Source organism: Micromys minutus, assembly GCF_963924665.1.
Source record: "Micromys minutus genome assembly, chromosome: 17".
Lineage (NCBI taxonomy): Eukaryota > Metazoa > Chordata > Mammalia > Rodentia > Muridae > Micromys > Micromys minutus.
In genome coordinates, this window is record NC_137952.1 from 29,620,466 (window position 1) to 29,751,167 (window position 130,702).

Here is a 130,702-nt window from a genome sequence, read left to right on the forward strand (position 1 = left end):
AGCTCCAGAGAAGCAACCTACAGAGGCTTCAGCCTTCTCTCGCAGACACAGATGCTTCTATTGGGCTTGTTCCTTCTGACCTATTCTCAGATGGTTCCACAGACCCTGGACAAGAGAACAGCCAACTCTAAGACTGGACAAACACCCCTACTCACACTTTTCTAGATTCTCTAGAAATGTCACCCCAAAACAAGCATGAAGCAGTCAGAGATCACAATGATCCTATTCCTGCTCCACCATTGCCTCTAATTTTTCTTTTTTTAAAAAAGATTCTGTAAACCCCACCCCTCAGTTACCTGGCAACAGCCAGATATGCTCCGCCTCAGTTACCTGACACTATAAAAGGGGCTGCTTACCTATCCCCCCACTTTCTCCTTCCTCTTGCTCTCTCTTGTTCTTGCTCTTCCTCCCTTGCTCTCCCCCCTTACCTCACCTCTCCCCCCTTCCCTTTCCTCCTCTCTTTTCATGTGCTCATGGCTAGCCTCTACTCCTCCCCCCCCCCACTACCCTCTTAACTCCCCCATGACCTGAATAAACTCTATTCTATACTGGTCCCTCAGGGGGAAGGGATTCTCAACATGGGCCCCCCAGAGACATCTCCCTTACCCCCAGGCCTCGCTGCACCTCCATGGGCCATATCCTCCCACTCTCTTCATCCTTCCCCTAACATTGGTGCTGAAACCCAGGACATCATCTTTTAACAACATACGAATATAACAATATTTTTAAAGACTTGACAGAAGTAAAAAAAAAAAATCCACGATTCCTAATCATTTCCCTTTTTGTGTAGGAATGCACTAAATCCAGGGCCTCTTGTGTGGTAGGCAAACATTCTACAGACGAGGCTTAGCCCAACCAACCACTCTTACTGTCTATTAGCAATTATCCTTTTGAAAATCTTGTTATAGAGACATAAGGTTCTAACATCCCACCCACCAGCCTCCCTCCTATCTGAAATGTGGTTGAACCTCTCTGCTTCCTCCCTAGGTTCCTCTCAGCATCCCGCTCCCACTGATGCAAAGGTTATGTCTTAATTGAACCCAAGTCAGACCACATCTTTGCATCTATGCCCCACTGTCCCCAGTAACTCCAACAACCATGGACCCCTGTCAGAGAACTCATTCTGATTTTTTAACTAGTCTTCCAAAGGGGGATATGCTGTGGGCATTCTGACTTTCAGTTGCTAATTCCCTTTCCCAAATTATGGGCCATTTTCTTCAAATTATTCTCTTTTTCCAAGGCTTGAGACATAACTTCCAAAGACATTTTACTGTAGGTTCTTAGAAGGTCCACGCACAGTCTTAGTAACCATCCAGCGACAGGACACTTTTTTGGTCCGAATTGGTAAGCAGATAGATAGGAAAAGGCCATAGACGACAGAACATTCACTGAGCCTCACAGATGCTGTCATCTCTCATCTGGGAATGGAGGTTCCAAGCAGAAATGGAACCCAAGTAAAGTAAGTTAGCAAGCAGGATTTAAGCTGCAGGGTGGTGTTCCCAGAGGCCATTTCCTCAACCACAGGGAAGTTATCGGTTCTCCATGATGGTCTCAGCCGTTCTGTCCTCCTGTCCCCTGTTCCCTTCCATTAGGTGCTAGGGAGACCAGGCTTGTTTTCGTGTTGGTTTCTTCTCCTTCAGGTCTGTTTAGACTTTCTATGGAAAGTTTTTTGGCATTGCCAATTATTTACTTCCCTTAGTTATAGAATGTTAAGTAAGCTGGAAAATAAAATGTTTCACCTCGGCCACCATTTCCCAAGAAGTTTCCATTCTTGTTTTTTTTAATTTGTTATGTGTATAGATGTTTTGCCTGCACATGTATCCACGCACCTCTTAAGTGCTTGGTGCCAGAGGAACCCAGAAAAGTATATCAGATACCCAGAAACTGGGTGTTGGGAATTCTCTAGAAGAGCAGCAGCCAGTGCTCCTAACCTCTGAGCCATCTCTCCTGCCCCGACTCACAGAAGTTTCCTTTGTTTTATTAACAGCCTGAAGTATATCTCTGTGGCATTACGCACACACTACACACGAACACACACACACCCACACACATACACACACACACACACACAGAGAGAGAGAGAGAGAGAGAGAGAGAGAGAGAGATGATGATGATGATGATGATGATAGTTTTTAAGAGGAAAGATCAAACTGAGCTGAGAAGGAACAGTCAGAGGAACCCTGAGGAACTGCAGGTCTGTTGATTTGCCAGCATTATCTGAGAGCAAAGAGGAAAGCATCTCCCACGCACCTCTGAGGGAGCATGCGGGATGCTGGTAGCACTCCCTGTTAGTGTTCTCAGGCACAAGAGTCAATTCCTTAAGAATCCTAAAGGAAGATTTGCACTTAAATAAAAAGATCTACATGCAAGGAAATCCACTGACTCTACATTATCAAGATGTGGAGGAAATCCAAACACCTAGTGCCAGAAGACTCACGTAGACACATAATGGTGCATAGTGCGCACAATGGGCAGGGCATGCAGTGGGTGTTCAATGAGTGTGCTAAGAATGCATGCTCATTAAAGAGATTAAAGAGATCATTAAAGTGATGGATATCACTTATATGCACTTAAATAGATACATATAGAGCCGAGATATAACCACATTAAAATTTACATCTAGGGCTGGAGAGATGGCTCAGTGGTTAAGAGCACTGACTGCTCTTCCAGAGGTCCTGAGTTCAAATCCCAGCACCTACATGGTGGGTCACGACCATCTGTAATGAGATCTGATGCCCTCTTCTGGTGTGTCTGAAGACAGCTACAATGTACTTATAATAAATAAATAAATCTTTTAAAAATTACATCTATGTATAGTATAGTGTAGTATATATGTATGCATACAGCTATGCATGTATGTATATATGTGTGTATGTGTATGCATATGTGCGCATGTATAGATGTATGTGTTTGTGTATGTTTATATGTGACTGTATGTGTGTGTGTGTGTGTGTGTGTGTGTGTGCATGTGTTTGTATGCTAACGCCACACCAGGCATGAAGGTCAGAGGACAACTTCTGAAAGTCAAAAGTTTTTTCACTTAGAGTCTGAGTTTCTCTTGTTTTTGCTCTGCTGCTTGCTTCAAGCTAGCTTCAGAGTTCCCCCTGGCTTCCAGCTTGCCATAGATGTTCTGGGATTTCACACACACCAGGAAGGAAGGCAACATCAGACATTTTATGTACATTGCAGGGGTTGGATTTGGGTTGCTAGGTTTCCTTGGCAAGCTCTTTTACTAAGTGAGCCGTATTGCCAGCCAGTTTCCCCTTTTGGTAGTGAAACATTGATTTTTAAATTTTCATTTGAAGGGGGCAATGGTAGTGCATATCTTTAATCCTAGCACTTGAGAGACAGAAGCAGGCAGATCTCTGTGAGTTTAAGGCCAGCCTGGTCTACAGAGTGAGTCCCAGGATCACCAAGGAGGGTTATACAGAGATCCCTGTCTCAAAAACCAACCAAATTAACTAACTAACTAACTAACTAACTAACTAACTCACTCACTCACTCACTCACTCACTCACTCACTCACTAACTCACTCACTCAGTCACTCACTCACTAACTAACAGATGAATGACCAAGTAAGATTTTAAAATCCATTTGGATGCAGTCTAGACATTATTACTACTCTGGTATATTTTCACCTATTAATATTTACCTAGATTTAAAAAAGATTTTCCCATGATAAATTTTTTTTTAAAGTGTGCACCATCACATTGGGCTTTGGCTTTGGGTTTGGGTTTGTTTTTAAAGATTTGTTTATTTATTATACACAAGTACACTGTAGCTGTCCTCAGACACACCAGAAGAGAGCATTAGATCTTGTTACAGATGGTTGTGAGCCACCATGTGGTTGCTGGGATTTGAACTCAGGACCTCTGGAAGAGCAGTCAGTGCTCTTAACCTCTGAGCCATCTCTCCAGCATGATAAAATTCTTACTACAGGAATTAGTAGAAATGAAGGCTTGGACATTTTAAGACCCTGTAGATGTTTGGACAGACTTACTGAATATGAGAAATTATCTAATGGTGTCTGCTTGATAATGGATGTATACTATTCCACTTGATTAAACAGTTTGCTTAACTTCTTGCTGTGGGATTTCTAATCATCCACATGTGCCTTCTAGAGTTCCCAAGGGGAGTAAGTAACAGAAAAGCTGTCTGTGGCCTGCCTTAGAGGGGCTCTTTGTTATCTTTCTCTCCCACCAAGAGAGAACATTCCAGTTACCTAGAAAACTCAACCCTACTCAGCTTCCTGCCCATCTAGGGGCCCCTTTAGCTCTATCTCCCAAGGCCACGTCTTTCTGAAGGTATCCTAAACCCTGTGTAGATGGTAAAGGGCTCAAAATGTCTTGTGTTTGGAATCTAGTAGGTGTGCACAGCAGTTGTTCAATAAATGCCATCAGAAACATTGGAAAGCAAATAACAAAAACACCACCCCTTCCCTTTCTATGCCTTTAGAAGCAGGGGGCACAAAGGACAAAGGCCCTGGGGTATCAGGTCTGGTTTCAAACTCTGATTCTGCCTGTTACTAGCTGGATGCCTGTGGGTAGTTGACACTCCGAGCCTCATTTAACTCCTTGACTAAAGGGGGGATAGCAATGCCTCTTACAATGCATTATTGTGAGGAGAAGAGGAGGCAGATTATGTTAATAAGGTATAGACGTAACACACGGCAAATCTCTGTGGAGATCATTGAACCTTGGCTGAGAGGCTAAGGAAACTGTTTTCCAGAAACAGATTTCTGTTCATTTGAGGCCTCGAGTGGAGAGAAGTAAAGCATTAGGTTTGAGAGGCCCTCGTCTTAATTTCTTCTGTCTCGTTTGCCTTGTTTTGACATGTTGTTTATTTAACTATATGTGTGGTGGAAATTGCATGCTATAGTGTGCACCTGTAAGTCAGAGGTAACTTTGAAGAGTTTTTCTCTCCTTCTGTCATGCAGGTTTTGGGGATTGAACTCAGGTAATCGGGCTTGCTGCTAGGCATCTTTATGCACCGAGCCATCTCTCCTGCCCGCCTCTTTCTTTCATTCTTTATTTTTGCTTCCTTCCTTCTTTCCTTTCTTCCTTCATTCCTTTCCTTCCTTTTCCTCTATGAGAAATTTGGGGGTCAAAGAACTCAGGTGACCTCCCTTAGGTCACAAATTAATTCTATTAGTAAATCAGAGACAAAGCCTAGGCTGCTTGATAGTAGCAGAAGGCATCTGTCAGCAAGCCTTTCTAGAAACCCGGAGTTAGTGTCTCATTCTCGGAGGGGAGGAGAGAGCAACTTCGTGATATAGTTTACCAGAGTTCACTATCCAGGGATTCCTGATAAGTCATCTGGGAAGATTCCCAGCACCTTACAATATCATCCTGTGACCGGGGCAGAGAGACAGAAAGCTTAATTTGTCACTTTTATTTCAGGCCAGACCAGGGTGGAGTGACTTCTCAATAATGGGTGGAGGGAAGTCTTCAGAGGGCAAGGGAGGTCTCCTCCCTAGAATCACTCCAGACTCTGGTCCAACACAGAGAGTAAGAACCCTGGAAGATGGAAAAGGAGTGTCAGATAGGATAGGTCGGTCTGAGGATCAGTCATTTAACACACGCAGCCCTACTCCCTAGTTCTTGGAAACCCTTCAAACCCTTGGCCTCAATTATTAATAATGATGACAGTCAATATCTTATTTCACATCTGTTATGAGTAGACCCTCAGTTTTGAGAGGCTAAGGAGAGCGCTAAGGGCATGGTCTCTCCCTAAGCCTGCTGGATTCAAATCACTTACATAACTCTGAGCTTATTTAAACTTTTCTGTGGTTCCGGGTTCTTTTTTTTTTTTTTTTTTTTTTTTTTTGCGGCTAAAAATGGGAATAATGATATTTTGTAGCTCATGAGTAGGTGAGCACTGGACACATAGCAAGAGCTGTCTGCATAGGTTGTTAAAATGGTCTCATCTTCATAGGGCCTTTCTTGTTCATCTTATCTAAGGACCCCTCCCTCTAGTCTCTCACTGTTACTTTATAGTGTCTAAAGGCTTTATAAGCTGAAATCTCCTCCCTCTAAATTGCTTGCTGTTTGTGTCCTTTTCCATGTAAATGCCCTTGGAGCTGGGCCTGTGTCTAAGACATATAACAGGGCCCACAGCTACAGAATAAGTTGGTTTGTTTCATTGGACCTTGCTAAATCCCCTGGAGAAAATACTCAAAGACACTACCATTCTTTTAGAGCAAGCTGAGACACCAAGTGTTCCCTTTACTGACTCAAAATTACGTGGATAGAACGTAAACCCAGCTTGTCTCAAGAACTGTTCATTGTACGACTCAGCTGGACTGGATCCTTGCCCTCAAAAGCTGGTACCGAGAGCTGGGCAGGACGGTACATCTTGTTAGCTCTCTCTTCTTTCAGTTGCATTTAAAGGTTGGGGAAAGAGGCAATAGTTCAGGCATTCTTCCTTAAGTAGAGACTCAGTTCTAGAACCTCCCAGAACCTCCTGTCTTCATCAGCCACCTTCCTGCCGCCCCAAAGCCTTTCCCTCCCAACTCACCCCAATCCTCACCTTCTCTGTCCTTGGTCCCTTCACCCTCCATCCTCCCTGGTATTTCTTCTTTATCTCTCTTTCAGCTCATTCTCCTTCCTATTTGTGTGTATGGGGGGGGGGGGGGAGTGGCAGGAGCATTGGGATGGGATTGGTTCTGGGGAAGGAGATCAACATTGGAAATCCAGAGCAGAAAAAGATTGCTTTCTTTTATACTGTTCCTATAAAAATTTCCTCTGTATCATCTTCTTTCTCTGGGACATTTTCGCAGTGCCCCTTGTTTACAGAGTATGACTTCTGCACACACACTCATGATATTAGTGACTTCATTTTCCCTACCTGAGTAAGCGCTGACCAATAGCTGTGGGATCCCTCCCTGTAGCCACTGCCTCAGAAGAGTTTATCAAAAGGCCACAGACAGATAAAGCCATTTAGGGTCTGGCTAGAGACATTGTATCCATTTAATTAAGTCCTTGACTTTTAACTCAGTCATTCTGGGTTTCTGGAAATCTGCCCAGGATTTAACAGAATAGCAAAGACACATAAAGGTCGATGGCTAACACTTAGTGCTTGGCTGTGGCATCAGGATTAGTCTAGGCAGGCTGGGTGCTACTCAGGATGTTCTCAATCGTGACAGAATGACTCTCTGTCTGCACTTAGCCTTGCCTTGGAACCAGAGCAAAAAGTAGCTGCGTGAGCGTCTTTAAGATCACAGACTCTTTGTGAGACTGTCACTTCCCCAGCATGGAGAGGAGAAGGGCAAGAGAAGGAGGGGATGTTAGAGAGAATTCTGATCGCCATATTAACAGCATTTGGCAGTCTAGCGAGGGTGAGTGGGTTAGGATAAGATAGGAAACGATTTTTGAAAGAAAGAGCAGGAACATGCTGATGGATGTTCAGATATGAGAAGAAAGCTGTGGCATCTAAGAGGCTGAAGTCCAGGACTGGGGACTGTATGACTTGGTGAATACCAGGAGGCCAGGGCACAGTAATGCTGTTCTTGGATATGTTCAGTTATTTATTTATTTTAAAAAAGAACTCATTTAGTGAGACTTAAAAAATTAAACAGACCAAAACTTAACACACTGTAATTGTAAAACATATTGTGTGTGTGTGTGTGTGTGTGTGTGTGTGTGTGTGTTTTCTTCCCATCTATATAAGTTGTCTGGGACACGCTGCTATCTCACTTCACAATTTCTTCACAGGCAGCTGAGTAAATATAGGTAATGTAGGTAACTCTCTTGGGCTCTGGCCTATTTGTCCAGCTTCATCAGAGAAGGCTTCACTATTGAAATATTTGGCTTCTGAATAAGCTCACCAAGGAAAAGATCCTGGCTCAGGGATGTTGAGTTTGCCTGAAACTCTCCTTGCTACAAATTCTACCAGCTATATAGTACAGTATCAAAGCCCAGCAATTCAGCTCCTAGACAAATGCCCTACCCAGAGAAATGAGTGTGTTGCATTTGCTAAAAGATGAGACTTATGAATGTTTATAGCAACTTTATTTACAATCAGCCAAACCCAGAAACAACCCAACTGTCTACCAGCAGAGTGACTAAACAGGCAGACACATCTGTGGAATAGAATGCTACTTAGCAATAAAAGGGAACCAACAGACACAATGTCACAGATGAATCACAAAAGCATCATGAGATAAGAAAGAGGCCGAGATCAAAAGTGCATTCCTATATGACCTAAACTGCAGTGACAGAGGTCACATTAGTGGCTGTGTTTACGTGAGGGAGATTCACTTGGTGAAGCTTCTGGGGCGACTAGAATATTGAGATGCTTTCTATCTTGACCAGAATGGTAGCTACTAGAACTATAAGATTTATACACTTTATGCAAAGATACCTCAACTGTACATATGTTACAGCTCAGCTTTTTAGTAAAATCCTAGGGAAAGAAGGAAAAGGGGCTTCTCGGATAGAGGTGACCATGACATCTCTGTACTTCGATTGGGTGGCAATCCCCCTAGGGTAAGAGGCTTCATTGCACAAACCAGAAAAGCTGTTCTGCTTCCTCTGAGAAAGGGGAGCTGAGAGGTTTGTGGTGTGTGGTAGAGCTTTCTTGACCCTGGAGCCCAGGGAATATCTTCATGCTCATAGGAGGCTTCATTGAAGGGTCAAGACAGCAATGGATGGCACTGGGAACTCAGGGTATCTGTTCTCTGGTAGCCTTATTAGCTTTGGGCCCTCTCAGAGCAGGAAGGTGCGGGGCAGAAGCTGAGGGAAAAAGACCCAGCGCCTGAATTGAGGCAGGTGGGCTGTGCAGGCTTTCGGTATGTGGTTTCCAAGACAAACTCAGGGAAAATTGTCCTGCTTTTCTTAAATGATTCCCCCAAGAAAAGTCCAGAGCAATACAGCAGTTTTGTGACGGGTGGGGCTCCAGTTCCCTGGTTGTGGTCTCAAATGACAGTAAGAGTGAAAACGGAGGGCAGCAGACTGGACAGGGACCAGGGCTCAGAAGTTCTCATAATGATGCAGGAAGTGGGCCCGGTCCTGCCTGTTGATGAGCTGGCAGGACTTCTCCACATTCTTGGTCATCCCTGGAGGACCACAGCTGAAGACTCCAATCTTATGCACCTGCCCATAGAGAAACATGTGCCTTGGAGCCTTGAAATGCCCATTGCCCAGGGAGGTGAACTCCTCCAGCCCCGCCGCAATATTCAGACCAAGGTGAGAACATGAAATGGGATCCTACGGTGGGAGGGGATGAACCCACCTGGGGGTGGACTTCCTGCAGAGAGTTGAAGAAGAGCTCAAAGGGAGGGCGGCCAAAGTGGGTGACAGAGCGCAGGCCCGTGAACAAACTCCTGTTCAGCACCTTCTGGAAGTGCCTCTCACAGATGTACTGGCGAACGAAATGGGGAAGGTCATTGCTAGGTCCAACCCTCGGCCCCGAGAGTGGCCCGCCTGCCATGCCTGGCTGGCCCTGACCTACCAGCATGGTGGTCCTGAGGTCAAACTTCTCAGCCAGCTGAGTAATATAGATGTGCACAGACACCAGGTCCTGGCGGTCATTCTCTTCCACCTCCCGGATGATGTCGGCCAGCCACTCAAACTGCCGCTGAGTCCTTGTCACCCAGATGAAGTAGATCTGAGGACACACACTGGGGCTCAGGGCCAGCTCAGGTCTGGCTCCCTACAGTCTGCGATGCTAAGAAGCCTCAGATATCCTGTGTAGAGCGATGCTCTGGTCTTAGCCTCTAATGGACAAAGGCCAGCAGAGATCCTTCCGGCCACTCTCCTATCCACACTCAAAATCTGGCATCTGAAATGTTGTGTGTAATGGTCCCCACAGACCCTGCAGTTGGAAGCCAGAAATGCACTACAGTGATGCCAGGGCTCCATTTGCCACACATTTCCCATGTGGAGTGGAGAAAGGATGTTCACCTTCTTACAGAGCATCTGGCTGCCCACGGACGATTTAAAGACCAGGTCTTTGAGGATGGAGGCAAATGGGGTGACTCCAATGCCCCCTCCTACCAGCACTGACACCTCAAACTGATGCCATTCCTGGTGGCCCTCTCCAAATGGTCCATCGAGGTACAGCTGCCAAGAGAAAGAGAAGTGAGATGGGCCAGGCCTTGCCCCAACTCTGAGGCCAAAAATGGGGAAGACTAAGAGAGGTAGAGGACAGAGTACCCCAGTACTCTTTCAGACTAGCTTTATCATGAAAGATACTGGGGCATCTAGTGTCAGGGTACAGGGAGCCTGGTCATTCCCAGGGATGGGCACCTTTGGGTATCTGGCACAGGTGCCACCCACTGGGGGTGAGTAGATTTCCCTGAGGCGAGTAGTCCAAGGTCCCACAGCTCGGATGTGCAAGCTGAGTGTGTCCTCGTGGGGTGCAGAAGTCAGTGTGAAGGGGTGGTACTCATTGGTACCCAGAGCCAGACAGGCGATTCGCACCCACTGCCCTGATTTGTACTCAAAAGTCTTGGGCCGCTGGAACTGCAGGTGGGTCACCCCTAGGGGTCAGAGAAAGAGAAGAGCCTAGATCAGAAATTGTACCCCAAGACTGACTGCTGTTTGTTCTTTACGCTTCTGAGGCCCGGAGTATCACACAGGCACATGGTCTAGGCAGGTGGTATGCTGGGGCTGAGAGTGGTCTCCTCTGTTTCCTGGGTAACATAAGAGTTGGCCACCTCTGCTTCAGCCCAGTGTCTCTCTTTCTCCTGCCTGATCCCACAGAGGGTGCAGGCTCACAGCCTACAGGGTGAAGGGCTCTTCAGATCACCAGAAGCTCATCGAACCATCTGCATGTCTTGCAGGCAACATATTTCGTTACCAAATTTTAGTTGGATAGTGTTTGTTGCCTGACCGCAGCTGGGCCTCAGGTTTACTGCTTATATTTGTTGAAAAAGGAGGTAAACAATTTTTGGAGAGTAGGAAAGGCTACTTTAACTTGATCCTCGTGCAATCTTAGCTGAAATAAACTTGAATTCTTCGAAATGTTAATCCTAGAGGCTAGACGATGTTATGACACCTAAACCACCGCCAGCCTCCCTCTATAGTGCTACAAACCTCTACAGCAGCCAATTCAGACACAACAGCCATCTGGCTGTCAGGACTATTTGCTTCTCTCTCTGATGTGAACCAGACTGGAAGCCTTCCTCCTCCCAGCATGGCTTCTGTCTGCAGGTCTCTTTATTCTTAATTACGTGTATGTATGTTTGTCCGTGTGTAGGTATATGCACATGTGAGTGCAGGTGCCTATGAAAGACAGAAGACTGTATCCCCTGGAACTGGTTCTGAGCTGCCTGACATGGGTGCTGGCAACTGACCTCAGGTCTTTTGAAAGAGCAGAAAGTGCTCTTAAACTGCCGAGTTATCTCCCTAGCCCCTTGTCTGCAAGTCTCATGAGGAACGAAGCATGGCCCTTCTGGGGATGTTATTTCTATCAGAAAATGTTCAGGGTTCGGGGTTCCTCAAGAGGACGTCAGAGGTAGGGGGTCAGGTAAACCTGAGAAGCCCCTGCCATGCCTGAGGAGCAGACTGGATCTCCATGCCTGGGTCAGACCAGGTCTTTCTTACCTGAAGGCAGCAGCTCAGCCTTCACCACGCTGATCTCCACCTTCTTCCGGCTCAGGCTCACCAGCTTGTCCCCTCCATAGATAATTGCGGGGACCAGGAAGTAGATGTGGAAGGTGGGTAATTGGATGAGGGTGTAGCTGCCATGGATGATGATCTGGAAGCATGGCCAGTTAGTAGAGCACTGCCTACCAGGCTCCAAGTGACTTCTTGTCTGGCATGGCCCACCCAGGCACTGGCTCTGATGGGCTGGCATAGATGCCAAGGTGGGATCTCAGAGCTCAGGATCACAGTCCTTGGGTCTAACTCTCCACCTTTCCTACTTTACCCTCCCTTTCCATCCCAAGTGTCCCACGCCGAGGTTCACTGCTGCCCAGGGAAGGCACTCACCAGGGCATAAAGCACAACATAGAGGTGGTGGGTCAGCCAGAAACCCCGGAAACTATGGCGGCGGAAGTGGTGGGAGGCGAAGACATACATGATGGCCAGGACCAGGAGCAGGAGTACTCCTGTCATACCTGGGGACAGGGGGACAGGGTCACTGGGTATCCTCAGAACCTCATCCCGAGCTGAAAACACAACAGGACATCTCCCTACACCCTTCTACACTATTCCTTCAGGGCTTCAGAACAGCATATCTGTAGGGGCTGGAACTGGGTGGGGCTGGCCTGTCAGAAAGGGGCCTGTGGCTATTATGAACCAGTATGTATTCAGGAAGAGAAGAAAAGAGAGGAGATATGCTCAGATCCCATACATGGCTCCACGTCCTACCTGGAACTGTCTCGAAGAACCACCAGTAGTACTTTTGGGGAAGCTTGGACCTGTGGGGTAATGGCACAGTGAGCCTCTGGCTGAGGCAGAGAGGGCTTTGCTCTCCCACACCACAGCATGATGCTGCCCCCGACTCCTGGGGTTACTAGAGCTCCACAAAGACGGCTAAGGGATTCTTCCAAGGAGCACAGTGTTCACTGTCACGGTTCTACTCCTGATCCCACCACAGCTTTCCTGCGAATCTATGTCACACTCTCTCCTGGAGTACTTGGTTCATTATTTTGTGATATTCGTGAGGGCAGGGACTTGAGTTCTACGCTCAGCAACATCAAGCGCATAGCAAAAGTGTTCAATGGCCGTGCACATCTGGAGCAGCCTCAGTCTCTGGTACTTGAATAAAACATTCAGCACATGGTTTGTAATATTTGCCCAATGAGCAGATATCAAACTGAGATAATAAACTGTGTGTCAAATAGGAAAGAGGCTCTGATGTCATCTCCTAAGGTCCTTTCCTTCCTAAAGGAAAACCAGTCATCTTTCAGCTTCTCCATGAGGGACAGCTTTATGCCCTCATGCAATGAGAAGCTGTGCTTCTGAGGTCATCTATTTCTTTCCCACCCTTAGGCCCACCCAGAGTACCCTAGGGGTGCCTCCCCTTGAACTGACCCATCATTCACAAAGACGTTAGGGAAGACGCAGGCCATCAGGCTGAGGGGACTGACTGAGAAGATGTATACATTGACTGCGTGTCCAGCACTGTGTAGAACTGAAAGAGGCATCACATCAGAGACATTCACTTGGACCAACACTACACCCAACCCCCATCTCAGGAGCCACATACCAGCAAGGACAACCGCAGCCATAGCGATCCAGCGGTGGAAGTCCACAGCGGCATCGAAAGGAATGTAGCGGTTGAGGAAGGTCTCCCGCAAGAAGGTGATGAGGTTGCGGCACATGGTGAGCAGGATGTAAGAGAACATGAAGGAGATGCTGGCCGCCGTGCCTCGGGACAGGATGATGCCCACGTAGGTGGTTTCTTCAATGTCCGTGGGTGGGGAGGCAAAGCCATAGTCTGGGGCCAGAGTTGAGTCAGATCAGCATCTCATGCAGGACAGGATCCTGAGCCTGAGTCAGAATGCCTGGGCTCTGCCGTCCAGACACTGAGGTCTGGGAAGGACAGCCATTCACTCCCCACTGAGGTATGGCATGTTCCCTGCCCACTGCCCACAACCTGGCACTCTTACAGTAGGCACGGTCTGCAAACAGGCCTATGCAGATGGCTGAGAAGATTGTAACACACACAATATGGCGCCGGTAGTTTTCCACAAATCGCTTGAACTGCTTTAGCTTCTGGGCCAGGAAGCCCCTCTGTATTTCCTCCTGCACTGCCTCCGTGTACAGCCGAGGAGAGGGCCCCATTACCCTGTAACAGTGATAGACAGGGCATTGGTGAGAAAGGGGTTCCTTGGCCTTCCCTCAGTCCAACCCATAAGTGAAGATCATGAAGGATGGGTCACAACAGTGGAAGGGAGACAAGCAGCCCCTGCTTCCCTGACCCTCACCCCAATCCTTACTTGTTCCAGACACCTCCCCCCACCCCCATTCTGCACTCCCATTCTTTGCCCTCTACACTGGCCTATTTCTGTACCCAAGGCAACAGAAGCCAGGAGGCCTCTTACCGCCATGGTGGCGGAGCTCTGAGCATCTTGCCTAAAGATGAGTTTAGAGCCTGGGCAAAGTTGAGGTCACTGGACGGTCCAGTCCTCCAGTGGGAGGCCCTGGGGGTAGATCAAGGAGCCACTTCCTCACCAGTGTCCTGTCTCTCCTGCTAAGGACTGTGGGGTCCCTCCCTGATGGTACACCCTATAGGGGAAGAGACCCAGGAGCTACAGCAGTTTCATGGAGAGCTCCTAGCGCTGCATCATGTGTGCTGAGTGGAAGGAGACTTGAGGTGGTGTCTCAGGGCTCAGAGATCCTGAGACTTCTTTCCAAGAACCCTGGAAATCCAGGAATCTAGGAAATACTCACCTTTTGCCAGGCCTCTTCTTTAGGCCGGCGCTTCCTTGCTCTGGGGTTTCTGTGTCAGGGAGTACCATTTCCGGGAAGCAAGAACTGAAAAAGCAGACAAATAAAAGCCCTGAAACCTGTTTTCTTTTGATTGTTGCAGCCAGGAGAACCACCATGTCAAGGTTGGGGTGGAGTGCAGGGAAGGACCCCAAGAGCAGGAAAGGACAAAGCAGGATGAGTGGCTACAATCTGCTCATCTGTCCTTAGGGTGACTTGGGCCTGGAATAATAGGGAGAAAGGCCAAGCTCCTGAACAACTCAGGCTGCAGGGAGCAGCTAAACGGACACTGACCTTGTCAAGGCAAATATCAAGGCTAACTCTCCTTCCTTTCTTTGTTATTCTCCAAGGATCTAGCCAAGGAGACCAGCCAGTCCCTCCCGTCCCACACACCTATTCCCAGGAGTCCGAGTGATGAATGAGACCCGACAGGCACTGTTTTGTTTAAAGATGTCCCCGGTGCCTAGAAAACAGAACAGGAGCTCAGATCGCTTTCTCTGGAAAGGTGGAGGGTGGGGTGGGAGACTGTCTTCTCCTCCTGGGACATGGAAAGGCTGCTCAGCATTCAGAAGTGACTTAGTCATAGATCTGGGACTTCAGCCTTATTTTCTTCCCTGTACACAGGGCAGACAGTGTGCACAAAAAAGCAAGGGCTACCCTCTGGAAGATAGAACTCTACATGTCCTTTGTGAAAAAGAAAACAAGCTCCTCTGCTCTGGCCAGATACACCCCCAAGTCAATGCCCATGGTACATCTCTTGGCTTAATGAGCAACTTCGTACAATATACTACTTGTCTCTGAATATCCATGCTGAGTTCAGTACTAACCACCAAGGACTCGGAAGAAAGCCATTAAGACTTGTGTTGTGTCTACCGGAAGCTCTGTTTTGCAGACTCCTCGTCTTCCACACTCACATACCTCCAGCCCCACCTCTGACACAGAGCTGTGTGAATCGGAGGTCACTGTCATAGTCCCGCAGCATGAAATGGAAGTCCTCCCAGGTTAGCTCCTCCTTGTCTTGGAAGCCCGACTCCCGGAACATGGACTCTACCACCTCAGCCAGCTGAGCCTTAGACAAGCAGTTGTTGGAGATCTCGATGAAGGACCTAGAGTAGAGGGTTATAGAAACAGTAGCTGTTACCCAGCAAGGTCAGGCCTCCAGATGACCTAATGTGGTCACCATCAACCTGGGAAATGGCACTGGGAAGTGTCATTCAGCCTGAAGGTGACACTAAGGCCAATGAGATGTCAAAGGACCCTGACAGCTTAGCAAAGCTATGTCCCCCCAACCCCACCCCAAGAAATGGAAACAGATGGGAAAGAATAACTCTTGCTGCAGAGATGGGTCCAGGATATACCATGGCCCTCTCTTGTGATGAGCTTGTTGCGGAGTCTCTTCTCTGGAAGCCCACCCACCTCTAAGATCCCACTTTCACCATCCAAAGAGGACACTAGAGTGTTGGAGGGGAGTGGCTAAAATGGCAGCTGCCTCCTTATGCCAATATCCTAGGCCATGTGGAGGACCCTCTCAGGCCCAAGTCTGATGGCACCCACAGTGGCAACTGCAATGGTAACTTTTCTTACACTGTGCACTGGAACAAAAACAAGTGTGTGTGCAAGGCCAAGCAAGCACTATCACCATGCGTTTTAGCATCACGCCATTGAGGCAAAGCAAGACACACATTTTATTGTAGGCTCAAAAAATGAGAGCTGCCATTGCTGATGGAACCTCCTGATTTCCTAAAACGTAGCCAGGACTGGACCTGCAGTGACTTGCTGATGAGATACTGGCTGTAGTCATTTTTACTGTTTTAGAAGTCTATGTTGGGAACTGGAAAGATGGGTCAGTGGTTAAGAGCACTGGCTTCTCTTCCAGAGGACCCAGGTTCAGTTCCTAGCACCCACATGCTGGCTCACTACTGTCTGTAAATCCAGTTCCAGGGGATCCAACACCTTCACACAGACATACGTGCAGGCAAAGCACCAATGTACATAAGATAAAAATAAATAAATAAAACTTTTAAAGAAGAGGAGGAGGAAGAAGGAAGAGGAAGAGGAAGAGGAAGAAGGTGGTCTTGGTTGGGATTGTCGGGGAAAGGGAATGTTAAGAGCAGTGGGAAAATATAAAGACACTTTAAAAGAATCTGGGCTGCTGTGCTTCATCTAGTTACTCTCACGTATTCCCTTTGTCTTTTCCAGTGGACTATGTACCAAATGCCTACATGTTAATCTCAGCATGAAAAAAAAAAAAGGCAGATTCAAGAAGAAATGAAGAACTATGCCTTATGCTGCTCTGTTCTGGGAATGAGAAGTTGAGGGTGCTCACAGCTCATCTTTATTGACATTTTAAAGCTAGAGCAATGTTTGTGGCAGTTTTAGATAGTAGACCCTGTTAAAGGCAGGGATGTGCCTAGGTGATGTTTTGAAGTTGGTCGTCTTGAGAATTCAGGATGCAGCGTGTGCCATTCAACACGGATGGCCACTCAATCACCTTGCCTCCCCTTCTCTGACCTGAATTGCTTTTCTGTTTAAAACATTAAGATATTTCAGGATTGGAGAGGCCCAGCCCGTACCGCATCATGGTGAAGAATTCATCCTTGGAGAGGAAGCCATTCCCATCCAGGTCATACATGGTAAACATTAAGCGGGACTTTTCCTCTGAGGATCCTGAGAGAGAAAGGTGATATAGGTCACCTCCTTGCTAACAAACTCACGGTTCCTCAGATGCTCCGCTAGTCCCCACCTCACCTTTCATGAAGACCACCAGGATGTCCAGGAACTCTCGGAAGGATATGTAACCATTACCATCCTTGTCAGCCAGACAAAACATGGCCTCCACAAACATATCCTGGGGCTTGAGGCCTAGGGAGTCCGCAAACTCAGCTCTGCTTAGCTCACAGGTCAGAGCCTCTCGTACTTGTTGGGATGAGTCCAGGGGCAGAGTCCCTGCATTGGCCTGATTGATGTCCAGCACCTGCATTAGAGAATCTGTCATGTAGATGACCTCACTGGCCCCTCTTGGCAATGCAATGGACACAGTTTTAGTCACTGTTCATTAGGTAATGCGGTAAGGAATACAGAGACAAGAACATGTGAGTTGCCTAAGGACCCAACTTAGACTGTCTGTCTCTAGCCTACAGTGTAAAGTCTTAATTCACCCATGAGAATCTATTCAGATTAGGTTGGCTCCATCTCCTGTGCCAAGTCTGATTCATGAGCACCTGAGCAAAAAGCTGTCTGAAGAAGATCTCCAAGATGCCTGCCCGCTGCTGCTTGGTCACAGCCTTTCTCAATAGCTCCTTCTCGTCCATCTTAGCTATGTGGAGGCCGGGAGTGCAGCCGATGCAGAGGTCTTGCAACAGTTGCACTAAGGCACCCCGGTCTTCTTCAGAGGTAAACATCAGCACCTAGATTGGAGAAAAGTCATGTCTGGAGCTGGCTTTTCTGACCCAGTCCTGCTTCAAAGAACATCAGGCTGAGGGAAGAAGTCTCTTCCATGACCATCCAAGCTGTGACCAGAGAGTGACCTCAGGGGTCAAGTGAGTCTGGGGTCTCCTGAAAGGAACCTCCATCTCTAGCATTCGCCTTCGTGGGTAAACTCTGTAGCTGAGAACACAGAGCTGAGAAGACTCGCATACGAGAGGGGACACGTATGAAAACAGCCCACAGAGGGAGGCAGGATGAGTTGTACCAGGTCATACTCCTTGGGGATCTTGAGCAGCAGGGTGCGGCATCCACGGTTGCTGGACAGGATGAGGTTGACCTGCTGTGGGGGCCGCAGTTGGATGGTGCGGAGCACAGTGAGCCTCTTGTCAAGGACCTTCAGACTCCTGTCTGGAAGCAGCTGCAGAATGACTGGATAGCTCTTCTCCTTGGGGCCCGGCCACTCCGTTGCTGAGGAAAGGACAATTGTGGCGTGGTGACTCAGCAGAGGTCTTGGGGGCCCATGCGATTGTCTGATCTGAGCATGTAGTTCTAGTGGGCTTTCATCCCACCCTGTGACATGGCTCCCTTTCCCTCCTCCCTGTCCACAGGCTTCTCACCTGGTATTCCATCACTGGTAGTCTCTTGCTTCAGACTCTCTTTGCCTCTCTTTAGTAGCATCTTGCGTTCCTGGTTCCGGAAATGAGCCACCACCCCAGCGACAATCAGACTCACTGAAGGAGACCAGAGGAGACTAATGAGAGGGAAGAAGAACCCTTTGCCCGTAGCTTCACAGGAAGCTTCAGGTATAGTTCCTTAGCTGCCCAGGGCTCCCTGAGCCTGGCTCAAGCTATGCAAAGGAGCTAGCCTTGAAAACCAGCTTGTAATGGGGGTGGTGGAGGGAATGGACCCCGTCAGTGTGTGATAGGAGAAGGTCAGAAGAGAGGGGTGGGGAGAGCGAAAACACTTACCTAGTGGAAAGCAGCAGACAGCCACAATAGTGATACCATAGCCAGGACCACTGCCCTCAAAGTAGTCAATCACAGTAACAGGCACGCACTGGGGCAAGTCTTTAGTTGTGAGTTGCTGAGGCTGTGGGCAGGGTGCACCTGAGGGACAAGTCACAGAAGTCTGAGTCCAAGAGTCCTACTCCTTGGGTAAGCCTCATCCCCTATCTTAGGAAGAACCAAATATCTTCTCCCATTCCCAAACCTATGCCTCTGGAACTTGTTCCTCTCAAAAGACCTCTTCCATATCTAATTTCTCAGCATCTACCCCACTCGAATGCTGGTATAACTCTTGGGCCAGCCCAGACTATAGCGCAGGAAGCAGCCCGACACATAAAAAAGCACATGGCTCCCTGTAAAGCATGGCGACTCTGCCCATACCATTGCTTGCCTGTTCTCCCAGGATACTCACCTTCCTGCCAGAAGAAAACATTGGGCTGCAAGGCACTGGGGTCCACATTGGAAACAGCTACCAGTACATCCCGCAAGGTGGTGTTTCTGATTTCTGCAATCTCCTCCTTGGAGAATAGTCTAAAAGGGGGAGGGGGGAGGGAGGAGGTCACTGCTGGGATGGGACGAGGATTTCAGTCCTCCAATGACCTCAGGCCCAAGACTTCATGTGAAGAAAGAGACTGGAGTGGATGAAAGCATGGTAGACCCCTGGAATCCAGACCTGTGGGGGCTATCTAGGGCCAGAGAGAATTTCCGTGGTCCCACACCAAGGTGAAGCCCTAAGCAGGGCCCAGCCATGCCTTACCCATTCCTAGTGTTCTCAAACCAGTATCGATCTCCATCCCGGAGCCTCACAAACTGGTCAAGAATGATGTTGCTGAATAGAGGTCCCGGGTCCCCGTAGCTCTCCAGGAGTCCACCCAGGAGAAGGTCCAACTGGGACAGGTCCTGGCCATACAGAGCAGCTGTGGCTTCTAGCACCTGGAGCATCATGGGAGGTAACCAACGTGCACGTGACCTTACTCACAAAGTCATCCGTAAAACTGCAGTGCTGATCAACCTCATAGATTCTTACATAGATCAAGTGAGTTCATCTGTGCAGGGATATTTGGAACAGTGCAGCCACAGAAAGTTTTGGCTGCCACTATCTTGTGTATACATGTATTTGTGTGTGTGTGTGTGTGGGTGGGTGGGTGCCTGTTTCCGTACACAAGCAAGTGTGCATGTAGACAGTGGTTGGCACGGAGGGTCTTCTTCAATCATTCTCTACCTTATTCCTTGAAACAGGGTCTCTCCCTAAGCGTGGGTATCACTGGCTGGGTTAGCTGTCTAGTAAGGGTCAGGAGTCCTCCTGTCTCTGCCTCCCAAAACTGGGATCACAGAACCATCTCAGACTTTTATGTGGGTGCTGAATATCCAAATTCAGGTCCCCATGCTTCTGTGACAAGCATGTTACCAACTGAACCATCTCCCCCACCCTAACCGTCACTGTTACTGTGTTGTTGTTGTTGTTGTTATTATTATTATTATTATTATTATTATTATTATTTATATTAACCTGGGGCTCCACTTTGGGGTTGAGATCACTCCAGTTCTTAGGAGGCATCAGTCCTAAGGCTAGCAGAGCCTGGGTGTAACTGGGCAGCCCCATATCTCGGCCACGTTGGATACTGCTAGCTACGTAGTCTGTGCGAGAGAATCTCTCTGGGCCAGGCCAGTAATCTGAAAAGAGACCAGACTTTGAGTCAGTCACCCCAGCCCTCTCCATGCATTGCATCCTTATATCCAGTAGTCTAGAGTTCTCCTCAGCCTGAGTCCCAGCATTCCTCTACGTGACATCAGTGACCTTATTTGCTGTGGAGCCAATGTCACCGTGTGTGGTCAGGGGCACTTTTTTCTAAAAATGTTTTCTAAGACTCAAGATAATTCTTGATACCAACCAGAAATTCCCTTCTCTGCATGTCCCAACCCTCTGAGCTCACCTCTCAGGTCTTCAATCACTATCCTGTCTTCCAGCTCTGAGATCTGGGAAGCCATTCCCAGCAGCAGCTGGTCCACATCCTGAGCAGTCTTCAGATTGGGGTTCTGGAAGTAAACACTGCACTCAAGGTTTTGACCCTGGACCAGTAGTACCTCAGAAAAACAGGTTCTAGGTTCTCTCTCTCTCTCTCTCTCTCTCTCTCTCTCTCTCTCTCTCCCTCCCTCCCTCCCTCCTTCCCCCTTCCTCCCTCTCTCTCTCTTTTGCTGCCTTTCTCTCTCTCTTACTCTCTCTATTGCTCACTCTCTTGCTTGATCTCTCTCACCGTCTCTCACTTCTCTCCTTCTCCCTCCCTTCCTCTCTCCCTCCCCCTCTTCTTGCTCCTATCCTTCCTCCTCTCCCCTCCTCCCCCTCTTCCTCCCTCTCTTCCTCCCTCTCTTCCTCCCTCTCTTCCTCCCCCTCTCTTCTTTTCCCTCCTCCTCTCCCCCCTCTCCCTCCCCTTCTCTCTCCCTCCCTCTCTCCCCCCACTTTCCTTCTCTTCTCCCTCTCCCTCTCCCTTGCCTTCTTCTACTTCCTTTCCTTTTCTCCCTCTATCTTGGTAGAATGCCTGAACATCTTAGTTCCAGCAGTAGTCCTGCCTTAGCTTCCCAAGCAGGTAGGGAGCATTCCCATTGCCCAGGCGTTTCTAGCTCTCTCGAACAGTGTTCCCCAGGTCATTTTCTTTGCCTTTCACTCCCTACTTGGAGCACTGCTGCTCAAGAGCCAAACTTGTTACTTTTCCAAGCATTTATGCTAAGAGAATTTGACCCCACCCTCACCCCACTCTCTGACCCCCATCTCATGCTGACCTCCCGAATCCAGTAGCTGTTGCAGACCCTGAGAGCCGGAGGGATGTCCGAACCTTCCTTTGGGAATTTCCGGAAATGGCAGCTGGAGTTTCTGAAATAGGGTGCCAAAATCACAGTGAGAGAATTCAGGGCAGAAGCTAAGGTCGTGAGTGAGGTGAGCGTTTCTCAGGGCTGGACAAGGGTGAAGCATTGGCTTGGCTTTGAGGGTAGAATGATCTCTATGGTGAGAGATCAGAAGGTGCCCCCCCCCTGCTGCCAGACACACCCCATACTCAGCAACCGAAGTTCTGCTGTAAGAGCTGGAGATTTCCTATGGATCCCAAACCTCCCACCCCATGGTTCTGCTTCTGCACCCCCTCAACAATTCTGTCTCTCTTCTGGATGAAATTGTGGAGGGATGTAAGCCCCAAGCCCCAAGTCCACTCTGATAACATCTACCTCCAATACTGTGCAGCTCCAACCAGCAACCCTTCCCCTTACCTCATGTAGACCCCAGGAGGCACCATGGTAGAGAGGAACTGCTCAGAGGCCACCACGAACTCTGGGGAGATGCTGGGGTCCATGGAAGGGTGGTACCCTGCATGAAGACAGGTGCCTTGCCTCTCACCCTGGCATCACACACTCTAACCTATAAATCTTTTACTTAGGTGTCCCCCACCTTGCAGAACCCCTCTTCCTTACCGGAATACTCTGGAGGTGTTTTTTGCAGGAAGCTGGGTAACCATTGGTATAGAGCAATGTTCTGAGGGTTAGAGAAGGAAAAGGAGAGGCGGGGCTGAGCCTGTGAGGAAGACTTAGGTGCAGAGATGAGGACCAGGCAAGGCCAGTTGTGGGGGAGGGGAGGCAACTAAACAATAGTCACAAGCAAAATCATCCATATAAACATTTGCAGGGGGCTTTCATATTTTCTATATATCTGTATGAATATATAAATATATATATATATATATACATGTATACATATATAGTCCCATTAACACTTCTGGAAATAAGGGCCGCACCTAGGGTAGGGGCATTATCCCCGACTGGGAAGCTTTCCCTGGGGGAGCAGAAAGTCCCTGGACCTTGTACATATCATGGGAGAACAGGAATTAAAACAAAAACAAAAAACAACAATAACAACAACAAAAATAAGAATCAAGTGCTAGATTCTTCAAAGAATTTACGGAGGAGAGGGATGTTACATAATGTCGAACCCAAAATTATCTGGCATAGAGCGTTGTTGCCTCTCTCTAATGGACAGTAGTTTTTCCTACACATTAGCTCTCCTGAAGAAGGACCCTCCTAGAAAGGGACACACAGGAAAGGGGCCCAAGACCAGGGAAGCTTTGCTAGGGGAGCAGAGTCTCTCTGGACCCTACACACAGGTGGACACTGGGCAGGCGGCACGACTCACCTGGTAGGTGGCAATGACCCTCTTGCGAGCATGCTGGAACAGCTCCTCATCCCCCCAGTGCGGGTGCTCCTGCGCCAGCCTCCTGGCACACAGGTTGTGGTAGCGAAACCACAACAAGCCCAGTGCCTGCAGAAAGGGCTCCCTGTTCCCGCGCTGGGCCCCGAAGGCTGCATCCACGTGGGGGAAACAGGACAAGGGGATGGGCAACAGCCTGAGCCAGGGGAGCGCAGACACACAGGCAGTCCCCACTCCTCCAGTATGCCCCCCCCCCGCAGCAGCCTGGGGCCTCCAACCCTACCCTTCCTGCCAGGACCCCTCAGCCTCACCATACAGCCCCCGCGGCCCGCCCTGCCCCGTGGCGGGGTCCGGGGCCATCCACATGAGCAGGGAATTCTGGGAGTCCCGCGGGAAAGCGGGGTCGGGCCCAGAAGCCAGCTGTCCTCCAGAGAAGCTCCTCAGAGTGTCGCTCCAGGAGTGAGAGGAGCCATAGATGGCGCTGCCATCTAGCCAGCCGGTCACCTGGTTGGTCTGCAGGGATGAGCAGGGTCAGGAGTGCCAGGCAGGTGCCTGCTGATGGGCAAGAGCTCCACACTGCCCGGCCTTCCCAGCCAGACCCCAGGCCTCCAGCGGATCCTGCCTCAGATCCCCTCCTGCCTCTCTGCCCTGCTGCCTTTGGCTGCCTGGTCTCACCAGGTCCCTGGGGTTGCTGGGGCTCTGTCCAGTCTTGGGGTCCCAGCGGCTCCTCTGAAAGGGCAGCACCACGTTCCCGCGCTTGTCGGGGTCGAACACCGGGTCCCCACGCGGGATGTAAATGTTGAGGAACTCTGCGGGGCAACCTGGCGTTTCCACACTCACCAGGTCGGAGAGCACGTGGTAACCTGGGTTAAGAGAGCAAAGAGTTGGGCAAACCGACCAGTCCTGCTCTCCTTAAAACCAGCAAGACCTCTGAATTATCAGGGCACTGGGTTATCAAGGCTGTTTCTTAGGCTTATTCCCAGCGAGCCTTGATCTTGTAATATGGGAACGGAATGTAGCATCCCTCCTCAAGAGGCAACGTCGTTGCGGGGCTGAGGTGGGAATAAGATTTGAAAAGCAAGCTTCCTTCACCTCTGTGTGGCAGTCATTAGAGTCTTGAGGAGACCAAAGCTCAGGGCATCAGTCCCCGAGAGTTCTAGTTGGGGACCCAGTGGTACTTGGTGTGGAGTGAGGTGAAAGAGAAAGATCCCCCGATTCACACCCAAGTTCTCAAAGATGATAGCAAGAAACCGTTCTTGGGAAAAGTTCTTTTTCTGCCAGTTACAATCGTCCTCTCCCTGGACACTCAGCAAGCTCCAGATCCACCCTGGTTTCCTCTCCCTACACTCACCGAAGAAGACGCCCAGCACCGTGCGGTTGTGGACCGAGGCCAGCCCCGCTTTGCCCTTACTGACAGCATCGCTTAGCCGGCGAGGGTTGGGCAGTATCGGCTCCTCCAGAGCCTGATAAACGCCGTCAGCATAATTAGCAGGTACGAGGCGACGCAGTCGCGAGCCTGGGGTGTGCAGAAACTTGAACTGGATCAAGGCTCCGGGTCCCCAAGAAGTCCCAAAGCTGGTCTTTCTTAGCTCTCAAACATACCCCCCCCCGCCCCCAGGAATGCAGAAGAACGTGGTGAGAACGTTCTCCCGCTGGCTGCCTCGCTCCTCTCCCCACATTCAAACTGCACGCCCTCCTCTGCGCAGAGCCCAGGATTTACCTGCAGCACAGCGCTGGTGGTACTTCAGATTATTAAACCAGCCGTCGTAACGCTGCACTTCCCAGGGCAGTGAGGGTGAGTCCTGGCCACCTGTGGGAGCAGAGAGCCTTCCACTTAGCATTAACCTTCCAGAAAGCCCTCCATGACTCAATTGGCTTAGCCTCCTTTCTCAGCCGGCTAAGTCCTGCCAATGAACTGCATTTCCAATCCTTTTGCCAGGCCGAGGCAGTCAGAAGTCTTCCATCTCACCAGCCCAGTAAGAGATAGATCAACCCTTCCAGCTTCCAGGTGCTGTCCGCCTGTACCTTTCCACACCCACATAAACACTGGCTGACCCCTCTCAGCTAAGAGGCCCCCTACTACTTACCTGCTGGACCCAGGGGTCCAGTAAGCAGAGCGCCCAGGAGCACTAGTGTCTTGGGGCTTGTTGGAAGCATGCTGTGCTTGATCCCGGTGGTGGGAGGTAGTGTGTGAAGGACACACACGCCCACTGCTGGTACTGGAGAGGGGCATAGAGGTATTACACAACTCCCACATCTTCATGACGTGCTTTCTGGGACAACCCGGTAGGTATTGAGACTTCCCCAACCCTGGGTGAGTGCTGATTTCAACCACATGAACATCCCGGACAGGAGTGCAGCGGAACTGTCTAAGGGGCTTTTGTTCTAAAGCCTGGTACTCTCACCCCAATTTCCCACATACTGCTTCTCCAGGAGGAGGATGGAAAAGGGGAGAAGCTAAGGAACCGAGAGCCAGGTTGACTCACAGTCAACCTCATCCTCATCTAGGGTGAATAAGCGTTCAAAGGGGGAAAGAAGAGCTAGGAGACCCAACCTCTGGTGTAAGGCTCCGGTCCCGGGCTTCCGTGTTCTTGGAGATTTTGCTTCTCTGCTCCGCTCCCCGCCCGCACTCTTCCCGCCAGCAGCTCGGAGACTCTTCGCCCTTCCTGGATGCACTTTCACCCTTCTCTCTGTGTCCCTTCTCGCAGGTGTCAGCTCGAGTTAAAGACGTGATTTCCAATATTTGCATGTCTCCGCCCCCTTGTTTGTATAACCTCATCTAGACAGGACCCTGCTACCTGGTTTGGACACCTCCCCTGCTAGCTGCCCACGCTCCTATAAAAGGGGGTCTGCTTTTCTTTGCGAACGCAGAGAGTTTCTGGACATCCCGCCTCTGCACTTCTTAGGAAAGCCACGGGGCTCAGACTTTCACCCATCCAAGCAGTTCTCGAACTTCTTGCAGGATGACGGCTTGGAATGGGGTGCTACCCTTTTACCCACAGCCCAGGCACGCCGCCGGTTTCAGCGTACCGCTGCTCATTGTGATCCTGGTATTCTTGTCCTTGGCTGCTAGCTTCCTGTTGATCTTGCCTGGAATCCGTGGGCACTCGGTAAGGGGGCACTCAAAGCTCTCCTTAGACGGATTCTAGAAAGCAGCTCGTTTCCTGGGGGTAAGAACGATGTGGAGAGCTCAGGACAGAGGCGAATACGGAAGATTCTCCGAGGATCATCCGCACGAGCAAATTCAGAAGTCTGGTGCTGTAAGGGACTCCCTCAGAAGAGGGAGAGAGGGATAGACCTGGTCCCGGACATCCCGGACATCCCGGGAAGAGACTCCAGATGCCTTCTTTTGGAAGCTCTGCAGACAGTGGGAACCAGCCCAGTATATTTGGGATTAAGTCTAGGCTTCTGGTCAAGAGAATGGGGACATCTGTGCGTTCCTCACAGACTGGGGGAGGGGAGTTCCACAAAAGTTCCAAAGATGTAACAAGCAAGAGAAATTTCTGTCAAATGCTCTCAGCTTCCTAAACTGCCCTGAAGGGTTCATTGTTACAAGTCTGAGAAGACCTTTAATCTTTTTGTGTTGATCTTTGTAAGTTCAGAGGAACTGGCAGGTCTAGAAAAACCCTCAGTTCCTCTCTCCTGTAATTGACTACCAGCCCTCCCCCCCCCCACACCTCCCTCTTCTGGGAGAGGTGACCCTTGTCTGCCTGGCACTTCTGAATTCACTGAGCCTCACCAGGCAGCGATGGGATCAGAGGCTGAGAGCAGGCGCCAGACAGATGGGGGATGAAGGTAGTAAGGGTACCAGGCAAGGTAGACCTGGAAGTAGGCGAGGGGAAATGGTAGCTGGGGGGGGGGCGTGCGCGAGGGGTTTGAAGATGGGTTGGGTGGTACCCAAGCCTGATCCAGTGTGTATCTTTTCCTACAGCGCTGGTTCTGGTTGGTGAGAGTTCTTCTTAGCCTGTTCATAGGTGCAGAAATTGTGGGTGAGTGAATTGGGTAACTTGAAGGGGGTGAGGAGTAGGGAAGGAGAGGCACTGAGAACCTAGGAGCTAGCCTGGTCTCGGGGTCCCTCTTCCACTTTGCACCTATTTCTAGCACTCCCTTTTTTTGCTGTGCTCTTTTGCCCGTGGGCTTTTTCATTTGTTTTGAGACAGTCTCACTGTGTAGCCCAGGCTGACTACGAGAAGTGTTTATTTACCCAGGGATCCCTGTACCCTACCACTGTACTTCTCCACTATTCTGCCCAGACCTACACTGGGCTCCTAGACCTTTGTCTTCCATACCCCCAATTCCTCACCCACGCGTCACTGTGTGGTCGGTCTCCCCTTTAGCCGTGCACTTCAGTGGAGACTGGTTCGTGGGGCGAGTGTGGACCAATACATCCTACAAAGCCTTCAGCACATCCCATGTTCAAGTCCATGTCGGTCTGCACGTGGGGCTGGTGGGCGTTAATATTACGCTCAGAGGTAAGGAGGTCGGGGCAAAGTGGGCGCTTGGGGCCAGGGGATCCCGTGGTTGGGCGTTGAGTGCCAAAAGACGTTTGAGTGCTGGTTCTCAACCTGTGGGTCGCGACCCCCTACTACCTTTGCACGGGAGTCACCTAAATGATTCCTAGCAGTAACAAAATTATAGTTAAGAAGTAGCAACAGAAATGACTGTATGGTTGGGGGGGGTCACCACAACATGAGGAACTGTGTTAAAGGGTCACGGTATTAGGAAGGTTGAGAGCCACTGTGTTAGAGGACCCTTTTACATGCCTCCTACTCAGGAAGCCTTTGGTTTAATGGATTGGATTTATGTTTCCCGGTATCACTACCTAATCTTTCTCTTTCCAGACAGTTGCCCCACCCTTAGATCCCTATCTGAAACTGTTTAGTTTCCGTGTCCCTGGTCTTGCACATGACCCCACGGCTTCCCGCAGGAACACCAGTGCAGCAGCTGAACGAGACCATTGACTACAATGAGCGTTTCACTTGGCGTCTGGACGAAGACTACACCAAGGAGTATGTCCGTGCTCTGGAGAAGGGACTGCCGTACCCAGTGCTGTACCTGGCAGAAAAGTTCACACCCAACAGCCCTTGCGGGCTGTACTTCCAGTATCACCTGGCTGGTCACTACGCCGCGGCGACGCTGTGGTGAGCCTGTGATGGAGATCGGGCAGGGTGCCTGTGACCTAGAGAGCAAGGACCTGGAACTGCAGCCTCGCGGGCAGGATCCGCTGGCAACCTGCAAAAACCCATGGGAACTCACGTCCCAGCTATAGTGGGGAGGCCGAGGGGCTGGGAGGGGAGCCCCAAAACCAGCCCCCCTACACCTCAGCAGCCCTGGTCAGGGAACTTCGCTCACGGGGCGCTGTCTTGGTCCCTCGCAGGGTGGCCTTCTGCTTCTGGATCATCGCCAACGCGCTGCTCTCTATGCCCGCCCCGCTCTACGGAGGCCTGGCTCTGCTCGCCACCGCTGCCTTCACGCTCTTCGCCGTCTTCTCCTTCGCCTCGATTTCCAGCGTGCCGCTCTGCCACTTCCGCCTGGGCTCCGCCGTCCTCACGCCTCACTACGGCGCCTCCTTTTGGGTCACGCTGGCCACCGGTGAGTACCGAGGATTGCTTTCCTGGTGGTGGTGACCCGGGGTCTCCACAGCAGGCAGAAGGAACGATGGGCACGGTTATTTTACGGTTGAGAAGAACTAGTTTGGAAGGGTTCAGTATCTTGCCTCGGTTTGCACCAACCCATCAGTTCTTTCTGAGGGTTGTGTGTTTAGGAAATTCCAAGGGTGGGCTCCGAATGATGGCAAGGAGCGCCTGCATCCCTGACTCCCTCGGTCTTTCCTCCCTCCGGTGCAGGCATCCTGAGCCTCCTCCTCGGAGGGGTGGTGGTGACTCTCCACTACACTCGGCCCAGCTCCCTTCGCTCCTTACTGGACCAAAATGTCGAAGACTGTAGCAATCAAGTTAAAGGGAACTCACCCCTCATCCTCGACAACCCGGAGCACGAACAGTTTAAGACTCCAGACTTACATATGACCACTCTCCTGTGAAAAGAGCTAACTCCGGATTTCTATCCCTCCCTGGGATCCCCACGGACCTGAAGCTGGTGTTCAGAGCGCGTGCCAGGAGCACTGGCTGAGTTTGGAGGACCGCACGCCCATGCGGGAATACAAGGGGGAGCCCGGGATGTGCCTTGGCTCTAGAGAATGGATTTCTCGGGAGAACTGTAAATAAGCCTTTTGGTTTTGTTTTTTTATTCCAAAATTTCCCTGCCCGTCAATTCTCTTGACTTCCCTTGGCCCTTGGAGCTACAACCTTGAGAAACTTCTCTAGGCTAGTAAGAGCCAAGTACTGAACATTCCAGTGCCGAGAAGCCTGAGAAACACTGTAGGGCTGTGGGAGAGACGCGCCCTCTAGTGAGAGCTGAGAGGAACTGACAGGCATCTAATTGCATCTTCCTGAGCTGCTCCAAGGGGAGCAAACATTCTGCCCAAATCTCTTCCAGCCAAACTGAATGTATTGAGAAAGATTAGGATTTTGGCATTTCTTCACTAATTCTTTCCGGTTGTCTTCTTTTATGTTTGTACCCCAGAGCTAAGAAAGGGGTCAACAAGGCACAAAAATATAAATCCTGGAGTCTGGAGAGATGGTTCAGTGGTAGAGCACTGTCTGCTCTTTCAGGGTATTGGGATTGGGGTCTGTGTACCCACACGTGGCAACTTCCTGTAACAGTTCCAGGACACGTCTGCAATGCCCTCTCCCGGCCTCTGCGGGTACTGCATGCAAATGGTGCACAGACATACATTTTTTAAGTTTTTTTTTTCTCAAGTCTTATCTTACATAGCATATTTCAGAACTAAAGGTCAAAAAGAAAGTGGCACACAGCCGGTTAATGTTAAAAGTGAAACATGATGTTTGTTCTCCATGTGGACTCAGACACAAGCTGTGAAAACTAGAAAAAGAAAGGAAGAAAGAAAGGAAAGATGGAAGGAAGGAAGAAAGGGGCCCACCCCAAAAGCAAGAGATGGATGCTGAAGGCATTTGATGCCCAACATATTTGCTATGAGTGAAAGGCTGGCACCTTGAAGAGGCAAAGCAATCAAGAAAGTTGTTGGGGGGCTGGAGAGATGGTTCAGTGGTTAAGAGCACTGACTGCTCTTCCAGAGGTCCTGAGTTCAATTCCCAGCAACCACATGGTGGCTCACAATCATCTGTAATGAGATCTGATGTTTTCTTCTGGTGTGTCTGATGACAGCTACAGTGTACTTACATATAATAAATAAATAAATCTTAAAAAAAAGAGAAGGTTGTTGCTGTGCATTAATAGCTACCCCGTGCTGTTGCCATGACAACAGCTCACGGGCTTGTCTGACATCTCTTCAGGGCCTTAGGACTTTCACTCATTTATTTTTTACATGAGTAGGTTGTATCTCCTTGTTCTGTTACATCAACAAATTGGAGCTGGGCACATGATACAACCCAAGCCCACCTCCTGGGCAGTTCTGCTGGTTTTGCGGGGGCTCCAGTGAGGGCTGAAGCCAGTCTGGAAACTCTGGCTGCCAGGAGAAGAGCATCACAGGGAACAATCAGACTCTTTGAGATGTTCCTCCTTAAAGCACGTCTCAGAGGAAGCCTCTGACATGGGAATGTCCTGCGTCTCAGGACTTTCAGCTATGGACCGGTAGTGGGGGCTCAAGAGTCCCCCCTCTTCAGAACCCCACTCCAGCATGGGGTCCTCTGAACTCAGGTTGAAGAAAACCTTCAGTCTGTGAGGTTGCATCCTGTGGGCCACTGCCATGACCAGGCCTAGCAGAATACACAGCAGTCCTGTGGATGAAGGTGACATGTGTGTTGTCTCAGTTTCGTAAGTCATCCCAAGATCTTCTAAGAGCACCAGAAGAACCCTAAGGGAGGTCTGGGCCGCTGCCTTAGAGTAACTGGAGTTCATAGGGATGACTTAATGTCCTAGGGGTCTACACTGCAGACATGGATCTATTTGTCCTGAATTTTCATCCTCCAAACTGAGGGAGAGAAAGAGAGAGAAGAAGACAGACCGGAAATAAGGACAGATGGGAATGGAAGGAGACAAGAAGACAACATAGGGGAGCAGTCAGAGCGCGTTGGGAGAGTGAAGACAGTGAGCCGGGTTGACTTATAGCATGTGGGGTAGTGTGAGTGAGACACGCGTGGCCTCTAGGAAGAGCCGTGAGAGTGTGGTTAGGGGGTGCAGGAGGGACACACAGCGGGAAGAGCTGGAGGACTTGTGCAGAGAGTTAGGGAACAATGGATGTGACTGAGAAGTGAGTGTAGGTGAGGAAATGGCACTGGAGAGAGAAAAGCCCATGAATGAGGGAGTTGAGAAGGTTGCCGCTCTAGGAAAGGCATTGATGGACTGGAGAGATGGTTCAGTGGTTAGAGCACTGACTGCTCTTCCAGAGGCCCTGAGTTCAATTCCCAGCAACCACATGGTGGCTCACAGCCATCTATAATGGAATCTGCTGCCCTCTTCTGGTGGGTCTGAAGACAGCTACAGTGTACTCATATACATAAAATAAATAAATGTTAAAGAAAGAAAGGAAGGAAGGAAGGAAGGAAGGAAGGAAGAAAGAAAAAAAAAACACTGACATCTTGACCTCTAGAAGCAGACCCCCATCCCACCAACATGATAGTCCCTCACCTCCATCCTGAGCCCTTGTTTGTAGGGAAGGGGGTCTCACCTGTGGCTAATGTGATCCAGAATGCAGGCCCTCGGTGAGTGTACAGCACAGCAGGGCCCAAGCGCAGGGGACAGGGTGATAGGAATGACGTGATCACAGAGAAGAAGAACAGTGCCAACAGCTGGAAGACGCCAGTGGCCAGCAGCATGTGACCTCCATAAACCAGCACGGGCATTGACAACATCACATTGGCCAGCAGCCAGCAGAGGAATGCCACCCTAGAGAGCCAAGACACAATGAGGGGGCTGGCCCAGGTACCTCTCTCTGCTAGAGAGGATTGCGGACCCAGGTAGAGGTCTTCCCAACCGAGAGCTAAGGTTACTAATGGCAGGCAGCTCCTCCCACTCAGGATTTTCCTTCGAGTGAAAACAAGATGGCTAGAAAAATCTGTTTCTGAGTTTAAGCCGGTATGGGCTACCTTATCCTGTACCGGAGCTCACCACAGCATGGCTGAGGCATAGTGTCCTGCCAGGCGGTACTTGTCATACAGGCCACATGGACTTCGAGGGGTGAACTTCTCAGCCAGGTACAGCACCGGGTCTGGAAGGCCCTTCTCTAGGGCCTTTGCATACTCGTCCGCATAGCTCTTGCCCAGCTGCCACATGAACTCCTCATTGTAGTTGATGGTTTCATTCAGCTGCTGCACCGGGGTCCCTGGGGAACAGAGCAGCTGAGCTTAGTAGGAACCCAAGGAATGCACTGGGCCATTCGCCTTGGGTAGGGGTTCATTCACACTGGGAAGAAGGCTGGCAGCTGACAGAGAAGACAGCTCGGAATTTCCCTTCCTGTCATCCCCTCAACGCCCACGGTTCCTCCGAGCATCAGTGCTAGGCCCACTGCAGTTCTGTGGCCCCCACAGAGCATATCAACACATCTCAGAGACACTGAGCAGAGCCCTTCCTCCCTCACAAGGAAGAACCTCACCTGTGAGGGTGATGTTGACTCCTCCGAGCCCAATCTGCAGTCCCACGTCCACGCTGACCCGCTTGGGGCTGAAGGCTTTGTATGTGGTGTTGGTGTTGATATGGCCCACAGACCACTTAGAACTGAAATTCACAGCTGGAATTGGGGAGTTGCAACTCAGGGAGGTCTGGGCATTGCTGGGTTAGTCAGAAGGAGAACTCCAAGGGCTCCGTGTCTGAACATGTCATAATCAGGTACCCATTCTCTAGCCTATGTCTGACTCCTACTAAGTCTGTCAACTACTGGGAGATGAAGCCAAGGGTCAGGATCTGAAATTGTCCATGCTCACACTCTGCTTACCCCTTTCCAAGTTCATTTAGGGACAGTCACTCATGAATCTGGGTAAGGAAGTAGTAACTTAAACCCTGATGGGCAAACACAGATGACATTAATTAAAAAAAAAAAAAAGTCTGTTTTTCCTAATCACTGAAGCCAAACAAGCACCTCCCCTGGCAGAGTCCTCCTGCCTACGATTCATTATGACCCAAATAAAACGTTAGGAAGATGCATCCTGCAGAGTTTCCTTGGCTTACACCTCTCAGGGCAAGGGGAAGAGCAAGGGGCTAAAACCAAGGTTAGAGAGTTGTGCGGGCTAAGATCACACCCCGAATTGTGGCCACTACAGAGAAACAAAAAGAAGAGAGGCAGGGCACAAAGAGAACTTCACAAGGCAGAGAGGCAGCTCTTCCCAAGTCTGTGGCATTTGGCACTCACCTAGGATCACAGCCCCGATGAATAAGCTGGTCACCACCCGTAGCAGCCAGAACAGCCTCTGAGTCAGAGTGGGGTGGGTTTAGTAAGGCCCTTCTTCCAGAGTTGCCTTTCCTCTTTCTAAGATGGGGGGAGGTTGGGGTTCTACAACTGAGCCTATTTGGCCAACTACAGTCAGAGTGTCTGACCAAAATCATGCTCGATCTGTTGTGTGAGTGAGTGGGGAACTCTGCACCAGGAATGTGTAGGGTTGTGGCTGGAGTTCCTTCCCTGGGTCTGCTTCTATCTAGACAGTCTGTACCCTTCGCTCTTGAAGACGAAGTCTCTCTGGGCCTGGAGTCTTAAGGGCTGGGGCTTGTTTCTTACCGTCTTCCCACGAATGCCGGGCAGGATGATAATGAAGGTGACCAGTGCAGTCAGGAAGATGGTGACGATGACAGCTAAAGTCGTGTCCATTGGAAAGGTTGGCTTGGGGCCGGTGTAGAAGGGCAGAATGTGTCCTAGAGCAGCCATTTTGGTGGGGGGTACACAGGAGTGTTGACGCTGCAAGGAGAGGCATTCATTGAGAGCTCTCTGTGTACCAGACACTACCATGGGGCTGGGGATGCATCAAAGAATAAGCCAGTCCAGGTCTGTCATCTCTGAAGCCCATTTTGTTGGTGCCTTTCCATCTTCACCACCTTTCCTGCCACTCCATTGCCTTTCAGCTATGCGTCTTTTGGCTGTGGCAGACTTGGGGTCTTAGCAGTCAGTCTCCGCTGCCCTTTGCTCCCCGTCCTAACCAACCGCTCAGCCCTCTAACTCAGCTCCATTCTTACCCCTGGGGGCATTTCTGTTTCTTTTGGGAATATCTGAAGGGAAAGGACTCTCTTTTATTTCCCCCAGGGTCCAGCACAGAGAGATCACAGAACATAAAAAGAACTGTATTTACTATCAAACAAAGCCGTAAGGGTAGGAGATGGTACAGATTATGAAAAGGTTGGCCTTTCTTTTTCAGACTCCAAAGCAACAAGAGCCAAAGAGCTGCTAAGTGTACAGTTCAGCTACATCCACGCAGGGCCAATCCTCAGACCCAGCACTTCCCAGCTGCCCGGGAACTCTGGCTACAGGACTGGTGATTCCAGAAAAACCTGAATAAGCGCCCTCCATGAGGCACAGTTCTGGGACCAGACGTCCCACAGGTCCCTGCATTACCCACATAGTCCCATTCTTCCATTCACACCCCCATGCGATATTTCAGCTCAAATACTGGCTTTTCCACCTGTGGCTTAATTGATCTTAGAGCTTGTTCGACTGTCCCTTTATACACGGGATGTTAGGGAAATGATGCCTGGCCATTTCATCAGTGTCTAGACGACAGTAATTGCAAGACACCTTATCATTTCACAGATGATGAAGAAAGTATGACCAAATTAAACCGTAACAGCTGTTGATGGTAAGATGGCGCCCCAACTTTAGCGATATCAAGATCAGGGGTGAAAGAAGAACCCTAGAACCCCTGTCCCAGTGACCCACAGACCCAGTTCCTGTCACTCTTCTAGGTGTGATCTGTACTGGGGTCCTGGGGGACGCAGGGGACCTGTGATTTTCTCTGAGCAGGGGGCATCTTGCTAAGTGGGAAGGTACTGCAGCTGCTCTGGGCTCACGCAGCTCCAGAGGCTTGGGCTCTGCTTCTGTCTTTTGGACCTTCACCTCTAACGGGTTTTACCGAAGAACAGAAATGATAATTACTTCAGAGGGTCTTTGTGAGGTGAAAATGGGAAAGTGCAAAGAGCGCTATTGGAAGCGAATGACAGTGTTATGCTGTCAGGCAGAGGTGGGAAGACTTGCAGCCCAGCTTTCAATCCTGTCTATTGGGCAAGTCACACAGCCACAGCCTCCGTTTTCAATGAGAAAGTTCTGCTTTCTTCTTAAGTGTTAGACTCTTCTATCCCAAAGAAATACCCATCGTGTCTCCAGCTCTGCAGATCCTCCTTGGCTCTTCCCACCACTGCCTTCTCTACAAGTACCACACCGTCAGTCAACCTATTCTCACAGCGTTCTGTTCACCACTGGACTGTTTTCCCAACTGAAATCATGCCTTAGAGTAACTGGAGTTCATAGGGATGACTTAATGTCCTAGGGGTCTACATTGCAGACATGGATCTATTTGTCCTGAATTTTCATCCTCCAAACTGAGGGAGAGAAAGAGAGAGAAGAAGACAGATCATACACAGGCACAGGCACAGGCATAGGCACTCGCGCGCGCGCACACACACACACACACACACACACACACACACACACGGGGGGGGGGGGAGAGAGACAGAGAGACAGAGAGACAGAGGGGGGGAGGGAGGGAGGGAAAAGAAAAGGAAGGAAGAAAAGAAGGGAGAAGGAAGGAAGGAAGAAGGAAGGATGAAAGGAAGGAAGAAGAAAGGAAAGAATGAAGGAAGAAAGAAAAAAGGAAAGAAGGAAGGGAGGAAGAGAGAGATAGGAAAAAGTTTTCTTGTTCGCTACACTCTCACTGTCTGATATAACTCTCCTTTTCACAGCCAGGATTTTTGGCAGACTAGTCTGTGCTGGTGTTTCCACATCTTTATCTGTCCCTTGTCTTCTTGACCATTGTGACCAAATGTTTCAGAATCCTTATCTTCAGCACCACCTCGTTGAATAACCTGAAGGGAAATTCTCACTTTAAAAAAAATCTCTTAAATTTGTGGTATTTGCCAATGCAGAACACATTGTATTTCTTGAAACTTGCTCTTTGGTTCTACAGCACCATTTTTTTTCTGGGTCTCCTACCATTGGTCACCCCACGTAGGCTCCTCCTCCTTCCTCTCTACTAAACATTTATGCAGCTCAGGATTCTATCTTGATTCTCTTCCTTTATATCTTGAATTGTCATCAAGATTTCCTGGGATATCCAGGCGTGGTGCACATTACAGGTGCACCCCTGTAATCCCATCACCAGAGAGGCAAAAGGACTGAGACTCCCAGGCTAGCTTAAGCTATATGCTAAGGCCCTCTCTTAAAAACCAAACAAAATAATACTTAGGCAATCTCACCTGTTCCCGTGGCTTATACATAGTTCTCAGATGTCTCCCCAAGCCGCACACTCAGAATGACCAACTACCTCACTACACTTTCCACTTGGATGTTCCTTTGATGCCTCAAATTTCACGGGCTCCGAATGGAATTCTCTGCTACTCTGCCTTTCTTTTCTTTTCTTTTTAGCCTCACCACCACCCATTAATCAAAGATGCTGGAGTCAGGACCATCCTACATGCACCCTAGTCCCGTGTATTTATTGAAAGTATCTGTCGATTGCCTTCTCTACTGTTTCACTTTAGTCCCGTTCTCTCCTCTTGCCTCATTCAAGAATACTTTTTCTAATTAACAGGTATAATCATTTCTCTTCTCTGCCCTGGGTAAAATCTTATTTCATACTATTACATAGACAGTGGATTGTGAGTAATTCCCCTTCTTGCCCGCTCCATGACTGACATGCTTTTTTGAGCTTCTTGCCTTTGTATGGGCTATGCCCTCTACCTGGAATGGTCTAGCCTTGGCAAACGCCTATTCTCATTTCAAGCCTCAGCCCATTTTACCTTCTATGTGACGTTACCTCCAATGCCTTTGGGCCAGTGGGAAGGTTTCCTACTCTACCATTCCAATTGTGTTTTGAAGCATATCTCCATAATTGAAATAATTACTGCGATCCATCTCTTTGAACATTTATCTCCCTTTTAGACAGAGTCTCCTTGAGGGCAGAGATTTAATCTTCCCATCTTTGTACTATCTGCTTGTAGCATATTCTAATCAAACTCTGGATCAGATGGATGAATATAAATGGGTTCTTTCCGCAGGTGTCTCGTTCTGAGTCTTCACACAAGAGGGAGCTCTGTTCCTCATTGCCTAGGATGACTTCTATTCTCATTAGCAGAGTGCTGCCAAGTCAAGGCGAAAAGCTGCACAGGAAGGGATCTGATGAACCTGACCTATATTTTATAATCGCAGAGAACTGTCTAGAAAGCCTCTTCTAATAGCTAGAGTCTTTAAGAAAGGCGAACACACAAACGTAAACATTCGTATTTACTTGAACATGAAGCCTACTCTTAAGCTTAGTGAAAATGTATAGCTAAAGGTCTGTTTCTTGGAGGGGCTAGAGAGAGGGCGTGGAGGTTAATTAAGAACGTTTGTTCTTCTTGCAGAGGACTTGGGTTCAATTCCCAACAACCTCGTGGTGGCTGGCAACTGTCTGCAGCTCCAGTTACGGGGAATCTAATGTTCTCTTCTGGCCTCTGCAGGAGCCAGTCATGAACTTGGTACACTGGCATATATGCCTGCAAAACACTCACATACATAATTTTAAGTAAAAAAAAAAAAAAGTGCATGCGTACGTGTGAGTGTGTGTGAGTATGAGTGTGTGTGTGTGAGTGTGTGTGTGTGTGTGTGTATGTGTGTGTAGGATTGATTTTTTTTTCTCCTCTCATTTTTATGTGGGTTCTTAGGCTTGAACCCAGGTTGTCAGGCAGTAAGTGCCTTTACCGGGTGAGCTGTCCTGCTGGCCTAATGACATTCATTATAAAACATAGTGGGGTTTTTTTGTTGTTGTTGTTATAGTGAATTTTTATTTATGACACCCAAACAGAAACCATTATATTTCTAAGGAAGTGTATATATAGGAAGAAAGGCTATACGATGTGGAATGCCTTAGGTCTTAGTTCAGGTAGGGGTAATACATTCCTTAATCCCAGCACTGGAGAGGCAAAGGCAAGCAGATCTTTTTGAGTTGGAGGCCAGCCTGATCTACATAGCAAGTTGCAGACTATCCAAGGATATAATAATGATGATGATGATGATGGTGATGATGATGATGATGATGATGATGGTGATGATGATGATGATGGTGATGATGATGATGATAAATAAGAAGAAGAAAGGGAGGGAGAGAGAAGGAGAGGAAGAAAGAAGACATGAATTAAGGCAAAGCATAGATTGTTCATAGAAAGAACTCATTTAAGCCCAGTGAGGTGGCCCAGTGGGTGAAGGTATTTGCTGCCAAGTCTGAAAATCTGATTTTGAGCCTTAGAAGCCACATGACGGACAGAGAGAACTGATTTCTAACAGCTGTCTTCTGACGGCCACGAGCGTGCCAGAGGGTGCACTCTCACCAAATAAGCGTGGAAAAATCGAAAGAAGAGCCCGTGTTATATACTACTATATATTACATATGGATTCCAGCAGCGGATATTTGCAGCATAAGCTGATATTAACTTAACTCGTTGCATCTTGGTCAGGATCACATTTTTTTTTTTTTTTTTTTTTTGTATTCCTGTGCTTGTATTAATGAGAGGTTATAAAAGTTTTGTGAGCATGGCTCATCTCTATTAACATGATGCGTCAAAGAAACTCTGACAAAAGGCTTTTCTGTTTCTCAAGTACAGAAAGGACATTGTTAACTTATTTGCAATTCTCCAAAAGACGCGTTAAGGACGGTCAGAGCAAGGGATGACTGTTGGATACAACCTGCTTTGATCGGTCCTCAGGTCTCCTGCTCTCTAAGTTCCGAGTGACCTAGACATCCCCTACTCGATCCCCGCCTGGGGAGGAAAGCTGAATTTCACACAGATCCTAATTCGGTTTCATTATTATGCTAACAGAGCTCCAGCAGGAAGAGGTCGACTGAAGAGAGTAGTTGCCGGAACTCTGCTTTGCCGGCAAAGCCTGCGTTTCCCTTGGGACAGTCTTTCTCTTTCAGGGTTGACAAGTGACTCAAGTTCTAATCTAGTAAAATCTCACATCAATCTTAACTCTATCCCTTGGTCCCTTAGCTCACTACCATGACATGCATTTTATACTGATGAACAGAAGCAGTCGTAGGACAATCAAACACACACCCTAACAAACAACCTTAAAAGCGCAGCCTGAAGAAAGGAGTAACCAGACTTTGCTGTGTCCAGTAACATGGACACCTATAGATTTCACAGGGCCTCCGTGATGTGTTGGTTGGGTGCTTTCTCACTGAGCAGGGCCAATTCCTTCACTTTGGGGTTTTATTTTCTCACTTGGCCTGGAGGGGCAGCTTTTAGGAACTTACGGCTCCGCGCCCCCCCCCCCCCCGTGTTCAGTAATATTGCAGATTTAGTTACCTAGTCCTTGCCTATCACAAGGCGAAATGAATTTCCAGCGTTTATAGGATGAGTGAGTGGGTAGAGATAAAGTCTTGAAGACCCGATCTGGAACCTCCATCGAAACCTCGACAAGATTTTCTTCTTAAAGCCTTTCTCCGCCCCTCGCCCCATCTTCAGAACCTACGGAGTAAGGACGGCTCGCTTTCTCTAAAGGCGGTGTAGGTCACGTGTCTAGTATTGTCAAGCACTCTGATGGGTGATCATGGCTACCGGAATGTCATAGCTTATTCCTTTATGGTTGAAGTAAAGCCCATTAAAAGTTTACAGCCCTGGCTGGCTTAAGAAGTCTTTTCCAGCAACGCCTAACCTAGTCCTCCTTCCTAAGGAAGTTAGAGGTGGGAGGGGGGTGTGGGGAGAGTCTGGGATAGGAACTGATCAATCCAACACACCTAGACTCTAGTTAAGAGAAACAAAGATTCAGTGCCTCAGTGCCGACAAATCTCGTGGCTTTTATAGCCTTAAGAGATTCGCTTTGTCTTAATTTCGGGTCAAACTTTTTCCATCACAAATCCCCCATTGATCTGAAGTGATCTATGTAGACTCAAGAAGTGCGCCCCTGGAGGTCGGTACCGGAGCAGCACTTCCAGATCTGATGTCATGGACTCCGAACCCACCCGATCCGTGGTTCCCTACCTTCCTGTCTTTCAGATACGGTGCGCGTCGCACCTGGCGCTGCTCGTCTTTGGCCACTCGCTCACAACACTCCTGGTCGTGGGGAGAGGGCAGGAACCGGGTCCACACGTAGACGTCCTGTCACCAAAACCAAGCACTTGTCCAGTCGAGTCGCTTCCAATTCCCCATTCTTCTTACTCAATTGAGGACCAGGTGGTGACCCCATAAGCCCAGCCTGGTGTCTTCTCCGCCTTCCATTTCAAATCATTTTCAACTTTCTCCGCCCTGGCACCCCGCCCTCGGACGAGGGACAGACTGGCGTGCTAGGAAGGAGTTCCAGCACTTATGCCCTCTTCATCCACCCCTAAGACCCTAAGAGCCCCCATTCCTACCCATGCCAGCACCCTAGCAGCTGTAACACAAATGACGCTCGCAGGATGGTGAGACTTGGGAGGTTCCACCAGGAACCCTGGTTACCAAGACTTACAGGTTTTGGGGACAGATGAATAGCTTGCTTTGGCGCCAGGTCTGATCTGTGGGTGAATGGTAGGTGATTATCTTTGTTTTAGAGCTCTTACTATGTGGGGAGGATTTGGGAATAGCTCTCCTGCCCCCTCCCTGTTTATCTTCCACCCTCTTCCTTAGCCCCCAGCAGTTGGAACTTGGGGAGGGAGACTTGCCCTGCCCGCCTCCCAAACAGCCAACGGCGCCTGAACCCTCCGCACCCAGGAGTCCTGCATCCTACACGGTCTCACCTTTCATGCTCCTGTCCCCTTTCTCGCGGTTCCCGGAGCTAGCCTCTATCCCGCCCTACTGTGCCCCGCCCCAGAGCTGGGACGAGCCGTCCGCTCATCACCCCCGAGCCCCGCCCGCCCCGACTCGGAGCTGGAGAAGTTGCCAGAACCGAGCAGGGTACAGAGAACCGGGAGACGGCCCGGAGCCTATCCACAGTTCCAGGCTGGGGCGACCAGAAGCTAAGGTTAGATTCCAGAACATTTTTCCTGACCCACGGGAGGGGGTGCTCCAAGGGAGCGGGCTCTAGGGGTGGAGACAGTGGGGAAAGGGTGGGCCTCCTTTTCTACGGAATGGGAAATGTAGCCTCCTGTATCTCCAATCTTTCCCCGAGGCTAAAAGGGACCTTGCTAAGACCTGAGCTCGGCACACCAACGTTTTGAAAAACCAGGGTCAACTGGTCGAGAGAATGTTGAGTGACCTAGTTTGTTTGGGCCTAGAGGGTTTCTTGGCATCGGCGCATCGTGCCAAGGAGAGACTTTGTTGGTCTTCAGTATACAGTTACTCCCTGGGTCTTCAGGTTGGAATCTCTGTGGCTTTTAACTCATCTTCCTCTCCTTCCCACCTCGGGGCCAACAGAATCACGATTCTAAGACTCTGATTTGGAAAAATGGCCATGCCGGCAAGAAACAGACAAGTATGTAACTCTCCCAGATCTGCCACTGCCTGGGGCATCATTGCCCTGGAGTTGTGCCTTCATCTCCAGGTTGTTTGGGACGTTACCACACCCAAGTGACTGTGTAAACTGTTAAGGGCTACCTACTCACAGAGGTTATTAGCATGGCCACTCTCCTTTCCAGTTTATCCCGTCCCTCCCTCCCCCCCTGCAGTCTGGCCCGAAAGCCTACAGGGTGTTAGGGATGGAGTGATGGATCTACATTTGGAGTCCAGGCTCCTAAAGACTTGATTGGAAGGGAAAGGGGTCAAACTATTTGGATTAGCGAAACACAACCGTGGCCTACCACTCTACCATACCCCAACACACCAGCTCTGACTCTCTGAGACTCTCCGAGTTCTTCAAACATTAACAAAGGCCACACTCCAAAGAACCTCTAGATAAATGGAATCCTGAGTTGGGGCTGGGCAGGGTCTGGGTTTTTGCACTTGCTTAGTAGGAGATGGGGTGGGGGATGAGGTCACCCGCTGGGCTCTCTCCTTCAACTAAATAGCACATTCAGGAGCCCTGGCTTTCTCTGAGCATGTGACTTTCACCACCCCTGGCTCCAATCTTCAGGTGTCTTTAGGACATTTTCAGTGACATTTTGCCAGAGAAGTCCTGGCTTGAGTCCCCTGCTGCCTCTGTTTACCTGCAGTCCTAAATGTTGGCCCATGGAAGGTAGGACTGATGTGAGAGCAGCTGGTGTGGTACTCCACTTGAGTTTACTCTCAGGAGTCACACTTCAGCCTCTGCCCAATTTGTATTACACCTGTCTTGGCTTGAATTCAACCCCAACCTCCGGTCGGACTCTGGTCTCGCTTCGGAGTGAACAGTTCAGGCAAGCTCCCCACCTTGGCTAGAAGATGATAAGGGTTGGATCAGATAAATGGTTTACCTCAGATCCCACAGAGGACGAACAGTGAGCCAGAGACCTCAGCTGAGTCCCTCAGCTCCCTCTTCCCAAGCTGGGCTCTGGCAATGGAGCAACCTCTGTGGGCAGCTGGGCCAAAGCAAGGGGGCTCATGGACTGAGAAACTAAAGTTCACAAGTTCACACAGGTAAGGTTGGCTTTGTTCTGTTCCTCACTGGCCCCAGAGCCGAGTTCAGTTCTGGACACAGCGCGTGTTGGCCAGTTATTTATTGAATGAACTGCAGACCTTCTAAGAGAGTGAGTCTCTTGCTTTTTGCTCCCCAAGACCAACTCCTCAGCCTTGATTCTTAGGGGCCCTGTCTTATGATTCTCTTGAATACCTGGGGCTCATCCTTCTATCCTGTTGTTCTAGGTCTCTGCTTTGAAGTATTCCGACACTTAATCCCCCATTATCAGTTTCATCATGGGGTTCCACTTAGCTCTGACCTGGACCCTCCTGGTTGGGACACTGGCTTCTTTGGGTGAGTACAGACTTGAGACAGAGCTGCATTGAATCAGAGGAACCAAAGTCCTCTGGTGTTTTTCAAAGATGTGTCAATCATTTCTCCATCCTCCAGCAGATGTGGTACCCTGAATATACCAGGTGCTTGTTGCTCGCTGTTGAGCAAGTGGGTAGATAATAGGATGAAAATGGTTTCTAGTGTGGGTCTCTCTTCTCCTGACATGAAGTAGGAAAGACTGAGTAGACACCCAAGACAATAAAGCTTCTTGGAGTAAAACTGGAGCCAAAGCTAAAAAGGACTCACCAGTTCACCAGTGTTTTTTTTTTTTGTTTGTTTGTTTTTGTTTTTTTTAAAGACAAAATGATCTTGATATTTTGTGGTAGAGCGTTTGCCCAGCACGTATGAGGCCCTGGGTCTCATCCCTGATGCTGGAAAAAAAAGCACAAAATAAAATAATAGCCTCAGAACACAACATAACCCACAGCTATTCCAGCTTTGGAGTTAGTGGCTGTCCCCTGTAGTTCAGGGCTCGGAAGAGGAAATCAGACACATGATACTACATGTAGGTTAGGTTTAGAAGAGCAAGCTTCTATTTGGGTACAGTTGGCTATGCCAGCACCTTGAAGGTAGAAGCGAGAGGGTCAATAATTTAAGGTCATCCTCTAGTACATGAGTTCAAGGTCAGTCTGGGCAACTTAAGAGTGTCTCAGAGCAAGCAAGCGACAGCATACCTTGAAAGTCTTTTGCATCTTGGGAGATGATAAATGAAGATGACCCTCCTGGCTAGCAACGTTGAGATGGTGAAACAGACCCCACACTTCTCCCTTCCCAAAATGGCTCAAATTCTAGTTCTTCCTAAGGCTTCATTTTCTCTCCCAGTTTGTGCCTCTTATCCCCAAGATATACTCTCTCCAAAGGCTACTGTCCTTGGCCTGCTACAGTTCACCTTATTTCGGAGGTCTTGTGTGTGGGGCTGCCCTACTGTCCTAGATCTTAGGCCAGATGAAGTCATTTTCCTTCCTGATGAGTGTCTGTATGTGCACCTTCATGTGTCAGTGACAACACATGTCACCACAGCTTGGACATTCAGAGCAGTGGGGCCCCCTCTTGCTTTCTTCTGTTCTCTAAGGTGAGTAGAAAAGACGTCTTCTAGTTGTTTTTTTTAGGGGGTCATGTCTGCCTGGTTACCTGATCTACTAGACCATGCCTTCTTATCCTGCTTCCTCAGCAACCCCTCCCCCTCTTCTCTCTTGGGCTGTGAGTTTTTAGAGTAGCATCATAAGCAGGAATTAAGGTTGAAGAGAAGGCTTAGCAGTTAAGAGCACTGGCTGTCCAGAGGACCTGGGTTCAATTCCTAATATTGACATAGCAGCTCATAACTATTCATAACTTCAGTTCCAAGGGATCAATAGCCCTCTTCTGCACATCAGCCATGCACGTGGTATTTAGACATACATGCGTGCAAAAACACGCATACACATAAATAAATCTTAAAAGAAAAGGGACAGGAACGAGATGAGTGACAAGATGTTCCAGAGGACAGAACGACGTCACTCACAGGATCAGTCCTGGGTCTCACCCAAGAAACTAGCAAAAAGACCAGAGTAGAGTAGCCCCTGCCCAGGGATGGGTCACAGAATAACTTGTCCTTTCCAGTTATAGGGTGTGGCTGGCCCTTGTTCCAAGCGGTAGGTATCTGAGGACTGGGGTTGATGTTTGTCCTGGTGTGTCTCCTGAGCACTTGAGATGTGAGGAGACCCCAAGCTTCTGCGTCCTCTTCTGGATTGCCACTGTTTTCCCTCCTCTCTGAGGCCGTTTGTCAGCCAGCTCTGCACGCTGATGTACCATGTTCCACTCTAGGAGTCTTCCTCACTGGGGGCCCCCGAAGAGTAGGCTTGAGTTTAGAAAACACTTTGCCCTTGGTCTCCCCCTGCATCCACTTCCCTGGTCACCTCCTTCCCATCTCCACACAGGAGCTGAGAACTCCATTTCTTGGGAGGTACAGCGATTTGATGGCTGGTATAACAACCTCATGGAGCACAAATGGGGCAGCAAAGGTAGGTGAGGGCACAGCCCAAGGGCCAGGGTGGTACCCACCAGTGGAGAGTCAGGACTGGCAAGTAGCTCAAGAGGTTATCTCAAGGATCATCGAAGGCTGCCAATATCTAAGGCTTTAGGGTTCAGTGTATGGAGGCACAGAAGAGGTCAAGAATGCTCTTGAGGTTCAGAGATTGTGGAGATTGCTAAGTGGTTAAGAGTACGGTGCTGCTCTTACAAAAGACCTGAGTTCAGATCTCTGCACCTGTTTGCAGCAACTCATGATTACCTGTAACTCAAGGTCTAGGCATTCTGACGCCTCTGGTCTCTGCAGGCACGCAGGCAAGCACGCACGCGCGCGCGCACACACACACACACACACACACAATTGAAATTCTTCCTTGTCTTTACCTCTCCTATGCCAGGCTCTCGGCTGCAGCGCCTTGCTCCAGCCAGCTATGCAGATGGTGTGTATCAGCCCTTGAGAGAACCCTACTTGCCTAACCCCCGACACCTCAGCAACAGGGTCATGAGAGGTCCTGCAGGGCAACCGTCTCTTCGGAACCGTACAGTCCTGGGTGTCTTCTTTGGTGAGAGCTGGAGGAGGAAGCCATTAAAAAGGCTAGGAATAATGCAGATGGGGGCGAGATATGCCGAAGTGAGGTCTGACCGGCAAGAATCTTCCTTGTCGTGGTAGGAAATATGGAGGAGAGGAAAAGGGCATCTCTTCACTTTGGGGGAGGGTTGGGGTAGACTGTCCCTGGGACCGTGCTCCTCCTAGAACAGACCAGGGAGAAGGAAGGGTTCTAGCTTCGGCAGAGAGGGCACTATGGGGGCGTTAGGGTGTCACAAGCTCAGTGACAAGGGGTTGGTCCTCCAGCAATGATGGCTCCTACTGGCCATGTTGGGTCTCCATGCTAACTCCCACGTGACTTGCTACTTGGCTGCAGGCCTCCAGGGAGGCTCCCAGCTGCATGTCGGAGCTGGTGCTGACAACCCTGCCTACTGTACACCTCCCAGTTACCAAGGAGAATGCCAAACTGACAATGACAACATCTTAGAGCAGGTGTAGGCACAGGCAGGCCAGAAGAGACAGAATCAGGAGGGAATGTGGAAGTCAGGGCTTGGACTTGCCTATAATAGATGAGTGTTCTGAAGCTTCGAGTATGGGGTGGGGGTGGCTGGGACTCCATACTTGAGGCAGGGAAAATCATGGCCCTCGGCTGGCCCAGCAAATCCTCCTACATTATGGGCAGGTTACCACGTGCTCTCCGACCTGGTGAGTGTGGAAACGCCAGGTTGCCCCGCAGAGTTCCTCAACATTTACATCCCGCGTGGGGACCCGGTGTTCGACCCCGACAAGCGCGGGAACGTGGTGCTGCCCTTTCAGAGGAGCCGCTGGGACCCCAAGACTGGACAGAGCCCCAGCAACCCCAGGGACCTGGTGAGGCCAGGCAGCCAAAGGCAGCAGGGCAGAGAGGCAGGAGGGGATCTGAAGCAGGATCCGCTGGAGGCCTGGGGTCTGGCTGGGAAGGCCGGGCAGGGTGGGGCTCTTGCCCATCAGCAGGCACCTGCCTGGCACTCCTGACCCTGCTCATCCCTGCAGACCAACCAGGTGACCGGCTGGCTAGATGGCAGCGCCATCTATGGCTCCTCTCACTCCTGGAGTGACACTCTGAGGAGCTTCTCTGGAGGACAGCTGGCTTCTGGGCCCGACCCCGCTTTCCCGCGGGACTCCCAGAATTCCCTGCTCATGTGGATGGCCCCGGACCCCGCCACGGGGCAGGGCGGGCCGCGGGGGCTGTATGGTGAGGCTGAGGGGTCCTGGCAGGAAGGGTAGGGTTGGAGGCCCCAGGCTGCTGCGGGGGGGGGGCATACTGGAGGAGTGGGGACTGCCTGTGTGTCTGTGCTCCCCTGGCTCAGGCTGTTGCTCATCCCCTTGTCCTGTTTCCCCCACATGGATGCAGCCTTCGGGGCCCAGCGCGGGAACAGGGAGCCCTTTCTGCAGGCACTGGGCTTGTTGTGGTTTCGCTACCACAACCTGTGTGCCAGGAGGCTGGCGCAGGAGCACCCGCACTGGGGGGATGAGGAGCTGTTCCAGCATGCTCGCAAGAGGGTCATTGCCACCTACCAGGTGAGTCGTGCCGCCTGCCCAGTGTCCACCTGTGTGTAGGGTCCAGAGAGACTCTGCTCCCCTAGCAAAGCTTCCCTGGTCTTGGGCCCCTTTCCTGTGTGTCCCTTTCTAGGAGGGTCCTTCTTCAGGAGAGCTAATGTGTAGGAAAAACTACTGTCCATTAGAGAGAGGCAACAACGCTCTATGCCAGATAATTTTGGGTTCGACATTACTTAACATCTCTCCTCAGTAAATTCTACGAAAAGCCTACTACTTGATGTCATTGTTGTAAAGCTTTTCTCACATGATCAGCCTTGCTGGTCCTCATGTCTACCCACAAGCCTCCCCGGGCCTCAGGCCCAATCCCACACACATCTTTTTACCTCTTGATCCTCAGAACATTGCGATGTATGAGTGGCTGCCCAGCTTCCTGAAACAAACTCCCCCAGATTATACAGGTGAGGGGGTCCGGAGGAGGGCTGAGAAATCCCCGCGTGTCTTTTAGTAGGGATTTAAAGCCTTAATGTGTCCGTTTCTCCTCTTACCTCAGGATACCATCCATTTCTGGACCCCAGCATCTCCCCAGAGTTCGTGGTGGCCTCTGAGCAGTTCCTCTCTACCATGGTGCCCCCTGGAGTCTACATGAGGTAGGAGAGGAAACTCACATATTTGTGTCTTGGACCTATTTTTTGATGAAAAGCTGCCTTCTGGAGCCCTTGGGACAGAATTCCATCAGTTTGAAGCAGCAAGAGAGAACAGCGAAAATGGAGGGGGGTCTGTTTTTAAGTAGGTCCCAGAGAAACAAAACAAAACAAGGTGGAGAACTTCCAAGGACTGACACCCAAACATACTTTTGGACTCTATGTGTGCCTGAACCCATATCACGTGTGTGTGTGTGTGTGTGTGTGTGTGTGTGTGTGTGTACAAACATACATACAAAGACTCTGCATGAGCTGATATGCATAGATGATAGGCAAACATTACAACATTTTACGCCAAGGATATATGCATCCATGGTATCAGTGAGGGTCTTGCAACCAGTCTCCAGTGCCCATCAAAGGACCCCTAACTGTGAGACCACTTTGTTTCTGTGTATACTCTTATCCATGTGGAGATAGTATGGATAGATTTCTTTTTTAAATGGCCAAGTTTTCAGATGTGTCATCAGATGGGAGGTAGGAACTTTCCAAAAGTCAAAATACTCAGTAACTATCGAGGTCTTGATTCCATAGCAGAAGAGGAAGGGTATGGCCGGGGCCCCCTGGCTGAAGTCTTGCAAACCAAAGCTGATTGATGCCTGGCACTAGCACCCCATGGTCTTAGTAACCATTTTTGCTCCTTGCATTTTAGGAATGCCAGTTGCCACTTCCAGGGGATTGCCAATGGCAACTCGAGTGTCTCCGGAGCCCTCCGGGTCTGTAACAGCTACTGGAGTCGAGAGGTTAGACTTGGAGATAAATCTTGGATTGATAAATACATGTGTTGTGTATGTTGCATGTGGGTGTGCCTAAGTGTGTGAGCGAGGGTAGACACTGTGGCTGAAGTAGGCTGCTTGGATGGGCTAGAGTGAAGGGAACAGTTTGGGGACATAGTCAAGAGTCAGTCCCCTATCCTCACCCAAGGGCTGCATATGAGGGACAGGAGAGGAGGGGGACTGTGTGTTCAGGTGTGGTTCCATATCTACTCTCTCCAAGGTGTCTCCCTTGACAACTCTGGGCCTCTGGAGGCTTTGGAGCATCCAGCTAGACAATTGCTATGGGGTGTCTTCACCCCCAGCTTGGGTTCCTTTTCTAGCAAAAGGGGAAGAGCAGGTTCAAACAGGTCCCGTGACTTCTGTAGGACCGCACAACTGGTTAATGGGAGAGCAAAAATGAGCATCTAGATGCTCTAGTGTCCTTGCCAATCACAAGTCAACTCTCCTAGGACAGAATAAAAGTCTAAACCCCCCTGAGCTCCAACACATCAGCTTTGGGTGGGAATATCATTTACCATGAGTGCAGAGTTAGCCCGAAACCGAGAAACGCTCACCAGGAGCTCACCAGGCTCCAGGGTGTGGCAGATGAGGCAGAGGGAGCCAGGCACTCAGACTCTGGTCCAATAGCCACGTCTGTCTTCTCACCGTTCCTTAAGCACCCCAGGCTACAAAGGGCTGAAGATGTGGATGCGCTGCTGCTGGGCATGGTCTCCCAGATTGCTGAGAGAGAGGACCACGTGCTGGTAGAGGATATGCAAGGTGAACCTGAGGCTGGTCCTGCAGCCTGTGAGCTTCTGCCCCTGGGAGGAGAGCCTGCAGGACCTGCAGAGACAGGCAGGGAGGAGTTCTCAGGGCTGAGAGAATTCCTGATCCACGGCTCAGATATTTCTGGGATCGGCTAGGGTGGCCTGGGCTGGAGGGTGCATCGTTGGCCTTCAACTCCTTCCAACCCTTTAGTATTTCTTTTTCAGATTTCTGGCCTGGGCCACTGAAGTTTTCCCGTACAGACTACCTGGCCAGCTGCCTGCAGAGGGGTCGGGATCTAGGCCTGCCTTCTTACACCAAAGCCAGGGAGGCACTGGGCCTGCCTCCCATTTCCCACTGGCAGGACATCAACCCTGCACTCTGGAGGAGCAATGGCACTGTGAGGAAGGGTCAGGACCCAGAGGGCTGGGAGGGAGAGGCCTGGGCACATTGTCCAAACAGGGAAGATGAACAGTAAAACATGGGTACCAGAGACTGACAGTTGATGAGGAAACAAAACTCATGCAGGTCACATTTTCCAATCTTGTACACCAAGTCAAGAGATTCCAGCAGGATTTGCCTTTTGACTCTGAAGGCCCAGGTCCGGTAAAAATGTATTAACTATGTGTTGCTTATATGTGGGTATCATAGGTCCTTGTATGTTTCTGTGTAATGATATTTCAGCTGCCTTTATGATAGCTCAGAGTGTAACAGCTAACTTAAGGGTGAAGGCAGCTGGAATATCAATCACTGCATAGAAACATAACTTGTTCCTGAGTCAAGGACCCGCAGTACCCACTATAGGATTGTTAAGAGTCACAAAATCAATGTCTACCAAGTGAGTGTGTGGCAAGCAACAGATTTTAATGCCTATTTAGTAAATGCATATTTACTTACTATTTACTTACCTGGGCCTTCAGAGTCAAAAGGCAAACCTGCTGGACCTGGAATCTCTTCACTTGGTGTACGAGTTACAAACTTGTAAAATCTACATGACATAAATATCGTGAGACAAGTCAGTAGGAATAAGTCTTTGGCTTCGGTTAGGAGTCACTGGAATGAATCTGTTCAGGTACTTAGATACAAGTAAAGCACAGGCGGTGTCAAAATGGCTTGACTGGTATTTGCTGCCAAGCCTGACAACCCAAGTGTGATCCCCCCTAGGATTCTCATGATGGGAGGGGTAAACCAATTCCTGAAAGTTATCCTCTGGTCTCTACACGTGCGCATGCACACACACACACACACACACACACACACACTAATAATAATAATATAATATAAGAAATTAAGCTAATAGCAGAGTAGAGACTGGTGGGTGAGGTATCAGAGACAAGTCCTCACTAGAGACACCCATGTCTCTGCCCCAGCACACTGGGAGGCAGAGGCAGGAGTACTTTGGTTCCAGGCCAGCCTGGGGCAGAGTGAGACTCTGTTTTAAAACAAACAACAATGGGTAGTCAGACTTTTTTTTTAATACTCTCACTTGAATTCATGGTGATCCCCCTGCCTCCCTTTCTCAGTGCTGGGATTACAGATGTGAGCAGCTGGGACCACAAATTGCTAGAGATATAGTTGTTTAATGTTGTTGTTTTTAACTCTAAGGATAGAAGCCTTTTATAGTATCATCCAGACCTCCAACCTTTCACAGTCCTCTGTGTGGAGGACTGGCTGGTTTTGGTTTTGTTTTTTGTTGTGTGTGTGTGTGTGTGTGTGTGTGTGTGTGTGTGTGTGTGTGTGTTGTTTTGTTTTTTCTTTTCATAGAATAGGAACTGGAATCAAGCTGGGGAAAGGTTCCTGTAAATGAGCTAACTTAGAAAAAGCACTCAGAACAAAGCCTGGGGTGTAATAAGTACTCTCTAAGAATGAGTTGTTGTTAAGGTCATTTGTTGTTACTGGCCCAGGGGCTAATGCTTGGAGCTGTCTCTGCCCAGGACTTGTGGCTGAGTCCTCTCAAACACCCTCTGTTCCAGGTGCTGGAGGCCACAGCTGCCCTATATGATCAGGATCTGTCTCGGCTGGAGCTACTCCCAGGGGGGCTTCTGGAGAGCCACGGAGACCCTGGACCCCTTTTCAGCACCATTGTCCTTGATCAGTTTGTCAGGCTACGAGATGGTGACCGCTACTGGTTTGAAAACAGCAGGAACGGGTGAGGCTTGCCTGGGCCGTGTCTTAGAATATCACAGCCTGGGCCACAAGCCCTCCGCTCAGCCCTACACAGCTCCCGCAGGCCTCAATTCCAGCCCCTCCGGGTCTCTCATGGGAGGATTTGTCTCTGACAGCTCCCTAGGCTGGCAGGCTCTTACAAACAGCTATGGGGCAGGGACTCTTTCCGCATGGGATACCTGAGTGTGAGGTCCCCAATCTCTCCTTAACCCTAACAGTTTCCCCACCTCTCTTGTGTTCAGATTGTTCTCTAAGGAAGAGATTGCAGAGATCCGAAACACTTCTCTATGGGATATTCTAGTGGCTGTCACCAATGTGGACCCCAGTGCCCTACAGCCCAGTGTCTTCTTTTGGCTTGCAGGTAAGTTACCTAGAGGTAGTTGGAGGGGACATGGATCCAGAGTCTTGTCCTTTCTCAACGGAAGGCTTGGTTTGATGTGGCTTGGTGACCATTCCAAGTGAGGTGTGAGCTACGGTTCTGCCCTTCAGAAATTTGGTTCTAGGTGCCAGGGTGGCCACATACAGTTTCCCTTTGCACAAACTTAGTGGATATTGAATTGGGGGCAGGGCCAACTCTCTCAACGACCTGGGGGCAGAGAGGGAGATTCTTTCGCTCAGATGGAACGGGATGGGTCTGTGAGTGGAATTCAGAGGCCCAAATGAAGGTAAAGGATATTATATTCCACTGCAGTGCTGAACAAAAGATGTGGGGACAAGACAGGGTTAGAGATTTTGAGGTTCATGCTGGGACCTGCTTGCTATCCAAATGCTATTCTATTGCTGCAATGAAAGGGGATAAAACAGCCCCAACCTCTCTAGTTCCCAGTCACCCTCACCTCCTCAGTGACCTTTGTGCCAGATTGTGGCAGAGTACTGAGTATTCCGATTTCCTCTGCCTCTCCAGGAGACCCCTGTCCACAGCCAAGTCAGCTCAGCACCAAGGGCCTGCCAGCCTGTGCCCCCCTCTTCATTCGGGACTATTTCGAGGGGAGTGGATTTGGCTTCGGACTCACCATCGGGGCCCTTTGCTGTTTCCCCTTAGGTAGGAGAGTAATGGGTAGGCAAGGTGGGGCTATTGAAAGGTGTAGTCTGGAGGGGTGGGCTGGGATTGGTTTTATGCATAACAACAAACAGTGCAGAATACTGTCCCTCTGGGTGGTGAGAAAATCATTAGGGGAGGGAAATGTGTCTGGCCACAGATAAGTGACCTCCAGGGAGATTTGCCTTTCTGATCTTCTGGAATGCCCATTCTGGGTCCCCGGACTAGCTTGGTCAAGAGTCCTTAAGAGTCCCTAGTCTAGCGCTGTTTGTAAGAGCCTGCCAGCCTAGGGAGCTATCAGAGACAAATCCTCAGTTTCGGAAGCAGAGCTGGGGCAGACATAGTTTCTGGAACAGGAGCATGGTAAGGCTGTATGTGGGTGGCCCAGCAGCCTAGTATGGTGTGTCTAGCTTGTGGCTTGAGGAATCTGGACTTAGTTTCTGGCTGGGAAAAGACTTGGGTAATGGAAGCAATGGTGGCTGATATTTTAGACACTACCCAGAGTTTCCCATGATGCAACATGTTCCCTCTATGGAGCCTCACAATTTGAAAGTTGGACTGCAGGAGGGTCTGAAGGTAGGGATAGTAGGAGCTCTTTCTAAGGAAAGAAGTTGAGAAGGGAGTGACTTCTCTCTCTCTCTTCTCTTTCCCCCTGAACATCCTTCTCCTCTCACACCAGTCAGCCTCCTCAGTGCCTGGATTGTTGCCCGGCTTCGGATGAGGAATTTCAAGAGGCTCCAGAGACAAGACCGCCAGAGCATCATGTCTGAGAAGCTTGTAGGGGGAGTGGAAGGTAGGCCTGGGGGTAGCCAAGGCAGTGATGGGAAGGCCATGACTTGGGGCTATGGTCAGGAGTCCAAGGAGAAAGATCCGCATTCCTAGGGTTGTAGGTAAAGCTGGGGCAGGTTGGAGAAAGCTACAGAGGAACTGGAGCTGCAGTTTTCCAAGCTTCAAAGCTCCTCCCAATGATCCTAAATAAATGGAATGTGATTGAGCAGTAGAAGAGTCATACGACCCTGCCTTCATCTCAGAGGGCTGTGACTCACAAGTCCTGAACGGCTTTGTGGCATCTTCTGCTGGAACTGCAGGCAGCAGGAATACTTAAAGAAGTTCCGAAGTCAAGCAGGAATCTCGGCTCCACCGCTGCGGACTAGCTGTTGGACCTTAGGCAGATTTCGTTTTAAATCTCTCTAAACCTGTTTGTTTGTTTGGTTTTTATCTGTAAAGTAGGGATCCTAACGGTGCCTGTCTCTTAGGTTGTGGGGAAATGTAATAGCGAATCGAAAGCACTAGACTGGGCATCCAGCAAACACTCAGGAAACAGTGGCCCTTTTTTGCCTCCTGGGTTAGAGGAACAGCACAACTGTCGGGGAGAGAATGACCCCCACAGTCCGGGATGGGGTCACGTTGCTGCTGCACTGGTCCCTCTCTCTCCTTATGTGTCCTTCTGACTCCAGCTGACCCAGCCCCATTTCTTGCTTCCCAGCTTTGGAGTGGCAGGGCCGCAAGGAACCCTGTAGGCCGGTGCTTGTGCACTTACAGCCTGGACAGATCCGAGTAGTGGATGGCAGGCTCACTGTGCTTCGCACCATCCAACTGCGGCCCCCACAGCAGGTCAACCTCATCCTGTCCAGCAACCGTGGACGCCGCACCCTGCTGCTCAAGATCCCCAAGGAGTATGACCTGGTATGGCCCAGCTGGCCTCATGGCGGATGAGGCAGTTAAATAAAGGGAAAGGAACACTGAGCCAAGAGACAGGGATTTTGGCTTCTAGTACCCAGATTTAGTACCTGATAGAGAGAGAGAGATAAGTTTGAACATGTCTGTCCTGTTCTGGATCTGCTGACACGGTCTCCTCACACTGTGACAGCAGCTGGCAGCCTCCTTTGGTTATAGGTTCTAACCATGAGTTCCTGGAACAACCTGGGTTCTCTCTTCCCTATTCTCTTATTTTGGACTCTAGAGGATTTTCTTTTTTCTCCCCTCCCCCCCCACTAATTAATGTACTTATTCGCTTTACATCACAGTCAGGACTTGGAGGGGAGTTAAACAGGCTGATCAGGGGTTCTGACTACCTGGATCAGAACACTCCACCCTCTCTGCCCCGCCTGCCCACTCCCCTCCGGCTTTTCTCCAGTATGGAATATGGCTCACCAAAGCACAGGTTCTCTTCTGTAAATGAAAGATAATTAGCTCTTTTGCAAGGCCATACCAATGACCCCTTGTGTGTCCTTAAGGGGCTCTGACACGTTCGCCTCTGCTTCTGCTCCCTTTGAAGGTGCTGTTGTTGAACACGGAGGAGGAACGACAGGCACTGGTGGAAAACATCAGGGGTGCTCTGAAGGAGAACGGATTGAGCTTCCAGCAGTGGGAGCTGAGGGAGCAGGAGCTGATGAGGGCAGCAGTGACCAAGCAACAACGGGGTCACCTCCTGGAGACCTTCTTCAGGCACCTTTTCTCTCAGGTGTGTACACTGGATCAGATCTGGTGTGTGTGTGTGTGTGTGTGTGTGCTTGCACTTGTGTGTGGTAGCATCCTTTCCTACATGAGGCCATGGGGACCATCATTCAGATCTCAGGGCTTGAATTCTCAGCTGAAACGTCTGTCCTGAATTTGGTCAAGTCACCAGGCTTTTATGCTGCTGGAGTGCTAAGCCAGAGGCCAGATCTGGAGCTGTGGGGGTAGGAGTGTGTCCCAACAGATTAGTTTCAGCCACTTGTCTCGCAAGTCAGTCATAGTGGCTACTCAGGGAAGGAATCGAATCAACACAGCCACATTGGGAAGACAGATGGAACATCTAAACACTGTCTTTGAGGGTACTGACAAATACTTCCAGATTACATAGGGAATGGGCAGAAGAGGGGCCTAGAGGCTTGTGGAGTTAGCCCATTAGTCAAACCGTGGTCCGGTTGGCTAGTGTTTCAGTGTCAGATTTTCAAGTTAGCTCCAGTGACTATGTTACTCCCTGTTACTAAGGGAAGCATCCTGGCTCCCATACAATAAATGATTTTGCTTAGTTGGACAGCCTCAGTTCCTATCATGGGGTACCGGCTTCTGTTTAAAGAGTAATGCTATCACAGGGTGATCTGCCTGCAGGTTCTGCTTGCTTTTCCTGAAGACCAAGGTGACTGTAGGTTCACGGCTGTAACTAGAGATTTTCAGGGGTCTGGAACAGGATATACAGTCTGGTGGTAAAATACCTTTGTTACTCTCTTCTCAACATCTTCGTCCTTGAAAAGGGATGAGATAGAGTAGGTGAATTTAAGACTGATCACCCTGATGACATCAGAGAGTTAGTTTTTGTTTGCCTTTTGTCTTTTTCTTTTCCAAAAGGATTTCTTTTTAACTATGTCCACTTTGGTGAGGGACTAATGAATGTGGGTGCCAGCAGAGGACAGAGGTTATCACATCCCCCTGGGACTTGAATGACAGGCAAGAGGTTGTGAACTTCCTAAGAAACCTAATGTGGGTGTTGGGAACTGAACTTGGATCCCCTTGAAGAGAAGCATGCGTGCTCTTAACCCTTAGCCATCTCTCTAGCCGCTAGTTTCAGGTTTTAGAGAGACACTCATTTATCAATTAACAATCCTTTGTGCCTGAGCCGAGCAGGAAATGAAAGCCCCAGGAGATACACAAAATAAAGGCACAGCTGCCTAGACCTGCTCTGCTTTGAGGAGCCTGTAGGCCCACTTGAAAAGATGGTGCTCTTCTGCAAAAGTAGTCTTTAAATTCTTCTCATATCTACTTCGAAGATGTTCCAACCCATCTGAATCCTGTCTCCTGATGTAAGACTCCAGGGAGACAATGTGAAGGAAGGAAGCAGGGCAAGCCAATACTGTGGGGACCCTGAGACCATACTCCATTCCTTCTTTGGGGAGTGCATCGGGGAGATGTAATGGCTGCTGTATGTGTTTCTGAGAACTACCAGGAAGATGTGGAAAATTTGATAGAGGGGAAATCCCAAGACTGATGTCCACATCTGGTACAAAAGCAAAGGTAATCTGGAGAGAACACTATAGTGGAGACAGAAGATTGAATGTAGAAAACATGGCACAGGCACACACCTGTAGTCCTAGCACTGAAAAGGAGAAACAGGAGGATTTGGAGTTCAAGTTTAGCCTGGGCTACTATCTCAGAACCAATGATGTCTGTGGACATAGATTAGTGGTAAAGTACTTGCTGTGAGCAAGACTCTGGGTTCTATCCCCAGCTTGGGGTTTATGGGTAGACATGAATGCAGCACGTATGCCATACCTAACAAGTTAGTCATTCTGTTGGGGTAGTGGTGATAGTCACACAAAAGACCGATAAGAGATGAAGATTATAAAAGTGATGCAGGAAACATGTGATCTAAGACCTTAGAGAAGAAAAGCGTTCAGTCCGGTGAAAGTTCATGATGATTGGCAAGGGCTTGAAGTTGGAAGAGTTTTGGCCCAGGAGAAAGGAGTAGGAGTAAAGAAGAGAGAGAGAGTGTGTGTCTGTCTGAGAAGGAAAAAGGCAGCTGGCTAGGACAGGATTCATATAGAAGACCGTCATTTAATGGGAGTGTGCATATATCTGGGTCAGCCTTAACTCTCCACCTAATTGAATGTGGAATTTGCCCAAGAAACAAGGGACCCTTGGCTGGTGGGGTAGAGCTCCTTGCTTGAGCACAAGCAGGATCTGGGCATCTATACTCAGGTCAGGTTTCATCAGGATGAAGGGAAGACCCTGTTCTGGAAGTTTAATGGACGGTTACCCATCCCCACAGCTGCCCTGTGCCTTCCGTTTTTAAACCCTCGCCTGTGCAGCCTCTCTTGCTGTTTCCCATCATAACCTGAGAGATAAATGAGGCTGGTGAGGAAATGAACCCCAGACAAACAAAGGATGCGCCTGAGGTTATGTAGTACACAGGTGGCACTGGGACATGAACCCAGGTCTCTTACCTCCGGCCCCAGGCTCTTTCCTGAAGCTGCAATGCTTGCCTCATGAGACACAGTCAGGCTGGGACTGAGCAGCTGTTAATAGGCAGGAAAAACAGGTATTGTGGCCTGTGCCTACCTGCTTCCCTCTCTCTCCGTTCTCTTGCTGGGGCAGTCCCTGGGTGAGGTGAAGGTGGCCCATAAGAAGACTCCTCCTCTCCCAAACACTTGAGATGTAAGTCAGACATGAAGGATTCACATAGTCTCAGGAACCCCAAAGCGGGGTCTTTGGCTTGGCTGGAGGAGATCTGGAAGAGAAAGATGTCAGCAAAACAAGGCCTGTCTTTGATTACCTCTGCTTTCTCCTTGACTCTTCTTCCCACTGTAACTGTGAACCCACTGTGCTCATGTCAAAGCTTATCTGGGACCTCGTGGTTCTAATTCCAAATGCCCATGTTGGGTGGAATATACATACCTGGTTCATTCGGCTCAGTCAGAGGACCAGGACTCTATGGTATAAATATAATCTTATAGATATATACCCACAGGCCTGAGCTGCCTATGGGGGTGTGCTGGACACATATCTGCCTCAGAAAGTGGCGCCATCAACCTGGAAGTGAAGGCTACCTCCTCTTTTCCCCCACCACCCACCTTTGGGACTGCCTAAATGCAGGTGTTGGACATCAATCAAGCAGATGCAGGGACTCTGCCCCTGGACTCGTCGACGAAAGTTCGTGAGGCTCTGACCTGTGAACTGAGCAGAGCCGAGTTTGCGGACTCCCTAGGCCTCAAGCCCCAGGATATGTTTGTGGAGTCCATGTTTTCTCTGGCTGACAAGGATGGTAATGGCTACCTGTCCTTCCGGGAGTTCCTGGACATCCTGGTGGTCTTCATGAAAGGTGAGGAAGGAGAAAATAATTGTCCGGACAGAGGTGGGGCACTGATGTTGAAGTGTAGCTGACCTATTGGAGGAGAGGCCTGAGGCTAGACCTTCAGCCATGGCAGATGCCTGGTAGTCTAGAAAGGGATTCTAGAGGTTGGGTAGGTCTCTCCTCACAGAACCCTCCTTCTTCCAGGTTCCCCGGAGGAGAAGTCTCGCCTTATGTTCCGAATGTATGACTTTGATGGGAACGGTCTCATTTCTAAGGATGAGTTCATTAGGATGCTAAGGTTGGTCCTCTCCAGCAGGCAGGACAGAAACTGCCAGGGAGAAGGGGCCATCAGTGGGATAGCAGCAGTATAAAGGAGAAGTAGGAGGAATCCTCTTTATCTTTGTAACCAGAACCTTCTAGAACTAATAGGGGCTTGGGATTTAGCTAGCTGGGACCCTGTTATCAAGGGCCCTGCATGGTGCCTGCTTCCAACCCTAGGTCCTTCATCGAGATCTCCAACAACTGCTTGTCCAAGGCTCAGCTGGCTGAGGTGGTAGAGTCCATGTTCCGGGAGTCGGGCTTTCAGGACAAGGAGGAGCTAACCTGGGAGGACTTCCACTTCATGCTGAGGGACCACGACAGTGATCTCCGATTCACACAGCTCTGTGTCAAAGGTGGGGCTGCCTGGTCATCAGGGCTGATTTACTTGTTAGGTATAATTCCTATATACTTTTAGGAGCCCACAGAAATACTTTATTTAAAAAAACAGAACAAAAAAAAATTAAAAAGTATAATAATGGATACGTAATGTAGCCAGTATGGATTATAATCTGTTATACCCATGTAATTATCAAATAACATTGCTAATTCACTTTTATCTGTATGGAGAAAGGGGCCCAGGAAGATGAAAGTGCCTTCTTGGGCTTATGAATGTATCCTGGCTGCTGCAGTGGGTGGGGTAAGGATGGGGTAGAATACTTTTTGTTTGTTTGTTTGAGACAGTCCTGCTATGTGCATGGTGGGTGGTCTAGAACTTGCAATGTAGACTAAATTGGCCTTGAACTTGTGTCTGATCTTCTGCCTCTACCTCTAAAGTGCCAAGATAACTGATATATTGCTACTTCAGTAGGAAATGTTGACTGCAACCACGCTTCTCCTAGCTCCTGGCCAGAGCCACCCCACCCTTGTTCCTCTAAGCTTGGAGAAGGGAGGAGACAATGTCTCTTTGTTACAACTCTATTTGGGCCAGGCTATGCTCGCCTCAGCTGGGTTGCATGGTTCTGGTATATTTGGGGTTTAGTCCCCCAACTCGCACCCTATCTCCTGATTAAGTGCTGAGTGAGTGTTTGCTGAGTACATCACAGTACAACTTCTTTGTCCTCCCTGCTTCTTCTTACCCTACCTGTGTCTGACTCACGTGGGTGGGGGCCAGGGTCTCAGTGAGGGAAGGGACGTAGGGGGTCTGTGTGTGGCCTGTTCTGAGCTGTCATAATCTCTTTGTGATTCTTCTTGGGGCATGTTGAGACCAAACCCAGTCCTTCCCAGATTATGAGACAAGTGGGGGCTGGCAGCATTGCTGAGAGACAGAAGCCAGTCGGGCAAGCTGTGGAGAGACTTCCGCATGAGGCTTCCTCTGGCCGGAGGGCACGGGGAGCTGCTGAAGAGGAGAGTTGAGTTTGTAGCTTTTCCTACAAAGCCAAGGCAATAGGCACTGGGGCTTAAGGGTGGGCAGAGGCCAGGGAGGCACCTAAAAATGAGTCAGGCTACATAGTCACTGAGATCTTCTGCTTTGGGATAACTAGGCAAAGGGGCTGAGGATCAAGCACAAGGTTAACTCTGCGTAGTGTCTTGTTTCACTTTCCATCATCACTATGGTCCTTGTTTTCTTCTGATCTCATTTGAAAAAGATTTCACACGACAGAAAAAAGGCACAGGAATATTACAGACAGCCCCTCCCTATTTGGCAGAATCCGCGCCTCTTTCCTGTTTCGCCACATTTGTTGTTTCCCGAGAACTGGAGGGTGGATATCTGTACTTGCTTTTAAACACTTGATGCTAGAGTGAGAGATACGGCTCAGTGGTTAAGAGCTCTTGGAGAGGACCCAGGTTCAGTTCCAGTAACCACATGGCCTCTCACAACCATTTGTCACCAAGTTCCAGGGCATCAGATGTTCTTGTCCGGCCTCCTCAGGCATCTGGCATGCATGTGATACACAGAACTACATGGATGTGAGCACCCACAAACATAAGTTTAAAATAAGTAAACCTTTAAACACTTGAACTTCAGGTGGGTCAGTTTACCATAAGCCAAGACACCTTCAGGGTCGGCTGAGAACTTAAGAGCCCCTTGGAAGCTCCAGACCTCCTAAGAACAATGAGATGAAGTCTCCAGGGTTTTATTATGAACATTTTCAAACACAGCATAGAAAGACTTTGGAGCGATCTCCCTCATAGCTATCTATTACTGATAGGTGAGTGTAGTCCCCATGGGGGTCAAGAGCTGAGGCTGGGGTACCCTGAGGCAGGATCTCTTTCTGATGGAGCCTTTCTACAGGCTTAGGTTTAGACAAAAGGGGACCCAGCACTTTGAGACAGACTCTCCTGGACTCTGTGCTCTGAGCTGTTCCCTAACCAAGCTCTGCACCACAGGGGTGGAGGTGCCTGAAGTGATCAAGAACCTCTGCCGGAGAGCCTCCTACATCAGTCAGGAGAAGATCTGGTGAGCCCCCATCTGCATGTATTGGGTAGTTGTCATTTTGCTGAGAATGGCTGAGGTTGGCTTCCCCCTCCCCATTATCCTATGTAGCACCTTCATGCAAATAGAAAAGGGCCCCATTTCCTCCAAGTGGACAGACACATCCTTCATCAGGATGAGGAGAAAGCCTGCTGAGTTTCTGCAAAAGCTCACTTACTGCCTGGGTCAAGTGTCCTTGTAGAGGTCATGGCTATCCATGGAGGCCTCAACTGAGACTCATTATCTCTGCATCTGCCTATCTGTGGGAATCTTGTTGTCCCGTGTGGAGGGTTTTGATCTTTCCCCGGACAAAGTTGGTTTGGAGGCAGAGCAGGGCAGCAAGGGTCAGATGGTACCCTTTGCCTTTTCTTCCTAGCCCTTCGCCCAGAATGAACGCCCACTGTGCCCGAAACAATATGAAGACTGCATCATCGCCACAGAGACTTCAGTGCCCCACGGACACAGACCCTCCTCAAGAGATTCGACGGAGGTTTGGCAAGAAGTATGCCTGCTGTGCCCCTATAGTCTATGCATCCCTTCAACAACCCATTGAATGGTTCAGGGCACTCTGCTTTATTGGCAGATAGATACTCTCTGCCCCAGAATGCTTTTGTACAGTGAATCTGGCACACCGTACTGATGAATATTAGAATGGTAGGAAGGGCAAGGGAAACTCAAGGACGTTTTCTCCCTCTGCCTGGGAAGTCAGGCGGGTCATAAAGGCTCTATTGGTTATTTGGCTTACAGGTTACAATGTATCGTAGAGAGGTGCCTAGGCAGAAGCATGAAGCAGAAACCACGAAGGAATACTGGTTACTGGCCTGCTTCCTCTAGCTTGTTCAGATCCATTCTTTTGTTCAGCATCCTAGGCATGGCTCACCTGCCTAGGGATGGCACTGCCATGGTCAGCTGGGTCTGCTGACATCAATCAAGAAAAAAAAAAAATGCTTCACAAGTATGCCAGTCACATACCAGGCATGTCAAGTTGAAGTAAAGCTAACTGCGACAGGCCTCTTGAGCCTTCTAAAGCCTGTGAGTGCCTGGTAGGAATTACAAACAGGGAGGGAAGAGACTGTCTATGAGTGGACCCTGGTGTAGATGGAGCGCATCCCCAGAGATGAAATAACTACGTGGAAGTCAGCCCTCACTTAGACAGTGGGGCAAAGCCTTTGGTTCTGAACCCTGCTGCAAGAGGCTCTGTCCTTCCCAGGCTGTCCCTTAGACGCTCCCCCTGGGGGTGGTAGGGTTCTACTGGTACTGAACCTCACAAGCCAAAGGCTAAGGCTTCCTTTCTCCCAGGGTAACTTCATTCCAGCCTTTACTGTTCACTGAGGCCCACCGAGAGAAGTTTCAACGCAGCCGCCGCCACCAAACGGTACAGCAGTTCAAGCGCTTCATTGAGAATTACAGGCGTCACATTGGCTGTGTGGCAGTGTTCTACACCATCACCGGGGCACTCTTCCTGGAGAGAGCCTACTGTGAGTGAAATCACATACCCTGGGAATTGGGGCCCACTGTGAGTTGTGGGGTTGTGGGGGAAGGGCGGGCTGCAGCAAATGACAAATGCACAGCACCTACAACTGCACTGTTCCCCCTCCACAGACTATGGGTTTGCCGCACACCACAGCGGCATCACCGACACCACCCGCGTGGGCATCATCCTGTCCCGAGGCACGGCGGCCAGCATCTCCTTCATGTTCTCTTACATCCTGCTCACCATGTGCCGCAACCTCATCACCTTCTTGCGGGAGACCTTCCTCAACCGCTACATTCCCTTCGATGCCGCTGTGGACTTCCACCGCCTCATCGCCTCCACCGCCATCATCCTCACAGGCAGGGGCTGCTGCTCCGGGGGTTTTCTTGGTGCCTTTTGCCCTTGTGGGCTTCCTCTCCTCTCGCGCTCCGCCCCACCATCATTTGGGTGGCCTTCTCCATTAGGATGGAGTTAGCCTGGCTGTGGGGTGAAATTAGGCCCAGGAGCGTACCCTTCTGAGAATGGGTTTTTCTGCATTTTCAAGGGCATCCCTGCCTCTACGTCTGACAATCTACCAAGACCCTAGCACAAGGATGCAAATGATTTCTTTCCTAGTTCTTATGCTTTAAAACAGATCTGTGAAGGAAACCAAAGGAATGTGCTTCCAATGGTATAATTTCAGACTCATGTGGTTGTGTTGGGGGAGGGGGTAAGAATGGGGAAAGAGCAGGGGGTTGATTACAAGTCAGCAGCCCAGCCCCCAAAGGTGCTGTTTCAACCTGCCTTGTTTGGCACTTGAGTGTGTTTCATACCCTCACTTGGTTGTCCCTGGGCTCACACCCATCTTGTCTGGTCTTTCTTAGTCCTACACAGTGCTGGCCACGTAGTGAATGTGTATCTGTTCTCCATCAGCCCGCTCAGTGTCCTCTCTTGCCTCTTCCCTGGCCTCTTCCACAATGATGGGTAAGTGTGTGTCAGGGCTGAATTTATTGAAGGGAGAGGATGAATCTTCTTGGCCTAGGGATCAGTGTCGCTCTTTGGGGATAAAGTGACAATGACCAAGCTGAGCCATTGGCAGAGGGAGAGAGAGCCTGGTGACTAGGTTGTGCTGCTCCTCTGGGAACTCTAGGAGCGGTCCCAGAGATCTCTACTCATTGCTTCCTTCTGCACAGGTCGGAGTTCCCTCAGAAGTATTACTGGTGGTTCTTCCAGACTGTGCCAGGTGAGAGCCCCTCCCTTCTATCGACGTCTAGGCTTCACCCCAAACTCCAGGCTCTGGGCTCTGTCACTGAACAGCCAAACTCACTCAATTCTTACAGTGAGCCAGGCTCTGCCCTCTGTGCCAGAGGACACTCCTTGGTAGTAAGACTTAGCTCGATTGCATCCTAGCTCCCTCAACCTTGGGCTATTTCCTCCCTGGAAAGGACTTAGTAGCCCCTAATCTGGGCCAGTTCTCAGGGGATTGGGAGTAGGTCTCTTTTTGTCATACACATGCCTGTCCTGATGTTTGCTTTGAGGAATGCTGTGTCCCAGCTGCATGGGAAAAGGACTTGGCTTTTTACCAAACCAGACATAAGTCCCTACCCACACCGGAAGATTTCTTGACAAAGGTCACAGGAGGAAGGGCATATGCCTAGCTTCCTACAATCACACATTTCAGAGCTAATAGCTGTGAATCTATTAAGACTTGTCCTAAACCTATTTCTATTTCAGTCTGTCCCCTCTTGGGGGTAATGTGTTTGCTCACTCCTTCCTGTGGTTTTTTTTTTTTTTTTTTTTTTTTGGTAATCCTACTGCTTTGAACTTCAGAGGGCCCTTGCACACAGGGATTTGGTGGATAAGACTGTATTTATGCTCCTCTCTCTACTCACAAGTTAACAGGCTGTGGTTCAATCCCTTCTTAACCTTTGCTTTTCCACACATCAGGGCTCTAATCTTCCTAATTACTGCCTCTCTCCTCCTTGATCACTGGAGGGCACTCTGGGTTTCTACACCCCCCATCCTGGCTCCAGCACTACCCTCTCTGTACCGCTGGTATGGGATCCTCCATGAAAGAGGATGGGGCTCTCTATCAAGGAACTCTGGCGATTTGCTGGGTTAGTATGGTCCCCTGCACAAGTTGGCTCAGAGTTCATGTCAAGTCCTATGACAACCAAGTGGGGTGGTGCAGTTTTGACACCATGGGGACAGAGCCTGATATGTCCCCTGTCTCATCTAGAGATTTCTGTGCATCTAATTTGTGCAAAGCCTGCAGTTTGCCAGGCCTGGCAACAGGCAGGAGGATCGGTGGTGAGTCACCCTAGTGTGGTCCTTGTTCTTGAGGACCTGAGGGTCAGGAAAAGGGGTGACATTTTAAAAAAAATGAGATGACACAAGTGGAAAGAATTACAGCTAAAGAAGATACATTGGCACCGTCTAATCAAAAGGTACCCACGATCGGGGTGTACTTAAGTTCAAGACCACTTTGTCGCCCATCCAGTTTGGACAGAGGAGTAGAGAGGAACACCCCCCCCCCCACAGCACTGTCCCTCAGTCTTCTGCCTACTGTCCTCTTCACAGGTCTCACAGGGGTCCTGCTGCTCCTGGCTCTGGCCATCATGTATGTCTTCGCCTCCCACCACTTCCGCCGCCGCAGTTTCCGGGGCTTCTGGCTGACCCACCACCTCTACATTTTTCTCTACATCCTGGTGAGGGTTTTTGGCCGTGATCCAGGCCTGTGGGGTATGTGAAAGACATTCCTTGGGAGGCCATGAAGGCCAGGACATTGATTTTCCATTCCCTTACTTATTTCAAGTATTCCTTTCTCCACATCCCTCTACAAAGATGGAAATTATAGAGTGGGGCTCTCCAGTAGGTTGACCCCATTATGTGGCTCTTGGAAGATTCCCTCCTCTCTGTGGTTTTTTCCTCTTTCAGTAGTAGCCCTGCCAGGCTCATCGACATTCCTCATAGACTTCCTCACACCATTTCTTTCCAGTTCTCTACCTTTGGGTGGCTGGTTTTTGGTTTCAGGGTGGACTTCTTTATTTTTTTTTATTTTCTGTATTTACATTTCAGATGTTATCCCCTTCCCTCAGTCGCATTCCCCCACCCACTCCCATTGCCTCCATGAAGGTGCTCCCTCTCCCAACCACCCTCTCCCACCTCAGCACCTTGGCATTTCCCTACACTGGGAAAATGAGCCTTCGCTAGAACAAAGGCCTCTTGGGGTGGACTTCTTGCACCACGAGGAAGAATTACTCTTTTGGAGAACGTTTAAAGGGTGCTATTCTGTTCTGATCTCATCTGAGAAAGCATTAGCCACATTATCCAGCCAAAGCACACTTATAAAGTTAATAAGGTCACGCAAAACACCAGCCAGATTGCTGATAAGATTAACTTGGGACACCTCCTTGTTAGGTTTTGTATAGAGCAAGTGGTTCAAGAGGACGCTGAGATGGATTACTGGAGAATAAGGAGTTTATTTGAAGTGTTATCAACACCATGGACAGACAGACAGACAGAGGTGCAGATGGTCTGGGCCCTAAGGAGAGAGTTCAGGTCTTAACACCAGCATCAGACAGCTTGGGTCTGTGAAGAGAGTCAGAGACTAGGTGGCAGAGAAAGGGACCTCTTATGCCTTGTGAGGATGCGGGAGGTTTACACCAAGTACCTGCAGCCAGGAGGAGGCAGAGAAGGGAACAGAGAACAGATGTGGCATTCCTTTGATGCAGACTCACTTCCCCTGGAGATGTCATGACCTGGGCCTGTCAATTAACTCAGGACTCAGAGACAATGCCTGACTGTATCTGTGACAGCAGGCCCAAGCAGAGGCTGGATTCCACCATTGCTATTTTTACACATACTGTTTCCTTCTCAACCCAGGCTCCATGTCCTTTCCCTCACGTTCCCTCTCCTCTCCAGATCCCTCCACCCTCCGCTGTGTTGTCATCAACTGATTCACATCAACTCCCAAGCTGACTCTGTTTTGGGTCCCTGTGCTATTACTCTGATTGCCCACCTTCCTCGGGCACATGGTATTTCCCAAAGGCCTTCACGTCTCCTACCCGATAATTGATGGCTTGGCTGCTATTCAAAGAGAGCCCCCATGACTAGCATTTCTATTTCCTAATAGAGCAGTATACAGGGGTCTCGTTTCTTCTAAGATGAAGAATGTACCACTGCCTGGTGTGGCTTGATCCTGTTATCCCAACACGCTCCTCTCAGATGCAACTCTGTCCTCACTAATAGCTGGGACACACACACACACACACACACACACACACACACACATGTGCGCGCACGCCTGTGGCTTAGCACTTCCTGGTTCTGAAATAACTATCTGGCTTGGCTTAGGATATTTCCTAGAACTTCTGATGCTTATTTCCAAAGAAATTCTCCCTCCTCTGGGAACCGTGGTTAATTAATTTCCTCCCCTCCCACTAATATCCTACCTTTCCAATAATGAGTGGAGCCCCGGCCTGCTGCCTACTGCTTCTGCTATGAAAATGTTGGTTCCTGTTCTGATGATAAAACTGGTGGGAAGACCCAGTAGAGGTGCTAGCTTGATCCCCTAAGTCCAGGATTGCTTCCTGACTCAGTGCTGGTTGTGGACATCACTGGGTTGCTGGACAGCCCTAGCCTGGCAGATTGAGAACCTTTTACATGGGTAGGGAGATCTGGACTATAGCAACTTCTCACTTATCACAGGGGTTGGAGGGAGGCACTTGGCTATGAGCAGAAAGGAAAGTTACATGTGGAACTCTTGACTGGAGAAGGAATTCCTGAACAATTCCTGATTTCAATTAAACAGAGAGCAACCAAGGGTCTCTCCTGTCTTAGCTCTGAGGGAAGTCCAACAGGTAGCAACTCTAAACCCTACCTTTAGGAATTCAGGATTTGCTGCAGAGACCAGTGCCACAAGCAAACCGAACAGAAGGGATGGCTGGCTGAGCAGAATGTCCCAACAGTAAGCCACAGAGAGCCATGGAAGGAAGTTTTACTTACACCGATCTGGTCAGGGGTGACTTTGAGAGAACACAGGACACAGGCCACAGCTTTAGAAGAGAGTGCTAAACAATGACAAGGCTGAGTGGACACTGAAAAGCAATCCAGGTAGCAGGGCATGCACACAGAGGTAGGGGTGGGGAATGTGACAGGGGACAAAGGAGACAAGCCTGGGTAGGAGCAGTGCAGGCTGGCGACACGTGGGGGTGGCCGATAAGGCAGCATGGTTATGGCTTATCAGAACCGTGGACATGGTGGAGTGTAGAAAGGCAAGAGCAATGGGGGGGACACTAAGCTTGGACCACACCCATGATGGTGGACAGACGGAGCCAGCACAGGAGCTGGAAACTGAGTGGCCGGGAAGGCTGAGGCAGAACCAGAACACTGTTGCTGAAGTAGCTGAGAGACAGGGAGGTGAAGAGGGCATGACCTTAAAGAAAGCCTTGTAGCAGGGCCTGACAGCACATGCCTGCAGTCCTGGCTACTTGAGAGACTGAAGTAAAAGAATTGCAAGTTCAGAGCCTGCCCGGTCTACAGAGTGAGTTCAAGGCTAGTCTGGTCAGATCATTAAGACTTCCTCAAAATAAAAGGTAAGAAAGGAGCTTGGATGTAGCTCTGTGGTAAACACTTATCCAGCAAGTGTAAGTCTCTAGGCTTAAACCCTAGAGAACAAAAAGAGAGGGAGGAAGAGACTCTTGGGTGGGGGTGGTAACAGTCTGTCAGGTTATTTCACAGAAAAGATAGACCAGTTAGGTGTTCTTAGCCACCAAATGCTGGGATAAACAGGACGTCCTCTCCCCAACCATTACTGAGTACTAAGTGTGCACCTAGCAGGAACAACGAAAAACCAAAACAGTCCCTGCCTCCTCGGACCATTCAGGACAATGATGTGTGTGGGGATGAGCAAAGGCTGATTGTGGATGATGGCAGATTAAGTTAACAAGGAGATACGTGATTGACAATAAGGCCGAGGAAGGGGGGATGGATGCCCACAGGGAAGTTCCTAGGGTCCAAGGCCAAAGCTGGCCCCAGTCTGCTGCGTGTACCTCTGTGTCTGAGCCTTATTCTTCTGTCTGTGCAGCTTGTCATCCATGGAAGCTTTGCTCTGATCCAGATGCCCCGATTCCACATCTTCTTCCTGGTCCCTGCGATTATTTATGTGGGGGACAAGCTGGTGAGCCTGAGCCGGAAGAAGGTGGAGATCAGCGTGGTGAAGGCTGAGCTGCTGCCTTCAGGTAACAAACCTGAAGGTTGTGAGGGAACCAGACTGGTTACTAAGGCAACTGACAGGGTACAAACAATGCCTGGACCACTCCAGTCTACCGTCCTTCCCCAGCGGAGACAGAATGGGCCTGGAGTCATTGGGAGGAGTAAATTGATGAGGAATGTTCTTTGCTAACAGATTAAGCCCTGCTTAAGACAGAGCAGAGGAGACTGGGCCAGGCTTCCTCTTGCCCAGTGTATCCCCAGCTCCCCCTCAAGGCAAGGTTCCATAAAGGAATATCTACTTGTTGTCAGAGCTGAGGTTGGAGGAACTTTCTGGAGACCCGTACTGTTGCTGGGTCCAAGGCAACAGTCTCTCTCATCCCTTCCCAGGAGTGACGCACCTGCGGTTCCAGAGGCCCCAGGGCTTTGAGTATAAGTCAGGGCAGTGGGTTCGGATTGCATGCCTGGCTCTGGGGACCACCGAGTACCATCCTTTCACACTGACTTCTGCACCCCACGAGGACACACTCAGCTTGCACATCCGGGCAGCTGGGCCCTGGACCACCCGCCTCAGGGAGATCTACTCACCCCCAACGGGTGACACCTGTGCCAGATACCCAAAGGTGCCCTGACTTCAGGCCAGATATCTATTCATTCTTATATTCCCAGGCTCCCCATTGTACTGCCCACTTCCACATTCCAAAGACTGGCTGTCCCAGAAAAGGCACAGATCCGACCCCACCCTGTTATTTTCCCTGATGCCATATAACTAACTCCCTTTCCCTGCCTACTGGTTCCACTTCTGGCTTCAGAACGATGGCCGAGCTGAATTTAAAACCTGCTGCACTCCCTACAGCTGTACCTCGATGGACCATTTGGAGAGGGCCACCAGGAGTGGCATAAATTTGAGGTGTCAGTACTAGTGGGAGCTGGAATTGGGGTCACCCCCTTTGCCTCCATCCTCAAAGACCTGGTTTTCAAGTCATCAGTCAGCTGCCAAGTGTTCTGTAAGAAGGTGAGTACCAACCCCCATTTGCCTAACAATGACTGCATCTCCTGCCTCCTCTCGGCTCTGATACCCAGGCGAAGACAAAGTCTGAAACCCGGAGAGGGGTAGTGTGCTGCAAAGATGCCAGGGTGTCCTGATAAGCAGAATTGGTATACTGATGTCTGTAAGGCCCCCAGCCAGTTTTCAAGAGCTGCTTCATAGGACTGCCCACGCAAGGGATTGCTTGTAGGAGTCTCTCCAGGAAGGGCTGAAGGAAGGCAAAACAAAACAAGCAAGCAACGAAACTGCATTCCCTCATCCAGAAGAGGCCAGCCCTTGGAGCGCTGGGTGGGAGAGGGAAGGGCACATTTGGGGTGGGGCACAAGTAAAACTGGCTTAGGTCTCAGGATCCAGGGGCAGTGCCAAGGTAGGACTTGCAGGTGGGTTGGCCCTAGCAACAGAGCCGAGGCTTCAGGCCCCCTTTTTCTGTAATTCTGACCCAGTGGCAGGCCCCTGCTTGTCTCTCTGGGCCTGGCAGGTGAATCAGGTGTGCTGGAATGCAGCAGGCAGAGGCCCAGCCTACATGCTGCCTGCAGAGGGTGTCAGCTCCTTTCCTGTCCTTGTCCAACGCCAGCTCTTCTCTGTTCCTTCACTTGCAACACCGGCTTATATCCTCTTGAAAGCTTAAGTTGGTTCCCCACAGGAGGTCCTTTTTTTGTCACACTTCAAGCAGCTAAAGATCCCCAGCCTTTCAGCTCCAGAGTTCTGCCTCTGGGCAGCTGTTCAGACTAGGAAGTGCTAGGACGGGCTTGGCTTGAGGAAGCTACCTTAGACCTGATAGGCCTTCAGCTCGGTGGTGGAAGGCTCTCTTTGGTCTGGTGAGATTGATTCTCACTCTCTCAGCTCTCTGGCTAAGGGCAATGCATCTCTGTATTGAAGCTGGCCCTACTTCCTGTACATTCTATTTCCTAGGTGGTCTAGGAGCAGGAACAGACTAGCTAAGGTCAGAATTTCATGTTGAGATGCAGGACCCGTAGGGAGCCAGACCTGAGCTGGCCCTGAGCCCCAGTGTGTGTCCTCAGATCTACTTCATCTGGGTGACAAGGACTCAGCGGCAGTTTGAGTGGCTGGCCGACATCATCCGGGAGGTGGAAGAGAATGACCGCCAGGACCTGGTGTCTGTGCACATCTATATTACTCAGCTGGCTGAGAAGTTTGACCTCAGGACCACCATGCTGGTAGGTCAGGGCCAGCCAGGCATGGCAGGTGGGCCACTCTCGGGGCCGAGGGTTGGACCTAGCAATGACCTTCCCCATTTCGTTCGCCAGTACATCTGTGAGAGGCACTTCCAGAAGGTGCTGAACAGGAGTTTGTTCACGGGCCTGCGCTCTGTCACCCACTTTGGCCGCCCTCCCTTTGAGCCCTTTTTCAACTCTCTGCAGGAAGTCCACCCCCAAGTAAGTCTCCTTCAGATCTTAGCTCTCCGCTCCTTTGATCATCTGGGGGCTAAGCAAAGCCCCCAATCCTACTCTATCAAGGAAACAAGTGGTCACTGCCGAGAATCTATCTCTTGGGAGACTGGTAAGTTACAGACCGGAGGAACATAGATGGACGCCCACTCTAATGGGAAGGAAGGATGGATGAAGGGAACAGAGATTCATCAGCTCTAAAGCCTAAGTTCATCCACCAAACAGAAGAGCTCAGCGATAGAAATATTCCTTACTGTATGCCCAGGGCTACAGCCACCATTAAGGCCAAGGCAGCTCTTTCCCTGATGTGGAACCATTTTTACCATGCACAGTGAGCGGGGTGGACACAGATATCCTACACACCAACTGTCCTTCCTTTGAACACTGATTCAGCTGGTCCTTTTGTACTGACCTAGCACTTACAAAACTGAGCTAGCCATACAGAGAGCCAGCCCTCACCATACACGGTACAAAAGAAACCTGCAGTGTAGGCACTGGATGGACTTTAACAGGACCAAAGGGCTAGCAGGCACCAGGAGCATGAAGCTGGCTACTGTTTTGAATATTGACCCAGCTCTACCAGTAAATATGTCCCCCTTTGGCTCTTCCTCCTCCAACAGGTCCGAAAGATTGGAGTATTTAGTTGCGGTCCCCCTGGCATGACCAAGAATGTGGAGAAGGCCTGTCAGCTTATCAACAGGCAGGACAGGACTCATTTCTCTCACCACTACGAGAACTTCTAGGCCTCCTGTTCAGCAACTATGCCCACTACTGCCCTGCTGGGACAGCAGGGGCTTTGGCCTGTGCCTTAACCCAGTACACTTCTTTTCTGGCCACCTCAGCCTTGGCCCTTCCTACCTGCCAACCTGGTTAAGGTAGCCGCGCTCAGGAATCGTGTGTAAACTCAGAGACCTCTAGGGCCATGAGCATAGAGAAAGCACCGCTTACGAACTATAGGTTCAGAAGTAGGGGAGCTTTTGGGTTGGGGTAACCTGAAGCGAACATTCAGTGGACAACCTGTCAAGTTTGTGCAGGTAACGGAGTCTGAGGATGAATGACAGGATGGATGCTGCCATCTTTGAGTCCTCTTAGTATTCTTCCTCTCTTCAGAACGGTTGGGAGATGTCTTAGAGTAGCCAGGGGCAACTTACAGAAAAGAAACTCTCAGGACCAGCCTAACTGGACAACTGACCTCTCCAATTTAAAATGTAGCCAGACCCTTCTGTGTCTACTAACCTCCTGGAGCAGTGCCCCTCAGCCCCATCTCCTTCTTCCAGTAGTCTCTTTTGCAAATAAATGGTGTATCCCCCCCTCCGGGGGCTTCTTTTTTCTGTCTCAGGTGATGGTGGAGCTAAAGAAATCATCCACCCAGTGGGCTTGTGTCTACCAAATACAAGCAAAGGTTGAATACCCCAATAGAGGTGCCTTCCCTCCTCCCGGGGCAGGGGAGGGTCCCCTTCCTCATTTTGGCCAATTAGGCTGCCGACAGCTGATCAGAAAGGACAGAGGATTCCCAAGGAGCTGCAGTCCGCCTGGCTTCCTCCAGGGCAACAGCTCTGCCCCAGACAAGGTCTTCCTTGCAACTCTCGGAAATAGGAGTCTCCTAATCCCCCCCAGACCTGTTTTCTAATATGCAAAACAGTGGGATCTCTTCCAGTCACTCTAAGACAGAGCAACTCTCGGGAGACTTTCTGAAAAGATGCCAATGCCAAAAGATTCTATCCCCTCGTTTCTCAGATCACACATAATACCTTGAGAAACTCCCAACTGAATCGCGGCACACAGTAGCGCCGCGGGCTTGGGTTGAGGCAAGGAGCCTCAGGTCATCCTAACAGGACATCCATCCTAAGGGCGTCTGGCCCCCACAGAATTTGTCTGTGGAGCAGCGGGGAGGCCCGGGAGCCATGGGCATCGGCTGAGGTGCGTGGCCCCAGGCCTGGCCACCAGAGGGAGCTAAGGGAAAGGGACACGGCGGCGTCCAGTCACTCAGCTAGGAGCCGGAGCGCGCCTTCCGCATGGCAGCGCCGCCCGCCTGCGCGCTGCCTCTTTGTCTCTCGGCGCCTCCCCGACAACAGGCTGCTGGCGGGAAGCTGGGCTCGCTCGGGAGCGGTGGCAGGAACGACGCAGCCTGGACACCCCCCCGCCCGGCGTGAGACGTTTGGTTAAAGGAAGCAAGTGGATGCTCGGAAAGTGCTTTTTGCAGGCGGCCGTCGGCTCCAACGCAGATTTATAGTCTGGCTCGCTCCCCGCCCCCTCCCGTCAGCCCCTGGGCGGCGCCGGCGGCCGTGATTCTGCCTGGCCGAGCCTCTGGCCCGGAGCCCGGGCTGGCTCTCTGGGGACTGGGGGTGGGGGACGGAGGATGGCCGTGTGGGAGGTCGCCACTTCCCCCCTAGTGTCTGACTAGGGCGGGGAGACCCCCTTCCTCCTCAGGCTTTCCTCTGGTCCCAGCTTCACACAGCCCCTTTATTCCAAGGCCCACGATTCCCTCCCCTTTATAATAAATTAAGGAATCTTCAGCGCCTACTAGATCCTAGGACAAGGGGAAGCCAGGTTTCTGACATCATGTCCTTGGTGAGAACCGAACCGCAGCCCTCGTGCAAGTGACAAGGGCTGGGTCCAGGTCTATCATAGTGCCCTGGTCTCACATCTACAGAGTCCGGATGGCCACAGGGTAGAGCAGGGACATGTGTTCCGCCCCCTTAATGGGCAGCTTGCGGCTGGCATAGTGGTGCACGATCTCAGGAACGCTGCTGAAAGGTGGGCTGTTTTGGCCCAACACATACTTGTGTTCCTTGGTCCGGGACAACTTCATGTGCATGAAGCCCTGACTGCTCCTAGAAGAGAAAGAGATCCCAGTGACCAAGGGTTCCCCCTAGTCCCCTACTTATACCCCTCACCTTCCCAGCAAATGTGGTTCCAAAGCCAAGCTTCAAGTGGGAGGTGGATAGGGAAGCGGGGAGAGGAGGGTTGAGTAGGTAGTATGAGGCACTGGCTTTGTGGTGAGGACACTGGGTGTGCCAAGAATGTGTGCGTGGTGAGTATACAGGGTGTGTGCTGGTAGTGACCTCCACCCTCCAATTCTGTGATCCTAGCTCATCAGCCTCTGGCTAAGGCTAGTTTAACCCAACCTGGATTTTTGAGACAGATTCATGTAAGTGAGGTAGGTGTGTGCCAGTCTATGTGGTGCCGAGCACAGAACCCAGGGCTTTGTATATACTAGCAAGCACCTTACCGACTCAACTACAGCCCAGCCTATGCTCAGCTCCCCTTCTTGAGCTTAATGGCAGCACCAGTCTTTGGGTCTTACCCCAAGTCAAGCCCTCTCAGGCCAGCCAGCCTGAGGCCTAGAGTGACATCATCTGGAGACTCTGTTAGCATTACCTACCCCAGTGAGGTAGAAGAGAAGAAGGAATTACAGTGTGGAGGTGATTGGGAATGGGAGCCCCTCATCCTGCAGTCTGATTGAAACACAGCTGACAATCCCTGCAAAGGCTGCTGACACAGACTGAACATTCCTTTCAAACTCAGATTCTATGTGGGGTGGGTCTTACAGCTTGAATGTGAATGACCTTGGGGAGGGGCTCATTCTTTTTCCTATACTGTAGTTGGGCTGAAAATTGTGGGGGAAGAAAACCTGTTTACAGCAAAGCTGTCCCACCTTCCTGTGTTCTTGTGGATTAAAATTTTACTTTAGTAATACTATCAAGAACCCACCAGTGATAAGATAGTAACTTCAGACCCAACCCAAATCCCATCTGACAATGGGGAAAACAAAAGAAAACGAGAGGGTATGTAGGGCTTCTGAGCATGTCTTTTTCTCATAATCCTCATGCTTAACTATATACTAAAATGACTTTAATAAAAACTTTCAAGTTTGCTTCGGATAGCCCTGAAACTCCCTTTCAGGCCACTAGTCCTGGTTTGGCCCTAGCTGAGATTCCTAAAACCCTTGGGAAAAACTGAGGTTGTTGAGAAACAACATTGGGACACTGGACGTCTTTTACCTGGACCCCAAAACTCTGACAAGAGAACACCTTTCACTGCCTCTCCCATCTCCCTAAACCCAGAAAGTCAGCATTAGCTAGCCCTACTCCCTCAGACAGACCCAATGTGCAAAGCTCTAGCCTGTTCTCAAATGTCCTCCACTTTATAAAGTATGGGGGTGAGACACTCAGCAAGAACAATTATCCAGACTGCCACTGGCCTGGCTTGCCAAGCCCTGGGTCTGTAACACACCCACAGGCATGGGCTAAGGAATGTTTGGTAGAGCACAGAGCCTAGTTTGCCTTCTCCTAGCCTGAGCCCAGAGGAAGAGGAGCAAGCAGAGGGCCGAGAGGCCTGGGCGGCAAACAGGGCCTGGAGGGAGGCTGCTTCCTTCCTGATATCCTTGTTGTCAAGGGGTTAGCAAACCAGTTGCCCCATCTACCTGGGTATAAAAAACATTTTGACTAGACCTATTACACTGGGAAACAAATGAAGAATGGAGAGGAATGAGGGAACTGAAGAGAAGGGGATGGAGGAGAACCGGCCCTAACTTCTCCCCCAGGGTCTGGTTCCTGAAGTCTTAGGGATCTGCCTGGCTGTGCATCAGGATATGGAGGCATCTGGGGTTCTGAGATACTGCCTAGTGTACAAGGTGAGCACAAAGGCCCCAAGGAAAAGGAGCCACGGGTGTGGGCAATGGGGGGTAGTAGGGTAGTAAGCAAAGGTCCCCAAATACTGTGGGAAGCAGCACAGGCCTTATCTTCTCTCACCTCAGGATTTGAGAGTGACCTCTCGCCTCCCCCCACCCCAGCCCACGTGGGAGAACTGCCTCTCAGACTCAGGAGAGTAACTGGCCTTCGTCTTCATTACCAACCTCTGGAGGAGGAGTGGCTGTGCTTTTCCAACCCCCAGGGACTAGTCCCAAGGGTACATTAAGACACAGCAAGGTCCTTGCCAGACCCTCAGGATGTTGGGTGGGACCAGCTGGGCCTCTAGACCAAGGGCTGGCCCGGCTTTTTGAGGAAGCTGTTTAATTACAAGTGAAAGCCCTTCCATTAGGGAGAGAAGAGAAACCATAATTGTATTTCAGAGAAGCCATTTATATGCAAACGAGACCTTGGCAGACAGCCGGGCAGGGAGATCAGCTAGAGTAGCAGTCCTCCAGGCCGGCCTTCTTATTCCCCAGACCAAGGCAGTCCTTTACCCCTCGTTGCTCAGTTTCACCCTAAAGTCCCAAGCCTTGGTGGCGTCTCCCTTTTGGCTGGATAGTACCAGATTTCCAGCAAATGGCAGTCAGTGAGGGCTGGAAGCCTGTCACTGAACGGTTCCTGAAGTCAGACTGTGTATGTTCAAACAGTCAGACTGTGTATGTTCAAACCCCAGAGGGCTATGTTCTTGAGGCTGGTCTGGAAATCTTGGAGGTAAGGAATCCTTCCTAAGTAACTGGAGCCACAGGTACTAACACCACATCTGGCTTAGAGCCTTAATTATTAGCTGGTGACCTTGAGCAAGTAACAAAGCTCCTTGAATCTATTTCATTTATATATATATATATATAATATATATATATTATATATATATATAATATATATATATAAAGAGATTTATCCTGCACAGCAGTAGTTGATTTGGACAAGTTATATATGCTAGGTGGTACGTGCCAAGATTTTCAATCATAATCTTAATAACAATATGCTACCTCAAGTTGTGTAAATCATATTTTTGACAAATGAGTTTTTCCAAAATCCTCCTTTTGATTTTATAGATTGCAGACTCCTAGAATACAAGAGCTAGAAGAAACCCACAATATCAGTTCATTCTGTAAGAAGAGCACTTGAGGCCCTGAGAAGTTAAAGGATTTGCCTATGGTCAAACCCCAGAATAGAACCGGGGCTAGTTAACTCTCTTCGGTACATTTCTCGACCTCTTTTAGTGAAGATGAACAATCATCTCTTAAATATGTGCACTTCTACCCCTTGGACTTGTTTGGGGTACAGGGGGCATGTACCAGTATCTAATATACCAGTGAATGTGGGGTGAGGTGTCCAAGATACTCCCATACTGAAGGGGGAAGGTCACTGTATACCTCACTCCACCTGAGGCTTATAGATAGCTATACTGGGTAGAATTCCTGCCTGCCAAGAGGAGCACTGACCATCCCCCGGCAGAGAGCCTGGGTGTCTGAGTCTGAGCTGGGTAGCGCTGCTCCCAAGGAACACACTGATGGGAACCAAGGCCCCATCTTGGCTACCTCTTCCTCTCCCCTCACATATGCAGTTGACTCAGTGGAATGCTCAGCCCTCTCCTACTCACCTCACCCTCCCATGTCTCCTTGCGGGTGCTTCTACATGCTAGTGTTTTACAGTGATGGCAATAGTAATTTATCTTAGAAACATGAGGTGCTAAGGCATTAAATCAAGTTGCTATTACTCCCACTTAATCCTTCCCCATAAAATAGATCTTATCAGCCCAATCAGTAACAAATGGCGAGCTAGAGAGGTTGAACAGCAAGTGATAGAAACCTTCTGAATGGGACTCTACCCTTCAAGCCTGAAGAGTCTCAGACATTTTAGGTTCCCATTGTCTCCAGGGTGGAGCTGGCAGTTGTTCAAAGGGCACCTGGTTCTTCCCAGTCTGGCTGGACCAGAAGGGAATGCTGGAATCCTCTTCTGCCCCACAGGTTAATGGGTCCCTCTACCCACGGCCATCCCTACTCACTTGAGGGAGAGAGAGAAGTCATTCTTGCTGGTCTCACTGTTGCGCACCAGGTAGCTGGCCTCTTTGCACAGCCTGAGCAGGTTCTCGGCATCTGTTCGGCTGATGGCCCCGTGGTACCAGCTGAGGATGAGAGAGAAGGGGGGCATCTCTGCTGGGTCCCTCGCCGTCCAGGCCCACCCTTTCTGGGTGTCCCCTGCAGGGAAGCCAGTGCCAGGAGGGGAGGAAGAGGGAGGGAGTCCCCAGCTGGACACAGACACTCACACCTGGTTTTCCAGAGGCAGTGCTGGATCTGTCCACTCCCCCAGGGGGCTGCTGGGTTCCATGCTTAGGGGCTTGGCTGACTTGGGGTTCCCAGCAGATAGCCTGGGAGGTAGCCGCCCCTTCTCCTCCCGGCCAGGCGACAGGCAGTTCTTCTCCGATCCTTCAAACTGGGCTGTAAGGAACAGGCTGGTCATGGACCCTGAGGAGTCTTGAGGCAGTATCCTACCCTATTCTTCCAGGGCTCCACAAAGGCCAAAGGCATGTTCTGGGAGGGCATGCTTACAGGCCTGCCTGCCTGACTGACTCCAGGGACAGAACCACACCAAGCCTCCTGGGGCCTCGCAGTCCACACTTCGGGCAGCTGAAGGAGGATGACACGAGAAACCACTTAAGCCGTCTCCCTCAGTGGACTGCCTTCCTATTTTCCATCCTCCTCAGGGTGGCTTCAGTGTTGATAATATTGTTTCTTTCTCTTCAGAGTTCATTACCGTTCTCCAAATCACCCTGCCAGGCTATTCTGTAGAAATGACTTATTGATCTAAGAACAATTATCTGATTCCCCTTGGTGCCATCCTGACAGCCTAGTCCTGTCCAAAGCTGCCAGACTGCCTGGCCCTCTCCACCCCAAGGTTGCTGCCCATTGTCTTCCCTCCCCTTTCACAGACGTCCAGGGAGGTAGCTGCATCTCCAAAGCGGGACAGCCTGGTAGCTGAACTAGCACAAGGGGACACTCCCCACCCCCTCCAAGCCGGTCACATGCACAGGTGACACTCTCCTCTATCCTGCATTTACAAAATGCCTACAAATTCTCATGCATGGTGTACAACAGGATGCTCATGCCTGCACACACACACACACACACACACACACACACACACACACACCTGCACACATCCATGGCTGTTCATGCTGGATGTAGAGGAAGAAGTTGATGCCTTTGCTTCCCCCCAACAGAGGCTCTTTCTCCTCATAGCTCTTGAACCTTATATTCCTTCAGCCACCGGATACAAGGATCTCCTTAAAGTTTTAAAACTTAAGTGGATTTTTCTTTCTTCCTTTCTTTCTTTAGACACAGTTCCACTCTATATCCCAGGCTGTTATGGAGCTATGTAGCTCATGACAAGCCTCCTGCCTCAGCTTCCCAAGTACTGGAATTATAGCTGCCAGCTGAATTTTTGTGCGGTGGTGCAGAAATTAGAAAAAGGCCTTTGTTCAGAGACCATGCATACAGCTCCAGGTGGGGGTGGGGAATGTGCATTGATTGCCTTTTCCTTCTTCCTCCAGGAACAAGGGGGACTCTTCTAACCCAAGTCCACAGGGGCTGAGGAGTAAAAGACCTATCGCCCTGGCCATAAGTCCCCAAAGGACCCACCGCTGCTGTCCTCCAGGCTGGGCTCAGGGAGGGGTGAAGCTGGACCGGAGATGTCCCTGTCCCCGTCAGGCAGGGAGGGGCTGCTGTCCAGCTGTCCCACAGGCGGAGGCCAAGGTAGGTCTTTGATGACCTTTATGTCAACTGGAACCAGCAGCAGAAGGGAGAAGAGAAAGAGACAGTGACAGAGACAGAGAAAGGTAGAGGTTGAGACACCAAAACGCAGAGCTAAGGTACACAGTAGCCTAGAAAGGAGGAGGGGCAGAGGCAGAGGCAAGGGCAGCACTGAAGGAGGCAACAGGACTGATCAGGGCAGGTACTAACCACACCAGCCTGGCCAGTGAGGAAAAGGTGGGAGTCCTGAGTGGCAAACAGGAAGGTGTAGGATCTTGCTTGGTCAGCCCTACGGGTTCCCTAATCTTCTACCCCCTCACTAGCTTCCAGGAACCAAGAGGACCAGGAGAGTGCAACATGGGAACAGGAGCTACCCACACCTCTCAGAACCACACCCCAGTACCCTGATAATCCACTGACCCTTACTTTTCTATCTCCAGCCTGGGAACTGGCAGACCCCAAGACTGGGATGAAACCTCAGGTTATCTGGAATACTCAGACTTGGGGCAGAGGGATTTGTCTTTTTAATCAAATCCTCCTCCCAGTCCTGAGTGACGTCACCAGTGGCTGGCTGCTGGACCACTAACGAGATTTCCTAATGATGAACATAGATTTTCCCATTAAGCAATCCAAACAGCATTGATTCTCCAAGGAGACCTCTGGAGATAAATGGCCCATCCTTGATGGGTGTGTGCTTTACAGGAAGCAAAGTAGAAACCTGTGGTTTCCCAGTCAGGCTGCCAGGGTGGGGAGGGCAGAGCTAAGGGCTGGATACAGGATGAGCTGTCTCTGTGTGAGAGGTAGATCTCGTGTGCATTCGTGCGTGCGTGCGTGCGTGCGTGCGTGTGTGCATTCTCTGTGTGTGTATGTGCGTATGTGTGTGTGTGTGTGTGCATGTGCATGTATGGTATGTATGCATGTGTGTGTGTATGTGTATAGGGTACATGTGTATGTGTGTATGTGTGCATGTTCGAGAGTGTGTGTAGGGACATGGAAGCAGAGTGAAATCTAATGGCATCTCAGTCCTCCAGATTCAGGATTGAAGGCACTCTCCCAATTTAAGGCCCTTGCTCCGCCCACCACAGACTGCCAATATGTACGTTTCCGTGGTGGACGTGGGCCTGGGACACAGTGGTGTGGTTGGGACAGGAGAAACCTGATCTTCATTTAGCAACCTCAGAGCCTCCATCTGCAGCTCTGAAATATAGCCTTGGGAGCCAGACACCTCTGGTATGGCAGGGTCTGAGACCAGAGACTCAGCCTCCAGATCCAGGTTATACACATATCAATCGATTTGTGTCACTGGAAGTGTTAAAAACCCTCTTTGTCAAATATATTAAACATATGCTACAAGTTAGTTACTTTCTTTCTTTCTTTTTCTTCCTTCCTTCCTTCCTTCCTTCCTTCCTTCCTTCCTTCCTTCCTTCCTTCCTTTTTTTTTCAGAACTGAGGACTGAACCCAGAGACCACAGGTTTCATAATCTGTACTGGAATGTCTTTATTTTTACCCAGATTCCCAAAGGTGGCTACAGCTTGGGCCTGGCCTGGAAGAGGTGAGATGTAGGCTTGTGTTCACTCTTGCTCTGCCCGTGCTCGGCACACAGTGCTGTGTCCACACTGCCCACATCCCCGCCCCGTGGCACAGAACTCAATTACCCTGCCCTGGAATTCCACTCCTAGACCTTGCTTGATTTCTAGGAGCTGCTCCTTTCTTTCTCCCCGAAAGTTCACAGAGGCCCCAACAGAGCTGGCCCTGCCAGCAAGACTCACCAGCAAAGGCTTTGGAAATCCGTTCCTTCTTCCACTCCCAGGGCTGGTCATACTCTTCTGGAGGTCTCTCGTCAGCCTCAGGCAGGCGGGACTCCCTGGGCCAGGGAGTCCCCTCACCTTCTGGGCTTGCCCCCTCATCTTCTGGCTCATAGGGTGTGTCATAGAGAGGTAGGGGTTGAACTGCCGTCTCCTTAGAACCCCGGATCTCTGCCCAGTACAAAGAGGAGAGAGATGTAAGGAGTAAACTCAACCCAGAACCTATGCCCTGGCTCGGGGAGAACTCAGCAGCCACAAATGCTGGGTCCCTCAACCTTGAGACATTTCCCAGATCATGGGGTCCATGGGAGGAAGTGGCAGACACATAGTAAAGTAAAAGGAGAAGGATCCCAGGATGACCAGCACAGGCTGGGAAGCTGAAGTGGGCATGTGAAGGAAACTGAGGCATAGTCCTCCTCTAGTTCATCTCTCCCTTAGTGCCCAGCCTCACTTCCTTACTTATCCATTTCTACTTCCGTTCTAGTTAAAGTAACTTCACATCAATCAGGAAGTCATCTGTTGCTCAGATACCACTGACCTTCTTTTATTAAAACTTTCCCTTCGACAAGTTGACTTTACCCACTGTCTTCTCTCTTCCTGCCAATCATTTTCTCCTGGATCCCCTCTTGGCTTCTGTTCCCAGGCCCAGGCGATGCTTAGTTCTCCCTATCCTGACTCCTAAGCTGTTTGCTCAGGCCTGACAGCATCAGGACAGCTGGAGGTCTGGTCCTCCTCCTCTGTGTTGTTACCTATGCTTCCTTTTGGCATCAGCTCCCTTCAGATTCACTAGCAAATCCTTTCAGGATCACCGATCTAAATCTGATAAAAGCTCCAGTGCTAACTTGCCACAAAATGTGTGTTTTAGAACTGGGACTGGATTTCAGTGGTAGCACACTTGCTTAGCATGCACGAGCCTGGGCTTCATCACCAGGACCATCCACAGCTTCAGCTCTTCTCCCCGGAGAAACTAAGAGTTAAAACACTTCAATTTTCACATAGAAGTTCAGGATATTCACGGCCCATACTATCTCCCAGACCTAACCCGGTAGCCTTTTTACTCTCTCCACTTCTGCCCACCACACTGCGCCCCCTGGACCTGACTCTACTGCATCCTTTAACTTCATCTGCTAATTTCCAACACCTCATGACTTTCAACCTCATCTTTCCATAGCTAGACTTTTAGTAGGACCAACCTCCACCTTACGGGCTCTTTGAAATAAGGATGACATTCTTCCTCCTCACTGATCTCTAAGGAGGAGGGCAGGGCAGCTTATCTGATTGGCCAGTGAGTGCTCACTCTTTTCCTCAGCTCTGACTTCTTGCAGAAACGCAGGAGTTCTGGATCTTTCTCTTCCATACGTAAGAAGTGTGTTCCTGAACAGAGGCCCACAGCTACCCTGTGCTGCCAAGTCTGAGTAGGTATATTTAACTTTCTTGAAAAGTATTACAAGAAAATGAAACCATTGTGTCAACGTCGATAAGTTATATTCTTCCATCAACTTTAGCAGCAACTAAAGTTGACATTTTAATCTCCATTAGCCCTTTCCTTAATTTTACTTCTTAATTATTTCTAAGCTGAGAAGAGGAAGAAAGACTTTTTTAATTAACAGCTCCTTAGCAACCCAACAATCGGGCTGGACATGGTGACATGTGTCTGTAATCCTGGACCTTGGGAGGTAAGGACAGGAGGAATTTCAGGCCAGCCTGGATTACATAAATTCTAGGCCAGCCTGATTACATATTGAGACCACATTTTATAAAACCAAACAAAAATACAGTAATACCAAGAAGCAATAACACCAAGTAGCACTGAAATCATTTGCTAACTCAGCTTTATGATTGGTAGCTCTTCTAGGTGGATCTGTATGCCCTGGCCTCAGAAACCCCCTTAAAGACCACATTAATCTTGTTTCTGCTGGCTCAAGTCCACACTCTTTACTTGAACCTCTGCATCCTTCTTGGTCTCTGCCATCTCAGAGCCTGAGGCACCATTCCTGTGGCCTTCCCTTCACCCCTCCTCTCTGATCCCCTCCTGTCCTCTCTTTCCTTTCACCCCCAACTCCGACTCTTTCCCTGGGTCACCTCTTGGCCTCTGTTTCCCCAGGGGCAGGTCCAACTCAGCCCTTTCTACTCTACCTCTGACACACTTCCATGGCCCCTCCATGGCACCCTGCTGCTGATGCCTCTCTTCGATAACATTTACCCAAACTCAGCGCAGCTCCAAAAGCTACTGACTGACCCTCTTTTGGGAACGGTTGACTCAACTCATATCACCATCCTGGAGCCAGGAAGCCTATCTCCAGTGCTTCTATAGGACCTGTGGCACATGGCTTCCTCTGTGGCCTCACAAGCCACAGCTTATACCTTCTCTTCCACAGCCTTGAAAGTCCTCACCACATTCCTGAGAACCTGGCACGGGCTTTCTCCCTATTTGCCAGGGACCATGGAACTAGTCCTTGGGTTTGCTGCGCAGAGCCAAGGCCTCAGGGAAACTCATCCTCGGCACTTACCAGCCATCATCTTTTGGGCCTCGTAGGGCTCCATGTAGCCATCATTTTCAGGGACCTTCTCTGGAGCTCCTGAAGTTCCTCCCGAGCCTTCACCCGTCTCCTGAACATCAAATGGGTCTGCATAGTCCTCTAGGATTGCCAGCTGGGAAGAGACAAAGATAACAAGGCTCAGACAAGGACAGGCAGCTGGCAGAGATGGGGCTTCTTTCTTTCCTACTATTTTCTGCCTTGAGGTCACGTCCTAGGCTAAATAGCCAGGATGAAGCTGTTGGGTCTTAAGAGTTAATCTTAGGGTCTGAGCTGGACAATAGTCTATGCATAGGGAGACCTCAAAAGCACCGGCTACACATGTATTGCAAGGGTTGTGCTGAAGAGCAGGACAGTGAGGCATCTTAGAGATTAGCCCAGTGTAGCCTGCCACACTTCCACAGATGGTCAACAAAGAAAGAGCCAGTGACCATGAAGAAACTGAAGCCGATGGTGCAGCACAAGCCTTTAACTCCAGAAGGCAGAGGCAGATGGAGCTCTGGAAGTTCTAGGCTATTCCCGGCCAACGAGAGTTACAGGGTAAGACCCTGCCTCATTTAAAAGAGGAAGGAGGAGGAGGGGGAGGGGGAGGAAGAAAAAGGAAGCCAAGACACCTCTTAGTCACCATTCTGTCATTTGATCCTTGTCAGGTCCTTGTTCTGTGGATATCATAAACTCTCTTTGAAGAAACTGGATAAGAGGCCGTTAGGAAACACACCTCAAACCATTCAACTTAAATGGAAAATTCAAATTTGGAACTCATGAATTTTGTGCACAGGGCTACCAACCTGTAGCTGGTGGGGCCTCTCAGCCTCCTGGGAGGAAAATGCCTTGGGGCGCCCTGGGACACTACTGAAACTGGCTAAGTTCCCAGAGGCCAGGATCCAGAAAACCAGTCTTAGCTTTCTATTTCCCCTGCTGCCTGTCCCTTTCTCATACATTGGCACACCAGTGACACCAGAGGAAGTCAAGGTGCGCAGGGCAGGGCAGGGCTGAGGACAATGGAGTCTTTCTCCAAGCTGGGCAAGAAAAGGTAGGACTCACCATGCCAGACCCTGGAACATTGCACCACTCAGAGGTCACAGCTGGCATCAGAGGAGGTTCTGGGGCAGGGAATGGCCCCTCCTGTATCTCACCCAACCGAAGCCTAGGCTTCAGATCTGAGGGAACCTACTGAGCTAGGTGACCACCCTGCCCTCAGAGAGAGGATGTGGGAATGGGGAGCCATGGGAGGGCAAGATGGAGAAAGAAATCAACCCCACCTCACATATCCCTTTGGCCCCATGTGACCCATCTATAGGTTCTTGAGATTGTCCTAGTGGCTGCTTCTACCTTATCCTCAGGCGTTTTAGCTCCTACCTAGTTTCAGTCTGGCCCTCAGCTCCTTTCCCTTCACACCTGCCTGCTTGGGGTAGCTCATCAGCTCCTCAGTCAACCCATCAGTGACCCAGGCTATCTGCTAGCCTGCACAACTCATGCGTGTCTCTCGAGCTCCAATAAGCAACTGACAGAAGGCTGTAAACATCTCTTATTCTATCAGCCCCATCACTGATGAATCTGTTCAGGTCTGTCACACACTGTCCCCCCCCCATCCCCAGCTTTGTTTTTTTCCCCCTCCCAGGACACTGGCATCCACAGCATCACTCACTGCCCACTGCTGGCAACTCTGCCAGTCAGCACACAGCATCAACTCCTGGGTGGCAGCCCTTCTACGGTGTCTGAGTCACCTGACACATTATCCTTACACCTCACAATAAATAGACCTCCAGTGTTATGAGAAAAGAGTTCAAGGTTAGAGAACACGAGGTTCTACTTTCCTCTTTGGAAAGCACCGTGGTTGTTTTAATCAATGCAGGCTTCCTCTCTGCCTGCACCACTTTCTTGTCCTGGCTAATCCTTACTCAGGTTTCTGCTCTTAGAAGCCCCTCCATGCTCCTCAGGGGCCAGCCCATTAGGTACCTCTGTCTGATTGCTTTATGTGGCAAATGCTTGTTCTGCTGTTGTGTCTTTAGGCAGACTGGGCACTTCCTGGGGGCAGGACCCACATTTACAACTAAATTTCCAAGAACTGACAGCTCTCTGTAATTATGTTAAATCCATCGCATAAAAGGAGAGGGATGGATGAAAGCACCCCCCCCCCACACACACACAATGATTTAGATGATGTAGAAAACAAAACAAAACAAAGCAAAACAAGCTTTGATACACAGTGTCATTCAAAGAGAACCAAGTCTTTCCAAACAAGACTACATTCGAAGAAGAAGCTTCTCAGTGAAGTGCAGCCCTCAACACCCATCCCAGCCTCCTGGGGGCCTTACTTCAGAGCCCTTCCAGGCCTCCCCCTCAGCAAGCCTGGTCAGAGTTGCACACAGTTGCTTCTTCCTGGAATCCCTACCCCTCCCAGACTGGCGTGGGCCACTCCAGCGCCAGCTGACAGTGCCTCTAGGCAACCAGGTGGAGGTTCTACTGACAGCTCAAAGGCGCTTCTGTTGCACTCCTGGTTCCACACCCTGCTCCAGGAAGCCCCAGACCCCCACCCTGGGCTGGAGCGTGCAGAGCTACCCACAAGGCCCAGAACAGGAGTGGCAGCAGAGTCACCAGCTGGGAAGGCTAGCAGGACTGGTACCAACTCCGGGCACAGAAAATCTAAGTCAGATCCCGAGCTTGCTTGCCTAGTGTTTCTGTGTCTAGAGGGGGATAAATTGCTCCCAGGAAAACAGTCCCTGCAGACTCCATTTGGCCTACTTACTACAATCTGTTGTCTGTGCTCCCCTGACCCCTTTCTGATGTGCCCACTGCTCACCCAACACTCATCACAGGCCCAACACATAGCTGATGCCAAATGCGTATTTACTGGATGTCTAAAGGAGCTTCTACCCAGACTTCTATTGAAGTGACATCAGTGCCACCTGCTCCAGTCACTCTGACCTCTGAATGACCTGGATGAACAGCGGCAGTGGGAGACTAAGGCTCACTGGAGAATCCATTTTTGAAAGGCACCCAACACAAGGGCAATACTCAAGTATATTCTCTTTTGTAGCTGGGGCGCTGCTAAAGTGCTGAAATACTTCCCAACAAGGAAGTAAGGTAGCGGCTACTCAAAGGGCCCTTTGTCACTCCCTGCTCTCTTGTCTGCCATCCTGTAAGCTGTCTCTAGGACCCTGCCACCCATCTGTTCAGTTGGGCAGTGGCCCTCCCAGAGCAACTGCCAGCCTTCGAATCGCCTTCCTGCCTACGCCTCTCCCAAAGCAGCAACGGGACGACCATCTGTCTCCAACTTCCACTTTGCAGTTGGCCTCAGCAACATGTTTCTGACCCTAGCAATGGGTTCTGGGGGCCGGGTGTTTGCAGAACAGGTACTTTGTGGACTTCAGAGTTCCCAAACTCTTACTGCGCATTTCCTCCACAGCTTCAAGTTCACAAGTGCTTGCAAGCCCGAGTCTTTCTTTTTCCCCCTCCCCGCTGTAGCAGAAAGGGCAAGGGATAAATAGCAAAAAGGAGCTGTAATATTCTTAGCTGGAAGGTTGACGGGATGAGTGGTCAATAAATGTATGCTCTTAAGGATGGAGAGATGGCTCAGCAGTTAAGAGCACTGGTTGCTCTTCCAGAGGACCTGGGTTCAACTTCTAGCACCCACATTGTGGTGGCTCACAAACCATCAAAACTTCAGTTGGGGCAATCAACCAGTGCCCTCTTCTGGTGCCCACAGGTACTGCAATGCACAAGACTGACCCAAGTCACCTAACGCTCAGTACCTTTTTACAAATGTCTCCAATATTTTCTTTCCTCAAGTTTTAGGTTTATATTTTAGTTTAGGGGCTGAGGACATAGCTCAGTGACAAGAGAATTTGCCTAGCATTGCAAGACCCCCATCAGGCTTAATCTTTAGCACTAGAGAAAGCGAAATCACAGGTGTTGACAGTCTGATTCCGTTTAATTTAGAATTTCTCCACAGTATTTAACCCTTTGTCACTGAAAACCAATGATCTAATCAGTGAGTTTAAGAGCACAGTACTTACTTTTTGAGGCCAAACATCTGTCCCTGCTACTCCTACTTATTGTAATATCTTTTCCTATGGCACATGCTTGGGAGATGCCAACATAGTATAAATGGGGGGCTGGAGAGAGATGGTTCAGTGGTTAGGAACACTGACTGCTATTCCAGAGGTCCTGAGTTCAATTCTCAGCAACCATATGGTGGCTCACAACCATTTGTAATGAGATCTGATGCCCTTTATACACACACACACACACACACACACACACACACACACACACACAAAACAATAATAATAACCCAAATGGGTTACTCCCTGATTTCTAATTATAAAAGTAAGGCCATACTTACAAAACACCCAACATCACAGACAAGTGGCTGATGTCACCAACCCTTGTAGGATGTGTTGTGTCTGTGTTTACTTCGAGACAGTTCCACCTGATTTAGGCGCAGAACACACCCTACGTCATCTCTCCTCCTGGAGTCTCTCACTGCTAGTTAGCAAACACTGCATGAATGCGCAGGCCCTGGTGGCAGGTGCTGAGGGACCTGGTGTGATGCTGAGTCTAGAATCATATTGCTGGGCTGTCAGCTTCAGGTCTACCGCTTGCTATCTGAGATGCCCTACAAGTAGGACTCAACATCCCTGTGTTTCAGCTCTCCATGTACAACCCAAGGCTAGACTCTTTCTTACAGGGTTGCTGTAAGCACTGACTGGCCCAATATACATTAGCTGTGGGAAATGGTGCCAGGCACAAGACACATGCTCAGTAAATGCCAGACACAGTATTATTAAAGACAAAGAGACCAAATTTTGGGGTTCCCCCAGGAGCTCATACTGACAGACACAAAATAAGCTCTAAGAAGAGTGAGACACCCTAAGGTTGAATTACAGAGGTACCCCCTCTGGGTACCCAGCCCCAGCCAGGACTTGCTCAGCCTAGGCAGTTTTCTTCTGCCATCCACGAGCACCAGGGTCTCAGCTGTTGTCAACCCTCAAAAGGCAGAGTGCAAGGGTCAAGGTGATGCTTGACCAAGTCACTCACTGACCCAGCCTGTGCTGATGTCTCCTAGATGTCTGGTTCCAGACTGTGGTACTGCAGTGCGAGGCAGCACCGAATAGAGGAAACAGGCCAGTCCATAACCCATCCGCAGTCACAGTCTTCAGCCATCCTTGGAGTGCCAGTGACAACACAGCCCTGGGCTGGCCTAACTGGGCCACACCAGTCCTTCCCCTGGACTCCTCCCTTTGCCACATCCCCTCCCACCCCCTGTATCTCCAACACAGAATAAGAACAAGACAAGCTAACCAGGCTTCCATACTCTGTGAAGACATAAGAAGGCAAACTTTAAAAAAGAACAAACCTCAACGCCCCCCACCAAACCCAAAACAACAACAACAACAACAAAACCCCCACGGAATGGGTGTCCTTCTCAGAACCCAGATCAACATCACCAGAGGTCACACCACACTCAATGGACGCCGTCTAAGAGTGGTCCTAGTTTCAGCAGCCTCTACACAATCATCAGCACAGGAGCATCAGGATAGAAGACAAACACCTCAGCCTCCTACCTCACATTCATCTTCCCATTTGCTCACTGCTTTCTAAAAGGAGCCTGGAAGCGCTGCGCCCACGCAGTGCATCTGTGACACACACCTGTTGTAAAAAGTTCTCCATACTGGGCTCAAGAGCTGGCTCAGTGGGTAAAGGTTCCTGCCACCAAGCCTACTTCAGTTTGAGTCCTAGGACTCAGTACTTGCAAGGAGTTCCTCTGACTTTTGCATGTGTGTCTGTATGCAAGTACACACACATTTCAATTTTATAAAGGTTTTCAGTATGGGGCTCGAGGGGTGGTGCGGCATATAAGAGCACTCGCTCCTCTTGAAAAGAATCCGAATTTGGTTCCCAGCATCCACATCTGGTAGCTCACAACTTTCTGTAACTACAGCTCCAGGGGATCTGACACCCTCTTCTGGTCTTGAAGGGCAGTGCATGCATATACACAAAGCCACATACAGATGCTCGCACGCGCGCGCGTGCACACACACACACACTCACACACACACACACACAATGTTTAAAACTGTTAATGAAATCTTTTAAAGGTTTTTACATTTTTTTTCAATACTATTTTGGGGAGGCTATAAACTCCTGTAAAAATATGAGAGCTATGAGCCTTTTCCCATATAAATGAGAAATACCTGCACATAACTTCTGGGTGCTCAAGAGCCCTAGCAGTGCTCCCATGAGTGAAGAATAGAGGCCTGGTATCCATATGGGGTGCCTGTTCTGATAGTCACATCAGGTCTCGCCTTCATGCTGGCACACCAGAGGACACACTGCAGATGTGAAAGGCAACTCGACCTTCATTTACTCTCAGCCCCATTCCCTAATCAGATCAAGTGTTTTTCCCGTTGAAGCCTGGAGAACAGTGAATGCACGAGGAGGAGGCCCAACACCCTGGGCCTTCTGTCAGAGCAGAGCCTGGAAGTGGGACAAGGGCCCAGCACCAGAGGGGGTTCTTTGGGGGCCATCTGGCCGGGCCCTGGCTGTTGGTTGCAGGGTGTCGCTCTTGCTGTCCCCATACCTGCCCTGCCAGGCCTGGCCAGATGGCCAGTTCTGTGTCTTTGCCAGTCCTACCAGGGGGTTTCAGAGTGGGCCAGCAACCAGAGAACCCAGCACAGATAGTAGGCTAAGGAACCCCAGGACCTTAGGGCCTTGTCCAGATCCCCACTCCCTCTTACCTCCTCGCCCTATGGCTCCTTGGCATCTCTAGCCTAGTGGAGGAAGCACTTGTACCTATTCCACCTCAGGACACAGCGCCCTGGGTGCTCTGGAACCTCTTTCTGTCAGCCAAGGAGCTCTGCAAAGCTGGGAAGAGAGGGGAAGCAGCCACATAACATAGAAACCGCACCTCTGCAGGAGTGGTGGTCTAGAGGCAGCTCTGTACCCTGGGTCCCTGTACTGGGTCCCTGTATACTCGGTCCCTGTACCCTGGGTCCCTGTATACTCGGTCCCTGTACCCTGGGTCCCTGTACCCTGGGTCCCTGTACCCTGGGTCCCTGTATACTCGGTCCCTGTACCCTGGGTCCCTGTACACTGGATCCCTGTACCCTGGGTCCCTGTACCCTGGGTCCCTGTACCCTGGGTCCCTGTACACTGGATCCCTGTACCCTGGGTCCCTGTACACTGGGTCCCTGTACCCTGGGTCCCTGTACACTGGGTCCCTGTACCCTGGGTCCCTGTACACTCGTCCCTGTACACTGGATCCCTGTACACTCGGTCACTGTATACTCAGTAGGCCCTGTGGGTGTCTGGCCACCTGGGTTTAGAGCAAGAGCTCACATGCCTTGTCTGGCTTAGCTTTTCCTAGGGGAATACTCTGGGATCTCTCAAATTCTGTTCCTAGATGGTAGGGAGTTGATTGATTTGTGAATAATGAGGAGCCATAGGTCAGCCCATGGGACGGCTCAGATGGTACATCCTGGATCCTTTTATCACACACACCAAAGAAAGCACAGATTGTGTGGATCCTGGGAGAGCCTGTCGGATTTCATTCCTGTCTCCGTGGTTGGCTGGCAAGAGACTCAGACACCTCTTGAGCATCCCCTCCCCCAGGCCTGCAAAGACCCACAGGTCAGAGCTGACCCAGTGAAGCACAGACAGTCTTGGCAGGAAGGAGGTCTGAGGGTCTGTGCATAGGGCTTCAGCTCCTTCCTTGGAGGCTTCTGGGAAAACATTTCCAAAACCATGTCTTGGAAATCCCTGACCCTTAAGCCACCCGGTTAATGGGCATGCACCATTTCAGGACACTGGGTCAGACAGTTTGGAGACAGAGAAATGACAAATAGAACAAAACAAAAAACCCCGATTTTTCCTGGAGGAGCCCACAGTGTGGTGGGCAGCTTGTTAGGTCATTCTAAGCCACTACAGGAAGGAGAATAGCCAAGGACAGCTTAGACCATGGGCCAACAGCCAGTGGCCAGGGAGGAGACTGGTCCGTGGGGAGGACAAGGCCTAGCAACTCCCCTCTGCTTCACTGCCATACCACCATCTCATCAAACAACAGCCTGGGAGAAATGCTCTTGGACCTTCTTCAGCTTAAGGATGATGAGCCAGCATGGTCAGCCATGCTCTATGGCAGGAACTATGGGGGGGGGGGGATGATTCACACATCTGGGGCTCCTTCCGACCCCAACACAGCTTTTATCCAGCAAGCCTAGCAGGACAGTGATCTTTTGGCTAAAAAGCCCAATTCTGAAACCTGAGGATTCAGACATTAACTGCTCTCCAATCAAATAAAAATCTTCTCTATTGAGGAGAGAGATGAGCAAGCCCTGGAGGGATGAGCTCTCAGACATGTTGGGAGGCAACAGAATTGGGGTGGCTCAGAGTCACCGTCCTCCGATTTAGGGATGGGGGAGACTAAGGACAGCTTTCTGCTGTGTACCATTCACGACAGGATAAAACTGGAAGAAGGAAGGTAGGTGTCCTGAGAAACAAACTATTGGGATTCTTCCTCCAGTCTCTCTCAGACTGGACCGAGAAAGAGGGAAGCCAAGAGGAGATGATGAATGAACCCAGTCACTCAGCCTTAACTGGGCAACAGGTCCTGACCACCAGTGTCCTCATACTTGGGGGAACACTGGAAGGAGTGTGCCTGTACCCCAGGGGTGAAATTCTTCAATAAGAGCTGGACAGTGCCCATATTGACATCCAGGGTACAACAGTGCACCCCGTCTAATCCCACCGGGGATGGCAAAGGCCAGTGTTCGCTGTGCTCCCGTAGGAAATCTTAGTTTTCAGCTCCTTTCAGGGGCTTTAGACCTGCAACTCCAAGACAGGGTGGGAGGAAGGAGAAGGGGAAGAGGAGGGGGAGAGGAAAGCTTTGTGGAGGGAAGAGTCAGAGATCAAAGGGCAGAGAAGCTGCTGCTCCGGAGAGGGCACAAAGGCCATAAACCAGCAAAGGGGAGGGAGGGGTGCTTCTCAATGCCCGTTAGAAAAAAAAGGTTCCAGGATCAGTGTGGAGAGGTTGCAAAGCTGAGGGAAGAGCCCATGAGGGAGGTCGTGGGGCCCTAACAGGAAACAGGGCAGAGTTTGGGGCTCGGATTAGTCGGTGGAGAAGCTAACAAAGGGGTCAAAATTTGAGCCCCCGTGTCAGGGACGAAGCCTATGTCAACCAGAAATACTGGCAGCTAAAGGCTGAGTGAGCCCCAGCCAAGCCACCTTTGTCCCTCCCTAAATCTCCAGACCTCAGACCACCACCCCTCCTGGACACCCACGCTCGGCGCTGCACTCACCCTGTCGCTGCTGGCAGAGGGTCCAGAGTCAGGAGGGGGCGCTGGGGGCCCGGGGGTCTCGACCCGAATGAGGCGGTGTGGGGGTGAGCCGTGGCGCGGAGGCGGAGTGGGGCCAGGGACCGCAGGGGTGGAGAGGGCGGCGGACACGGACGAGCCCCCGGAGTAGGGGTCCTCGAAGTCGCGGTCTCGCTGCAGCCGGTAGGCGGCCAGGATGTCCGGGGGCGGCGCAGGGGGCGCGGCCGGGCAGGGCGCTGGGGGGCGGTAGTCGGGCTCTGGGGGGGCGGGTTTGGCGCCCCCTCCGCCCCCACGAAAGCCCAGGTGCTCCCGCAGCCACTTTGCGACTCCGCCACTGCCGCCCCCTCCCGGGCCGGTCCCCGCACCCCCAGCCCCGCGGCGGGATCCCCCGGGGCCGCCCCCCGCGCTGCCCTGCGCCCGCGGCCCCGGGCCGGAGCCCGTAGGAGGAGCTCCGCTCAGTAGCATGGGGCCCTCCCAACTGAACCAGCAGACCGCGGGCGGCGGGGGGCGGGGCGAGAGGGGGCGGGGCTGCGCCGGCGGGAGGGGCGGGGCTTGTCAGTGACAAGAGGGGCGGGGCCCGCTGCCTAACGGGGACCCGAGGACTCGGAGAGGAGTAGATGGGAGACTGCGGGGTGCGGGGAGCATTTGCTGCGCGATGCTGAATCTTCCACGTGTAGCTACGCGTGTTCCCGTGGGGCGCTCACTAGTCCCATCTGCTCTTCTTTTCCACCTTCCAGTTTGCGTCAGACGCGGGAAGATGAGTCCCCAGGCACATACTGCTCATCTTATTCCTTTTCCCCAAATGCAAAACCCCAAACATTTCGAAGACTCTGCTCTTCGGATGTACTTATCACTGCCCTCACCGTGGGAGTACCACCCAAACCTAGGTTGCCTTTCCATTCAGGCAAACTTCTCACGTGGCATGTTATCCGTTCCCCAGAGACACCCATTGCTCTGATGTTTCCACACCCACCCACCAGCTTCAAATGCTAACAGCCCTCGCACAAACAATTTCAATCCACCCTTACACTGCAGGCCCACGCAGTCCTCCTAGCAGCTGCACTGCTTTCCTGTGGAAACCCCTCAAGCTATATCCTGGATTTGTCAATCGGTTTGTGACAGAATTGAAACAGACAAGTCAATAAATCAAGTCGAGAAACGGGTCTAATGTTGTCTATCACCAGCCCCTTACCTTCTCAGGGCTCCGACACCAGTCTGATGATGCCCAGGCGCCTGGCTTTTAGTCTTAGAAACTAAGCAGATTGTTCAACAGAAGTAGTTTTGTAACCCTCCCTCCCTCCCTCCCTTCCTCCATCCCTCCGTCCCTCCCCCCCTTCCAGGAAAACTGTCTGCTTTACTTCACTGTGGTACCTGCTCTGCAGACTGTCTCTGCTTCCTTACTCTCTTATAGTTGCTTATAGTCATTTTTAAAGATAGGGCTTCATACTCTAGTAGTCGAAGAATTCTCTGTAAAAGCTCTGTTTGGTCTGCTCCGCCCCAGCCTCCAGAGAGGGCTGACTTGACTGGCATGTACCACCTTTTGTATGAGCAGAGAATCAGGTGAGCCTCCAAAGGGGAGTGGATTCGAAGCTGAGGGAGAAGGGTGAGATGGGAAAACATTAAATCTGTTATTCCTATGATTCCAGATTTCAGGTATGTTAAATTTCTGCTGTGCGCAAATTCTAATGTCAATATGTCCTGTATTCCCCAACAGTAATGTGACCCTTGATCTGAATGGGGGTTGTCTTGTTACATTGTAGATTTTCATTTTTGCAGGTCAAGCTGGGGCACTCCCAGGTTATGATAAAGATGCTGTTGGACCCTACTACACGTTGGCTATCGGGCCTGTAAAAGACACTGGGAACTTTAACTTCACGGGGGTATAATAGAGAAAATAAGAGGCTTACATTCCAGAATGTACAGTTTAAAATATTTACTAATGATGCAACAGTTAGCACAAGAGACAACAGGTTCCTGAGGATATTCTAATTAGCTTGTAGGAGAGGGTCTCCACACTCACCAATTGGGAGAGGACAGAAAAGGCGTTGGATAGGAGTCTACAGCTATCCGATCTGGCTAGGTCTTGGGCCAAGACCACGCCCTGGTCTTATCCCAGAAAGGGTGATAGGAGTTGTTGTGCAAATTAAGCGTGATGAATGACGTGCTCTCAGCCCTTGCTATGTGGCCCTGGCTAGCCTGGTAGTCACTTTGCGATCAGGCCTACGCTCAGACTCATGGCGATCCTGTTGTTCAAGCTTTCCTAAACACTGAGGTTGTAGGTGTGAGCCACCACACTAGTGGTGTTTGCTTCAAAAAAAAAAAAAAAAAAAAAAAAACCGCTGGGTGGTTTCCATCGGTTTGTTGGGAAGGATTGGGAGGTGTGGCCTTGTTGGAGGAGATGTGGCCCTGTTGGAGGAGGTGTGGCCTTGTTGGAGGAGGTGTGGCCTTGTTGGAGGAGGTGTGGCCTTGTTGGAGGAGGTGTGGCCTTGTTGGAGGAGGGTGGTCTTTGAGATTTCAAACTCTGAACTACTTATTCCTCCAGCAACAAGGCTGCCTGCCTGCCTGCCACCATGATGATAATGGGCTAACTCTCTGAAACTATAAAACAAGTCTTCAATGGAATGCTTTCTTCTATAAGTTACCTTGGTCATGGTGTCTCTCCATATCAACAGAACAGTAACTAATACATAACACATGACCATAATCGAAGTAATTGGGAGGTTGAAGCCACAGGATCAGGAGTTCTTGTTAAGGAGTTTGAAGCCAGCCTGGGCTGCCTGAATCCCTGTCCCACAAAACCAAACCAATCTGTAATACTGGGCATGGTGATATACCACTTTTATCCCAGCACTTAGAAGGTAGAGGCAGGAGACACAACCCTGTCAAACACCGTGGGCATGCCTAGAATCTAGCTTTCAGAGTCTCCCAGTTCATCTTGGGAGACTGTCTCAAAACCAAAAGGGCAGGAGTTGTAGAGATGACTCAGTAGTTAAGAGCACTTACTTCCAGAGGACTGACTTTGGTCCAGGCAACCACAGCAGGCAAGCCCAGCTCCAGGGGACCCCACCTTTTAGCTTCTGTGGAATCCTGTGTATATGCAAGTGTGTGTGTGTGTGTGTGTGTGTATGCTTGCATGCTAAGAGAAAGAGAAGCTTCCAGTAGAAAGATAAGACACACCCAAAAGAATGAGTGTAGGCTTCAAAGAAGAGCTGAAAAAGCAGGACATGCCCAAGTGTGGGTCCAGGCTGTGCTTCTCAAGAGTTGTGTTCACTGCTTTTTATGTTTCTGTTTTTTTTTTTTTTTAACAGTAATTATATATAGGATTTTGAAGTTACCACATCCAAAGAGTTGCTTAAGAAACTCAAATGAGACTACAAGCTGCTCCCTTAGGGTCCCTGATAAAAGCCCCCAGCCTGCTCTCATCATTGTATCGTAATTCCTTTTGATGCCCCAATTCTCCTAGTTTGGCCGATAAGAGAGAACTTTCTCTAGAGAGGTGCCTGTGTCATTTTTACTTGACCTCAGCAATCTCTTCTTTTTTTCCAGTACATGCTTTGTTATTCATTAAGGCTGAGGCTGATTTCCATTTGTACCAATTAAAAAAAATACATAAGGGTGTTTTGTCTGCTTGCACGTTTGTACGTCACGTGTGTGTCAGGAGAGTGTGTTGGATCCTGTTACAGCTGGTCGGGAACCATTGTGTGGGTACTGAGGATCGAATCCAGGTCATTCTTAGTCACAGAACCTCTTTCTCTTGTACCATTTTTTTTTTCCTTCATAGTTTTAGTCAACTCTCTGTTTAAAAAATTAGATCGGCTTGATTTTTGAAAATTATGGGATATCTTGCACAAAACTCCAAGTTCTTGTCATCTCCTAAAACACCAGGAGGTCTGGCACACTGGCCTAATATATCCGTCAAGCGCAAGTGTCAGAAGGTGAGTAGCTAGAGTGAATTCAAATGAATTCACACACTCAGAGAAGGTCTTAGGATGTCAGAAAAGCTCCAAGTTTTTACTTTCACTTCTTTTCTTACTTTCTTTTCCCTTTGGAGATGGGGGGGGGGGTTAAAGGCGAAGAGGAAGGGAGCGAAGAGAGGAAAGGACTTTGTGTTACTGGAAAAATAGGGGAATACCATTTTCTTTTTGTAGAACCCCAGAGTATATCTTTAATATGAAAATGATGTGATTCTATACTGAAAGAACATAGCATAAAGCTAAGTCTTGCAGTCACAAAGCAAACCTTGCCACACATTTAAATAACTATAAGAAATCCCCTGAAGCCAGATGAATTTACATCTATCTGTCCTCTCAACTACCCTAGAAGCTTGAGGACTGTGCTTGAGGCTAGCCTAGCTATGGAACAAAGCAAGATCCTGGGGTAAGGCAGAAGCCAAAAAGCCAAAAAGTCCCCTTTTCAGATATTCATTTATGGAGCTAGGTCCATAATCTCAGTACTTGAGGTTGGGACAGGAGAACCCCAAGGTAACTTTGCCAGCCAAGAAAGTTCAAGGCCAGCCTTAGCCACAAGAGACTGCCTCAAAACCAACAAACAAACAACAAAAACTTTAGGTGGAACCGTGTGGGCGTGGAGCACAATCACAGCGAGATTTAGTCAGTATATAGGAATGGTGGTGCCCAGCACTGGGAAGACTGAGGCAGAAGAATCACAGTGAGTTCCTGAAGAGCTGGCTTAGGAGTTAGATCTCCACTGCTCTTGCAGAGGGTCTGGGTTCAGTCCTAGGGCTCCAGTTCTAGAGTATCTGCCAGGTTCTTTTGGCCTTTCTGGGTATGCATTATATAGGTAAGCAAAATTCTAATGCATACAAAACAAAATATAAAAAGACCTTAAAAACAAAAAACCCAAAGCAATGAAAGCAACCAAAACAAAAGCCAGAGGAAACCACGCAACACGAAGGACTCTGAACCCCGCCTGCGGTGAGCTTGCCTTATCCTAACTTTAGTTTCTTCACTTCGGTTATTTCTTGGCAATAAGAGATGAGAGAGGAGGGTTTTCAAGGAGACTGCCAAGACAGTTTCCTCTTCCAGTGTCCGAACTCGGGTCTTAATGGATCAGCTTTCTTCTGTTTTACCACACTAAAGTGTCCCCGACTCACACTAGGTGGGCACAAAGGACAGGAGGCGGGGGATGTGAGGAAGACAGGCCTCAAGATGGATGGAGGTACTCAATGTGGGTACTCTTAGGCAAATCTGTCACCTACCTCGTATTCTGTTCTCACATCATAATTTCTTGGGAGATGGAGGTGTCGGCCTTCTATGTAAGAAGAGGAACGTCTTCACATGTATAGATCCATAAGTTATTTGTTACACTAGGACTATCATGGCCAAGACAATGGCACTGAAAATGGCAATAACTTGATGACGTGAAGAATGAGAAGGAACCTCTCGGTTAGACTTGGGCACATGTAGTCTGTAATTACAGACGAACGACGCGATTTTTAAAAAATAAAAACGGAGGTGCGGGAAATCCCTACAAGGTCACAGGGGCGCTGTTTTGATCGTGTTGAACGGCTTAGACAACGGTTTTTCAGAAGGAAGGGATTAGAAACTGTTCGATCTGAAGCCGTATTCAGAGCGCTAAAGAATTCTTAGATACAGCGATCGTTAGAGAAGCTCGATTTTCAAAGGGAAAGGAAAGAAGAAAAAACAAAACAAAAAACCAAAAAAAAAAAAAAAACCCCACCAAAACAAAGCAGGTCGATCTTGCGGATCGTGTTTTTAACATGAAAATCTAAAAAAACACAAGGACCCTTTGCCGTGCCATTGTTGCCACAATGCCGTGACTCGGATTCGAACCGAGGTTGCTGCGGCCACAACGCAGAGTACTAACCACTATACGATCACGGCGAGCTACCAGGGACCTGTAATATTCCTCTTCTGAATATTCTCTTCAATACTCATAGGCCTTCCCACTTCCTGCGTCACTAAATGACCCATCTATTGGGCGGGACTCCAACGTAGCCTAGCCGGCGCTGCGCAGGCGCATTGCATCCTCGCCGCTAACTAGGCTTCGCTTTGGTTCCTTAGTCTGGGGCAAAGTAGTCGCTAGCGAGAGGTGTTGGGGGTTGGCCGGAGACCTCCTGGGCATCCGGGGACCCGAGGTGACTGTCTTGGGGAAGCCTGTCTCCGGTGCATGGACCCTGGCCAGTGGACTCCGCAGAGGTCTCGGGCCTGCATGCAGGGGCGTCTCCTGGCTGTAGATGCTTCCCCACTCCAAACCCGGACCCATCTGGACCTTTGCGTTGAGTGCGGATACCCTCGGTACCGAGTCACGAGTATGGAGAGAACTCGGCAGAGTGTCAGCTTCAGCTTTCCGCCCCCACGACCTCTCTCTTTCTTGCAGCCTCTCCCACTCGTGGATGGCTAAATCCTCCCTCCTTGATGCTCCCTCTCGGCTTTGCGCCCACTTCTGACCCCACTGGGCGGCAACTGGGACTCGGTCCGGTTTTCTTGTCTGTCAGCGCTCCCGCCCACATGGCGCCTAGCCTGGGACGGCATCCAGCGAGGGGCAGTGATGTTTGCCAAGCCAAGAGTGTGCCCGTGGTTTCTGACAAGTGAGTTCCAAGTGGCCAGCTTCTACTCTCCCCCGCAGAGCCACCAGAGATCTCGATAAACGCCATCTAAAAGGCCTTTCCCGATTTCACCTCCCAGACTGCGGGACATCCGCCTGCTTTTCCTGCTCACGTGGCTTTCAGTCGTTTTCCGCTCCCAACGACTGGCGCCCATTCACTCAACGAGTTCTAGAGGAACGCTAGCCGACGGCCAAGCCAGGCCCTGGAGCGCTGTGGGAGCGGGCGGGTCCTAAAAATGACCCTGTGGGAGCGCTTAGGACAGGAATCCCGGCAGCGCCTTTTCATGATGGTGCTCAACCTTCCGTCCATTAAATTGCTGTTTTGACAGATTCCCATTTTACTTGAAAAAAGAAAAAAAAAGCTGTCTCAAAGGTTACACCCTCTGCGGGGTCCCCTTTCATCGCTTCGGCGTCTACTCCAGTGCTTTGATGGAAATGTGTAAAGTCAAAGATATCTAGGGTACTAAGAAAAACCGTATTTTTATGGAAACGGTCACAAAAGTGGGCTTTTCTAGCTGACGCAAGTCTCTGTACAAATACTATCCCCATAACAAAATGGAAGGCTCTGTGCTCCCGCTGTCTGAATTGGCCCTCTACAGTCACTGGTTTGAGAACCATTTTTCTAGAATGTTAATTACGCACTAAAACGGATCGGAGGAACAAAACAGCTCCCTTGCCGTGCCATTGTTGCCACAATGCCGTGACTCGGATTCGAACCGAGGTTGCTGCGGCCACAACGCAGAGTACTAACCACTATACGATCACGGCGAGCTACCGGGAACCTGGGGTCAGGGCTTCTCACTTGATCTTTTCTGTATTGGATGCCCCTCCCCCTTGACGTCACTGGGCTGCTGGCATTTGTTTCTGCCTATCATCAACGGCGGGACTTACGAGTGTGCGCAGGCGCTTTGGTGTCCCAGGCTAGATCCGTGCACTGGCGGAAGAAAGAAGTCGTGCGCTTGGCGGGCTAGTGGTTCACAGCGGCAGACTGGGTCTCTTTCTCTTTTATTTTTTTTTCTTTTACCTACTTATTATTATTATTATTATTATTTTGAGTTAGGGTCTCATTCGGGCCCGGCCGGCCTCTAACGTCCCGAGTTTTAGGTTTTCAGGCGCCACCACGTTGGGCTCGCCAAGCACATAGCCGTCTCTCTTTGTGGCGCGCTCCCAAGCCAAGCAGAAACTTGAGAAAACTGGCCAATTGCTAAGGTCAACTAGGGGCCCTTGAACTACAGCAACCTGCGGATGGCAGATTGATCGTCCTTGTCTCAAGGGCTCCACTGGCGACACACTGCAGTGTGGCGTTCCGGTAGCTCGCCGTGATCGTATAGTGGTTAGTACTCTGCGTTGTGGCCGCAGCAACCTCGGTTCGAATCCGAGTCACGGCATTGTGGTAACAATGGCACGGCAAGGGCGCCTTTTTAGTCGTGGAGCAATGGTGAAGTCGTTGTAACGACTGGTTAATATCTCTGTTGCCCGTGATGAAGGCATTATAATAGCGTGGTTAATTCTCACAGGTACATTACTATGTCTGAAGGTACAGTCTATCTAGGTAGGTACCCGTTCTTTTGTTAATATTTCTGCGAGGTACTTTCATTTTCCTCCTTCAAGGGTTAAGTCATATTTTATATGCCATTTAAAAACCTCACACGACATAAGGTTTCATCACTGATAGCGTAGGAATTATAGAAGCAGTGAGAAAATTAGGGGTCAGAGTCGGGAAGGTAGGACAATACCGAACTAGTTTTGGTTCAGATCATATGACAAATGAAGGGACTGGGTATGTGGTCACTGTGGCTTGCTGGTGTTTTCTCTTCCCAGTCTACCTCAGATTAAAGCAAATTATCACGTCGTTTTATGTGCTTTTAAACAACCCAAGTTCCACAAATTCGGGTCTGTTATTTGGCATTAGGCCAAATGGAAGTGAATTTTGGCTGTGTGGCTGTCAAGAAAGGAACCCAGAGAGGTCTAAGAGAGCACCAAGAGAAGAACGAATTTCTCCAGCTCCTAGGGGTTCTGGGGTAGCAAAACAAGTTTGCCATTCCTGGGGAAGATGGCCTTTGTAATGGGGTTGGGTCCTTTCACCCACAGTCTATCAGGAACTACTTACTGAAGAGTGTAGAAAATTAAGGCTTAATTGCAGTCCCCTCCCTCCCCAACCCCCCAAACAAAACAAAAAACCACTCTTGCATGCTGTAATTCCCCTGGGTCTCTGGCATTTTATACTATTTAGTGAGTTTAAAGCCACATTGGGAGGACCGTCCAGAATGTACCAGAGACGAGGGAGATAAGAGACCCTCAGGACTCGAAGGGGTGCGAGAGACTCTAGATGTGAAGGCCTACAATGGGGAGAGGGAACTTACAGAGCCCACCTCCAGCAGAAAGAGAGGGCGTCAAGTGAGGGATGGGGTTGCCATCCCACAGTTAAAACTCTGACCCATAATTGTTCCTTTCTGAAAGAACTGCAGGGATGGAAATGGAGAGGAGCCTGAGGAAAAGAAGGTCCAGGAAAAGGCCCAAAAGGGGATCCAGCTCAAGGGGAGACCCCAAGAGCTGGTACCATTACTGAGGCTATGGAATGCTCACCAAAAGGGACCTATCATGACTGCCCCGTGGGAAAAAGAGCAACAAGCACCATAAAGAGTCAGATGCAGATATTTGCACCCAACTAACAGAAGCTGCTGACCCCCGTGGTTGAATTAGGAAAAAGCCAGAGGAAGCTGAGAAGGAGGGTGACCCTGTAAGAGGACCAGCAGTCTCAACCTGGACCCCTGAGATCTCTCAGACACTGGATCACCCAGGCAGCATACATCAGCTGATATGACGCCCCTAACACATATGGCCAAGAATGCAGAAGGAAGCTAAGGGAATGTAGCATGACCCCGGTGCAGGAGAGTCTGGGAGTGGGGTGGGGTAGGCTGCAGGAGGAAAACGCTCTGGCCTACAGCTGTCCTTCTGGACAGGATTATTGTCACCGTGGGCCAACCTAGCCTCTTTTAAGGTACTCTGCCAGTTTTCTTTGCTCTAATTTCAGGGTGACAGACCAGTCTGATATGGTGACTTGCCTGCCCATTAGATTTGCCCTCAGGGGAGAGAGAGCATTGGTGTGAACAAGCCTCTGAATTGTTGGCTTGGCTTGTGGTTTTGCCGTTTAGACTCCTGGGCACGGCTGGTGGAATTATTTCCTCTGCTTATCTCGGGTGATGAGGTTTCTGGGCTGGCAATGCTGAGAGCCTGACCCCCAGAGAGCCTGGCCTAGGATGATGTCACCATGATCCAACTGGCACACTCAGTGGCCAATTGACACCCTCCCCCCCTTCCCTGCTCTCACTTTTAAAAGCTGTTTTGGTTTTTATTTACTTATTTTAATTATTTATTTTTTATTCTATAAATGTTGTCACCAGACACCACATTTCCTAGGTTGGAGCGCCGGTAAAGAAGCAGGTGGTGTTAAGAGTTCTTTCAGCATATGTCTCAGCTCCAAGAATGGTTAGATTGCTTCGGGTTTCCCATCACCTTTTACTTTTTTTTCCAGCCGTAGACCTAGGTCTCCACTAGGGGGCGCTGTATCCCAAGAGGTTGACTTGCGAAGCGGAAACTGTGGGCGGGTCAATTCATTTGGGAGACCCCGCTGACTTAGTTGAGTCTTCCCTTAGGCTTCTCTGGCGTGTTCAGTTCTTCCTCCCCTCTCTTTTCTTCTCCCCCTCTCTCACCATTCATAAACAAGACCCATTTTGCTCTTAAAACACTTCCTCCGGCAGGACTGCAAAGCCATGGAAGAAACTTCTGGTCCAGAGCGGTTGGCTTTCCAGCCACACTAGTCACCGGACATTTGCGCAGGTCAAGTGAGTAGCACAGACGCCTGTGTCAGCTGGCCTCTTGTTTCTAGATCTTTCCACGCTCATACGAAAGAGGGCTCAAGGAGTTCCTGTGGGACTTGATTCCTGTCCCAAGACCTGAGACTTTTTCCTGAGTCCGGAAGATTAGCAGGGAGTGGTTTCCAGACATTATTCTAGAAGTGAACACTTGGAAAAAACTTTCTGTCACAGAGTAAGAAAAAGGTCAGTGAGGTGAGACTACATTAACATTCCATGTCTCTGCAGTCAGAAGGGCGGCTCTCAGAACGCTACTGACAACAGTTGCTGGTGTGCTGTGACACTATTGGGGGCGGGGATGTAGATAGTGCAGCCACATTGTATATCAGCCCGGAGGTGTCTCAGAGCACTACAGTCAGGACTGCCACATGACCCAGCTATACCACTTCTGGGCACAGGTCCAGTGGACATTACATCCTACTACAGAGACACTTGCAGATCCAGGTTCAGTGCTGCTCTACTCGGAATACCAGGAAATGGAACCAACCGAGATGTCCATCAACAGATGGGTGGCTAAGAAAAATGTGCCTCATATGCTGAATGGAGCCCTGATCAGCTCTGAAGAAAAAGAAAATAATGAAATGCAGGGATGGCAAGAGCTGGAAAAACCTGCATGGAGCAAGGGAGACAAAGTCATGCTCTCTCTCCTTTGTGGGTCCCAGGGTTAAGACTTTTGTGTGTTTAACTTGGGGCACATGAGGGTGGTAAATTATAGGTGAATGGAAGGAGAAAGTGGATGGGTACAAAGCTTCAGGGTGCTGGGGGATGGGCAGCTAAGCACCGTGGAAGTCTGCTCCGTCACAGCCGGTTGAAATATAGTTAGAGGGCTGACAGAACACACATGGGAGGAAATGAGGAGGGCTGAGGGTCAAGTGGGGATGATGCAGGATTTCCTGAGAGCGGAGAGTGCGCAGGTTAAAGCGCTAAAGGCGCAAACAAATGCCCAATGGAAACCCACTAAGATAGGAAGCTAATTGCAAAACACGCCTTCAAAAATGATTTTAACAGAATTACTCTTAGTGGGTGGACAGTGACAGTCTCAGACTACATGGGTTATTGTCTAAAATTGCAAAGTATGGGAGTTCTTAGAGTCGCCCCAGAGGTCTCCAACCCCGGCTACTGCATTGGCCTTGGTGGGCCTCCATGCTGAGACTGCATGCTAAGACCCTGTTGCTGAGGTGTGTGGTCACTTTGGCTACAGAACATAGAAAAAAAATCAATTTCAAACAGTGGTGATTTGTATATGCCTGGCCCAGGGAGTGGCACTATTAGGAGGTGTGGCCTTGTTGGGGGATGTGTGTTGTTGTGGGAGTGACCTTTGAGACCCTTCTTTGAGCCATGTGGGAACCAGTTGTCTGTTTGCCTTGGGAAGAAGATGTAGAACTCTCAGTTGCTCTAGCACCATGCCTGCCCAGATGCTGCCAAGTGCCATTTCATGATTATAATACACTGAACCTCAGAATCAGTAAGCCAGCCCCAGTTAAATATTGTCCTTTATAAGAGTTGCCTTGGCCACGGTGTCTCTTCAGAGCAATGGAAACCCAAGTTAAGATACAAAGCTTCCTTAGAGCCTTTCTCTCTGCTGGTCACATTACACAGGGCCTGAGGGTGCTAAGAAGACTACTGAGGGGGAAAAGACATCAGTGGTCTTACCTGATGGTCGACCTTCCATATAACAACACAGGCCTGCGAGGCAAGAGGTGCCAAGAGGTGCACAAACATTACGGAGCAATAACCAGTTTCTGAGTGGGTTGAGGCCTGCTCCACAGAAGGCACCTTCATGACTTATAAAAGCCCATGACTGGAAGGCCACAGGTTTTAGGATAGGCTGTTGTTATTTTCCTAGACGATCATGTCAAACCGTCTTCTAGGTATTGATATAGATTGTTGCCACTGATAACATTCCAGAGAGGATTCTTCTTTCAGGAGGCAGCAGCCAGTGCAGAACTTCTTAGTCAAAGTATTGAGAATGAAAGACCCAACGAGCAGCCTTAGACAGGACATTGTTATGACCCTGCCGAGGCTCAGGAGACATCTTGGAAGAGGAGATGGGCAGATCGGAAGAGCTGCACGGTGGAAGAATCACTGGGAAATTCTGCCTCCAGGACAGGGCATAGCTTCCTGTCACCCTCACGAACTCAGAAGCCACAGTTACCTGCACAACATCAAACCGCACACCTTACCACAGACAGGGCTATGGCCAGGTAGTTATGTGTCAGATCCCCTACCTGCCCTGCCATGGAGTTAGTCAGATGGACAAAGACCCTACTGAGAGTCCTGAAGTAATCTTTGGGTGCTCAAGGTCTGAATCAAGTCATGACAGGAACAGTCCTGTTGTCAAAGGTCTCAGGCTGCCCCAGGCTTGTGACCCTGCTGCCGCTGCCCCCTTAAATGTTGGGATGACAGATCAGGAAGTTACCAGACAAAGTGCAGTAGAGTGAGTGCCTCAGTGAGAGACAGTTAAGGCTGCAAATGGAGATGGGTGTGGTCTCATGCTGGAGCTTGCAGATGGTGGCCCTCCTCCCAGTCTTCCTCCTGTGTGCATCCCTATGTTATCTGTCTGGATATCCAATTCTCATGTAAAGGCTCTTGTTGGAATGCATTAGACTAGTCCTAATTGGTCCCATTCTCACTTCTTTAGAGACTCCTCCATAGGCACCGGTCTGAAGTATGAGTTTATGAGTTCAACTTTTGAATTTTAGAGGAACATGACTCACTCCATAACAGGAAGTAATTATGGGCCAAGTTCCCAGGTGTTGGCAGGGCTCTGTGGTGCACATGGAGTATCTGCATGATGAATGATCCCTCATGAATTTACAATCTACTTCTTTATTTCTGGTATTTACTTATTTTTTTACTTAAAGGGGAAAGCATGAACACAGTTCCCCACTATCACAAATAGTGTGGCAATGGAGAAATCCTAGGAGTCAGTCCATCTAAAGAGCAAGAGATGGGCCTCACCCTGCAAATGGTTCATTCATTCATCTACCTACCTGCCTACTTATTCGTCCTTTCTCTGTCTTCCTTCCTTCCTTCCTTCCTTCCTTCCTTCCTTCCTTCCTTTCTTTCTTTCTTTCTTTCTTTCTTTCTTTCTTTCTTTCTTTCTTTCTTTCTTTGTCTCTCTTTCATTCTCTCTCTGTCTCTCTGTCTCTATCTCTCTGTCTCTCACTTTCTTTCTATCTATCTACCTATAAGACCAAAGGACCTCAGTCTCCCCAGGACCACAGTCATCCAGGGTAGCCTGAAACTCAGTGGCTGGTGTCAGACTTGCAGGAGACCGCGCTGCTGCCTTCGCCTCCCAAGCTGCTAGGGCATCAGACATGCACAACCGTGGCCGGACTGCTTTTGTCTTTTAAAATCTTTGTTTGTGTCTGTCTATTTATTTGAGCCTCTGAATGTAATTTTAAAAACAACTACTTAACTTGTTTATTCATTTATGGTGCTGGGGGTTTGAAGCAGGGTCCCAGGCATGCTAACCAAGTGCTCTACCACTAGACTTGCAGACCAGCGAAGGTCTTAGGGCATTAAACAGGAGCAGGTGTCTCGCTCTGCTCCGGCTGTGGCAGCAGAACACCGCAGGCATGCTGGGTACTTATTCACCTTTATCTCTGCTTTTATGGCTGACTGAATCGTTTCATATAATGACTTAGGGGTGGGGAAGGGTTAAAGAGGTATGAGAAGCTGCTGTCCTCAGCAAGACAGATCTGGCTTAAAAAGGTATTTGCCTTTTGGTAACTTCTTGAGGTTGAAAGGCAAAGGTCAAGGCACCACATGATTGAGTTTCTGCTGATCAGCTCTGCAGAGTGTCACATAGCACACATCACTGTTTCTTTCTATGACAAAGGAATCTGATTCAAGTCACATATCATCTTGCTCTGGTACAACAGTGAGCTAGATCTAGAGCAAGCAAGCTGTCTGGTATGACTTCTCAGAAGGACACTAATCTTATCGGCTCATGATCCCTCCCTTCAATGTAGACCAAGGGTGTAAGTTTACAGTCCTGATAAGGACCCTCTGACTTGTCACATTTTTTTTATTTTACAAATTTAAGGAGCTAGACACAGGCGGAGGTGTTGGAGAAATAATCTTGATCGATACCCCCATCACAGATTTTAACTGCCCCAAAACCGAGGTCAGAAGCCACAGACTTACTTTCTGACCTGGGGTTCTTCCGGCAAGGGCACTTTTATGATAGATTCTACTCAACTGTGCGTGGGCACATGCTTACTTCTTTCAAAGCTTCATCTTTGTGAACAGGGATTCGAAGGCACAGAGGCTGTCATTTTGGGGAGGTTCAGCAAGACAACACACGAGTGAGACATTTTGGCCTTTGTGAAGTTCTTGTGAACCTAGTTAGTGCTCCAGCACAGAGCTTAATCTCGGGGAGCCTCAGAGCCCTGGGCTGGTCCCCCAGTGAATGGGCAGCAAGCTCAGAGTCAGGTTTCCAGGCAGGCAGCAGCCAGCAAGACGTGCCAAGGAGTGTTTTCTGTCAGTCTGATACCTGAGAGTGTTGCTCTGTGTCCAGCTTCTCTTTCTGCATTCTGTGCTGTTCTGATGCAAAAGGAGTCACAATGACAGGAATGCATTTAGTACTACATGCTGCTGAGAATAATTTGAAATGAGAGAAATTAGAAAGTTTACTTATAAAAAGGAGTCCAATCGGGTTGAATGAAGAAAACATAACATTTGACTTTATAACTAGTAAGGAGTAAATTGATGTTCTTTTCAAAGTATCTAATTTATTACTGTGAGACAAAGACTGAATGCGTATAAAAAATAATGGTCAATAAATTTGTTTCAATTCAGTTAAAATGTCCCACTAATCCTTCATCTATTCTATAACTTCTTGGATGTAGTAGACATAAACATGTCAGTGAACAGCCTTGTGAAATGTGCAGTGGTAACTCAGTGAGTCTCATCAGTTACAGGGAGGTACCTTTTGGAAAAGGGAAACCCAGGCCCATCCCTCGGAGAAGCAGCTCCCTAGAGTGCCTCTGTAGCAGGGACTGCAAACCAAGCACTGCCTTCCTCTCAGGAAGTAGAAGGTCTTCCTGAGGAGGGAGGTTTTTAAGCAAAGAACTTGCTACCTCCAATTTGCATTTTCAAAGTCAGACTTAATGTTTTCTTTCAATTCTTACATCAAATTCCTGGAAAGGCGTTTAGTCTTTCGAAAGGTAAAACTATGACAATCCAGCTTAAGGAGCTCAGTTAGATACTGTTTTTCCTGTTGGGTTAGAATAGACCAATATCAAAAATTTGGAGCCAAATTTGGAGCAAACTTTAATACTGGCCAGGATGAGGGGCACTGGCCATGTCCTTACCTGGGAACCTAGAGTATGGCACCAAATTCCATTAGTCAGTTTGATAAAGGCAAACCCGACTTCTCACCTTCATCTAATTAGGGGCAAGCATGTATCCTGACTTACTTTCTGCCTGCATACCTCCTGCCTACCATGTGATCAAGCACATACTGTGCAGCCGAGCAATCAATCTTCTTTACAGAAGCAAAAACACGTGGCTTGTTATCTTTTTTTATAAAAGATTTATTCATTTATTATATATAAGGATAATCCAAATGGCCTCTCTATCAACTAAATTGGCACAGCCTTCACCTGCTACTCAAACCCTAGGCTCCTCTCTGGCGATCTCGATGGTTTCCTTGGGGACAGAGTTCCCAGAGCAGCAGTCAGAGGTCAGTGTGGTGTCCATCAAACAAGACAGTCTGTCACATAGGGCAGCACTAGTCTTCTGGTGCCAGACTTAGAAGATCTAAGAGACTTTCATAAGGACGAGGACCCGGAGACACTGGCCTACACTGGCAGAAGCAAAAGGGACAGTCAGTTCTCCAGGGTCCTGTGTGTTCACATTTTGGGCAGGGTCCTGGCTGTGGGCAAGGCATGGGGCAGTCCTTTGTCTCCCAGTTTTGCTCAGCATTACACAGCATCACCCAGCATGACCTCGGTCCAGGTGGGATTGTCTGTGCCCCTTTGTCTTTTTTGGAGAAACCCTTAGGGCTGTTTCTAGGCGCTGGCACTTTCATTTATTATGAGAAGCCTTTTGAAAACATTTTAAATGCCATAGTCAGCAGATCTCTGAGGTGTTTGAGGGCCAGAATTTAACTCATTAAATATACCTGATTTTAAACAAACTTTGTTTCTGTTTTTAGTTACTCATTTCAGACTCAACCTGACAGCATCTATGAAGACTATATAATGGGGGTTATAAACTGGTCTCTTCTATAAGTTTGTTTTTGTAAATGAACTACATTCTTACATTGCATGGCTATAAACAGAGTTTTAAGCACATTAATGAGTTTGATCCATTATAAGGTAACTGACCATTAACTTGCATGTTTTAATTATCCTTAACAGTTTACAACAAGGTAGTAGCTTTTACAGAATTAGGATTTTACAGTTTTATCACTGTTTATTCCTGTTAAATTTTAGTCTTAAAATTTTGAATTGAAAAGTGTCTAGCAATAAAATAAAATTTTAAACCACTACTATAATCCACAGGGTGACTGGAACCTTACAAAACCATAAATGTAGTCCAGAGAGAGACTGACAACCTCATAGTACACCATTACAGAAAATTACAGATTTTTGTAGCTCAGTTTATTCAAATAGCTAAAGCTTAATAAAGAGGCTAGCCATAAATCTTTAAGTCAACTATTATGAACCTGTATGACTTCAGAGATTTACAAATCTTATTTACCAAATATAATTTATTTATTAGACATATGTTGTTTTTTATTTAAATTTTACTTTTTAGGATAAAAATTATCATGTAAAAACCCATCCTAAATCCAAAATATTGTACAGACCTGTTGTTGTTTCCTGAGTCTAAAAGTGAGATAAAGAGAGTTATTTCAGTTTACATATAAGTGTGTAGCAGCGCATCAAGTTTACCAAATGTCGATTTTAACCTTTTTATTACAAATTTTACAGTAGCCTTTTTTGCTTGGAATTTTACAGGTCCTCTGTCTCCTGTTGTATCCAATGAGCTTGCAGATTCTGAGAGAAAGACAGTTTACATTTTAGCAAGAGGTTTGGATATCCATGACCTTTAAAAGGGAATACACACACACACACACGTATGCATATATATATATATATATATATATATATATATATATATATATATATATGAAGTCAAAGATTTAAACATTTGTAATTGTTTAGCATCTTATTTTTTATATAAATCTTATTTTATTAAAAATTTCAACTAGGTGGGTAGGCAGAAGACAAAAGAGGCCCCACCCTCCACCACACTTGGGCAGAGCTGGCCCTGGCCCTCACTGGCTTTGCCACTTAGGAGAGCCACCCAGAACCTCACCTGGATAACATAGTAGAGCTGTCCCTGGTGTCATGGATGCAGGAGACCTGGCCAAGATGGAGTGGCATGAACACAGGAGAGCAGGCCCTGCCTATCACCTGGACAGAGCAAGAGAGCTGGCCATGGTGGCCAGGGCCCAGGAGAGTTGGTGGGCTGACCAACTCAGCTATCACCCAGACCCAGATGAGTTTGAGTTGGTCCACCCCAACATTGAGTCCCTCTGTGAGCTGCTGGAGCTCCACAACACAGCAGGATCTCTGAGAGGCATCCCAGTGAGGATACTGTAGCAGAAGCCAGAGGCTTCAAAACAGACCAGTGACTCATTGCAATCAACATTCATTTGCAAGTGAAGGTGTGTGGGCAGCAGGGCATATCCTACAACACACTACAGCTTCCACAGTAAGAGCTTCTCTTTTGTTTTGTTTAATCTTTTAAATTTGTTTTTATTTTTTGTTTTCTTTTGTGAGGGAGGTTGTAAGGGTAGAGGGGGGATATGGAGGGAGGAGGAGATGAGAGGTTTAGGCTGCATGATGCAAAATTCGTAATGAATCAATAAAAAGTTATAAGAAGACAAATTACAAAAGATTAAATAGCTGGAGACATCACAGTAAGTTAGCATTTGTTGTAAGAGGTCTTTTTAAAGGGGGACGTTAGAGAATGTCTGGAGCCTTTACTCAGGATTCATAACTGTTCCCCTGGCTGCATGGATGGATTTCCTCCTTGTACTTTCAGCTTTTAGCCTTATACCCTAGTTTCTCCAGAAGGCCCTGAGCCCTCAAGCAATCAGGAGTTAACTCCACAAAGCCAGCTGGGAGGAGCAAGTAGCTTAGGTGAAGGTCCAAAGATTTTATCGGTCATCTCCTTTTTTTTTGAAAAAACATTAACTTTTAATAAGCCTAGCTCTGATTACTTTAAGCAGACATATCTAGAGCTATAATGAGAGATTTGAGACAGAAGGTTTTATTTTATTCTGTAATCAGATTGTGTGTGTGTCAACCTGAAGGAGGCATCAACCTGAAAAGCTTTCTAAGTGTATTTTTCTTGTAAAGTCATCAAGATGCAGAATAACATAAATATCTGTAAACTAGAAGCCATTAAACAAAAAATCATAAAAAATAAACAAATAAAAAAAACCCAGACATCTATGGAAAATATTGGCTGTTTGCATTGATTTTTATGAACAGATTTTTCACTTTATCCGATAAGCTTACAAATCTTAAGGTGTAGACATTTTATAGGCTAGTTTGCAAATCTTGGAATAAGTTTATATTTTAGAGTTTACTAAAACCAGGAACAAGTATATGAGATAAGTCACAGTAACTCCTCCTGGGAGTAGCTGACTTTTCAGCTGTTTTAAAGCAGACAGTGTCTTTTCTCCGGCTGCTCTATTTTGTTCTCTCTCTTTCTGTCCTGGAGCCAGAAGAACTTTTTGTCCTTGGGCAGAAAGTCTGGAGGAAACTTTAAACAAACATGCTTGAGTCAGAAAAAGGAGGCCATAACCCAATTCCAGAGATTTTCAATAACATTGAATAGCATAAAACAATACTCTAATATTATCTGTATCCCAAAGACACCTGGATTCTTGTGAAACTGAATCCAATGATCAGAGAGGGACCTTGCTGAAATCCTGAAAAAAAAATCACACAGCATGTAACCCAGAGGGCTCTTAGGCATGCTTGGTTCAGTTCACGAGTCTGAAAAAACAAAACAAAGCAAAACAAAAAAAAAAAAAAAAAAACCTTATGAACACATTAGAAAACACAGATCCACAAAACAAGAGCAAACAATGAAATAAAAATCCCACAGAATGTTCACACAACCAGAGGTGACCAAACAACTATAGACATGTGGCGGCCACTTTCATTCATACAGCAGATCTAGTAGGACAAAAGGATGTCTCTTGTGTTCTGGAGTCTGGGTTTGTGATCCAGTCTGATGTCCTCTAGGTCTCCCTAAATATCCTGACTCCAGACAGAACAGAAAACCTCACTGCAGCCAATCAGGTCCAACTTTCAGATGTATGTTGGCAAGCAATCCTTAAGGTTTTGTTTTCAATTTGCATACTTGTAGCAGTTACAGTCTGGGTTCCCCCAGGCCTTTCAAGCCATTGCATACACAATAAATAGAGACATGAATGCAAATACATTTACCTTGGTGTACTGGCTGTTTTTTCGTGTCAACTTGACACAAGCTGGAGTTATCACAGAGAAAGGAGCCTCCCTTGAGGAAATGACTCCATCAGATCCAGCTGTAAGGCATTTTCTCAATTGGTGATCAAGGGTGGGAGGGCCTATGGTGGGTGGTGCCATGCTTGGGCTGGTAGTCTTGGGTTCTATAAGAAAGCAAATTGAGCAAGCCAGGAGAAGCAAGTCAGTAAGTGACATCCCTCCACGGCCTCTGCATCAGCTCCTGCTTCCTGGCCTGCTTGAGTTCTAGTCCTGACCTCCTCTGGTGATGAACAGCATTTTGGAAGTGTAAGCTGAACAAACCCTTTCCTCCTCAACTTGCTTCTTGGAAATATTTTGTGCAGGAATAGAAACCCTGACTAAGACAAATTGGTACCAGCATACTGGGTTATTCCTGTGACAACATGACTATGATTTGGGGAAGGACTGTGGAAGTACTTTGGAACTTTGAGCTAGAAGAGCCATTGAGATGTTAAGAGCTCTGCGGGATGTTCTGTAGGAGCTTGGAAAATAATTCTTTGAACTGTGCAAACACTGAAGGCCTGGTTTGTGAAATTTCAGAGGGAAGATTAAAGACTCTTATCAGGGCTATTGCTGTTCTGATTGTGAAGATTCTGTGGTTTTGGTTACCTGGGGCTGAAAAATCATCTGTGATTAATAAGATACCAGAACTACTAAAGCAAAACCTTTGCCTTACTGGAACTATTGATGCTGGCCAGCTGGAGCTAAGAAATTAGTGGTGATTAAGAAGAGACCAGCATCACTGAGGTGAAATCTGGGAAGTGTTTCCTGAGAGCACAAAGAAGCTGTGTTCCAGAGATAGCCAAGGCTGTACCTCTTGCTGTGGCTGGACTTGGTAATGTGTAAGAGTCACCCCAGGTGGTACTGGTCATGAAGAGCAGCTGAGGCTCTGCACTGTGAGAGGCCATGATAGGTCATTGGTGAAGGTGCAGCCTCAGTTACACTTGATACCCCAGGACTGAAGGGGTCATGCAAAGGAGTTGAGGCTTGGCCCCATGAAGGGAGCCTATGAGAGGCTATTGGTGAAGCCTAGTTGCAACAGAGGACAGCAGTGTTTTGGATATGCCAGTACCATGAGATGATCACCAAAAACAACAGCAGCAGTGGAACACAGGCAGCTGGAGCCTACAAGACAAGGTGTGTGCTTTAAAGGATAGAGCTGGAGAAATGAGTCAAATCCTTGGAGGAGCCCAGAAGTTTGTGAGTGGATCCCAGACATTGGACAGTTAGAGTTTGATTTTGATTGTGACTATGTCCTGATATTTTTCCCCTTGAAGTAGCCCACAGTTAAAAGACTTTGAATTGTAAAAAGATTGATGTTTAAAAGAGATTGGATATTTTAAAGAGAATGAAATCTTAATATGTAAGAATTTGTAAAGACTGTGGGACTTTTAAGGTTATTTAGATCTTGGAGATGAATAAGAAAATAAGGGTTGAGGCTTAATAGTGTTGTGTTTGTTCGTCAAGTTGACAAGGGGTCAGTTGTAATAGCTGGTTTTGTGTGTCAACTTGACACAAGCTAGAGTTATCACAGAGAAAGAAGCCTCCCTTGAGGAAATGCCTGCATTGGATTCAGCTGTAAGGCATTTTCTCAATTAGTGATCAAGAGTGGGATGGTCTATGGTGGGTGGTGCTGATAGACCCTGGGCTGGTAGACCTGGGTTCTATAAGAAAGCAGGCTGAGCAAGCCAGGGGAAGCAAGCCAGTAAGTAACATCCCTCCATGGCCTCTGCATCAGCTCCTGCTTCCTGACCTGTTTGAGTTCCAGTCCTGACTTCCTCTGGTGATGAACAATAGTGTGGAAGTGTAAGCTGAATAAACCCTTTCCCCCACCCCCAACTTGCTTCTTGGTCATGATGTTTTGTGCAGGAATAGAAACTCTGACTGAGACACTTGGAATAGTAATATTCTCACTCTCTTGTTGTGGATAGGTTAGTCACAGTCACTTCCCTGGGGATCTTTTCATTATATATATATATATGTGTGTGTGTGTGTGTGTGTGTGTGTGTGTGTGTGTGTATGTATGTATGTATATATACATAAACCTAACTACTTACTGTTCTGCTGTCCTGGAGTTTTTAGTCTCATAACATTTCATAACAAAAGTGCCAATAAAGACAATTTGCCAAATGCATTTTGCTTTTTGTTTTTGAGGCTGAGGGGAACATTAGCATGTAGTGCAAGGTAACCTTAAACTCATGGTGATCCTCCTTCATTAACTTCTTGAAAACTGAGATTATGGGCATATTCCACTGAAAGTACAATTTTAAAAATCTTTTATGTTCAATAAACTCTATTTGCAGTTCCAGGATTAAGCATATATTTCACTCCTATGAATAAGTGTTCTTGCTGCATGTTTGTATTTTCTGATGTTGGGGATCAAAGCAATCATCTTGAGCACACTAAGTAAGTGCTCAATCATTGGTCCACATCCCTGGCTCTGAATAATCCTTTCAGATTGCCCTTTTGCTTGTTTTTTTTTTTTTTTTTGAATATCTTTGTTTGCTTTCTCTTGCTGCAGTAGAGGATTACGATGAAGAGCAGCTGGGGAAGGAAAGGCTTATTTCATATTTCAGCTTACAGAGTGCCGTGAAGGGAAGAGAGGACTGAACCCAGAAGCAGGAACAGAGACAAAGGCCGTGGGGAGACACCACTTCCTGGCTTGCTTTCATAGTTCACTCAGACTACGCTCTTACATAATTAAGATCTACTTGCCTTGAATCTGTAGATTGCTTTTGGTAAGATTTTCACTATGTTAGTCCTACTGATCCATGAACATCTAAACTAAACGCTCTTGCCTGAATGTGAGGTATGTTCTTCTAGCTGGGAGATCTTTGCATCTTCTGATATTTTCCTAAATTTCTTTCTTCAGTGACCCTATTAGGGATACTCTGTTATGCTTGCAGACAGAAGTCCAGCATGTCTGTCCTCCGAGAGGCTTCACCTAGCATCTGACTCAGACAGTTGCAGAGATCCACACCCAAACAGTGGATGGAAGACTCTTGGGCACTCTCATGGAAGAGTTGGGGAGAGGATTGAGGGCCCAGAAAGGGTTTGGAAATTCATAGGGAGGCCAACAGAGTCAACTAACCTGGACCCTTGGAGCTCCCAGAGTCTGAATCACCAACCAAAGATCATACACAGACTGGACCTAGGCCTTTCTACACATATGTAGCCCATGTGCAGCTTGGGGTTCATGTGGGTTCTGAGCAACTGGAGCAGGGTCTATCTAAACGCTCTTGCCTGTATGTGAGGTATGTTCTTCTAGCTGGGCTGCCTTATCTGGCCTCACTGGGAGAGGATGAGTCTAGCCTCCCAGAGACTTGATGTGCCAGGGTGAGGGGGATACCTGGGGAGTGAGGAGCACCCTTTCAGAGGAGAAGGGTATGAGGAGATGGTAGGAGGGATTGTGGGAAGGGTGATCAGGATTAGGAACAGTGATCAGATGTAAAGTGAATTTAAAACAAAATGAAAGAAAACAAAACTACATCTCTAGGAGTTTCACCACCCACCTTGGGATGGAGCCTCCCACATCAAGTGACTCAGACGGGCATACAGACTCTCTGGTGGAGGCATTTGCCCAGTTGAGGTGACTCTTCTCAGATGAGCTTAGGTCATGCCAAGGAAAAACTGGCCATCACAATAAACTTGTTTTCTTCTAGGGTATAATACAAGACAGCATGGCAAACAGCAGGACTAGGAAGAGATACCAAGGACACCATGTGTTTGTTACATGAATAGCTCAGGCAGTAGAAGACAGTACATGACTTCAGCCCAAAGGCTGCAAGGGAGGATCTTGAGTTGGGTCTTAAAGAATAAGAGCTATGGGAGCAGGAAGAGGGGGAGAAGGGCTGGGGGCCTGAGTCAGGGTGAGCAATGGAGTCCAGGTTAGCATCGAGGACTCTGGGCTCAAACAGCATTGCCATTTGTTCTCTGGATGACTTCCACAAATTACTCCATCTCCTTGCTTGAACTGGGAACCTGCCATAGTACCTGCCTAAAAACCTGTGGATAGGAACAGGTGAGAAAACGTAAGTAAAAGGAGGGGACCATGTCCAGAAACGCAAAAGACCAATCAATCTAGCTTAAGTTAAAGAGAAAAAAATGATCATTACTGACATCTCTGTACTGAAAGTGGCTATTGAAGCAATGTTTTTGGAATGATTTTTTTTTCACATTTGTTATTTCCTTAATTGTTGTAATTTAATGTCTCCAATAAACTTTTAAAAATTATGTGTGTGAGTATAAGAATTTGTGTGTGTAAGTCAGAAGACAACGTGTGGAAATAGGTTTTTTTTTATCTACGTGAGTCATAGGATTGAATTTAGGTCTTTGAGCTTGAGGATAACCTTTATCCACTGACTCAACTTCTCCAGTAACCATACATAGGTGGTGACGTCACTTCCATTTTACAGAAGTGGAGATAGAGACTCACATAAGGTCAATGGTCTCCTCATAGTTATTCAGGCATTCTGCCCACAGAGCTTCATAATTTAAGCCTTTGCATTTTGTCTTAACAGTAAAACAACAAATGTAACAAACCCAATGGCTCAAGCTCTGAAATACTGAACAGCAGATAGTTTGGCCAAAGAGTACATCCTGATAGCGTGTTTTTCAGTCAGAGGTAGGTGTTTATTAATGGGACGTGGTTAGAACACATAGTGAGAAGGCCAGGAGTTGGTCAATCAAAAACAACATTCTTAGACTTTGCACCCCTTACAATCTAGTCATACATATGATTAGCCAATTCCAATCAATAAGGAATTGATTCAAATTAAATAGGAAATGCTTGAAGTTGGGCTTTTAAAATCACAACTCAATTTTTTCAAGAAGAGTAACTTCTGAGAACAAAGTAAACTGTAAGATGTACAGAAGGTCCTTGACGTTGACTCTCTAGAACTGATAAATATGCTCACAGTCCCTCCCTGCTGAGCCTCATCCATCCCCATCACAAGCAAGATATAGGAAAGGGGACAAGGTCCACAGAGGCACTGTAGCTCTACAGGAGTTACTGTATTCTCATTCAGCTTTCTGTGCTCAGAAAACAATGAGTTGCTCTTCTTTGGGGGGAGATGTTGGTTTGAAATAGGGTTAAAAAACAGGGGCTGTCCTCTATATTCCAGACTGACTGAAGACCACTATGTAGACCAGGCCTTGAGCTCTGGTGATCTTCCTGCTTCTGCCTCTTACGTGCTGAGATTGTGAGCCCACAGTTTGCTGGAGAAATGCATCTTCAGATGCTTCCCTGAAATGCATCTTCAGATGCTTCCCTTTGCATTTCATTTCACGTCTCCTTTACTTCTTCACAAGCTTTTTGGAAGCTCCCAGCGAGAGCCCAGGAAGGACACAGGTCTAGCATTTCCACAAGGCCAGATCAAGAAAGTACTGTCGGGCTGACAGAACCCTAGAATCAAAGAGGACAAAAGAAGAAAGAAGATGAACAGTTTCATTGTTGTGACAGGGGAGCTCTTCTTCTCACTCAGTTGCCCGGTTGGCCTTGAACTCTCCTGGGCTCAACCATGCCCAGCAGATATTAGGGAGACTCAAATGTAAAAGAGAGTTCCTGATGTGTAATGCGATGTCACCCCTTTCCTTAGGAGACCCCTCAAAATCTTCTGTCTTTCTCATCATTCATTATCCATAAAGCAGTTGCCTAAGTTCCTGGGGCACAGCATCCCAGGAGGCAACCTATAGAAGCCCCAGTGTTGGATTTGTTTTTGGAAAGTCTGGGGTAAGTATGAGGGTGAGGGTGGGAGAGATGGATGCATGCTGTCTTCACTAAGAGTTCTGTGACAGTTTTACTGTGCCTGAGTGTGTGACATCACTGTGATGCTACCCAGCATCTGCAACTTGATGGCCTGTGTTATCCAGTCAGTGAGATTGGCATCCTCAAGAACATCTCCAAGGCTCATCCTGTTGTAAGTATATCTGTTCCACACCCATTGGTAGTAATCATTTTGGGTGTAACTGGAACATCATCTTCTTGGAATCAGGATGATTCCTTAACTCGTTTTCTTCTCCACTGATGAGTAAGTAGCATATAGTACATCCAGTTCACAGTTACTTGGCCCAAGATGAGAAACTAGACTTTTCAGTTGGTTGGTTCTTTCACTTTTCTTTACCTATAATTATTCAATTTTAAATAAATGTTCTGGATTTTCTCCACAGATTTCAAGATGACACAACACCACCATTGCCTTAGCACCACAGACCCACCCTTAGAACTGAAGAATGGGCCAGTCACATTAGGGTGACTCAAATGTACAAGAGAGGTCCTGATGTTTAATGCAACATCACCCCTTTTTTAGGAGACCCCTCAATGTCTTCTGTCTTTCTCATCATTCATTACCCCAAAAGCAGTTGCCGAAGTTCCTGGGGCACAGCATCCCAGGAGGCATGCTATAGAGGCCCCAGTGATGGATTTGTTGGCTAGTTAGCCTGTCTTTTTGCTGTAACTGGGGCTACTCAAGAGGTTTTGCCTGTTTAACAAATGACTGACAGCTTCATGAAAGGAGCTGGGACTTCTCTGGAGGTTAAACAGGGGCAGGGATGAGGTCATGTGTATGTGACCTGGGTGATATTCCAGGGCCATTCTCAGGGGACAGTGTGCTTAGTTGAATACTTTGTTAATTCTGTATTGGAATACTCTGTATATTCAGACAGGAGGCCCATGTTTTCACTCTGTATACTAAGACCTGAAGATTATGTAGCTATCCCTGAGCAGGAAGTGGTCTTTTGTGAAAATGAATCTTAGTGTAGAAGAATAATAAGAAACAAACACCAAGGGGCTGGAGAGAGCAGCTATTTACTGCCCTTCCAGAGGACCTGAGTCAGTTCCCAATGTCCACACTGAGAGGCTCACAACTGCCTGTAACTCTAACACTATGGCATCCAGTGACAGTTTCTGGTCTTCAAGAGTACATGGGTGCATGTACATCTAGATATTGATTCATTGATCCATCCACCCACCTGTCCACCCACCCATCCATCCATTCATCCACCCATCCAACCATACACCTGTCTTAGTCAGGGTTTCTATTCCTTCACAAACATCATGACCAAGAAGCAAGTTGGGGAGGAAAGGGTTTATTCAGCTTACACTTCCACATTGCTGTTCATTGCCAAAGGAAGTCAGGACTGGAACTCAAGCAGGTCAGGAAGCAGGAGCTGATGCAGAGGCCATGGAGGGATGCTGCTTACTGGCTTGCTTCCCTGGCTTGCTCATCTTGCTTTCTTATAGAACCCAGGTCTACCAGCCCAGGGATGGCACCAACTACAATGGGCTGGACCCTCCCCCTTGATCACTAGTTGAGAAAATGCCTTACAGCTGGATCTCATGGAGGCATTTCCTCAACTGAAGCTCCTTTCTCTGTGATGACTCCAGCTTGTGTCAAGTTGACACAAATCCAGCCAGTACACCACCCATCCATCCATCCACCCATCTAGCCATCCTCACAAATAAAAAAAATACAAAAAAACCCCAAACAATCCAAAATTCCCCAACCAAACAACAAAAAGAAAAGTAATATAGAACTAACAAATCCTTGAATGGATACACAGGAACTGAGCACCATTTTGAGATGAAGGTCTGTTAAATGTGGGAGCGAGTTCATAAGTAGCTTTTAATTTAAACTGAAGAGAAAGCAGTTCACAGTGAACACTGAACTTATTTCTTTCATGGACTAATGCAGTTAAGCCTCACAAAGAGACTGTAAAATGAACACTACAGTGAACCAATTAGTCCTCCCCTTTCCTCCTTTCTAACCTTCCCCTCCACTCCCCTTTCACCTGTCTTTCCCTCACCTCTCCTCCTTTTCCTCCTCCTTCATTTCCCTCCTCACTTTTCCCATTTTCTCCCCTTCCCTACTTTCTCTTATCCTTTCTTTCTTTCCCTCTCTCATGCCTTTCTCTCTGCTCCTCTTTCCTTTTTCCAGTTCTCCTCCTTCCTCCTTCCTCCTTCCTCTTCCTGTCCCACCCTCCTCCTGGTTTTTCAGCCTGTTTTTCTTTTGATAAGGACTCACGAGGTTACCTAGGCTGATCTTAAACTTCTGGACCCAAGTGAGCCTCCCCCATTCACCTCTCAGGCAACCTGATTCAGTTTAGTTATAGCCAAATCCCCATTTAATTTAGCTATGCATCTTTTTGTAGCCCCATCTTACCCTCTGTGCTGTTGTTTGAGATTACAGCCAGAGACACGGAAGGTCCCCCTACCCGTAAGCATTCAGATCTCTGAGTCGTGACTGGATTCCCTACTTGTTTTCACAGGCCTCTTACTGGAGACCAGGACCTTTCCCTCTGAGGATCACGACTCTAACTCCAATGACTAAGGCAGTGTCAAGCATGATAGTCAGCCCTTGACAATGATAAACTTTCATTTCTGGCCAACATAGAAGAACAGAGGCCAGCTTTATCCTCTTACCTTAAGCAGCTGAATAATTCCAGCTGTGGTCCTGAAAACAATGTTTTTCGGGTATTGTGCAACAGATAGTGTAAGATGGAAGCCCACAGAAGGAAGTAAACAAGGAGGCCTTCAGTCAATGTACAGATGACCGCCCGAGTGGTTCCTGTTTCTCTTTTCCTTTCTTTTTCTCTCCACTCCTACTCACAACATCTAGTATATCCCCACACATGATATCGCGTCTTCTTTTATTCCCTAAAATGATCGGTGCTTAAGTGCTCATTGGTTTTTAATTTGCTATCAATCCATTCTCACAGCTCTGTCCCTGGAGAGTAACTATTGTTTCAGAGTTGCCTGCTACTCTAAGCAAAGTATTAACAATAGATCCTGGTGCCCCAAACAACTATCTACCAGAGGAATGACACCCCAGTTTCACTAAAATCTACTTCCTCTTAGGCACGGCAAACACTTTCACTGAAAAAAGAAAAGTGACTGAAAAATTTAAAAGTTAAAAAAAAATAAAACCACCAAACCAATCAATTTGCAAATTCCAATTAAAATACACAAGTAACACAAGAAAGCAAGAGAACGTATCTTCTCCCAAAGCTACAAAATGTAGTAATGGCCCCAATAAATGTGATTTAAATGAAACACCAGACAAAGAATTCTAAAGATTAATTATAACCATCATCAAAGAAATAAAGGACACTAACAATCTTCTGAATGAATTCCCAAGAGAATAAAAGCAAGTGAATTATATAAGGAAGTCAACAGAGGATGTAAAAATGAAACAATAAAGAAATAGAAATACTAAATAGGTACAGAGGTGAAATGCTAGAATTAAAAACTTCACTCCATCAAATAGAAAGCTCATGGGGCAGCCTCTGAGGTAGATTGGACCACGAGGAACAGACTATCAGGCCTTGAGGACAAGGTAGAGGAATTGGAGGGACAACGACAAATTAAGGAAAAGAAATACTAATCGAAGAAGAAAGATCTCTGGATACTATGAAAAGAACCTGAAGCTGTTACTTATAGGCATGGGCAAAGAAAAAGGGTTCCATGACAAACGCATCGGAAGCATCTTCAGTAAAATCTTTACTGAATTACAAAATTTACTGAATTACTGAGTTACAAAATGCAGTAATGGCCCCACTAAGAATGACTTAGATCCCAGACAAAGAGTTCTAAAGAACAATTACAAATATGCTCAAAGGAATAAAAGAACACAATTAAGGTCCTGAATGAATTCCCAGGAGAACAAAACAGCTGCATTAAATAAAGAAGTCAACATGGGATGTGGAAACGAAACAGAGAGAAGCAATATTGAATAGAAACCGAAATGAAATGCAGAAGAAATTGCAGAAACCTTCTAAAGTCTAGGGAAAGCGATGTCCATTGAGGCACAGGGAAGTGTATAGAACAGTAAACAGGCAGGACCACTAAAGAAGTTTCCCAGGTCTTCTTCATAGTTAAAACACTAAAGGCACAAAATGAAGAAAGTACAGTGAAAAGTACAGAGACGCCAAGTCACATACAAAGGCAGGCCCACCAGATAGCAGCTGATCTCCCTGCCAAGTTATCTCATAACCGGAGGAGAAAGAAAACCTTTCCATGACAAAAAGAAGCTAAAGAAACTGATAACCACTAAACCAAGGTCTACAGAAGGCACTGAAAAGATTTTCTTTTTCAGACTGAAGAGGAACGTAACCACACTCTAAGGCTTTGGGAAAGAGTAAAGGATGCTGTCACTGTAGTGAAACAAAGGAGGACTAAAGTCACATCCAAACACTTCAAGCTCAATAAAGCGGCTCCCCACTGCACCTCTTTACTACTTACTATGTATCCCAACATCTCTCAATCAGCTTCTCAGCAATGTCCCTTATTCTTCTTTCAGCCAAACGTTACCAGCTTTTTTGACACATCTGCCTTGTTTTAGTTGTGGGGAGCAGATAAAGTCCTAAGTGAGTGTGTATTGGTGGCACAATCATGGCTAAGTCAAGGACCCCAATGGTTCAGACCCATGAGAACAGCAAAGCCTTCTCATGGCCAGGCTCAGGGTCAGGCAAAGCCATTCACCAGTCCATGTGTTAATGTTGGCAGAGTGTACAGAAAGCATCGACCCTCCAGCATTTCCCTTCCAAGTGTTTAGAGCCTGAGATTGCTTATCTATAAAGACCTGCCACACCAAGACTATCTAACCCCTCCTCTTTCTTCTGTATGTAACAAACACAGAGTTTCCATCTTGGGTAGTAAGTGCCCTCCATCAAAGCTAGCACAGCCTACCTGATCCCAGCTTTTCTGGATATGTGCCTATTACACCCTGTAGTTCAGGATGCCACACTTAGTGACTCCTAAATTTCTGAATGACAGAGACATTGTCTTTATGTCCTCAGAAACCAGGACAGTTGCCAGAGTGATAGTGAGTGCTTATTATACATTTGTCAAATGGATTAGTAGGGGGACTCCTATCAGCTATTTGGCACAGAGTCATGTATAGTCCTGCTTTCTACTGTTGTCTAGGAGACATTCCAAAGCAAAACTACTGACTCCTGTTCACATGTCATTCATTATCTAGTCCAGTGGTGGGTAATGATGCTGTAGTCATTAGTGTAAAATCTTCAGCAGAATTAGCCAAGGATGTAGGTCAGTGGAACAATATTCATCTAGCAGGTCTGAGGCCCTGGGTTGAAAGTTTCTACACCATTCTGAGACCTGCAAAATACTCAGAAACCTATAAATATTAACTTGAGAGCTGCACTCTTAAACTGAGAGCAAGGACAAACACAGTGAGGGAGGGTCAGAGGCATAAAACTAACCGATGTCTGGAGACCTTGCCTCTGACCCCTGTGTTCTTAGTCTCCAACAAGAATCTACAAAGGATCATAAGCTGCGGTAAGTGAGGCCCCTGGAGGAGGGCAGAAATCTTACTGATCAGATTTCTTAATAGTCAGATGAAATTCAGGTAACCTGTCCTATAGAGGAAGGCATAGTTTATGTAATAAAGGTTGATTAGATACATTTAATGAAATGTTATCTTTAAATTTTAGTTGTATGTGTGTGTGTGTGTGTATGTGTATGTGTGTGTGTGTTGCACATGTGTGTGTAGGCTTGCCATATATACATGCAGAGGCCAAAGGAGGATGCTGAGTGCTCTACTGTGTTACTGTTTGCTTTATTTCCATGACAGCGGTTTTCTGTAACCTGGCAACTATTGAGCCCTTCCTGTCTCTGTCCCCCCACAGTTCTTTGATTACATGTATGTATGTATGACTATAGGTTGCATGTTTTTTTCCTAAATATTGTCACTGAAGATTTGAACTAAGGTTCTCATACTTGCATAGCAAGCACTCTTATCCAATCTGGACTCTTTGCACAACAGAGGATGGGAAACAAATCCAATCAAAATTCAAGGATCTTTTACTTCAGTGAAATTGCCAAGAGTCCAGTGGTGTGGGGCAGGCAGCTCTGTTTCTTATAGGTTGAATGATTAGTTGCTGACCTGCTCCCTTTCTTCACCAAGAAGTAGAATGCCTATTGAGCCTTTTTGGATTTTGGAGGCAGCACATTTCTCACTTTGGTGTGTTACTCCAACACATACACCATGAGTCTAAGAAAGCCGTTGGTTCTGAGTAGGGCCTGGGTTATCAGAAGGCTCTTCCAGAAGTCCAGGCTGCTATGCAGGCTGCTAGGCCAGTTGTGCCATGGACTTATCAGGCCCTTGGAATTTTGGAACAAAGCCATACTGTTATTTGCAGACCCCTGTTTTCCATCTGAGAAGCAACATTCAGCCTGCTATTGTGCCTTATTTAGTGGAAACAGAGTTTAACAATGGGCCATAAAGTTCAAGAGCTGTCAACAATGATCTGGGTCCATCAAATCATAAATTTGGACAAGCACCACAGCAATATACTACACATGTGATAGGATTTAAGCAGGTTCTTGGGGAACCATGAAGTTACAAGAAGAATTTGATAAAGCCTCTGTACTACTGTCAATGATTTCTTTTCCCAAGAGGATACCTTAGGCCTTGTTGGATGTGCTCTATGACTAAGGACAGAAGAGTAAGGCCTGCTTTACAGATGGTTCTGAATGCTGTGCAGGGTCCACCCAGAAGTGGACACCTTGAAGCAGACATGAAGGACACTGGGGAAGTGAAATTTTCACAGTGGGCAGGAATTTAGGGAGTACACAGGGTCATGCATTTTTTTTCTTGGCATAAAAACGACCCAATGTGGTACTATGTACTCATACATGGACTGTAACTAATGATTTGGCAGGATGGCCTAGACTTCGAAGTATGATTAGAAAACTGGTGTGAAAGACATTTGGAGAAGGAGTATGTGGGTAGGCACTTCAGACAGGCAAAAGATGTGAAGATAGTTTTGTGTCACATAAATGTTCACTGAAAGGTGACTTCAGAAGAGGAGGAGTTTAATCAAGTGGCTTGAATGACTTACTCTGTAGAAGGTCAGTTTCTTTTTCATGGCCATCCCTGTCCATTGCCTAGGCAGCCATGTTGTCAGAGAAGTTATGTATTGGCTAAGTAACATGGACTTTTATTCACCAAGTCTCCATTGTTTTGGTGCTTGCTGAGTGACTAATCTGCCAATGGAAGAGATTAACAATGAGTTTTTGATATGGTATACTTCCTGGGGGGGGGGTGACCAGCCAGTGACTGGGTTAGGGTTAGTTGCTGACCTGGTCTCTTCCTTCACCAAGAAGTAGAATGCCTAGTGAGTCTTTTTGGATTTTGGCGGCAGCACATTTCTCACTTGGGTGTGTTACTCCAGCACACACACCAAGAGTCTAAGAAAGCTGTTGCTTTTGAATAGGCAGGTTGACATCACTGGACCAATTTTGTGGTGGAAAGGCAGCATTTTTTCTCTTCCTGAAATAGAAACTTATGTTTTTCTTCTTCTTTTTTTTAAAAATTGGATATTCGCTGTAATTACAGTTCAGGTGTTATGTATGACCTTTCTACCAATCCCCTCCCCTCCCCCTCCCATTGCCTCAATAAAGGTACTCCCTCTCCCAACCTCCCTTTCTTGGTATTCCTCTACAGTGGAAAACAAGCCTTTGCTGGATCAAAGTCCTCTCCTCTCACTGATGCCAGAGAATGATATCCTCTGCTGAATATGCACCTGGGGCCATGGGTCTCTCCATAAGAACTCATTGGTTGGTGTTTTAGTCCCTGGGAGCTGTGGTTGGTTTGCTTAGTTAATAATTTTGTTTTTACCCTGGAGTTGAAAACCCTTTAGAGACTTATGTTTATTTATTTCCTTTTCTTCTTTCTTTCCTTCTTTCTTTTTTCCTTTCTTTCTTTATATGACTACACAGAAGCTATCTTCAGACACACCAGGAGAGGACATAATATCCATTACAGATGGTTGTGAGCCATTATATGGTTGCTGGGAGCTGAACTCAGGACCTCTGGAAGAGCAGTCAGTGCTCTTAACCAATGAGCTATCCAGCCCCTATTCCCGCCCTTTTAGGGTTTCTGTCAAAACTACTACTCATGAACTTACAGGATGTCTTATTCACCATCCAGACAGCTTTGCTTCTGGCCAAGGAACTCAACCCAGAGCCAATTAAGAGTGACAATGAACTCAAGATCATGGATCCTGTGAGTTTTATTACGTTTCCCAATATTCTGGGGCAGATGGCTTGATCGCATAGTGGAATGGACTTTTATTGCAGGATATTTGATCACAGTGTGAACCACAAGATTGTATTATTTATTGAAAAAACCTGTTTTTAGTTGTGGTGTGGCTCAGCCCTTAGCACACACCTTTAATACTCTGGCTGGAATATACATATGCCCTTAGTACACACCTTTAATCCCAAACAATGAAGTTAAAATTAGAATTATTTGAAGAGGGAAGACCCATTGTTAATATTGGCAGCCCTTTCTAGCAGCATCCCAGATATAAAAGGAGGAGTTTGGAGAGATTGACTATTATTGGTCAAGAGCACTGTCTGTCTTCCAGAGGACCCAAGTTCTGTTCCCAGCTCCCACACCACAGCTCACAACCATTTATAATTCTAGTTCCAGGGGGATCTCACACTGGTGGCTTTTGTGGGAATCAGGCACATATACATCTTTTAGGGACTTTTACCTCCAGACTGTGGTCATATTTTTCCTGTTTGTTGGGGGAGGTTTGTTTAATGGGAGTCCAATGGGTAGTCCTTGGTTCATAGGTCCAAAAGTTAATTTTATGATTCACAGTCAAGTGCATCTGACCCAACCTCGCATCTCAACCCATCAGGGAAAAGCAAGATCTACGTGGCAATTGTCTAAGGATGAAAGTACTTCCCAAAACAGCACAGTAAATGGCTTGACTAATATAAACTTTAGTACCACCTAATTAATCATGTCATTCCCAGAAATAACATAGATGTTTTTGCTTGATTTTCATAAGCAAAAGGAACTTCAGAGAATGGAACAAGAAGTTACATTTAATTACTGTAATATAGAATCAAGGTTCCCTCAACTAATTTCCAATCTTGAGTTGGTTACAGGCATAGATCCCCTCAGATGAATGGGAAGCCAGGTCCCCTTGAGGCAGAACTTACTATAATCCTGGAAAGGTTCTCTGTGACTTTGACTCATTCCCTCAGGGACCTAGAATTTTTATGAGGGTAAAGTCACATTGGAGAAAAGGAAGTGATCAGCCTTCCTCTGGCCCAGGAGACATTGCTTCTGAATTGACATTGATTTCTGAAGAGGGAAGACAGCATTGTGCTCAGAGTCAAAGAAGAGGATTATGGGAATCACACCATTGATAGAGTTTTAGCCAAAGTCTCACTCATGCTGTGCCCTGTGGTTCCCTATACTTACCCTATTGTTATTTTCCCAGTCCCAGAATGCTTAATTCGGGTTGATACATTTAAATGTTGGTAGAATCCCCACATGGGTAACCTATCTATGGTTGGCAAGGCCAAATGTAAGTGAATAGAGCTGTCCTGTCAGGGAAAACACTGAGTCAAAACCAGTGTGCAAAGCCTAGAGGATTACAGAAGTTTGTGCCACCATCAAGGACTTGAAAGATGCAGGGTGATGGTTCCCACATCATCTACTACTGGCCTGTTTAAAAGACACAGGGATCATAGGGAATGACATTTGTTTATCACAAGCTTAATTAGGCAGTGACTCCAATGGCTCCTACTGTACCAGATGTGGTTTCTTTCTCTCAGTAGACTAGTATATCTCCTGGAACCTGGTGTGAAAATATTGACCTAGCAAGTACTTTTATTTTCTTGATAGTTTTTAACTTTAAGAGCTCACCAATTCTCCACCCCAGCTTCTTAACTTAGTTTGCAACAATCTTGATCACTAGTACCTTCCACAGTGATCACACTGGTCCATTTTATTGAGGATGTATCAGACCAAGAAAGCAGGGAGTAGACACCACTTTGGTTTTATTGATGAAGCATACGTATATCAGATGATGAGATAGAAACTAGACCAAAATGTAAGGCTCTTCTACAACAGTGGAATTTCTTGGAGCCCAGTGGTATGGGACAGAGATATTTCTTAGAAGGTGAATGAACAATTGTGGCATTTGGTCCCTCCCACCTCCTAGAAAGATGCATGATGCCTACTTGCCCTTTTGGATTTGGAGGCAGCCTATTCCTCACTTAGATGTGTTACTTCAACACATATACCAAGTGTCTCAAAAGGCTGCTGATTTAAACTATGACCTGGTTACATTTTATGTCCACCACCAGGAAAGAACGAATTCACAGTCAAAAAGCCTGTGGTTAAGGAGGTTATGTTTCCCAATGGGGAAGTACTGCTGTTGCTTTGCTAAACGAACATTATGTTCTCATTAAGTTGTGTCCTAATAACTGTTTATGTTTACAGGATGGTAGTTAGCTGCTTAGCTCAGTGAAAATTCTTCCTGCAGTGGTCAGTGCTGACAACCAGTCAGAGATACAACTGGTCAAAGTACTCATAACAAATGACCATTGATTGTCCAGCCATAAATGAGATACATTTAGTCACGCATTAGACTCATGAGTGTCATAGAAAGGGGGTGGGAAGAATCTCTGAGCAGGAGGGAGGGAGTTGTCGATGCTGGTGTGGTGATGACTTCTGGGAATATGACTGCTGCACTCACTACAGCTATGATTACTTATGCAAGACATGCAATCATTAGTCATGTACTGTCAATATTCTACTTAGGGAACGAAGAGACTTGTGGAGTCCCAACCCCTACTGAGAGCTTATTTATGGAAGTTGGTGGTTGATAGGGAAAGGAGACACCTCTTTCTCAGGTATATCCATTGGCAAGGTGGGTGTGACCCTGTAAAGAAACCCTAATAAGATTCACTGGGTTGTTAAAAGAAAAAAAATTGAGATGTGCCCGTGGAGGAGTGGCTAATTTGGAAAAGAAGGAGTGTTAGTGGAATTGGAAGGAGACAGAAGAGTAGTGTAGGGTTGAATAGGATCAAAGTACATTATGCACATGTATGAAAATGTCATCATGAATTCCAGACATTATATGTAATTGATATGTGGTAATGATAACTTATCTCCAGTTCCACGTTGAGAAGATGCTAGTCAGCTAGCTGGCAGCAGTCTGGAATGCTGAGGTTCTCTAGAAGATGCGATGTGCTAAAATCAGTGCCCAATATATGGATTCTCCCATTATTCAGGATTCACAGGTCCAGGATGGAGATGTGGAAATGGAAGTGGTAGCTCATCAGCATCCCCAGTGAACCACTAGCCAAACTTTTGCCTTGTGTTCCCACAAGTTTATGTTCTGCTGGCTAAAAGTTTTGATACCAGAAGTGAGGGTGCTACAGCCCTTAAGCACAGGAGACATCCCACTGAACTGGAAGCTAACATTACTCTGGCCACTTTGGAAGTAATAATAAAGTCAGGAGGGGTGATTGACCCAGACCAAATGGAAATTGGACTCTTTTTCCTCAATATAAGTAAGGAAGAGCATGTCAAATGAAGAGATATGCATTTGGTTAACCCCAACAGGAAGCTA

General features: G+C 48.5%; 5 protein-coding genes across 7 annotated transcripts; 2 read left to right on the plus strand and 3 right to left on the minus strand.

Moving 5' to 3' along the window:
* Positions 1-8,749: 8,749 nt before the first annotated feature.
* On the minus strand, positions 8,750-25,155 carry DUOX2 (dual oxidase 2; the record flags this gene model as incomplete). The annotated part of the gene is made up of 33 exons (XM_080931751.1): positions 8,750-9,093; positions 9,233-9,361; positions 9,452-9,607; positions 9,904-10,062; positions 10,249-10,481; positions 11,548-11,701; positions 11,935-12,062; positions 12,316-12,365; positions 12,982-13,081; positions 13,157-13,387; positions 13,560-13,738; positions 14,344-14,427; positions 14,773-14,842; positions 15,298-15,485; positions 16,953-17,046; positions 17,128-17,353; positions 17,601-17,786; positions 18,071-18,273; positions 18,423-18,536; positions 18,774-18,911; positions 19,222-19,340; positions 19,567-19,742; positions 20,320-20,483; positions 20,744-20,846; positions 21,588-21,678; positions 22,068-22,164; positions 22,269-22,329; positions 22,984-23,150; positions 23,310-23,511; positions 23,674-23,861; positions 24,350-24,514; positions 24,719-24,808; positions 25,086-25,155. 33 exons carry the CDS (start codon positions 25,153-25,155, stop codon positions 8,971-8,973), a joined length of 4,638 nt encoding a protein of 1,545 aa, XP_080787877.1. The 3' UTR covers positions 8,750-8,970.
* Positions 25,156-25,961: 806 nt separating this feature from the next.
* On the plus strand, positions 25,962-29,038 carry DUOXA2 (dual oxidase maturation factor 2; the record flags this gene model as incomplete). Its single annotated transcript, XM_080931752.1, has 6 exons — positions 25,962-26,108; positions 26,930-26,987; positions 27,336-27,470; positions 27,926-28,139; positions 28,376-28,590; positions 28,845-29,038. 6 exons carry the CDS (start codon positions 25,962-25,964, stop codon positions 29,036-29,038), a joined length of 963 nt encoding a protein of 320 aa, XP_080787878.1.
* A 1,421-nt stretch (positions 29,039-30,459) lies between these two features.
* Positions 30,460-40,951, minus strand: DUOXA1 (dual oxidase maturation factor 1). Its single transcript, XM_080931753.1, has 9 exons — positions 40,923-40,951; positions 40,655-40,700; positions 40,189-40,305; positions 33,746-33,922; positions 33,383-33,440; positions 32,630-32,764; positions 32,146-32,359; positions 31,706-31,923; positions 30,460-30,815 (listed from the first exon to the last, which is right to left on the minus strand). Exons 4-9 carry the CDS (start codon positions 33,890-33,892, stop codon positions 30,562-30,564), a joined length of 1,026 nt encoding a protein of 341 aa, XP_080787879.1. The 5' UTR covers positions 33,893-33,922; positions 40,189-40,305; positions 40,655-40,700; positions 40,923-40,951; the 3' UTR covers positions 30,460-30,561.
* Positions 40,952-42,898: 1,947 nt separating this feature from the next.
* On the plus strand, positions 42,899-72,497 carry DUOX1 (dual oxidase 1). The gene is made up of 33 exons (XM_080931580.1): positions 42,899-43,009; positions 44,965-45,048; positions 45,454-45,618; positions 46,285-46,472; positions 46,635-46,836; positions 46,996-47,162; positions 47,539-47,599; positions 47,692-47,788; positions 48,492-48,582; positions 49,272-49,374; positions 49,587-49,759; positions 51,333-51,508; positions 51,768-51,886; positions 52,430-52,567; positions 53,244-53,357; positions 54,051-54,250; positions 54,843-55,028; positions 58,139-58,364; positions 58,542-58,635; positions 58,836-59,011; positions 60,987-61,056; positions 61,448-61,573; positions 62,371-62,549; positions 62,674-62,904; positions 63,409-63,508; positions 63,718-63,767; positions 65,105-65,232; positions 68,613-68,766; positions 69,128-69,360; positions 69,594-69,752; positions 70,808-70,963; positions 71,054-71,182; positions 71,815-72,497. Exons 1-33 carry the CDS (start codon positions 42,952-42,954, stop codon positions 71,935-71,937), a joined length of 4,656 nt encoding a protein of 1,551 aa, XP_080787706.1. The 5' UTR covers positions 42,899-42,951; the 3' UTR covers positions 71,938-72,497.
* A 1,123-nt stretch (positions 72,498-73,620) lies between these two features.
* On the minus strand, positions 73,621-93,762 carry SHF (Src homology 2 domain containing F; the record flags this gene model as incomplete). Of its 3 annotated transcripts, XM_080930908.1 has the most annotated exons (7): positions 73,621-74,028; positions 77,897-78,016; positions 78,158-78,329; positions 79,530-79,670; positions 81,411-81,617; positions 83,957-84,098; positions 93,283-93,762. In XM_080930908.1, 7 exons carry the CDS (start codon positions 93,760-93,762, stop codon positions 73,842-73,844), a joined length of 1,449 nt encoding a protein of 482 aa, XP_080787034.1. In that variant the 3' UTR covers positions 73,621-73,841. The 3 variants fall into 3 exon arrangements, with proteins under 3 accessions (XP_080787034.1, XP_080787035.1, XP_080787036.1); XM_080930909.1 differs by lacking the exon at positions 79,530-79,670; XM_080930910.1 differs by lacking the exons at positions 78,158-78,329; positions 79,530-79,670 and having other exon boundaries at positions 77,897-78,089.
* Between the last annotated feature and the right edge of the window lie 36,940 nt (positions 93,763-130,702).

Coding starts and splice junctions, on each gene's coding strand:
- DUOXA1 (XM_080931753.1), bottom strand. CDS start 33,892: ATGGCTGCTCTAGGACACATTCTGCCCTTCTACACCGGCCCCAAGCCA. Junction 32,360..32,629: donor AGTCAACATCACCCTCACAG/GTGAGGTTCTTC, acceptor TCTGTTCCCCAG/GGACCCCGGTGCAGCAGCTG. Junction 30,816..31,705: donor CTGGATCACATTAGCCACAG/GTGAGACCCCCT, acceptor CTTCATCCACAG/GACTGCTGTGTATTCTGCTA.
- DUOX1 (XM_080931580.1), top strand. CDS start 42,952: ATGGGGTTCCACTTAGCTCTGACCTGGACCCTCCTGGTTGGGACACTG. Junction 52,568..53,243: donor CCTTTGCTGTTTCCCCTTAG/GTAGGAGAGTAA, acceptor CTCTCACACCAG/TCAGCCTCCTCAGTGCCTGG. Junction 68,767..69,127: donor GGCTGAGCTGCTGCCTTCAG/GTAACAAACCTG, acceptor ATCCCTTCCCAG/GAGTGACGCACCTGCGGTTC.